Raw genomic sequence first — 144179 nt, 5'->3', positions numbered from 1 at the left:
CCTTTCACCCCAAGGAATGCTAGATGACGTTCAACTTGAGAGCTGTGTCAAGCAGGCGCCTATGGGGAAAATGGCCAGTGATTTAGTTCTTTGAAATAAAGTGTATTGGAGTCGGTAGGCTATACATTTGCGTCGAGGGCTTGGTTTGGAGTAAGTCTGTAGGATTGATGACCCCAATGGTGTGGAGGAGGTGAACAGGTAGTCCAGCCAGTTCCAAGCTGAGGATTTCTTCGAGGGCTCACAGAGTTCAAAACATTTCACCCTGGGTGCCCCAGCACACCCTTGTTTCCTTTTCATATAAACGTGCTTTCACCTGGGCCTCTAGAGTCAGACTGGCCCTGCTAGCCTTCGGCTGTGTGTGCCTGGCCAGCCACGAGGATGCTGCGAGGTGCTCATGCCTCAGTGTGAACTTCTTTCCGCCCTTTGGAGGTGCCAGGCTCTTGCTTACCTAGAGCTGATGGGGGAAATGAGACATTTTTAGGGTCTAGCAATCTGAACCTGTTCCATTAACCTAATGCACATTCTTATTAGCTTATAGTCTAGTCCAGTGATGGGCAACCTTTTGAGCTTGGTATGTCACACTTCGCCAAAAAACTGAGCATAACTCGGGTAGTGTGTCACTTTGAGGAAAAAACTAACTCCAAGACTCTAGTCGCAAATGTTTCATCCTCAGGAGCAGCAAATATTTCATCCTTGGCATGCGGCCGCGTGTCATCAGAAATGGCTACGCGTGTCAGTGCTGACACGCGTGTCATAGGTTCGCCATCACTGGTCTAGTCCCTGCCCCTTGAATCGTCTGGTCCTGCAAGACCTGTTGACTCCCATTTTAGAGAGGCCATAAACCATCCCCAGACGGAGTTATCAGTGCTGGTGCCAGGCCAGGCCTTTAGTTGTGGTCTCAAGGCCACAGCACATGGGGCTCTTTAAGAACTTGCAAAGGGGACTGGAAAAACCCTTATTTGGGAGACAAACAACTGGAAAAAGTATAAATAGGGAAAGCTTCCTCCATGTTTTTGCCCAGAAATTTGAAAGACATTTTTCTCTGGGCCCACGCGTAATAATAATAATAATAATAATAATAAAGTGTAACTCCATTTCTCTAAGTGTTGCTTTGTTTTTCTCCAGTCTTCTGTAACAAGGCCATCTCTATATCCTTTCTTTTTTTTTTTTTTTTTTTGTTAATCCTCACCTGACTATATTTTTTTCCATTAATTTTTAGAGAGAGTGGAAGGGAGGGAGGGAGAGGGAAAGGGAGAGAGAAACATGGATGTGAGAGAGACACATCAATTGGTTGCCTCCCACATGCACCCCAGGGGTGGGGATCAAACCTGCAACCCAGGTACGTGCCCTTGACCGGGAATTGAACCCAAGACTCTTCAGTGAACGGGCTGGCACTCTAACTGCTTAGCCACACCAGCTAGGGCTTTTGTGTCCTTTCTTTAGCCTGGAATACAAACCCACCCCTATCTACCCTAAATAACCTGTCTACATAACTGCTATTCATCTTTCAGTTCTCAGGTTAACCTCACTTCCTCCCAGAAGCCTTTGCTTCATCCCAACCCATTCCTGCCTGTTACGTGTTCCTGTAACATCCTGCCTTTCTCCTTTGTAAGATTAACACATTTGTGCTTGCTTAATGTCTTTCTGGTTAGGCAAAAGGTCCATGAGGGTGGGATGTTTTGTTTACTCTCTATCATTCTCCAAAAGTATCCTTTAATTAAAAAAAAAAAAATTGTGCCCTAGCTGATGTGTCTCAGTTGGTTGAGCAGCGTCCTATGCACCAAAAGGTCACCAGTTCAATTCCCAGTCAGGACACGTGCCTGGGTTGCGCTCTCTATCCCCATTAGGGGGTGTGCAGGAGACAGCCGATTGATATCTCTTTCTCACATTGATGTTTCTCTCTCTCTCTCTCTCTCTCTCTCTCTCTCTCTCTCTCTCAAAGCAATAAAAACATATATTTTTTAAAAACCTCTTTAACAGTTTATTGTTGCCTGTGTATTTCAGGGCCTTGCCCAGCTCCTTTATCATTGTATCCCAACACCTAGTACACCCCTGGAACAGAGCAGGACGTTACGATGTTGTGAATGAGGGCGCGGGTTGTGGAAAGGGGCAGGTGTAGAGTCACATGTGGCCGTCTGTGCATCCCAGGTCCCCTCTTACACTCTCATCTTGGCCAAATCTCAACTCTTGGAGCCTTAACTTCTTTATCTGTCAAAGAAAAAAAAGTAGATAGTTTAATTATGCGTCAGAGGATCATGGTGAGAATCAAATGAGTTAATAATCACAAAAAGGCTTGTTGTTACCATCATGGAGCCTGATGAGTTCCTCTCTCCCCTGTTAAGGATGTGAGGTTCCTAGTTTGGGGGTACCATGGCAACACGCCTGCCCCAGCCCTGCCGAGATGCTTCACCTGCCAGAATCCAATTTCCCCTTCCTCAGAACTTCCCTGCCCGTCACTGTCTCTTGGCCAATTTTTTCCCCCTCAGGGGTCTCCTATCGGGAATGTGAAAATGAGCTCCTCCTCACAATTCCGGGGACCCCTCCATCGGGCCTCACGCAGTTGCAACTGAGGGATTGTTTCTGTGTGAGGTGTCCTGGGAGCTGTCTTGGTAACAGTGCTGAATTGTGTGAGCGTTTGTTTCAGGTTCTGCTCAGATAATGTTTCAGTCACCCTGTAAGCCTGGTAATCATCCATCTTACAGATGAGAACCCAGGGGTCCCTTGTCCCTTCCCAAGGCCAGGATGTGGTGGGACCAGGTTCTCTGGCTCTGGAGCCCTTGCTTCACATGGTTGACAGTGAAGTGTTTATCTGATGGTCCCTGGTGCTCGGCTCTAGGAAGGACTTTGCAAAATCTCTGAGAGGATCTTGTAGTGACAACAAGGTGACTTGGCCTCATTTCCAAGTTCCTCTGATTGACTCACCAAAAATGTTTGTGTTTTTGTTCTGGATTTTAGAAGTCCTGCGTGGTTTTACTGATAGTCTCCTGGGGTCGTGATTCTGACCTGATGGGTCTTATTTCTAAAAACTGTGGTTTCCAGGGCTGTCAAGTAACCTCAGGAGGCTCTTTCTGTGTTTGGAACAGTGACCTGTGGGTGCAGTGAACTGGAATTTCAGCTGTAGGGCTTTCATTTGTTGCAGCTCCTCTGCTGTCCTATCTTGGGCCCACTGGGGCTAGAGGAGGATATGAGTCAGGGTTCTTCAGAGAGACAGAACAAATAGAATATTCTACCTATCTGTCCATCCATCCATCCATCCATCCATCCATCCATCCATCATCTGCCTATCTAGATTTATTGTAAGGAATTGGCTCATGTGAGTGTGGGGACTGACGAGTCTCAAATCTGCAGGGCAGGGCAGGCTGAAGACTCAGGTAAGAGCTGATGTTGCAGCCTTGAATTCTATCCGAATTCTATCCACCCAGCAGCAGGCTGGAAACTCAGGCAGGGTTTCCAGGCTGTGATCTTAGAGAGAATGCCTTCTCTGAAAAACCTCACTCATTACTCTAAGGCAGTGGTTGGCAAACTCATTAGCCAACAGAGCCAAATATCAACAGTACAATGATTGAAATTTCTTTTGAGAGCCAAATTTTTTAAACTTAAACTATATAGGTAGGTACATTGTTATTAACTTAATTAGGGTACTCCTAAACTGGCCTTTGCTAAAAACTCAGGGGCCAAAGAGCCACATGTGGCTCTCGAGCCGCAGTTTGCTGACCACTGCTCTAAGGCCTTCAACTGATTGGATGAGGCCCACCCACATTATCGCAGGTAGCCTGCTTTCCTCAAAGCCTTCTGTTTGAAACGTAATCACATCTAGGAAATAACGTCACAGAACCATCTAGACTAGTATTTGTCCAAACAACTGGGTGCCAGAGCCTCGCCAGGGTGTGCACAAAATTAACCACCACAAAGAGAATGCGGGACTGCCATCTCAGTCCATATGGGTCCTCCTCTTCCTCACCTACCACCAACAATTTTACTCAAGCTTGATGATTCCTGACTTCCTTTTTTTCCTGGCCCAATCTCTTTGGCTTTCACACTTTGTTTGCCGCTCCACCTGCTCAGCTCACCACCTACAAAGCTCTGAGATCCCTCTAAGATTAACCAGATCATTTTGAATACTTCCATTTGCTACCTCTGTCCAAACTTTCCCAGTTAACTCTTTAGGGAACCTGGAACATCCATAGCATCCTCTCAGCAATTGTCCAAATGCTAAGAAGCCAGGAAAATGTGTATGCATTCAATGTTTATAAGTATTAACATGGACATGCTAGTTCTAGGTAAAAATTTATGCTACAGTAGAATTGTACATTCATGCCCTTATCAGTATATTCTGGGACCCCTCTTTTATCAGCATACATAGTATATTTATGATATATTTATGCCAGCTCTTGCATACATTTTTCTTATAAATAATTAGAAAACTTTTGTGGTATATTAACGGTACTCAATTAACAGCCAGTTATAAGATGGTTTCCATGGGAAAACATAATCTGCCTTGTGGTGATCATTATGAAGTAGATTTCCTGAATTTATTTTAGTGTGTCTGGTGACCTTTCAACTTGACCTTTGACCTGCCCTCTTCACTCTCCGTGAGGCTCAGCAGTGCCCCAGCAATGTGGGAGACTGTTGCCCAGTTACCTTTAGTGTTAACTTAGGAGAGAGTGGTTCAAATATCTTATACTAATGATCTATCCAGAGGATCCGATATAATCCATAAAAATGGAATGTTTGCCTCCTAAGAAGAAATTTGTACTTTTCTTGGCTTCAGAAGGGAGCCTCAAGCTAACATCCCCATATGTTTTTAAATGAAAAGGAGTCTTCAAACAAATCCTCTAATTCTCCTTTCAGGAAAAAGCCCTCGGCCTTGTTTACTATTTAATTTTGAAAATAGCTTTCCTCGCCAGCAGATGCTGTGTTTGTGAGCTCTCTGAGTTCTGGGGTGGTGAGGCAATCAGTGGTGACCCCAGAGTGAAATCAGTAATGATTTGATGAAGCAGGGGTCCAGGGGTTGTGAGGCACTCAGAGCTGGGGTGAGGGGGGTTGTGGTAGTCTAGAAAGCCTTGAAGAGAAGGATGAAATTGGCCTTGAAGAGGCACAGGTGCTTTGCATGGAAAAGAGGGGAAGAAAGGCAAGAGCAAAGGCTTGGTGGTAGGAGTGGGTGTGGCTGGAGAGGGAGAGCTGGGCAACGGGCCCCCCAATTTGGAGGGGCTTGTGGAGAAGGCTGGGCAAGGAGGATGAGGCCGGCCACAGAGCTGTGTGAAGGGCATATGGCAGAATTTCTTTTAGAAAGCAGGGGAGAGGAGTCAGAGAAGGTTCTTAGAAGAGATGGAAGGAAGGGTGTGTTTGGGAAGAATGGGTCTGGATGAATTTGGGGGGTGGGGCAGAGATAATGTTGGAGTCAGGCTATTGGGACAGTGAAGGTTTAGTCTCACTGCGAGCCATCCTCACTCGACCCAGGACTCAAACTCCTCTCCCTGGATTCTTGGCACAGGTTTTTCTGGGTGAGAAGGTTGGTAGCGACCAGTCATAAGGTACTTGGCAGGCACTGCCTCTAGGCCAGGTGTATATAAGGGGTAAAGTGTACTCATTTATTTCCTGTCTTATTCTGGAGAAGATATTATTATTGTTGTTGCTGTTGTTTTAGGATATGGTTTCCTTCATATGGTGCTTTAAAAACAATTAGAGATGTTTCTGGAAATCAGATCATTCCCAGGTTGTTTCCTCAGTGAATCAAAAATACCTACTGAGTGAAACACAGTTGAGGAGCCAAGTTTTGAACACTGGGTTAGGGACTGTGCAGGGTACCAGGGAGAAGGGCCAGGGTGGGGCCAGGACTTACAGACTGTGCTTCCTGGTGCCAGTCTTTTACGCTCACACCTCCCCTCAGGTTGACCGTGGGATCCTCACTCTGCAGACAAAGGAACCGAGGCTTCAATAACTGGGTCCAGAGCCAATTCAGAAATCTTGACCCTGGGCCAAACCAAGTCAAAATTCAGACTCAGAATTCAGATCCTCAAGGTCCGCTCACCTCTACACCAGCGGAACAACATACCTGGGGAAACTCTCGCTCCTATAGTTAGGTATCCTGGTTACGTTTCCTCCTCTCAGATGTTTCTGAGGAGAGGAGAGGGTTTTGTGGAAAACAGCAAGGGAGAGACTCAGCCCAGAACGTGGGGCCTTGGTAAACAAGGCTGTGCTTGCTCAGGGCTCCTGGGCTGGTGCCCGCTGGAGCTTTAGCCGGGAGACCTACGGAGAGGGCAGGACCCTAGAACCAGAGGGAAATACAAAGCTTTATGAATGGGAGGTACCCCCTGCACCTGTGCCCGTATTCTGCTTATATGAAATCTAGAGGCCTGGTGCACACATTTGTGCACAGGTGGGGTCCGGCCAGCCAGCCCCGATCGATTGTGGCAATCAGGCCGGGCCAGCCAGGGGGAGGGGCCATGGGCGGTTGGCAGGCCAACCCTGCCCCCTGGTCAAACTCCTGGTTGAACTCCCAGTCGAGGGGACAATTTGCATACTGGCCTTTTATTATATAGGAAGGATTGGTAAATTTACTACTCACAAGATGGTGAGGGACGTACACTTAGAGCCATGGCAAATAAATTCTACTTAAAATAGTGGCTTCCTTGCCAAAACCGGTTTGGCTCTGTGGATAGAGCATCAGTCTGTGGACTGAAAGGTCCCAGGTTCGATTCTGGTCAGGGGCATGTGCGTTGGTTGTGGGCACATCCCCGGTAGGGGGCGTGCAGGAGGCAGCTGGTCGATGTTTCTCTCTCATCGATGTTTCTAGCTCTCTATCCCTCTCCCTTCCTCTCTGTAAAAAATCAATAAAATATATATTTAAAAAAAAATAGTGGCTTCCCCCCTGCGTGTGGGACAACTTCTTTGCCTTTCCATTTTTAAAAATTAAGCAACTTTAGCCCGAGCCGGTTTGGCTCAGTGGATAGAGCATCGGCCCACAGACTGAAGGCTCCCGGGTGCCATTCTGGTCAAAGGCATGTACCTGGGTGGCAGGTTCTATTCGATCCCCGGCCCTGGTCAGGGCGTGTGTGGGAGGCAACCAATCGATGTGTCTCTCTCACATTCATGTTTCTCTCTCTCTGTCTCTTCCCTTCCCTTCCACTCTCTCTAAAAACCAATGGAAAAATAGCCTCAAGTGAGGATTAACAAAAATAAAATTAAGTAACTTTCCCCATGAAAGAAGCTAATGAGTGAAACCTTTTCTTCCCGTGGCTCCCGTGTCACCACGGGTCTCAGAGCGGGTGATGAATGTCTGCATAGATGCAATCTCTGCGGGTGCGATCATGTGTCTCGCCTTTATCACTTGTTATTTTTTCAAACACAGTTCCATGTGTTAAAATCATTTATCTAGTTGACATTGTTTATAGCTTCAGAATAACCCAGCATATTGTTTTATTATCATTTTTCTTTACCGATTTGGGGGAGGCGGGGTGAGTGGTGGTACATTTGAGTTATTTTCAAACTTTTAATTCTCTATGTGAAAACATTGTGAACCTCTTTGTACAAATTATCTTGTTTGTTCCCCGCCCCCCCCCCCCCCCACTCCCTTTTGGGTTTTCTTGGAGGCTCTTCTCCAAAGTGGAATTATGAGGTCGGAGAATGCAAATGTTTTCTGTTTTGCTACGCTGACCCTTTTCTGTGTTTGTTTGTTTGTTTGTTTGTTTGTTTTTGGCCAGAGAGCGAGCTTTGTTGGACTTTTTGTGTGTGTGTCCACATTCGTTTGTGTTTCTGATTTGTCAGCTTCTTAGCTCCAAGTCTGTGGCAGGTGAGGCCAAAAGAAACCCAGGGAGCTCACTACCAGGTTCCTTGGCAGCCAAAGGCCCTGCCTGCTGAGCCAGCTTTTCTCCCCGTTTCAGTCTTCTTGTGTTTGCTTCTCACATGATGTCCAGGGTTTTCATCGCACTGAGCGGGCGGGAGAAGGAAAGCATGCTTCCCCGGTCTTCCCGGGAGCTGACGTCTCCCTGCGGATCGGAGCGCACAGGAGTTTGTTTCCACATGGTCTTCAGAAGCGAGATTTTTCTATTCTCTGATTTTTCCGTTCACCATGACGCCTATGTCACTGTAGTTGCTTCGATATACCCAACGAACGCATTACGTAAAATATGAACTACAACTTAGTGACAGTGTCGTTACGGGCTCCAAAGAGTCCTTTTCCCCTTCGGCTCCACAGTGCTCTGAGGGGTTGAGGCAAATGAATTCTCCCCGGACACCTGGGCCTGTCCTCCGATATCACAAAGGCTGAAGTCTGCCCGATACTTATTTCCATGATTACTCCTCTCTGAATAATTCGTTATATTTGCTACTTTTCTGGAGCATTCACACATCCATCTTGCACCTTCAGTGTTGTGTATGCTTTCTTTAGCATGAAATTTCCTTCCCCACTTGGTGGACTGCGTGCGCCTCCATCTAAAGGTGGCCTCCCCCTTCTGAGCGCCCCGTCAGATCCCTGCCTGTGTTCTGTTGCTCACACCGTCCTCCTCGCTTTGCTGTTTCAGTTTCATATTTTCCCTTCTAGACTACACATGCTTTAATTTTTTTTTTTTTGAGGGAGGAAAGGAGAGGGAGAGAGAGAAACATTGATGTGAGAGAGACACATTGATCAATTGCCTCCCATACTCGCCCCAACCAGGGTTCAAACCCACAACCTTCCTGTGCACAGTATAATGCTCCAACCAACTGAGTCATCCAGGCGGGACTAGACTACACATTCCTTAAAGGTAGAGACAACTGGGCCTTTTATGGGAAGTGATTAATTTTCTTATTTGACCCCTCCCCTCATGTGTTGTGAGATAGACAAGATTTATCATTTTCTCTTGGAAGGGGATATCCGTCTATCCACTTTCTGTTTCTGTGTATGTTCGATTTGGGGGAAATGTGGTCAAGTTCAATGAACAGGGCCTTTGGAGTCAGACAGCTTTGGATTCTAATCCCAGCTTCCTCTCTTACTGTGACCTCAAGTCTCCTGAGCTCTTGGAACCTCATTTTTCTCATCTGTAAAATGGAGACCATATCACCTGCCTCTCAGAATTGTTTCAGAGAGTTCAATATTATTTCTTCCTTTCTGCGGGCTCGCTTTTAAGCCTTGGACTAAATAATTTGCCACCACTCGGGAGTTTTCTAGAAGGCCTTTACAAACCCATTTGTGCCCTAGCCGGTTTGGCTCAGTGGATAGAACGTCGGCCTGCAGACTCAAAGGTCCCAGGTTCGATTCTGGTCAAGGGCATGTACTTTGGTTGCGGGCACATCCCCAGTGGGGAGTGTGCAGGAGGCAGCTGATCCATGTTTCTCTATCATTGATGTTTCTAACTCTCTATCCCTCTCCCTTCCTCTCTGTAAAAAATCAATAAAATATATTTAAAAAAAAATAAAATAAATAAAAACCCATTCGTTATTCATTACTACATTCCCACCTCCACCTGCCCCCAGACTCTCCAGAGAAAAGAGACAGAGCTTTGGGGCGGAAAGCAGCCCCTGAGAGGCTCCTGGGCCCCGGCAGATAAGGCCGAGGGTTCCGAGCGCTCCTTGGGGGAGAGATAACAATAGGCCCTGCAGACAATGTTGCTGTCAGCGCTGCTCATTGTGCAATGAATCTCCTTGTGGCTCTCAGTCGAAGAACAATATCTCTCCTTGGCTTTCTTTCTAAGCGTCCTCCTCCTTTTTCAGATATCCTTACCAGAGGTTCCACGTTCTTTCAACAGTAAAAAAATGGGATCAAAGTGAAGGTCTGATTCCCGTCCTGCCGTTGATCGGCTGCGTGTCATGGAATAATAAATGGTTTACTTTTTTTATTTTATGATCGGAATACCAGTAAGATCAACTCTTTGGATCTAAGACAGTGTCTGTGGGTATTTTAAGCTGTTTGACCTTGAGCATGGATCTGGCTGAAATAGACTCAAGCTGTAAAAATCTATGCATCCGGGCCACTGGGCACGCTCTCCGGAAAGGAGCTGTAATTCATATCCACAGGCAGATCGATACCGCTGTGTCCTCCTCGGTGGGCAATTTTTACCCAGCAATTGTATCCATAGCGCTCACACCTGAGGGGCACCCTGCTGTTCCAACAGTTTCTGGGGCCACTTGAGGAAGTGAAAGCTGCGTGCTTCACACACAGCCAAGGATGCATTCTGACGCAGAAGGAGGGAGGGTGTGGGTGTCCTGCGGCTGCTGTAACAAACTACTGAAAACCTGGTGGCTTAAAACAACAGAAATGTATCTTCTCACACTTCTGGAGTCCAGAAGTCTGACATCTATCAGGGCAGTGCCAGGGGAGAAGGAGGGGAGGCTCTAGCTGAGGCCATTCTGGGCCTCCTCCCACGCGTTCCTGGGCCTGCATCCCTCCGGCCTTGCCTCTGTCTTCATATCGCTTCTCCTCCGTGTGCCTGTGTGCTCTCCCTCTTCTGTCTCTCTCAAATCTCCCTGTCCCTCTCTCTTTTAAGGACACTCATGGCCCATCTGGATAATCTTCATCTCAAGATCCTTAACGTAATTACATCTGCAGAAACCCTTCTTCCAAATAAGGTCACTTTCATAGGTTCCATGTGAGTGTCTTTTTGGAGTCATTGTTTTAGCCTGCCACAGAGGACTAATAATGACTCCAAATTGGATGACTTTACAGGTGTTTTCTCTTTAGCCCCATGCCTTGCTGGTTTGGAGCACAGAAAGATTTTTGCAGACTGACTTACTAGATAGTTCCTGGGGAAATATAGACATGATTATGCTACTATATAAGCACTGTGATTCTGATTATTTCTTTAATTCCAATAGTGAAATTTCATTGGTGTTCAATATGATTTCTAAGCCTCAGATATGCAAAAAGGAAACCCTTAATTGTTTCCCCATAATTTCTATCTCAAGCTTCATTTATCTATAGATCAAAATTTAATCAAGCCACTTCTAAAAAACTCAGCCCCTTCAATGATTTCTGAGACTTTTTTTGGTTATAGTTAGGTATTTCTTTATTATCCAGTTTTTAAAAATCTCTGCCTTTTAAATTGGGGGCGATCAGACAGTTCACATGTTATGCAATTACTTTCCTTTTTATTGAATTTATTGGGGCAACTCTGACCTTTTAGCTTTAAAGCTAGATACTGGTTTCTACTGCTCCCCTTCCTTCTCCACGGGGTTGCTTCTAAGTTCCCAGCTTAGGTGGGGCCTACAGTGTAGTAGTTATGAGTGAGCCTTCGAACCCACAGTATCTGCAATGAAAGTCAGAATCTCTGCTTACCAGCTGCGCAATCTTGGTGCTGCAGTTAGGGGTCCTGGGGAGCAGACGATGAGACACGGCTATTTGCTAAGGCGTGCCCTTGGGATCAGTACCCTTGAAGGGCGAGGATGGCAGCAGGAGTGGGCGGAGGAAGATGTCCAACTGTGATGCAGGCCCAGTGAGAGCTCTGGCCAGCCTCACAGAAGGCTCTGGCGCTAGGCTAAGACTTCAGACTTGTCCCAAGTGGGGCATATTCCCTGACTGACCAGGCATTGGATGTTGGCTGCCCTGGGAAGCGATGTGATCGCAGGCAAGGCAGCTCTCTGCAGCAGAGGCAAGCCCTTAAGGGGCTGACATGTGAAGACTGTCTGCCAGCAGCCAGCTCTCAATCGCCCCCCCCCCCCCCCCGCTCCCCCCAGTAACTGCAGATCCCGGTACAGCGTCCACTACAGTTCATTGTGTTGCTTGGATCTGCTTCTCCATCTATTTCCAGGGCACTGGTGCACCTTTCCTCCTGGGGGAACTTACAAGAGGAAGATCTGGGAGATGAACGACAATACCCACCTCTGGGCCACACAGGCACTCAGCATCTCCCTCCTCTACTCTGCATTCTAGATCCCCCTCAACCTCAGTTAGCACCTTTGCGGATCCCGGTGGCTAATTTGGTGGCATAACACAGACTCTTACCACTGAGGGCGTCTGAGCCCTGTCACCAAGCCCTTCTCAGGCTGTGATTCCTGCACATGTTCATTTTCTGTTCAAATTGGACAAAGGAGTGCCGAGAGTCCCTCACGTGGACCCTTCCTACCTCCACCTCCTTTTGGCGATCAGTGTCAATTAGCCCCGCCAGGATGGTGTCCCCCGTCTTTCTTGGTGGTCCATGGGCTCAAGGAGCTGAGGTGCATAGGTGGCAGCTACAGCTTAACCTTCAACAGGAATCTCACCATGTCCACCGGGAGAGGTGTTCTCCCTTTGGGAACCCTGTGTTGCCGAGCCCAGAGCTGCGAGGACAGGAAGCACAAATTCTCCATGGAGGTCGCTGAGTGTGATGGTAAGTGACTCCACCCCAGCTCCCAGGCTCTGTATTCTTCCCTTTGGGGCACAGCCTCCTATAAAAGCTTTGATTAACCATGGGTACTGCTTTGGGGGTACCCCATTGTCTAAATGATTGCTATCGAGTTTCAGTATCTGATTTCCCATCAACCCCAGGCCTTATTCCGAGCCCAGTGTAATCACGCGAGCTGTGCGCTGTTCCCTCCTGTGTTGTCCGGGGGCGGGGGGGGGGGGGGGGGGTCTTTCCTCACATGTATGCTGTTGGCGCTCTGTTGAATGCTCAGGGGAGACCCTCCGTGGAGCTCCAGAATCCTCTCCCTGGGCAGCTCTGTGCCCTGCAGACTCCAGCCCCCTTGTCCCTCTGGATTCCCAGATCCGTGCCCCATCTAGGCAGTCTTCTGGGTTCCACCTGCTGGCCCTCCCTGTGCCGAGCCTGGGACACTCTCTGAAGGCCTCGCCTGGGGCAGTCAAAGGGCTCAGCTTGTTTATTTCCCATCTCAGGGACAACAGTCCTTCCCTGCCCAATGTCCACTGTATTAAATACCCTTTTTTCATGTATTTTGCCCACGTGGAGGTTGTTTAATCAGGAGGGTGAACCTCAGTGGAAGCAGAATTCAGCTGGGGTTTTCTAAACCTAAAGGCAAAACCTTTCTCCCTCCCTCTAGTTCCTCCATGAGCCCATTTCCTCTGGGCAATGTCAGTCTGGAATTTCCTGGCCTGCAAAGCAAAGGGTCACAGGTTAAAGTGACCAGGAAAATAAAAAAACAAAAGCAACAAATACCGCTTAACCACATCACCTCTCATTCTGCCCAAACGGTGACTCGTGCCATTTCTTCCCCTTAATCACGTTTTATTGTCTTAACAGAGGAAGAGACTCAGAACATTCTGAACCCATTTATTCTCGGTTTTATTTTGTGGGAGAAGTTGTCCAGCCATGCACACAATTCCTCCGAGAAACAGAGTCTCCGAGTTTCAGGAAATTCGAAAGCAGCCCACGGAGGACACTGGGTGCCCAGCAGCTGCCGCCCACAGTGCGCCAGAGCCACTCCTGCTGGCTTCATTGTGGAGAGAGTTCAGATTGTGTGTGTGTTGGGGGCGGGGGGGTCCTCAAAAGCCCAGTGTCAGTGTCTGCAGTATTACAGCCACTTGCCAAAGGGCCTGGCCGGTGCGGGGGAGAGAGAAACCAGCCTGGCTCCTCCTGGGGCCCCGTCAACCCGGCTCTGCGGACCCCACGAGGAAGCGGAGGCTGGAACCCTGGGCATTTGGGCCCCTTTCAGAGTCTCTGCTGTTTATAACCTGCTCTGCTGTGTGGAACTAACTTAGAAACCCAAATCCCAGCTTCTTTAAATTAACATTGTGCTTTGATAAGGTGAGCTTCGTTGAGGGGAGCCGAACATCCCTTTTGGTTGATCTCCAAATGGCTAAGGGCAAAAATTCAACATTCAGCTGCAATCGAGGCTGAAGCCAATGATCACCATCACAGAAAGAAATTATGGGATATAAGAATGAATCTGACATTTTTTTTTTTTTTTGCTGTTTCTTAGAGTGGAAAACATATATTTTTGTATATGGCCTCAGACACGGCCATATGAAAATTCTGGGCATTTTGGGTAAGCATGTGCATATTTCTTGCATAGTTAAGATGATTCATAATGTAATTAAGCTTTTGATAATCCATTGTTCAGATGCATCACGAGTTCTGCTAAACATAAGCACTGGTTTGCCAATGTAATACTTAAGATGTATAACTTGCCCTTCCGCGTACAGTTGAGCTGATGGTTGCAAGATGTGTGTTGGCCGGAGGTATCCACAGAGCAGTGTCTGTAGCTCTGGACTTCCTGGTGCTGTTTTCTATCTTTCACTCTGATGACAAAGTGAAAGAGCTAAAAGCCAGGGCACATTCATTTAGCGGCTGAATCAAATTCGTACATAACACCATAGCCCTGAGAGCATCTTCCCCAACACAGACTCTTCTTGTCTCGGGAACAGAAAAGAGAAAGGCGCTTGCTGAGAGTGTCTGTTTCTCCTTGGGCTGTTCCCATGAGAAAAAATACCTAACTATTTTGCCTTCTCTCCCGAGGAAAGGCAATTTCAGGGAATCCTGGAACGGTTTCCAATTCTACCACTTCAGGTGACTTTTCTTTTCATTGTGGCGAGGGTTGGCGTAGGCCATGCCCAGTGGCTGCAGAGTTAAACAGTGTGAAAACACCTTCGTGTACCCTGACCTAGGTCTCATATACACGCTCTCCTGGGCATTTACAAACTTGTTTTGGCTACATATCATTCCAAAAAGAGATGTTATTTGACTGTACTTTTAAATTATACTTAGTACAGTTTGAAAGTTTGGTGTGTTGTTTTTCTGTTTGTTTGTTTGTTTGTTTGTTTTTTACAAACTAAAGATACTCTTAACCCTGTGATTTAGCAATGGCACCCCTTGGTCTTTACCCAAAGGAGTTGAAAACTCATGTCTGTACAAAGGCTGTTTATAGCAGCTTTATGCATAATTGCCCAAACTTGGAAGCAACCAAGATGCCCCTCAGGAGGTGAATGGATAAATAAACTGGGCGACATCCAGACAGTGGAATATTATTCAGGCTAAAAAGAAATGAGTTATCAGGCCATGAAAAGACATGGAAGAACCTTAAATTCCTATTGCTAAGTGAAAGAAGCCGATTGGAAAAGACGACATGCTCTGATTCCAACGACATGACATTTTGGGAAAGCCAAAACGATGGAGACAGCGAAAAGATCAGGGGTTGCTAAGAATTAGCGGGGAGGGATGACTAGGCAGAGCACAGAGGATTTCTAGGGTAGTGAAACTATTCTGTGTGACACTTTAATCGTGGATACATGACATTATACATTTTCCCACATCCACAGAATGGACATCACCAAGAGTGCACCCTCATATAAATTAGGGACTCTGGGTGACTAGTGCACCCTGATATAAATTAGGGACCCTGGGTGACTGATCAATGTAGATTCATCAACTGTAACGAGTGTACCGCTCTGGTGGGGATGTTGGTACTGGGAGAGGCTGTGAATGTTTGGGGACAGGGGGCATGTGGGAAATCTCTGTGTCTTCTAGTTTATTTCTAAAACAATAAAGTCTACCCGTAGCTGGTTTGGCTCAGTGGATAGAGCATCGCCCGGGGGCTGAAGGTCCCGGGTTTGATTCCCAATCAATGTGTCTCTCTTATATCCATGTTTCTCTCTCTCTGTCTTTTTCCCTCCCTTCCATGCTCTCTAGAAATCAGTGGAAAAATATCCTCGGGTGAGGATTAACAACAACAGAAAAGTCCATTTTAATTCAGTGGCAATCCCACTGGCTTCTTCGTGGTGAAGGTGCGGTACGACCCCAGGCTTGCTGTGGTTGAGTCCATCAGAAAGCCCTTCACACCTTGAGCCTGAAGTCTATAACCAAAACTTGCCGACGTTCCTCAAACGTCCAAGGTGCATTTTTTAAAAAAATATATTTTATTGATTTTTTACAGAGAGGAAGGGAGAGGGATAGAGAGTTAGAAACATCTATCAGCTGCCTCCTGCACTCTCCCTACTGGGGATGTGCCCACAACCCAGGTACATGCCCTTGACCGGAATCGAACCTGGGACCCTTCAGTCCGCAGGCTGATGCTCTATCCACTGAGCCAAACCAGTCAGGGCCAAGGTGCATTTTTAAAACCACACGAACTATGCCAGAATGCCTCCATCTACAGGCAATAGCTCTGCGGATGCAAAGGGCCGCACAGACGCACTAGTAAGGCTTGTGAAAAATAACGTAAACAAAGCCACTTCACCCCGGAGTCGGAGCCGCCATCCCAGAGGAACCGCCTTGCGTGCCCGCGTCCTCAAACCTTCGGAATGTTAAAACTGGGCAAAATAACCTTGGGACTGGGCCTAAAGCCGCAATGTGCCCCAAACAACTGCAGCGCTAACGGGAGGCAGACATCCCGACCACTGGGCTAAAGATGAAAGGCATTCTTTAGCATCAGCACCGCCGCACATCGCGAATGAATAACGTGGCCTGTGTGCACCTGTAGGGAGTCCTCCCTTCACTTATTAACACCAACAGGAATCCTTTCCTCCTATTGAGGCAATGATTGCCCTTCCCCTTCTTATAAACTCCCCTTGCCATCACCCCCCCGTGGGAACACTATTTGGGTTTCTGCCTGAACGACAACTCTTTTTGGACCTCAAATAAAAGCCCGTTGCCTCTCACCTTCGTTTTTATTTTTAGGGAAACATGGTCTCTATCTGAATGGGCAACAGCATTAACATCACCAGAGGCTGGGCCCCAGAGTACAAGGTCGCCCGTCTGTGTTGCCATGGGCGTCCCGGCCAGGACTTCAGGAGAAATGTCTGCACTGGTCCCTGCAGCCCCAAGACGGAGCCCAGATATGAATATTATTACATTTTTTTATTATCGAAAGTTTAGAACTCAAATTCTAAAAGTATGACACTCCAGTGCAGGAATCATAATACAGCACTGGCCACTTAGCAGCTAGATTCTTCCTGTGTTTTCCACGCTGCACATTTGCAACACCAAATAGGTGCTTCCTTTTTTTAAAAAAATTTTTTTTTATTGTCTAAAGTTTTAACCTATGTCTCCCTTTTCTCCATTTGGACCCTCGCCCCCCCCCCCCCGCCCCCCAGTCAGCCATTCCCACTCCGGGCAAGCCCCCACCGCCCCAGTGTCTGTGTCCATTGTTTATGCTAATATGCATGCATGACTTGTTTTACAGTCAACCAAGTCCTTTGGTTGCTCTCTAACCCACCCACCCCCTGCCATTTGTCTCTGGATCTATTTTTGTTCATCAGTTTATGTTGATCATTATATCCCACATATGAGTGAGATCATGTGATATTTATCTTTCTCCGACTGGCTTATTTCGCTTAGCATAATGCTCTCCAGTTCCATCCATGCTGTTGCAAATGGTAAGAGTTCCTTCTTTTTTATAGTATTCCATTGTGTAGATGTACCACAGTTTTCTAATCCACTCATCTGCTGATGGGCACGTAGGCTGTTTCCAAATCTTAGCTATGGTGAATTGTGCTGCTATGAACATAGGGGTGCATATACCCTTTCTGATTGGTGTTTCTGGTTTTAGGTGCTGCTTTTAATGTCACTTTAAAGAAATATAATCAGTCCTACTGCAGTGAGCACCCACAGGCATTTCCCCTTTTGGAGCCAATATTGTGGTTCTGATTATGATTACAAGATGCACCTCAGCAACAGCCATCAGGAACGTTGACAAAACAAGGTATTCTGGGAGACACCTGGGCTTCCACCCTCTTATTGAGCCCTCAGGATGCGCCAAAGGGCCCACACCTGTGCCTGAGGACAGAGCCAGCATCCGGATGTCGATGCCGGCCAGGCGGAGGGCCAGGGACCAGGAGCTGGGAAAATAGCAGCCACACTCTAAGAAGCGCGCCATCACCCCATTTTCTTTTCCTGGGTGAAGCAAATTATTTAATGGGAAATTCCAAAATGCATGACAGCCGGCCATTTCCTTTCCGCATGCTTTGATACTACAATCCCATGTGGTTAGAAAAAGGAACTCGGGCTCTTTAAAAAACAGCAGCTCACGGGCCTTCGTGGTGAGGCCCTGAAGTATTTCAGCGCCTCCAGCACGTCATCCTGGCTGACCACCGAGCCGCCCCACGCCACGGAGCAGGTGGGTCCTGCCGGGCTCCAGGAGGAGGTGGCAGCAGGAGCCCAGGTGAGGGCACGCCCCAGGGTCTCTGACGGTCCCTCCCCTCCATCCTGCACGGGGCCACGTGTTCACTGTACCCCTGTTGAAACGCTTCCTCCAGTCCCGGTCCATGGAAATTTGCAAGGATGGCTCCCAGGAAGCTCAGTTCCAGGATGGAGGTATTTCTGAAACAATCGGTGTGTTCTCACCAGGGGCTGTCCCTGCAGCCAGAGGCTGGTGCAGAGCAGAAAATAGTATTTTAACCGGCATGATTTCTAGAAGTAACTGGGCACCGGGGGGCTATGGCCCAGGCCAACCTAAAAGGCCCTCATCTTCCCCTGCTGGCAGCACTCTCCGGGGAGCATATGTACCTTTCGTTTAAAAATCTTAGCTTCTCTAGATCCCAAGCCATAAGGATCGTCTTCTGAAAGTATTCTTATTGCATCTGTTGTTTTGAATTTGATTAGTAAAAACAATGTGTTTTGGTTACCCTGATTTTCTTTATCATGTTCTTAATTTCTTCATGTGTTTTATATGCATTTGGCCTGAATCAAAGGAGATTAATCATAGATATCGCAGTGCGTGATTTTGGGAGTTTTACCTTCTTCAGGAAGGTCTGTGAGCCCAGAACCAGAGTCGCACGTGTGTGGGAGTTTCTTGCCGCCGCGGGTTTGGAGGTCCAAAGCTTGTTTTACAGTCACAGTCTCTTACATTTAGGCCTGATATTTTTTTTCTGGTGGCAATACAGTTCTAAGATTGTTCCGATATGAGAACTTGTTTATGAGATATTTTACCTTTTTTCCTTACTGCGTCTGAAATCCGGTGTTTATTTTACACTTCCTGTACATGTACGTTGCAACCGCTGTGTTCCAGACATAATTCTCAAGCTTGCTTGATTTGTTTGCTTCTTCACCCGCAAGCCTCTCTGTTTTTCAACTTAACGGGAGCCACCTGGAGGCGTGGAGGCAATTGTATTGAGTGGATGACGGCACTCCCAGTACCGAGTCCCTCTAAGTAATTAGTGAAGCTCTTAGGGGTTAGATTCCTGGTTCAGCTTTTTAACCCATATTTTTGTGCTATTTCTTTGTCTTTGTTCTTAAACCAGGTATTGTTGTCTGTGCTCAACTCTTTCTCCTGAGACTTGCTGAAAGCAGCAAGTAAAAACTGACATGGGTGAACGCTGTGGCTTGTTCAACCATTTCCCTAGCAGGCTCTCGAGGGTACACGGTCTGCCTTCCAAGTTATAATCAGATGACAGTTTTACCGAATGTTGGTTTGGCCTATGAAATCTATTTTCTCACAACTTGCCCAAGCTATGGTTACATATTTTTTATTTTATTATGGTAGCACCCCACTTGAAACTATCAATCTCTGATGAAGGTAAATGGTAGCTGCTGTAACAAATAATCCCCCCCCCCCCCCGGCCCCAATTTTCATGGTTTCACACAACTGAAGTTTATTTCTTGCTCATATAATAATCCGGTTGGTGGGAATCAGGCCATTTTGGTCTTGTGGATGGACCCACAGCCCTCTAGGGCCTTGTAATCCTCTGCTCTTGGCCAGTAGAAAGAGAGAGTGTAGGGGAAGTGTGAGGACTTCTTAAAGGCCATGGCCTGAACTTGCACACATCACTCTGGTCGCATTTCATTGGTTGAATGTAGTGCACTGGTCACACAAACTGCAAGGGAGGATGGAAAAGGTCATCTTGGTGCCCAGGAGGAAAAGGAGAGTGTGGATGTTGTTGAATAGCCGGCATCCTTGCCATGATGTTTATGTGAGATTGGCTTTGCACTTTTCTTTTTCATACATTCCTTGTCTGGTGTTGGATACTGAAGGTTAGATTGGCTAGGTCAGTGGTCGGCAAACTCATTAGTCAACAGAGCCAAATATCAACAGTACAACGATTGAAATTTCTTTTTAGAGCCAAATTTTTTAAACTTAAACTTCTTCTAACGCCACTTCTTCAAAATAGACTCGCCCAGGCCGTGATATTTTGTGGAAGAGCCACATTCAAGGGGCCAGAGAGCCGCATGTGGCTTTCGAGCCACAGTTTGCCGACCACGGAGCTAGGTTATGCTAGCTATAAAAGGATATTCATTGGGAAGTATTTCTTTCTCTCTTCCTTGGAAGCATTTGGGTAAGACCAAAATGTATCCTTTTTAAAAATGATTGGTAGACTTTTCCATTAAAGTTCTCTGTGCTTCTTTGTGGGAAGATTTTTAACTATTGATTCAGACTGTTAACTGGTTATGGGATAATTCAGGTTTTCTATGAACAGTTTGGTAGGCTCCACTCTTTAAAGGAATTAAACAATTTAAACTCATTTTTTTTTTCAACTTAAATTTGTTCACAGTATAGTCTTCATATCCTTTTAAAGATTTCCTGCCTCATTGGGGTTGCATTTCCTTTTTCATTTCTAATGTTATTTAATCTATATTTCTTAGAAAGTGACTTCAGGATGCAGCAAAACAAGGGTGTAAAGCAGGAAGGGGGAAGCATGAGATTGGTGGGTCCCAACCCCGGGGGGCGGGGCAGGAAGGTTCAGACTCAGCTGTCGGTGGACTCTGAAAGTCCCAGCGGACCCGAGAGAAGAGGACCGGGGGCCGTCTTCAGAAAAAGAGTGAGGGGATCCACAGGATGAGAGTGTTACAAAAGGTTGGGGAACATTGAGGATATAAAGGCAAATCATGGAGGCAAGGAAATTAGAGATTATAAGAGATAAAATTACACCACAAACATCTAAGCCAATATCAAATGTGACACAATTTTAAGGAGTTAATTTGGTATAAAATCAGAGAATCTTATGTTTTGTGGATGCTAGGGATATTTTCTTCCCAGTGCACTATGGAATCCATCGAGAAACCAATGTCATTCTAACTCCCTACGTGGCCAGCGTCCGACAGTATTTGCATAGTCATGGGAACGAAATGCTGCCTTTGATTGGTTTCAACCTTTGGAGTGCGCACATGGACGGAGGGCACAGTGAAAGGAGAGGAGTGAAGTTTAATAAGCCTTGAAAATATAAAAAAGTGAGACTACAACTATCATCATAACATACATCTTCGTACATACGTCCTATTATGCCTTTAGGATAAATCACCAGGGTCTGTGAGGCTGCAATTATGGGCGTGTGCGTTTATAATTGACATACTGCTAAGTCACCCTCCAGAAAAGTGTGCCATGTCTTCTCTCCGTGTATCTCCCTGTTCCATCTGCTTCAGTTCCACTGGGAAATCCTCAGAGCTTCTGGACTATCTGTGGCATCTGCCTCTGTTTTCCAGCCATATATATATAGCTATATCCCCCCTATATTACTATTTATTGGATCATTTCAAAGGATTTTTGCATTAGAGGTGAGGTAGAGTGTATATCCTAAAATTACCATCTTTTTAAAAAATATGTCTTTATTGATATTTTAGAGAGAGAGAGAGAGAGGAAGGGGGGGAGAGGAAAGGAGAGAGAGAGAGAGGGGTGGGGGAGAGAAACGTTGATGTGAGAGAGAAACATCCATCTGTTGCCTCCTGCAAGCACCCCAACCGAGCATCAAACTGCAACCTGGGTATGTGCCCTGACTGGGAATCGAACTGGTGACCTTTCAGTGCACAGAACTACACTCAACCAACCGAGCTACACTGGCCAGGGCCTAAAAGTGCCATCTTGAAAGCAGGCGTCCCTGCCAGATTTTTAAATGGAGATTTTTTTTCCTTCTGCCTGATTATAACAGTAATGATGCTCATTGTAGGAACTGCATGAGGCAAAGAGCAAACACCTAGTTAGTGGCTCTGAGCTCTGAAAAGGGCTGAGATGAGAACAGTGGCCAGAGCAGGTGCTCTGGGGAGAAGGGGCAGAAGCTTTTTTGGTATTTCTTCTGCCAAGAACGGGAAATGGAAAAGAAACAACCTCTTTCTCCCTCTCCTTTGCCAAATATATCGAGACAGAAATCATCCACTTTGGCCTTGTAATTTCCCCAACGGAAAGCAGCACCGTTTTGTTTGGGTATTTCTGTATTGTCCTTGGTGCTTGTATAATTTCACTTTCTCTAATACCTTTCCTTGGCCTCACTCACACTGCTGAATAGTCCCTCAGTACCCTGGAACCCCCACTGCCGTGCCCGCTCCTCCAAGCAGCGGGCTCAGTCAGCTGGCTAATTTAGAACCGCTGACGGCTACAGGGCGCGTAGGCTGCCTCAGGCTGTGCTACCTGATGGCCACCAGCCCGGGGAAGAAAGGGACTCCACTAACCATTTAGATCTGGGCTTGATTTGTAACAACCGGATATCCTGGGGGTCTCCGCACCCCTTGAAAGTCGGGTAGCACTAACTGGACCCAAACTTGCTTCCACAGCCAGGGGTATTCATGAAGCGTCCCTGTACTTCCCGTCCTTGCTTTCCCTGTGGCTTTCTTCTGTGTCCGCAGCCCTGATTCACAGGCATCGCACGAATGTGCTAACTGAAGGCTCACGGGGAGGGATCACTTCACTGCCTTCTGCCAGGTCTCTTGTCTCTCCCCTCCCTCCCCCATGCCTTTCTACTTGCGCAGTTACTGACCACCCACACTGGGGGCCTGGGGAAGGCCGCCCCCCTCCAGGCTCCTCAGGTTCTCTTGTGAGGAGCAGCCCCTCATCACACCAGACTCTCTCTCACAGGCTCACTGAGATCCCCGTGAAGGAAAACGTTGCCATCTTTTATTTCACTCTACTGCTTGAAAAGAATTCTCCTATGTGCTGGTTAGTTTTGTTGCTGTGAGGCTATTTCGTCAATGTGGTTATCACCTGCAGTCTGCTGACTTGAGGTAAAGGAGATTACTCTCTGTGTGGGCGGGCCTTGCACAGTCAGTTGGAGGCCTTAAGAGCAAAAACTGAAATTTGTCAGAAAAGAAATTCTGCCTCAGGACTGCAACACACACACACACACACACACACACACACACACACACACACACACACACACACGTATCTCCTATCTATCTATCTATCTATCTATTATCTATCTATCATCTATCTACCTATCTACCTACCTACCTAATCTACCTCTCTTATTGGTTGTTTCTCAGGAGGACCCTGACTGATATACCCTGTGTATTTATCTTAATCACATAGACAAGGCATGCTTAGCATAGAAAATTATAAATCAGAACTAAACCAAAAGAAAAATCTTACCAGCAATTTCATCACCACCACAAAATACTGTAATCACTATTAGCCTTTTAAAATCTGTGTGTAGGTATACAGATTTCAAAAAAGGTATATATTTTTATAAGTTGATTTTTCATTTAATATGTTATGAATCACTTTCTCCATCAGTAGAGATAAACATAATTTTCAATGACTGCCCAATATTGTATTTTCAGCTATGCCACGATTTATTTCATTCTCCTCCTGCTGTAGGAAAATTGCATTGTCTCTGTATTTTCACTGTTATAAATGGCACTGTAAAGAGAGAAGCTAACCTGGCACATTAATGTGATGGAATATACAGTTATTAAAATTATTTATGAAGACTATACTATAACATAGACAGGGCTTATAATGTGATGTTTAGGAAACCAATCTATATGGAGTCCAATGATTATAGCTTTGTATTATAGAAAATACAAAAACACTGCACATAAGTTCCCCCCAAATACGAACAATGGCCATCTTTAGAAGCTATGACTATAGATCGTTTCTTTTCTTCCTACTGATCAAAATGTCCAGCCTACAAACCTGTGTGCCCTTTGCCTACGATTTACCACAGAATACATCCTCCTGACCTCCTTCTCATGCGCCCCCCCACATCCATACACACAAGGAGGCATTTTCTACAAAACCATGATCGCCTTGGGCTGTTGACCTCTTTAAGTGGGATCCCTAGATTGTTAAAGCTGGAAAGACCTTGCAGATCTGGTCAAACCTCATCCTCTTCCTATCAACAGAGCCCAAGAGAAGGGGAGTGATTTTCCCATGTTGCACAGGCAGCTGAGAGCAGCTGTTTCCCAACTCAGTTCGGATAAACGGAGTCCACCCTGTTCACCGGATGGACTGTTCTCAGGGAAGCACGACACTGTGTCTAGGTGATGTCCTTCCCTCGGGTGATAATCAACGTTCAGAGCAGATGCCCTTAGCGTTTTGCCCCTGGGAAACCAGCCCAGTGAAGGATGAAAGAGAAAGACTCAAGTCCTCAATTTGATTTTTGATTAGGTGAACTATCCTGCAGGCAAGATAGAGGGTTGCTGCTCAATCAATGTTTACAGAAATTGAACTGAGTAATAGTAATTACTCATGGCAATAAAGTGTACCTTTTATTAGAAAAATGGTTTTTACATTAGAAAAATAATCTATGGCCTTTAAAGCTGGACATTTTTAAAAATATATTTTATTGACTTTTTACAGAGAGGAAGGGCGAGGGATAGAGAGTTAGAAACATCGATGAGAGAGAAACATCGTTCAGCTGCCTCCTGCACACTCCCTACTGGGAATGTGCCTGCAACCAAGGTACATGCCCTTGACTGGAATCGAACCTGGGACCCTTCAGTCCACAGGCGGACGCTCTATCCACTGAGCCAAACCGGTCAGGGCAAAGCTGGACATTTTGAACAGTAGGAAGAAAAAAAGTTATCGGTAGTCATGTGGCCTAGTGGTAGCCACTGCTAATAATGGGGGGAACTGAACATCCAGTGTTCTTGTATTTGTATTTTCTAAAATACAAAGTTATAATAAATTGGGGTTCATATAGATTGTTGTCCTTGACACATTATAAACACTGTTATTGTATAATCTTTGTAAACACAATCTTTTTATTTTTTATGTATTCTTATTTTTATTGATTTCTGAGAGGAAGTAACAGGGAGAGAGAGAATCATCAATGATGAGAGAGAACCATTGACTGGCTGCCTCCTGCACGCCCCCTACTGGGGATTGAACCTGTAACCCGGGCATGTGCCCTGATCGGGAATGGAAGCATGACCTCCTGGTTCATAAGGTCACTGCTCAAGCACTGAGCCATACTGGCTGGGCCATAAATACAATCTTAATAACTGTATGATATTCCATCACATTAATGTGCTGGTTTAGCATCTCTCACTGAACATGTAGTGGTTTCTCCTCTTTCACTAATTGAGATATAGACAGGAACTCCTGCAGCAGGTCCTCCAAAGCAGGGGTGGGGAATGCCCTGCCCACGGGCTGTATAAGGCCCAAGAAATCATTTGGTCTGGCCCTGCCAAGGCACAGGGGTGAGTTAATTAAACGTTTGACCAAATATAGCAGGCTAGTTGTTAAGTTGATAATTTTGTATGGCCCATGAGTGATGTTATAAATATCCAAATGGCCCTTGACAGATACATTCTGCTCTAAGGGATGTATAAGTTGGAAATAGTATTTCAAGGTTAATGTGTATTGGTAGCCCTAGGCTGCCCATCAGTTTAATAGGCAGATAATAACTAGAAATAATTTAAATCTGATAACACTCTTTTAAAAGTCTCCAGCACCTGTTTGCAGGAGGGCCCTTTAATGTACCTATTTAATCTAAGGGTTTTAAAAATGACCATCCTTTCTGTACATTAAATTTTATCAGTCTGATAAAGGTCTTACGGCCCCGTTTTGTCAAACTGCCCTCTGCATATGAATCGCCTAGAGAACATGTTAAAATTTAGATTGCTGGGCCCACTTGCAGAAAGTCCGGTTCAGGACTGGGGTGGGACCTGGGAATATGCATTCTTAACCAGCACCCCAGCGGCTTCTGATCCAGGTCACACATTAACCCCCTCCAAGGACCACTGTGATGCTTGCTAATGGAGTAGCTTCCACCAGGTGGACGCATGGAGGCCCTACAGTCAATTCCATTCTTCATGGACTATTTCTTCGATGTCTCACCAGTGCCCAATGAATCCGTTTCTTCACCATCTATAATAATAAAAGCATAATATGCTAATTAGACCGGATGACATTCTGGATGAAGCCGCAGCAGCAGGGGCTGAGGCAGAGGAGGCAGAGGGCCCCAGCTGCAGTGGTGGGGGCTGAGCCCCTTGCACGAATTTTGTGCATCAGGTCTCTAGTCTACATATATAAAAGCCTAAGCGACCGTCCAACCGTTTGACCATCCAATCAATAGCTATGATGCGCACTGACCACCAGGGGGGCAGACGCTCAATGCAGGAGCTGCAGAGCTGCGGTGACTTGGCAGCTGCGGTTCTTGGGTGACGCACCCAGAACCAGAGAGGAGGGAGCCCGATTCTGGGTGCGTCATCTGAGAACCGCCCTCTCACAACCCAGGACCCCTCGGGGGATGTCAGAGAGCCGGTTTCAGCCTGATCCCCACAGGCCAGGGTGAGGGACTCCACTGGTACACGCATACGTGCACTGGGCCTCTAGTACAAATATAACATCCTTCATAGCAACTCACATTTTTTAAATCCTCATCTGAGGATATGTTTTTATTGACTTTTAGAGAGAAAGGCAGAGAGAGAAAAAATCGATGTGAGAGAGAAACATTGGTTGCCTCCCATATGTGCCCCACACCACCCCCTCTCCCCCTCACCCCCCAGGATCAACCCTGCAGTCTTTTGATGTATGGGATGATGCTCCACCCGAGTGAGCAACCCAGCCAAGGCAGCAGTTTACATTAAGAATCAGTTGCAAATGCTACCAAAGATTACTGGCTACCTCCTCTGTAGTAGGTATACATTTCTAAATTTTTCCTCTAAATTTTCGTTTACTGAAAAGGAGGTATTAGACCCTTTATTTCATAAAATTAGCCATAATTTTCCTAACCTCGAACTCTCTTCAAGCAATGATTACACTTCGACTAGATCTGTCTCACTGTGGTGCATAGATGAATACCAGTCTTTACTCTGAGTCCCCAAATGACATGAGAAGAACAGTACTCGTAGTTAAGGACAAAAGAGCAATGCCGCACAGTAGCATAGTCCAAAATAGATTTGCCCGTCCTGCTGACGTCACAGCCCTGGGGACATGAGATGTAACCTGTGCTTCTGGGCCTTACTAGCAGATATGGCCAATTGGACCAAAAACAATGATTACTTAAACAATGGACCAAATAACAAAAAGACAACCCTAAAAAATGGGCAATGGACTTAGACATTTCCCCAAAGAACTTATACAAATGGATGATAAACCCATTAAAAGATGCTTGGCATCATTACTCATTAGGGAAATGCAGATCAAAATCACAATGAAATACCATTTAATATCCAATAAAATGACTTTAGTGATTATCATTGTCATCATTTTCATCATCATCATCATCATCATCATCAAGAAAATTAATGAGTACCCTAACTGGTTTGGCTCAGTGGAGAGAGCGTCGGCCTGCGGACTGAAGGGTCCCAGGTTCGATTCCGGTCAAGGGCATGTACCTCAGTTGCGGGCACATCCCCAGTAGGGTGTGTGCAGGAGGCAGCTGATCGATGTTTCTCTCTCATCGATGTTTCTAGCTCTCTATCCCTCTCCCTTCCTCTCTGTAAAAAAATCAATAAAATATATTTTAAAAAAAAAAAAAGAAAATTAACAAGTATTGGTGATGATGTGGACAAATTGGAACCCATTGCTGGTGGGTATATGAAATGGTATAGGCACTGTGGAAAATGGTTTGGCAGTTCTTCAAAAAGTTCAACATAGAACTACCATATAATCCAGCAATTCCACTCTTAGGTATGTACCCCAAGAAACTGAAAACAGACTCAAACAGATTCTTGTTCACCAATGTTCCTAGAAGCATTATTTACAAGTGAAAGCTTTTTTTAAAAATATTTTTTTTTACTAGAGGCCTGGTGCATGAAAATTCATGCACTAGAGGGGGGGGTCCCTCAGCCTGGCCTGCCCCCTCTCACAGTCTGGGAGCTCTCAGGGGCAGGAGTCGACCTGGCTATCAGGGGAAGGCGACACCCCATCACAACTCTGCTGCTGCCGCCACTGCCAGCAGTGCAAGCCTCGGCCAGGCCCTGGTTACCTGAGCCTCGGGCAGCCCTGGGTGGCTGAGGGGCTGAGGGGACTGGGGGACTATGGAGGCAGGCACCCCAACGGGGCTGTGCCACCATCTTGTGGCTGTGGGCGCCACCATCTTTGAGGGTGGGGCAGTCAATTAGCATATTTCCTCCTTATTGGCTGTGGTGCCACCATCTTTGAAGGTGGGGCAGCAATTAGCATATTCCCTCCTTATGGGCTGTGGGTGCTGCCATCTTTGTGATGGCATGAGGGTCAATTAGCATATTCCCTCTTTATTAGGTAGGATTGATTTCAGAGAGGAAGGGAGAGGGAGATAGGAACATCAATGATGAGAGAGAATCTTTGATTGGCTACCTCCTACACGCCCCCTACTGGGGATCGAGCCCACAACCTGGGCATGTGCCCTTGACTGGAATTGAACTTGGGACCCTTCAGTCTGCAGGCCGATGCTCTATCCACTGAGCAAAACTGGCCAGGGGAAGGAAGCATTATTTATAATAGCCAAAAGATGGAAACAATCAAGTATCCATCAACAAATGAATAGATAAACAACAGCCCAGCCAGTGTGGTTCAGTTGGTTGAGTGTTGTCTCATGCACCAAGAGGTCACCAGTTGGATTCCCTGTCAGGACACATGCCTGGGTTGCAGGATTGATCCCCAGTAGGGGATGTGTGGGAGGCAGTTGATTGATATTTTGCTCTCATCATTGTTTCTATCTCTTCCTCTCTTTTCCTCTCCCTCTAAAATCAATCCTATATAATAAAAGCCTAATATGCAAATTGGCCGAATGGCAGAATGACCAGTGGAACGACTGGTCGCTATGATGCACACTGACCACCAGGGGGCAGATGCTCAACGCAGGAGCTGTCCCCAGCTCTCAGGCCCCAGGCCAGCCAAGGTGGGTACCAGTGGGGGCCCCCTGATTGCCCCGCTGGTAGCTCCACAGATAAGCCCTGATCACTGGCTAGGCCTGGGGACCCTACCCATGCATGAATTTTGTGCACTGGACCTCTAGTTGTAATATACTTGCTTGTTACTATTAATATGATGATAATGATGAAAACTGGAAGTCTTTTCTGCATTTTGGCTAAAGGTACATACTCAGAATAAGTTTTTCTCATCTTTTCAGTATACATATGTACCCATGAGTGCATACCAATGTGTATTTTGTGTGTAGTTTATTATAACTAAGATGCATACAAATACTTGCAAACAAGTTTGACTCTAGGTATGTCTGAGTCACATGCATAGTCCTGAGCAAATTGCTGGCAGGATCCTGTTTCTATTCCTTAATGACTGTACTTGTTCTCTTTACTTGCTTTATATGAATAATGCTCTTGACTATGTAAAGGACCCTTCTCGGAGCCTGTCCAATGTTCTCACCACCAGTCCCGGGGTGTCAGCAGAGACAGCAGCAACCAATGGCTTTGCATGGAGACTTCTTATGTACAGCATCTAATTTCCTCTGGGTTCTGGCTGCCGTGTTCTTAATGCCTTTCACAGTGTGGTTGGTCCACTTGTTAATTCAACCAAAAAAACTGGTGTTAAAATTTACATCCTGAGACTTAGAAAGGAGCCGACTAGAGTGGGGAAAGAACAGGGGGGAAATGTAAGGAGAACATAATTTTTCAAAAAGAAATTACTGTGTCACACTTTGATGGTTCAGTTTAAAAGGCCAGGGCCAAAAATAAATAAATAAATAAATAAATAAATAAAAAATAAAAAAGCCCGGGGCCAGAACACACGCATCCCAACAGGTCTAAGAAAGGACCTGGTACGTGTGGAGAACACTGTGCCTCTGGGCCTGAGGCATGCGTGTGGCTGTTCATGTGGCCCTTTATCACAGGGATATGCATTTTCCCAGGCCTGATCTGGAGTATTAATTTATTCTTAAAATCTTTCCCCATGTGATTAAAAAAAAAATAGGCTATTCCTTAGGGAAAGTTTAGGTTCACAACAAAATTGAGCAGAAAGTACCAAGTTCCCATACACCCCTTGCCCCACTCAGCTTCCCCTATACCAGTGATGGGCAACCTTTTGAGCTTGGTGTGTCAAACTTCGCCAAAAAACTGAGCATAACTCGGGTAGTGTGTCACTTTGAGGAAAAAACATTATTTCGCAAATGTTTCATCCTCAGGAGCAGCAAATGTTTTATCCTCGGCAGGCGGCCGCCTTAGCGGCCGCATGTCATCAGAAATGGCTACGTGTGTCAGTGCTGACACGCGTGTCATAGGTTCGCCATCACTGCCCTATACCAACCCCTCCCCCTCCCACCTCCCCAGAGTGCTGCGTTGGTTACAGTGGATGCACCCATATTGACACATGATGATCCCTCGAGTTGGTGGTTTATATTAGGGCTTACTCGGGGTGTTGTCTATTCTATGGGTTTGGAGAAATGTATAATGACATGTATCCACCATTATAATGTTACACAGAGTAGTTTCAGCGCCCTAACCCTCTATGCTCTACCTATTCATCCCTCCCTTCTCCCAAACCCTGGCAACACTGATCTTCTTGTGCCCTTTCCAGACTGTCATCTAGCTGGAATGATAGTGCGTGCAGCCTTTCATAGTGCCTTCTTTCACTTATGCATTTACGGTTCCTCCATGTCTTCTCATTTCTTTGTGGTCCTGAGTAATATCCCATCGTCTGGATAAACCACAGTTTATGTATCCATTCATCTACTTGAAGGACATCTTGGTTGCTTCCAAGTTTGGGCAATTATGAATAAAGTTGCTATAAGCATTTGTGTGGACATAAGTTTTCGACTCCTTTGGGTAAATATCAAGGAGCATGGTTGCTAGATCCTATGAAAAGGGTATGTTTAGTTTTGTAGGAAACTACCAAACTGTTTTCCAAAACGGCTGTACCCTTTTGCATCCCACCCCATCAGTGAAGGAGAGTTCCAGTTGCTCCACATCCTCACCAGCATTTGGTGTTGTCCGTGTTCTGGATTTGGCCGTTGTAATTTAGTGTGTGGTGGTATCACATTGATTTAATCCACAACTCCCAATTGACATATGATGTTGACTATCTTTTTATATACTTACTAGAGGCCCAGTGCACGAAATTTGTGCACAGGTAGGGTCTTAGCGGCTGCCAGCTGCCAGCTGAGGCCTTTCTTGTTCTGCACCGCCCCCTGGTGGTCAGTACATGTCATAGCGAGCAATTGAACTCTGGTTGGTTGAACTCCAGAGGGGACACTTTGCATATTAGGCTTTTATATATATAGATTTGCCATGTGTGTATCTTCTTTGGTGAGGTGTCCCGATCTTTTGCCTAATTGTCCCCCTGCTCCCCCTTATTGTTGAGTTTTAAAAATTCTTTGTATATTTTGGGTAACAGTCCTTTATCAGATGTGTATTTTGCAAATATTTTCTTCCAGTCGGTGGCTTGTCTTCTTATTCTCTTCTCAGTGTCTTTCCCAGAGCAGAAGTTTTTAATTTTCGTGAAGTCCAGCTTATCAATTCTTTCTTTCATGGACTGTGCCTTTAGTGTCCTATCTAAAAAAAGTCATCACATGCCCCAAATCATTTAGGTTTTCTCCTATGTAATTTCCAGCAGTTTTATAGTTTTACATTTTACATTTAGGTCTACAATTCATTTTAAGTTAATTTTTTGGGAAGGGTGTAAGTTCTGTGTCTAGATTTCTCCCTCCCCCCCCCCTTTTTTTTTGTCTGCATGTGGATTGGTGGGTATTTTTTTAGAAAAAAATGTATATGTTTTAAAGGAATGTGTCATTTACCGTGGGGCCTTTTCAAAGTTACATCAATCAAAATAATTCTTAAACAGTTTTCAGACACAACCAGAGAAAGGTTTTTTCAGCCTCGGTCAGGGGCAGGGACTATTTGATTATCATTTAGAAACAGCGTGGGCCTCAGCCAAGTACGGATCTTCTCTCTTGTTGCTCTGATTTTTTTCTTTTTCAACGTGGTCAGTAGCCAGGCAGGGCAGGGCATTTATCAGTGACAGCCATTTTCAGGTGAACAATGAGTTGGAGAAAAGGTTACTGCTGATCTCGGTTTAGCTGGCAGCGGCAGCCGCCGTATGGGGCCCAAAGCACAGAAGCTGATCCTAAATCCTAAATTGTCTCTGGAAAGGAAACCACGGGGCAGACGCTTCGGAGCAGGGCAGGAGGGGGTATGGGTGACTCAGTGCTTTATGGCCCCTTCACTGTGAGTCACCACAGGAGCAATTTCCTCACAGGGATGTTCCTCAAAGGGGCCTGTCGCCTGGGACGCCAAGCAGAGCCCGGTTCCGCAACGGGAACAAATGGCAGTGAGGGTGGGCCAAGCGGGACCCGCTTCCCGCAGGAGGTCGGGCTTGGGTGCGGGAGACCCCAGCCGAGAGTAACGGGGCCTCTCTGATGGATGGCGAGCTGCCAGGCTCATCAGCACAGCGGGGCACGGACTGGTGAGCACCCGCGGGCAGTGCCATCCACTTTCTGCACCGACTTTTCCCCATATCGGTTTCTCTCCTGGGTCTATTCCTTCTCCTTTCCCCTCTCCTGCCCTTCTCCTCCCACTCTGCTCCTCACGCGGCTCCCTCACTTGCTCTAAACTGGGGCTTTCTGATTTACGCACCCCCACCTCCTTCAATCAGATTACTGAGTGTCTGCTGTGAGCCCAGACACTGGACCAGCTCCGGGTGCTGGGGAGCAGAGCACAGAAATGTGTAAGACAGAGTCGCGTTTACAGAGAGCTATGAGGGGAGATGCCTGGCATATTGTTACTGAACTCAAGGGGTTCGTCACTTGGCGTGCTCTATTAAATAACAAGACACGGCTGTAGTTTTTTGGTTTTTCGGGTTTTTTTTGCTTACAGCAAGTAAAGGAGACAGGGGATTCCTATCCAAAGCTCTGCCTCCCCGAAGGGAGGCTTAGCCATTGCTCATATACAGTTTGGTCCATTACATGCTGACTTCTTCTTTGCAGTTGGCTACACTTACCAGGCTGGGTTCTTGTCAAGCTTATCCCGTTTATAGCTGGTCTACAAAGGACTGTGCTACATTTTAACATTTAGCAAGAATAGCATTTAGTAAGAATGGCCCAGCCCTGGAGACCCTTGTCCTATCCAACAGTATGAATGCCACCATTTTGACATCAGGATCACGTTTCAAAATTATGAAATTTAATAATAGCATTAAATTTACCATCAACCATTTTCATGTGTACAGCTCAGTGGTGTTAATTCACAATGTTGTGCAACATATCTCCAGAACTCTTTCATCTTGCAACACTGAAACTCCATACCCATTAAACACTAGTTCCCCCAACATCGAGATAACTTGTAATGCATGTGTCTTGTTAAGCACAATGTCAGAAAGCAAAATGACTGAACTTTCATCTTTAAAAAAATCAAGCACGTATACTGATACACTTGCACATGCACTGAATGTCTCTAAGAAGATGGGGTTGCTTTGGGAGAGGATGGGGCTGGGGACAGGGTAGTAAAGGGGACTTCGTTTTTATGCTATAGCCTTTGCATCTTTAGAATTTTGTACCATGTGCTTGCATATCCTAGTTAAAAATATGAAAGTATTTCCCTAAACGGTTTGGCTCAGTGGACAGAGCGTCTGCCTGCAGACTGAAAGGTCCCAGGTTCGATTCCGGTCAAGGGCAGGTACCTTGGTTGCAGGCACATCCCCAGTAGGGGGTGTGCAGGAGGCAGCTGATCAATGATTCTCTCTCATCGATGTTTCTAACTCTCTATCCCTTCCCCTTCCTCTCTGTAAAAAAAAATCAATAAAATATATTTTAAAAATAAATAAGTAAACCTTGACTCACAATTTAAAAAAATAAATATGGAAGTATCTAAGGAGGGTAAAAGATCAAGTCATGCCTGCCACAGACCCCGCCCCCCTGCATTCCTGAGCACCAGCCAGGCTCAGGGCGAGAGAGGTTGAAAATGCATTTAATACTACACCGTAGGGTATCGGTTGTTTACCCTCTGATCACGTGGCTGTCTGGGAGCCTTGGCTGCGGCTGCCCAGCATCATGGGAGAGGATTGTACTGTACATCACTAGCCTGGGTCAAGATGAAAATTCCAGCTTCTGTTGAAAGCGTAGCCCCTTTACACCATCGCAAAGTCAAACAATTGTAAGTTGGGGACTGTCTGTACAGTGAGCTGAGGTCTCTAGCTTCTTTCCAATAATCTTCCTAATCCCAGAGCGGGAGCAGGACTCCATTCCGGCCATTTCTGCAGCAACCATCCCCTCCGGGGAGCCAGGCTCCGGGAACACAAAGGGGAAGGAGGTGAGGTCCCAGGCCTGGGGCAGCTCACAGCCTGGAGGGCAGCAGGTGAGCCTCCAGGCCCTGCTTCTTTACGTAGGTTTGTACAAACACTTGTGTCACTGTTCCCGAGCCAATGGAGTAAGGACACAGCCTTTGCAGTTCTGTGTCCCGTCCTCCCCCTCCTTTTTGTCCATTAGCTGCTCCATTTTGAATTCTCAGATGCCTTCTCTCCCTTCATTCTTGTTGTTGTTGTTGTTAATCCTCACCTGAGGATTTTTTTTTCCCATTGATTTTTTTTAGAGAGAGTGGAAGCGATAGGGAAAGAGAGAGAGAGAGAAACATCGATGTGAGAGAAACACATCTATTGGTTGCCTCCTGCAAGTGCCCTGGTCAGGGCCAAGGCCGGGGAGGAGCCTGCAACCGAGGTACGCGTCCTTGACCAGAATCAAACCCAGGACCCTTTGGTCCACAGGCTGACGCTCTATCCGCTGAACCAAACCGGCTAGGGCTCTCTTTTGTTTTTGTTCAGTTTCTTTCAAAAACCGGTCTTTCCATCCTGGGTTGAGGAACCTTCGCAGGCTGGGCCAGCCCTCCCACCCGCTCCAGCTGCACACTCGGCTTTCTGAGCTTCTCCCCGGCTGGTGATTCTCCCTGCGCCCTGCGCCCCGGCAAACTCTGGTTCACCCTCCATGGTCCTCCCCCTAGAGGGCTTTCTGGATTCCTCTCATCGAGGGCATTCTTCTAGGCTTCTTAGGTTTCCCTGCTCTAGTCGGTTCTTGGTAATAAAGGAATGTGGTCAGCTGGCCCCCGTGGGGCCGCTTTAGAATGCTGACTTTCTCAGTGTAGCCAAACTTGCTCTGCAACTTGCAGAGCCCACGAGGGAGAAGAGTGTTCAGAGAGATGGCAGATCGTGAGCGTGTGCTGTGATTCCCTGCACTTCTCCGTACTGGGCGTGCGGTTTAAGCACAAATCTTCTAAATCAGTCCCATTCTCAACTCGGTTAATAAAATGCGCTTACATGTGTTAAGTCACATTTAAAACTGCCAGAAAATCAATAGAGTTGATCTTTTTCCTGTGCACTTCAAAGGCCTGATTGGGCCATTTATGATCTCAACAAGCAAAACCTCCCCAAGTGATTTGGACCACTTTAAACATTTATAAAATTTCTTATAAATCTAATGTGTAAACATTTAAATACGGCAAATTTCACGTTGTCTTTAATACTCCAGCATTGCTTAGAAATTTAGTCAAATTCTCTCATACCTTTCAACTTGAAATCATAAGCCTAAATTTCAGTTGCATATTTTAAATTGGAATAACAAACTAAACTGTCAAATAATCTAAAGTGTCACATATTCTGAAAAGTGAGACTTTAAACACCAAATACATAGATGATCTCTAACCGTAACCCTAAAGTATTGATAGTATATGAATTTTACTCCATTCTAAATTTCCTGTGGTTGAAAACTATTTCATCCATCATGTAATCCTAGTCTAAGGAGTCAAGGCTAAATTCTCTATACAGAGCAATGTCAAGTTCTACCCTGGGCACTAATATCTTGGTGCTAGAAGAAAATGTGTCCGTTGTCAAAGGGGGTAATGAATTATTAAAACAAAGTGATAGTTAAGTACTTGTTATTAAATTCTTTAATTTTCAATTTAAAATAGAAATCTGGTGTTGCCCACGCTAATTAAATAGGCTGAGTGAATGGAGCATGAACAGAATGTCACTATCTTTAAATTTTTTTTACTTTTCCATTACAGCTGGTATACAATATTAGTTCAGATGTACAACATAGTGATTAGACACTCATATAACTTATGAAGTGATCACTACCATTAGTACCCAACTGACACCATACATAGTGATTATACTATTACTGATTATATTACCTTATTCCTGTGACTATTTTTTACAACTGGCAGTTTATATATCTTAATTATTTCCCCCATTTCTCTACCTGCCCCCCCATACCAAACCACCCCATCTAGCAACCATCCATTTATTCTTTATGAGTTTTTATTTCTCTGTCTGACTTCTCTTAGCATATTACCCTATATTTAGGTCCATCATGCTGTCACATAATGACAAGATTTCATTCTTTTTATGGCTGAGTAATACTCCATTGTAATATTCCAAAATATTAAAAAATATTTTTATTGGTTTCAGTGAGGAAAGGAGAGGAAGAGATAGAAACATCAATGATGAGAGAGAATCATTGATTGGCTAACTCCTGCACACCCCACACTGGGGATCAAGCCCACAACCCAGACATGTGCCCTGACTGGGAGTCAAACCATGACTTCCTGGTTCATGGGCTGATGCTCAACCACTGAGCCACACTGGCCTGGCCACTTCTTCTTTATCCATTTGTCTATCATTGGACACAGGTTGCTTCCATATCTGGGTATCCTAATCTATAAAAACCCAGGGTCCGTAACGACCGAAGGCTCGACTGAACACCGGAAGTCAGTCCTGCAGTCAGTGCTGGGTTGCCGTGGCCGATCAGATCCTAATCTGGGTGAACTGTGAAGGCAGAACCTAAGGTGGGGGCTGAGGAGGGGTTTTAAGGGCAACAGCTGTTTGGTGTAAGGTGTAAGAAAGTGGTTCACTTTTTTAATGACCGGTTTGGCAGTATAGTGCATATGGCTGGCTATCAGTCCAGATATAAGGGATTATGTATTTTTGTCTGCCAAGAGCATCTCCTGCTGAAAAAGGCTCCCCCTGCCCCATTTAAGCAATCCTATCCTATATAATCTATCTATGCTAATAAAAGGGTAATATGCTAATTAGACCGGGTTGACCGGCCATCTTCCGGACATCCAACTTCCTTCCAGACAAAGCCATGGTGGTGGGGGCTGAGGCAGAGGCAGTTAGGGGCAATCAGGCCCGCAGGGGAGGGCCATTGGGGGCGAGATCAGGCTGGCAGGGGAGGGCCATTGCGGGTGAGATCAGGCCGGCAGGGGAGGGCAGTTAGGGGCGATCAGGTAGGCAGGTAGAGGCAGTTAGGGGTGATCAGGCAGGCAGGCAGGTGAGCAGTTAGGAGCCAGCGGTCCCAGATTGTGAGAGGGATGTCTGACTGCCCCCAAGGGGTCCCCAATTGGAGAGGGTGCAGGCTGGGCTGAGGGGAACCCCCCTTCTGTGCATGAATTTCATGAATCAGGCCACTAGTTGTAAATAATGCTGCAGTGAACATAGGGCTGCACATACCTTTTTGAATGGATGTTTTGGACTTCTTTGGATAAATACCCAGAAGTGGAATTGCTGGGTCATATGGTAGTTCTTTTTTTTTTTTTTTGGGGGGGGGGGCACCGCCGCATTGTTTTCCACAGGGGCTGTACCAATTTACAATTCCACTAACAGTTCATAAAGGTTCCCTTTCTTCACACCCTTGCCAATGCTTGTTGTTTATTGCTTTATTGATGATAGCCATTCTGATAGGGGTCAGGTGATATCTCATTGTGGTTTTAATTTGTATTTCCCTGATGATTAGTAATGTTGAGCATCTTTTCATATGTCTATTGACCATCTCTATGTCCTCTTGGGAGAAATGTCTATTCAGGTCCTCTGCCCACTTTTTTTTTTAAGTCAGATTGTTTGACTTATTTTTGGTGTTAATTTGTATGAGTTCCTTATATATATTGGATATTAATCCCTTATCCGATGTATCTTCAGCAAATATCTTTTCCATTCACTAGGTTGTCTTCTCATTTCATTAGTTTCCTTCATTGTGCAAAACCTTTTAAATTTGATGTGGTCCCATTTGTTTATTTTTTCTTTCCTTTCCCTTGCTGGGGGAGACATATCCAAAAAAATTATTACTAAGAGCAATGTCAAAGAAATTACTGCCCATGTTTTCTTCTAGTTTTCAGATCTTAACACTTGCCTTTAATTAATTTTGAGTTTATTCTTGTATATGGTATAAGAAAGTGATCCAGTTCCATTCTTCTGCATGCATCTGTCCAGCTTTCCCAACACCATTTATTGAAGATACTGTCTTTACCCTATTGTATATTCTTGCCTCCTTTATCATAGATTGACCATATAGGTATGGGTTTATTTTGGGGTTCTGTTTCATTAATCCATGTATCTGTTTTTATGCCAGTACCATGATTTTTTTTATTACTATCAACTTGTACTATAATTTGGTATCAGGTAGCGTGATACCTCCAACTTTGTTATTCTTTCTCAAGATTGCTTTGGCTATTCGGAGTCTTTTGTGGTTCCATATAAATTTTTGGATTATTTGCTCTAGTTCTATTGCCATTGGTGTTTTGATAAGAATTGCATTAAATCTCTACAGATATATTGCTTTGGGTAGTATGGACATTTTAATTATGTTAATTATTCTTCTCAATGAGCACAGTATATCCTTCCATTTATTTGTATCTTCTTCAATTTCTTTCTTTAATGTCTTACAGTTTTCTGATTACAGGTCTATTACCTCTTTGGTTACATTTATTCCTGGGTACTTTGTTCCTTTTGGGATTATTTTCTTAATTTCTTTCTGATAGGTTGTTACTGGTGTATAAAAATGCAACCCTCCCACTTTACAGAATTCACTTACTAGTTCTAATAGTTTTACAGTGGGATTGTTAGGATTCTCTATATACAGTATCATGTCATCTGCAAATAATGAGTTTTGCTTCTTTCCAATTTGGATGCCTTTATTTCTTGTCTGATTGCTGTGGCTAGGGCTTGCAATATTGTGTTGATTAAAGTGGTGAAAGTAGATATCCTTGTCTTGTTCCTGATCTTAAATAAAAAGCTTTCAGCTTTTCACCATTGAGTATGAGGTTAGCTATGGGTTTGTCATATATGACCGTTATTATGTTGAGGTATGTTTCCTCTTTGCTGAGAATTATTATTAATTTTTTGTTAATCCTCACCTGAGGATATTTTTCCATCAATTTTTTTGAAGGAGGGAGGGAGGGAGAGAGAGAGAGGAACATCAACATGAGAGAGATAAATCAATTGGTTGCCTCTCGCATGTGCCTCAACCAGGACTAGGGATTGAACCTGCAACCCAAGTACATGCCCTTGACTGGGGTTCAAACCCACGACCCTTTGGTGTGCAGGCTGACACTCTAACCACTGAGAAACACTGGCCAGGGCAAAATTTTTTTTTTAATCATAAATGGATGCTTGCTTTTGTCAAATGCTTTTTCTGCATCTACTGATGTGTCATATGATTTTTATCCCTCATTTTGTTTGTGTGGTGAATCACATTATTTGATTTGCAGATATTGCACCCGCCTTGCAACCTAGGTATGAATCCCACTTGATCATGGTGTATGATCTTTTTCATGTATTGCTGAATGTAGTTTGCTAATATTTTGTTGAGGGTGTTTGCATCAATGTTCATCAGGGACATTGTCCTATGTGATTTTTTTGTAGTTTTTTTGAGTGGTTTTGGTATTGGGTAAACTGGCCTCATAAAATGAGATTGGAAGCCTTCCCTCTCTTTGATATTTTTGAATAGTTTGAGAAGAATTGGTATGGATTCTCCTTTGATTGTTTGGCAAAATTCACCTATCAAACAAGCTGGGTCCAGGGCTTTTTTGTTTTAATGAGTGTTTTTGGATTACTGATTCATTTTTGTTATTAGACTGTTTTAGATTTTTCTGCTTCTTCCTGATTCAGCCTTAGAAAACTGTATTATGTTTCTAGGAATTTATCCATTTCTTCCATGTTTCCAATTTGTTGGCATATAATTGTTCATAGTATTTCCTGATAATCCCTTGTATTTCTGTAATGTTGGTTGTCACTTCTCCTCTTTAATTTTTGATTTTATTTATTTGAGCTCTCTTCTTTTTTTTTTTTTTTTTTTTAAATCTTGTTCCATTTTCTTTTCTTTTTTTTTTTTTTTAAATATATTTTATTGATTTTTCACAGAGAGGAAGGGAGAGGGATAGAGAGCTAGAAACATCGATGAGAGAGAGACATCGACCAGCTGCCTCCTGCACACCCCCCACCGGGGGATGCGCCCGCAACCAATGTACATGCCCCCGACCGGAATCGAACCTGGGACCTTCCAGTCCGCAGACCGACGCTCTATCCACTGAGCCAAACCGGTTTTGGCTGAGCTCTCTTCTTTCTTCTTCTTCTTCTTCTTCTTCTTCTTCTTCTTCTTCTTCTTCTTCTTCTTCTCTCTCCCTCTCTCTCTCTCTCTCTCTCTCTCTCTCTCTCTCTCTCTCTCTCTCTCTCTCATTTGGCTAAAGGTTTAACAATTTTATCTTTTTCAAGAACCAGCTCTTGGTTTCATTGATTTTTCACTTTTTTCTAAACTTTCATTTATTTCTGCTCTGATATTTATTATTTCCTTCCTTTTACTCACCTTGGGCTTTGTTTGTTCTTCTTTATCTAGCTTCTTTATGAGAGTGGTTAGATTATTTGAGATTTTCTATTCTCTTGAGGTGGGCCTGTACTGCTATATATTTCCCTCTTAGAATTGCTTTGGTGGTGTCCCATAGATTTTGCATCATTGTGTTTTAATTTTTATTTGTTTCAAGTATTTTTTTTTTATTTCTTACTTGATCTTGTTGGTAACCCATTCATTGTTTAGTAGTATATTACTTAGCCTCCACATGTTTGTATGTTTTTCAGTTTTCTTGTAATTGATTTCCAGTTTCATACCACAGTGGTGGAGAAGATGCTTGATATGATTTTAGTCTTCTGAAATTTTTTGAGACTAGTTTTGTGGCCTAACATATGTTCCTCGTGCACTTGAAAATAATGTATATTCTGCTGCTTTTGGGTGAAATGTCCTGAAAATATCAATTAAGTTTAATCAATTAAGTTCATCTGGTCTAGTGTCATTTAAGGACACTGCTTCCTTATTGATATTCTGTCTGGCTGATCCATCCTTTGAAGTCAACATTTCCCACTGTGACTATTACTGTCGATCTCTTCCTTTATGTCTCTCAATATTTGCTTTCTGTATTTGGGTGCTCCTACATTGGTGCTTAGATGTTTATGAGAGTTATATCCTCTTGTTGGATTGATTGCTTTGTCATTATGAAATACTCTTCTTTGTCTATTGTTACAGCCCTATTTTATTTTTATTTATTTTTAAATAGATTTTTTTATTGATTTCAGAGAGGAAGGGGAGGGAGAGAGAGAGAGATAGAAACATCAATGATGAGAGAGAATCATTGATCGGCTGCCTCCTGCATGCCCCAAACTGGGGATTGGGCCTGAAACCTGGGCATGTGCCCTGACCTGGCATCTAACTGTGACCTCTTGGTTTATAGGTTGACGCTCAATCACTGAGCCACACCAGCCAGGTTACAGCCTTTGTTTTCAAGTCTATTTTGTCTGATATAAGTATTGCTACCCAAATTTTTAAAATTTCCATTTGCATGAAATCCTTTCTATCCCTTTACTTTCATTCTACGTGTATCTTTCAATCTGAAGTAGGTCCCACCAAGATCAACCCATGCGTTTCTACAACTGGAGGGAGCCATCTGGCTCTCCCTTCCCAGGCACACCCCATCTTGTTTGGTGGTTGTCTTGGAGACCCCTTAGTTGTCTTAGGGGAGGCCTCTCCCTCCGTTTTCTTCTCCCATGAATTTCCTTCAAAGAACTCTTCTTTCCCAGTTCAGTCTTCTCTTTGTAGGCTGGAGGGGCCCAGCTGGACTGACTCTGCTCTAGTTTTCTGCATTATTGGTTTTGCTATAGTTTATTCAGCTCCTACCTTTGGTTAAATTTCAGCTCTCTGCAGAAGTGGAGGTCCCTGTCGTTACCACCCTCAGCTTGGGGACTTCAGCCAAAATTCTGAGACAACAGGCAGAGTATCACCACAACTTGCTTAAAGCATGCGCTTCCACCATAGTCCACTGTACTTTTGGTTGTGGTGGTTCTTGTTCTTAAACCTTGGCCCTGCAGGCATTTGAGATCTTAACCCCTGCTCTATATTTTTACTTACTAAAAAAATGTTTGATTTGACTCTGACAGAGGTAACTATCTCCCATTGCTATTGTTTTGTCCATTTTGCTGCACGTCTACGTTTTTTTAAAAAATATATATTTTTATTGATTTTTTTACAGAGAGGAAGGGAGAGGGATAGAGAGTCAGAAACATCGATGAGAGAGAAACATCAATCAGCTGCCTCCTGCACACCTCCTACTGGGGATGTGCCCACAACCAAGGTACATGCCCTTGACCAGAATTGAACCTAGGACCCTTGAGTCAGTAGGCCGACGCTCTATCCACTGAGCCAAACCCGTTAGGGCTAGGTTGTGTGTTTTTTTAAACGTTTGCAGGAAGAGTTATCGGGAACTTGGAAATAGGCAGAAGAGATGCAAGGTGTCCTTTCAGTGTAACGCTGGGCTTGATTCTGTTTACTAGGGATTTCACAAGGCTACAGGGCAGGGATTAGCTTGCAGATGGTTTTCAGGTAGAGATGGAAATCATTGCTGGCCAGAGGAATAGATAACTCCAAGGTTATGGTTTATGGCCCTGTTGGACATTAACCAGTTTTGTATCTAAACCCATAATCGGTTCACTACCTATACCTATCTTAGCTTCTCAGATGGTCTTTCGACTGGTTTTAACGTCTTCCTGGTTCCCTCTTTGTTAAACGAATTCTTTGCCAGGTGTTCTTTTTATATTTGCCTGAGAGTCAGAATTTTGACCTTTATGAAAATTACACTTGAACCATTTATAAATGTTGATACTGTAACTTGGCACCTATGATTTATGACAGTTATGACCTCTTTGTAGATCATCAGCTCTCCCGCGATAAAGTTTTCTTTTACAGCTTTAATATTTGTAAAATGTTTTAAAAGTATTATTTAAAATATTAAAGCCTCAAATTCAGCTTTGTCTGATATGAAAATACCAGCTTTTGCTTTTGGTCAATATTTAATACATTATGGGTTAGGTACCTGTTAATTTTCATTTCCCATTATCTTAAATATCTCATATCAACATATAATATGAAGTTTCTGTGGCATAAATCCGCGGTCGCCAACTGGTGGTCCGTGAGGTCTGAAAGGTTGGCGACCGCTGGTATAAATCGTATTGGCTCCCACCTTCTCCACTGCCCAGTAACTGCTGAGTTACTACTGACCATCTGCTGTACAGCTCCCAAAATCTTATCCCTTTTGTCTTTTCTTTGTTCTTCCTGTTCTTGTAGATTTATGGTGATGGTTTCTTTTAAAATCCCCTTTAGTCTTGTGTGAGCTTAGGGTGGGAGCAAAACTAGAGGAATATTCAGTCCTCTTATTTTAACCTAGCTTTTCTTCTTTTCTACAACAGTACTTTAGTTTCAGTTCTCTATTTGTTGATTACTTACTGCTGGTTTTCTTTCCACGTTGTCCCTATTCTCAAGTTCTTTATTTGGATGTATCGTTTATCTGTATTTTTGCATCAAGTAGTTTTTCAAGTTGTGCCAAGAAGTGGCATAAGGAGAGTGGAGTGGAGGGCAGTCTCTGCCAGGCAAATGTAGCTTCAAACCCCGCCCCCATACCTTTTCCCAGCCCAATTGCTAGCCTCAACCCCACCCCCCCCCCTTTTTTTTTTTTAGAAATTCTAGAGCCACCATTGCCCATAGGTATTAGAATCCTTGAAGCTTTGTGAGTTTTTGTCAACGTGTTGCCTTTATACTCAGCTCTTCACTCACTAGCTGTGGTCTTGGTTAATTTACTTACCTGTTTTGAACCCGGGCTTCTCATTTGTAAAATGGAGACTGTAATTCCTGCCTCAGAGAACAGTTGTGAGGTCAAGTCTAGGCCTAACTGCTCAACAGATATTATTTCCCTTTCTTCCTCTTTCCCCCGTTTCCTCCCTTCCTTTCTCTTCAGGTAGATGTAAATGATCCTTTGCCTGCTGCCCCAACACCCCAAACACGCAGTGGTCCCAAACCCTAGTTCCTGCAAAGCCAGACAGAGGCAGAAGCAAGCCTCAAACCCAGGCAGCTGGCCACCAGGCCTGCTTTTCCTTGAGGGGTCCAAGTGCTGAGCCCCTGCCCCCATGTCCTGGTTGGGACAGTGGCTACTGTCACCTTCCTGGCGCTCACATTTGCTAATCTTCCAATGTCCGCCCTGTGCAAGCGGCTCACCTTCTCTGCAGGCTTCAGCTGGCAAGGGAACCCGTCTTGAAGCAGTAACGTCTATCAAGGGGGGGAAACGTAAGGTACGGTCACCTCTCACCTCAATAAAAGCATGTTACGCTCCAGTACCTTTCAGTGAACCGGCAGCTTGACATTTTGTTTGATGGGACTTGTTCGCCATCAAACGTGCTGCCGCCTCAGTGGAAAAGGCCAAGCTGCCAGACAGGTTTCTCCTCCCCCACCTCCTGGCCGGTGAGTTGTGAACGCAGGACTGAGACTTGGCGGTAGAACTGAAGGGAGGGACACTGAGGAAGCCTGCCGTGGCTGCGTGGCTGCTTGTAGACACAAATTTAAAGCAAATCTTAAGAGTCAGTAATGTGTGCAGCCCTAGTGCTTAGTATGATTCTAGCTGTTGAGAAAATAAGAATATAAAATAATATAAGATACGGAAGACCTGCTGAAATAAATTGGGGCAGCTGCAGACAATGGAACATCGGGTAGTTACTAAAAAGGACGAAGAAGAGCTATGTGCTTTGCCATGAGATGCTCCCATTATTTTGTCAAGTAAAGGTTACAAAGCAACACATGCAGTGTAATCGCTTTACATAAAATTATGTGTGTGTGTGTGTGTGTGTGTAGAGATGGATGGAACGATGTTCATCGCAGCGCTTAGCATGGTTGCCTGTGATGGTGCGATTTCAGGTTATCTTGTGCTTTTCTGTCAAATTTTCCCCACAATGAGCATATGTAATTTTTAGAAAAGCTATTTTCATTTAAATAGAAAGAGCAGACTGTTTGCTTTGCATTCTTTCCCGATGAAACCACTCACGCCCACGACCTGCCGCTGTAAAACCCGAGACAGGACCTTCCTCACAGGTTGGTGGTTATGAGGGTGAAATCATGAGTTGTTGGGTCCTCTTTGAACGTAAGCTGGCTGAAACCCTTTTTCTCCCCAAGAAAGATGATGTGAGGTAGAGGAGTGAGCAAGTCTGAGTCACTGGCTCAGGTTTGACTCCTAAACCCACTTAGTAGCTGAGATCGGGGTTGGCCGCTGGGCCGCTCCAGGGGCACGTGGCATGTTAGTGTGTGAGCCACAGACATTTTATAACTGGTTCCGACTGGAACTGGGCAACGCGGTGGCCCTGTCTGACTCTGGGCCCGTGTCCTCGTTAACTGGGGGAGAACAGCGCTCACTGCAGGGCTGCAGTGAGGATCACCTGAGGAAAGGACACGAGGGTCCTGGTGCAGGGACAGCGCACAGTGGGCCGAGGAGGTGGCAGTTTCTCCCCTGGAGGAGGGGCGTTCCGGGTGCACAGAGAGTGTTGGAGGCCCGTGAAGACAGAGGTAGGAGAGAACGCTGCAAACTCGGATGCAGAGCAGCAGTTGGTTTGCTACGTTTGTAGGCATGTATTTATTTGTTTCTTTAAAAAGCCTGTAAACTTAGTTTTTGGAGCGTCTTCACAGAATGAAACACAAACGGATTGCTGGCATTCATAACCTACAGAGATGTGGCCCCACCCCTCAGGACTCCTTAAAGGGACACAGCTGCCAGCACACAGGGGAGACCAGCAGTCACACCGACATCGGACAACTTGCCGGGGAGCCCCCAGAATTACAGGGATATTTAAAAATGCTCTTTGCTGTTGGAGTCTCAGCAGGTCTCTCGTCCCTCACAGTAGGGTTTTGTCAATTTGCAACCCTAGACTTCTGTGAGTGAAACAGAAGGACCAACAGGAGGAAGAAATGGCCTGAGACCAGATACTACTCTCTGACATGGGCAAAAAGTCAGATTCTATTGCCAACAGATAACTTTGTTAAAACGGGCCAGACGCTGCCCGTTAGTAACAGCTGGTGCTTCTGGTGTTTTACGCTCCACAGGCCCTGTTCTCAGAACCTTACACTCATGAGCTCATTCAGGTCTCTGCGTGAGGGAGGTACTCGTATTGCTTCCATTTTAAAGAGAGGAACTGTGCCAAGAGCCAGAGATTTACTTGCCCAAGGGCACACATCTGTCAGAAGCTACTGCCTCAGAGTAACAATTGTTTCTATAGAAAATGGCATGGTTTATGCAGTCTCTCAAACGTGACCATCTGATCCTCACACTTACCCTGAGAGATGGGTGTGTATCTCACGTGGTAAACAGGAAGCTGCAGCTCAAGGTGAGGGACCTGCCCACAAACCCCGAGTTAATAGAGGAGCCCAGGTTTTCAGAGCCTAGATCATGAGGTCTTTCATAAACTCGGGGTGGGGGGGGGAGTTCTTTATGAATATTTTTCAATTTAATGATAGTCTCACAAAAAAATCTTTGGAAATGAAAACTTGCAATTTGAAGGATATTTTTAGAGAACAGGCTTTGGTTTTTGTTAATCCTCACCCAAGGATACTTTCCACTGATTTTTAGAGAGAGTGGAAGGGAAGGGGAGAGACAGCCGAGAGAAACATCGATGTGAAAGAGACATCGATATGTTGCCTCCTGCATGCACCCAGACTGAGGCTGGGGATCAAGCCTGCAACCGAGGTACGTGACCTTGACTGCAGTTGAACCCATGATCCTTCAGTCTGCAGGCCAACACTCTGTCTTCTGAGTCAAACCGGCCAGAGCCATTTCAGTCTTCTTTTGAGCCTGTGGAAACTGTTTCCTTTAAAGGGGGTTCCCTCATCCCCACATTTGAGAAACTGAGCTTTATTCTTTCACTGGGTGATATGGCTTTTTTTTTTTTTTTTAAACTCTCCAGGTGGTATCACAAGAAGCTGAACTAAGCAGAGCTATTTGGGTTTGAGGTGGTTGCTCAGCCGTTCAATACAGATCAGGAGCCCAAGGTGCAGCTTTCAAGGTTTCATGCAGAGGCCGCAGGGTCATGCCTAACGGATCTTTCTTATGAGACGGCCTGCTCTCCTGAGGGGCACCCGTTTCTGGGAAGGCCAGGCTGGCCAGGCCTCCGGAATAAGTGCCACGAATGCCAGGAAAGGTCCGTGGCAGTCAGCAGAGAAGCTGGCGCTGGTGACAGAACGCTGCAGGGACTGCACCCCCTGGGAAGCTAGGGAAGGTCCGGGTCTCGGCTCAAGGCTAGGAGACTCGCTCCTAGAAAGGCTGAGGATGAGCGAGGTAGGTGCTCCTGAGCCCTGAGATGGAAATCTAGCTGAAACAATGACTTATCCATTAGAAACAGGCAACTTTGTCTTAAAATCTTGCTCTAAACCAGGCGTCCTCAAACTACGGCCCGCGGGCCACATGCTGGTGTTTTTACCGTTTTTTTTTTTTTTTTTTTACTTCAAAATAAGGTATGTGCAGTGTGCATAGGAATTTGTTCATAGTTTTTTTAAAACTATAGTCCGGCCCTCCAACGGTCTGAGCGACAGTGAACTGGCCCCCTGTTTAAAAAGCTTGAGGACCTCTGCTCTAAACTGTCATTTTACAATGAACCTTACATGTGAAAGTCCTTTCACAACTTCACAAAGGACTTGCTTGCACCTTACACATTTTGATGCATGTAGGTAAGTAGGACACATGAGAAATTGGAGGTGCAGACTTCGGTGGACTAAGTCAAGGTCACACTGCAGGTGGAGGCAAGCGTGGGCCAGCACGCTCTCCCTTCTAGTTCGTCATGTGTGCTAACAGCCATCACGGTATATGCTCTGTTGGTTTAACAGTTTTATTTTGAAAGGAAACACACACGTAATTGAGAAGCAGCTAAATTCCCTAAACTACGCTCATGGAAAGCCTCTGGCTCCACAGAGCCCACTAGAAGGCAGTGCCATTTGCCTCGTGGCAGTTGAATGACACGGTGGACGGCACCCAGGGGGAAGTGAACAGTGTCACAGGCTGGAAACTCAACCCTGTAAATTCATGGCAAATGTCATTGCATTTCCAGGGAGAGGAAACCCCTTACATGATTCTTCTTTGTTTGTTGGTTTTATTTTTTGTACCTTTTAGAAGAATCAATCCCATTTAATAAAGCTTGTAAAATGCCACAGAGGCCGAGGGGCACAGGGTTCAGCCTTGCTCTCATGAACTGACCCTCTCCAGGCGGAGTCTCCTTAGATAACCTGGAACTTATGAGACAGTTCAACAAGGTGAGGCCGGGAGAAGCCAATCTTTTTCCTATCTTTAGATTTGGGCCTGTTTTGCATTACCATTTTTTATTTTTGCTTTCAGATGAGTTAAACTCTTATCTTCATTCATTTAAAACAAACCGAAATTCATCTTAAAGAATTAAAATGCAGAAAACAGCTCCCGTGGGAGCGCATCTTCACTTAGGGCCACACCACCCGAGACACATGCATGCCCGGCTCCGCCTGCTCAGGAGACAAAGGGGAAGCCAGTCGTTGCTCTGGGCCACGTGCTGCCCACACGGGGCTGCAGCTGTAAGGAGAGTAGGAAGTACAGACAGAAAACTGAAACTGAGGACGTTCGTAACGGCCCACCGTGGAATGAAAGGGCTGGTTTCAAGTTTGAAACATAAACATATGTCAACTCCTCTCTCCATCACACAGTTACTGCAAACATTACAGAAACCAGAATGACTTGCAATAAAACGAAAGCTCATTTTCGTGTGCTGGAATGCTTCTGTGTTCAAGTCCAGAGTTCAAAATCAGGTCAGTTTTTATGTGTTCAACCTGCTCTTTTGTCATTATACCATCTAAATAAGTTTCTCCTAACTTTGCTCCTAACCACCACCTAGTTTTATTTCATGAATTATGGTACCCAATTGAGTTGACTAAATTGCTTTTGTCAGTCTGAGTAAGTCACCTGCTGGCCGCATGCAGAATTTAGGAACTGGGTACATGACTTAGCCTTGAAAACTGGAGTGACTTCTTGAGAACACACAGGTCGGGGCACAGGCGTGCCGAGCGCCAGAGGCTCCATGCTTGGTCACCAGACGCCCGGTCGTGCCCTGAGGGCAGTTTCCAGTCTCCGCAGCTGCAGGATGAGGGTGAAGCTTCTCGCCAAGGGGACAGGGTAGGTCCATTTGCTTTGCTCAGCCTCTCCGTTGAATATTCACCTCCTGCCAGAAACACTGCATCAAGGTGGACTATTGGGCTAATATTTTAGTGTCTTCACCATGTATGGGCCTTGTAACCGGTAGCCAATCTTTCTGTAGTAATTCCTGGTGCCAACCCCTGTGAAGAAGCAAAACTACAGAAGTAAGAATCTCTACTATGCATAACTATAGCAACCCTCAAAAGCCACCAAACACTCCCCTCCCAGCCACTCTCCCCTCTCCCACTCGCACTCACAGACCACACTGCATTTCAGATTGAATCCTACTTTAGTAAGTTCGGACCGTTTCTATTATTTTGAACTCAAGGGGGATTGAAATACAGAAACTGTCTTTCAGAGCCGGCGTATGTGAGATGTCTTCACTCCAGTGAAGCCCCACAGCATTATGCTTTCTAGGACGCTGACAGAGACAGGAGGTGCGGGAGAACGGGGTTTCCACAGCGCACCAGGAGCCAAGGTATGCTGGGCTTTACTCCCAGGGCCTACTCACTCCTCGCAAGCGACAACTTCAGCAAAATATCATCAGTCACATGAAATTAATGCAACTTAATTTATTAGTCTTATAGTTTTGGTTGTGTTGATAGATTTATTTTAATATATGATCAGTATAAGCACCTGGAGTTTATACCAGTTTTATGTTTGCATACATTGAAGGAACATTAGCTAATTTAAGTCGATCCAAAGTGCAACACAAGAAGCTGAGCCCATAGGAAGATAAAACATGGCTTATGTAATAGTCTCTTAGAGCAGTGATGGGCAACCTTTTGAGCTTGGTGTGTCAAACTTCGCCAAAAAACTGAGCATAACTCGGGTAGTGTGTCACTTTGAGGAAAAAACATTATTTCGCAAATGTTTCATCCTCGGCTGCCTCAGCGGCCACGTGTCATCAGAAATGGCTTCGCGTGTCAGTGCTGACACGCGTCATACGTTCGCCATCACTGTCTTAGAGGGTGGTTAAGAGAATGGGCTTTTGATTCGTTAGAGAAGGCCTGGACCTGTCGTTTTATCGTCTGTAACGATGTACCTTATGTGTTAAGGATGCTGAGTATTCAATGAGGTAGTCCATGAAATGTGATTAGTGTAGAGCCTGGAAAAGGCCAATTCCTCAGAAACATTGGCTGTTATTGTTATTATTTTAAAGCTTTTCATGATCTAGTATCTGATTATATTTCCATCTTCTGCAAATACTCTCTCCTTAAACACTAGGCTCCAGGCTAGGGTGAATTTTTAATTTTTCTAAGTTCCTGTGAGTGGCTGCCTCTTTCCTCATGTTGTTCCCTCTGGCAAATTAACTGAACTTCAGGAGGGAGTTGTGGGAACCTACAATTTATAGCCCTTTGGTTAGAAGCACAGGTAACAACCTAGACTCGTGACTGGAATCTGAAGTGGGAGCAGTCTTGTGGGACTGAGCCCTTAAGCTGTGAGATCTGACATTATCTCCAGGGAGATAGTGTTGGAATTGAGCTAAATTGTAGGACACCCAGAATCGCCTGATGTGTGAAAACCTATCCATCATGGGTCAGGAGTGGTGGGAGGCAGAGCACTTGGTGTGATGTAAACGAAAACCAGAGTTTTTCCTTACAGTGCTTTGCCGTCCTCAACGGACCGTGATGGCTGGTCTGCCTCTGTACGCAGGGTAAGCTCTACGTATCTTGTTCATCACTTTGTATTGCTAGTGATCAGTACTGTGCATGAAATCAAGTTAACCGTTAGCTCTCTCAAGTCTAGCCTAATTCTTGGGCCTAAACATTTGCTATTTAGGAATAGGATTTCCTACCCCCTTCAAAAATTTTCAGGCACTAAAATGGAACTGATGCAATAGTGGTAACAGATCACTGGAGAATTTCCCTTTTAATCCAAGGATTGCTATTACTCATAACCTTGTACAATATCACCTTGTCTTTGCATTCTAATCATTACTTCTGTTCAACTTTGTGGCCTGGGCTAGAGCAAGGAGAACACATGAAGAATAATGTGTCAGGCAGTAGAGCTCAGACCACTGAATACAGGAAGACTTCTCCAAACCCTCAGAGGAGTACGGACACTTCATCATATCCTCTATCCATCAGCATATCCTATGACGAAGCATTTATACTGTCAAGTGAAAAGAATTCTTACATCCAACAAATGACATGTTATTCATAATATCCCCAAAATCTACCAATAGAATAGATAAATTGTGGTTTTTTTTTTTTTTTAAAGAAATACTGTGCAGCAATGAAAAATGTACACCTATCTGCAACAACATGGGTGAATATCACACCTTGTTTTGCATGAAAGAAACCAGATATAAAAGATTCCATCGCCCTGGCCAGTTTGGCTCAGTGGATAGAGTGTTGGCCTAAGGCAGTGGTCGGCAAACTCATTAGTCAGCAGAGCCAAATATCAACAGTACAACAATTGAAATTTCTTTGGAGAGCCAAATTTTTTTAAACTTCTTCTAACGCCACTTCTTCAAAATAGACTCACCCAGGCCGTGGTATTCTGTGGAAGAGCCACACTCAAGGGGCCAAAGAGCTGCATGTGGCTCGCGAGCCACAGTTTGCCGACCACGGGCCTAAGGGTTTGATTCCCAGGTTAAATCCTTGCCCTGGTCAGGGTGCATGCAATCAATGTATCTCCCTGTCTCCCCCTCCTCCCTGCCTTCCACTCTCTCTAAAAATCAATGGAAAAAAAATAACCTTGGGTGAGCATAAAAAAAAAAAAAAAAATTCCATCAGATAAAGGCAAAACTAATTTTATGGTGACAAATTAGAATATTGATTACATTTGGAAGTTAATATGGACGGAGAGTTCTCAAAATGTATCTTGATCTGAATTAGTAGTTACATGGGAACATACAGATGCACAAACTAAGTGGTACACTTAAAATGTATTTTATTGTATGTATGTTATATCTCAATTTAAAAAACACATCCATTTAACAGAGGTTTCAATATGTTTTGAAAGCTCTATGTGCCCAAAGAATTCTGTGAAAGAAGGCAGGAGGAGGCAGATGGTTGAGAAATCACTGTTAGAATGATCACTGTCTCACACAGATGCCCCTGGAGTCATTCAATGCAGTGCTTTCCATTTCTAGAGTCCTACCTGCTAGAAATGATTCTTCCACTTGCCCTTCTCCCACTTGAAAATCCACAAACTGAACTATGCTCTGTGGCATAACAGCATTCAATAGAGAACAGGAACGTCAATGTTAAAACCCGACTTTTCCTCATCTTCAGTTACAGGTGGATACTATTAGCATGGGCAGGTGAAACTCCGGATTTTGATCAAAGGAGAGACATGACTGATATTTGAACGAGATCAGTCTGATTGCTGTTTTGAGAACAGAGTGAAAGCTCCAAGAGGTCAGGGGGTTTGATCTGTTCTAGTCCCTGCAGAAGTGCTAGTACCAGGAGCAGTGCCTGGCACATAATTAACCCTTTGCACTCACTTGCTTTTTTCTCGATTCCTTTATTCTAATGCTAACCGTGTCGAGTCACACTTGACATCTGAGTGCAAAAGGTTAAGAACTCCAATATTTTTTTTTTCAATGAATAAGTGATCAAGGGCAGAAACAGGGAGACCGGATAAACTATTGGGATAACCTAGGAAGATATGGCAGTGGCTCAGAGCAAAGTCATGGTGGTGGAATCTAGAAACATTTTTAAGGCAGAGTCAAAAGAAAATAGTCTGTTGATGTCTATATGGTCTGACATAAAGAGAAGGATCCAAAATGACGCCAAGGTTTTTGGCCTGAGTAACAGAAGGCTTTGGAGAATAGAGAACTTGCCCCTTACTGAGGCTGGAAAGACAGGAGGAGGGATGTGGGAGGACATCAGGAGCTCGGTGTTGGCCGTGCTGCTGATGAAGTGGCTGTTAGATGTTCAAATGGAGATGTTGAGCAACACGTGACTTTGGAAGCCTTTCTGGGTCTTAAAAAGAGAGATAGAGAAAGATGGTCTCTTTTCATGGCTGTTGTGTTGGAAAGTAATTTCTGCCGGGGGCAGATGTCCTGCAAGGGAAGCTGCCTGAGGATGAAGCAGATGTGTGGAGGATGGCAGAGTAGGAAGATGAAGACAACCTGGGTCCTTACTGCTACTGCTGAAACTATGAATTCGCCCAACCCTGAAGCTATTCTAATGATGAAGTTGTTATGAAATAATGTTTTCCATTTGGTTTAAGTCATTTTTGGGGGTAATTTTTTGTACTGTGGTAAAATAACATTTACCATTTTCAAGTGTACAGTATAGTGGTATTAAGTACACTTCCATTGCTGTGCAGCCCTCACCACCATCCATCTCCAAAACTCTTCATCTTGTAAAACAAACTCCATACCCCAATCCTTCTTCCCCATCCATCCCTGGCAACCACCATTCTACTTTCTGTCCCTATGAATTTGGTTACTGTAGGAACCTCTTGTAAGTGGGATCATACGTATTTGTCCTTTTGTGACTGGTTTGTTTCACTATTATCTTCAAGGTTCCTCCACGTTGACTTTAAGCCATTTTGAGTTTGCTATTACTTACTGGAAATATCACAACTGGCATGTAAGTTTGAGGGCAGCAAGTGATAAACACATGAGGTCAAGTCACTATTTCAAGTCGGAATTCAGCCCTGGCTGGGGTTGCACAGTGGTTAGAGTGGCGGCCAGTGCACCAAAGGGTTGTGGGCTTGATTTAATTCCAAGTCAAGGGCGTGTACCTAGGATACAGGTTTGATCCCTGGCTATGGTCGGGACACATGTGGGAAGCAACCAATCGATGTATCTCTCTCTTTCCTTCCATTCTCTTTAAGGATCAATGGAAAAATATCGTTGGGTGAGGATTAAAAAAAAAAATCAGAATTCAGAGGGGATAAATCAGACTATGCTACTCTCCTATTTAAAATTGCTAATGGTGAGTCCCAAGATAAAGCTCAAATTCCTCGGCCTGATATACAGCCTTTCATGCCCAGTCTGGTTTGCCCTTCAGCTTTCGTTCCTGCCACAAATGACCTTCCCCTATCCAAAAATAGCTGGGATTCATAACCCCCTCTCGATGCTAGCTGGTCTATCGTTTTGGTATTAATGCTGTGCTTTATTTCACTTTGGTGGGCACCTCCATACTGTCTTACCTCCCCTCCTAGAATATAAGTTCTTTAAAGTCAATGATGTCCATCATTAAGACTCAGCACAGTATCTAGCATGTAATCAACATGCAATAAATGCTTGCAGATTTACTGTCCAGGCATACCACGTTTTATTGTGCTTTGTTTTACTGTGCTTCACTCTAAATGAACTTCACAGAGACTATGTTTTCATCAACACTGAGGCAAAGTCCTCCACCAGCAAAAAGATTACGACTTGCTGAAGGCAGATGAATTAACATCATTAAAATGTCCATACTACCCAAAGCAATCTATAGATTCAATGCAAACCCTACTAATGGATTTTTTCACAGAAATAGAACAAATAGCCCTAAAATTTATATGGAATCACAAAAGACCCCGAATAGCCAAAATAATCTTGAGAAAAAAGAACAAAGTTGGATGTACCTGATATCAAACTATACTACAGGCTACAGTAAGCAAAACAGCAAGGTACTGGCATAAAAACAAACACACAGATCAATGGAACAGAACATAGAGTCTAGAAATCAACCCAAACCTCTATGCTCACTTAATCTATGACAAAGGAGGCAAGAGTATACCAGTATACAAGGAGGTAAAGATAATCTCTTAAATAGTGTTAGGAAAACTGGAGAGACACATGCAAAAGCATGAAACTGGACCACTTTCTTTTACCACAGACAAGAATAAACTCAAAATGGATTCAAGACTTAAATCTAAGACCCGGAATCATAGAAGAAAATAGGCAGTAAACAATCTGACATCGCTCTTAGTAACATACATATTTTTGTTTCCTTGGGCAAGGGAAACAAAAGGAAAAACAAATGTTTGATATCGAACTATAGAGCTTTTGCACAGCAAAGAAAACCATCCACAACAAAAAAAGAGATAACCCACTGACTGGGAGAAGACAGTCACCAATGACACATATGATAAAGAGTTAAGCTGTATGAGTTCCTTAAATATTTGAATATTAACACCAAAAAACAATCTGACTAAAAAATGAGCAGAGAAACTCAAAATCATTATTTCTCCCAAGAGGACATACAAATGGCCAAAAGACATTAAAAGGTGTTCAAAATCACTAATCATCAGGGAAATGCAAATTAAAACCACAATAAGGTATATCACCTGACACCTGTCAGAATAGCTATCAATAAATCAACAAGTGCTGGAGAGGGTGTGGAGAAAAGGGAATCCTTGTGCATTGTTAGAACTATGAAATGGTGTAGCCACTATGGAAAATAGTATGGAGATGCCCCCCAAATTAAAAACAGAACTACCATATGACCTAGAAATTCCACTTCTAGGTATTTATCTAAAGAAATCCAAAACACTTATTTGAAAAGATATGCTCCCCTATGTTCACTGCAGCATTATTTACGACAGCCAAGATATGGAAGCAACCTAAGTGTCCATTAATAGAGGGTGGATAAAGAAGATGTGGTACATATCTACAATGGACTATTGCTCAGCTATAAAAAAGAATAAAACCTTCCCATTTGTGACAACATGGCAAATACCATCTGATTTCATTTTTATGTGAAATCTCAAGAACAAACAAAACAGAAATAAGCTCATAAATAGAGAACAAACTGATGATTGCCAGGTGGGAGGGGGTTTAGGTGAAAAAGATGAAGGGATTAAAAAATATAAATTACCAGTTATAAAAATAATCACGGGAATGTAAAGTGTCAATAATATTGTAATAATTCTGTATGCTGTCAGATGGCTACTAGACTTACCGGGGTGATCACTTTGTAAACTACATAAATGTCTAATTACTATTGTACACTTAAAACTAATATGATATTGTATGCCAACTGTATGTTAAAAAAGTTTCAAAACCCTAAAAACTCCATCAAAAAACTACTAGATTTAATAAATGAATTTGGCAACGTAGCAGGATACAAAATTAACACCCAGAAATCTATGGCTTTTTATACACCAATAATAAACTAACAGAAAGAGGAATTAAAAAACAATCCCATTTACCATTGAAACAAAAAAATTTAAGATACCTAGGAATAAACTAAGGAGGTAAAAGACCTGTACCTGGAAAACTACAGGACGTTGAAAAAAAGAGGTAGAGGAAGACATAAATAGAAGAATATACTGTGTTCATGGATTGGTAGAATCAACATCATTAAAATGTCCATACTACCCAAAGCAATCTATAGATTCAATGCAATCTCCATTAAAATACCAATGGCATATGACAGAACTAGAACAAATTCTCCAAAAATTTATATGGAATAAAAAAAGACCCAGAATAGTGACAGCAATCCTGAGCAAGAAGAACAAAGTTGGAGAGATTATAATACCAGGTATCAAGCTATATTACAAAGCCTCTGTTCTCAAAACTGCCTGGTACTGGCACAAGAACAGACATACAGACCAATGGAACAGAACAGAGAACCCAAAAATCAACCCAAACCACTATGCTCAATTAATATTTGACAAAGGAGGCAAGAGCATACAATGGAGTCAAGACAGCCTCTTCAACAAATGGTGTTGGGAATTTTGGACAGATACATGCTAAAAAAATGAAACTAGACCACCAACTTACACTATACACAAAAATAAAATCAAAATGGATAAAAAGACTTAAATGTAAGACGGGAAACCATAAAAATCTTAGAAGAATCCATAGGCAACAAAATATCAGACATATCTCGTAGCAATATGTTTACCGATACAGCTTCTAGGACTATGAAAACTAAGGAGAAAGTAAATAAATGGGACTACATTAAAATAAAAAGCTTCTGCATATCAAAAGAAACCATCAACAAGAGAACCCACTGCATGGGAGAACATCCAATAAGAGTTTAATCTCCAAAATTTATAGGCAACTCCTACAACTTAACAAAAGGAAGATAATCCAATCAAAACATGGGCAAAGGACCTAAATAGAGACTTTTCAAAAGTGGACATACAGAAGGCCCAGAGACATATGAAAAAATGCTCAATGTCCCTAATCATCCAAGAGAAGCAAATCAAAACGGCAGTGAGGTACCACCTCACACCTGTCAGAATGGCTATTATCAACTAATGACAAGTGCTGGCAAGGATGTGGAGAAAAAGGAACCCTCGTGCACTGCTGGTGGGAATGCAGACTGGTGCAGCCACTGTGGAGAACAGTATGGAATTTCCTCAAAAAAATTAAAAATGGAATTCCCATCTGACCCAGTAATACCACTTCTAGGAATAGTTCCCAAGAAAACAGAAAAGCCAATCAGAAAGGATATATGCACCCCTATGTTCATAGCAGCACAATTTTCAATAGCTAAGATTTGGAAACAGCCCAAATGCAGATGGATTAAAAAACTGTGGTACATCTACACAATGGAATACTACGCTACTATAAAAAAGAAAGAACTCTTACCATTTGCAACAGCATGGATGGACCTGGAGAGCATTATGCTAAGCGAAATAAGCCAGTTGGAGAAAGATAAATATCACACGATCTCACTCATTTGTGGAATATCATGAACAACATAAATTGATGAACAAAAATAGATACAGAGAAGCATCAGACAGACTGTTAAACCTCAGAGGGAAGACAGGGGAGGGTCGGGGAGTGGTTAAGAGAGCATACAAAGGACTTGTATGCATGCATATAAGCATAACCAATGGACACAGATAGTAGGGGATGGGGTGAGGGCATGTGCTGGGGAGTGGGAGCGGCCAGGGAGAGCTCAATGGGGGAAAAAGGAGACACATGTAATACTTTAAACAATAAAGAATTTAAATTAAAAAGAAAATACTTTATCATTGTCCCTTAAATAGGTTTGACCTGCACAGTTCAAACATGTATTGTTCAAGGGGCAACTGTCGTTTGGATCTGCAGTGGCGGATGGAGGGCTGACTTGGTCACACATGGATTTTCGACTGTGGGTGGTCAGTGCCCCTAACACCTGCGTTGTTCAAGGGCCAACAATACTTCCCAAAACATGTCACAACCTACATCTGTCTACCACAAACAGCAGCAGTGGTGAGAGAGAAGCAGTTCCCATGTCTTACATGGGACTAGACAGCTGCTAGATAACCAGAGTTCAGTGATCGAGAGAGCCTGATTTCCCAGGCTTGCCGGTTAAAATAATATCTTTATTGGGGCATAACTAAGGAATGATTCCAAATGCGCATCCAGGTGCCCTGGGGCCCCTACTTCTGCCTTTCCCAGGCGGTGGGCCCAGAGCTTGCACCAGCTTGAGAGGCACTGGGGCTTTTTGAAGGAAAGGCTTATTTTTGAGCTCTTATCCTTGTTCTTATCTTTTCAATAACATGCCGTAGCTCTGTGATGGAAAGTCTATTTCTGGACCCTTTGGGAAGCTTTAAATATTTTGGGGAAGGATGTCTGATCTCTAGCCAGTCTGGACTCCAAGGTCTTTTTAAAAAATCCCCCTCGCGCGCCCCCCCCCCCTCCCCCATTTCTACAATCTACAGAACAGGCTGGCAAAAGGATTAGTGTTGTTAGCCCCCTGAGAAAGGAACACACCATCACCTGGGCTGGATGGAGACCACATTCTATCTCCTCTCGATGTTTTTCAGGCTCCTAGACAGCCCTGGTCATAGTAACTTTCCTTTGGTTAGCCAGCCAAGAAAAAGCAGTATGTTTCACAGCTGACGTCAGCCAACCTCCTGGACTGACGTGGGCAGGCTGTCTCTCAGGCCTCAGTGTAATGCTGCTCCTGCCCTTGAGGAGACGTTCTCCACTTGATGGCCTGTGTGTGGTTCTGCTGGCCCCTGGGCGGGGGGTGGGCAGGAATTAAACCTGCGCCGCAGTCCTCTACCAGCGGAGGCAACAGTTGCTAGAGCACCGAGGGCAGGAGGAGTGAGGCAGTCCAGTGCTTGCCTTGTTTTATCCTCCAAGTTGCCTGACCCACAACCAGAATTTGCCTGTATCGCGGAGGCCTTTTTCTCTTCACCACTTTACCAGCCGGGATGATGATAAAATGAGATAAGGTGGAAAGCATACCTTGACATGTGCTTCGAGTGATATTCTGAGATTGGGCTTTAGTGACCAACCTGTTTTTCCCTTCCTGGCCTCCACCTCTGCCCAGGAAATACATCTCCTTTTGGGAGAAAAGAATAAACTTCTCTGTGTATGTATAAACTTTAGATATTAAGCATTAAGTTATTAAAAGGCTAGGTGATACTTCAGCTGCAGGCACCTTAGAACACAGCCCCTGGGCGGAGTGTTAAATTACAGGCTATTGTCCACTCTGATGGGATGGGATGACAGGAGTAGAGAGCAGGCCTGCACTCGGGGAGAAAGCCGCCTTTCCATTTCCCAAGGCTGGCTGCCAGGAGCTGCTGACCTCCCCCTGAACCTGAGACCAGGGCCTACAGCATTTCTCTCATCCTTTTTCTGTACCCAATGCCTTTCAAGCCTCAAGCCCCAGCTATGGAAAAAAACAACAACAAAAAACACCTCTGCTTTGTGACTGTGCTCCCTCTCTCTGAAAGATGTAGACCTTGTAAATACTGAGGAAGGAAGGCAATCACAGAAAATGTACATGCCAACTGCCTCTTAGAAGATTAATCAAAGATGAACATGAAACAAGCCTAGCTGTTTACTTAAATTCTACTCTGGATTAGAAAACAAAGGGAGAAGCAGGCAAAAGGAGTAAACTAGTCAATGTGGTACCCAAACTGGCTGCAGAGCCGCTCTGCTGCTTCTTCCTAAGGGGCTAGATCCAACACCAGACTTGAGGATTTTAAAAGAGAAAAATCAGTCAGGAGCAGAAAATGAGCCTAAAACCAAACTTGCTTGTGATTCTGACAACTTCATTTAAAAACAAACAAATGGAGCAACAACTGTATAGTTGTTTATACTGAAGTATAAAGCTAGAGGAGGAAGACACTTTTTGAGTATACACGTGCCAGGCATTGAAGTTTCAGAAAGAGTCATAACGCAAGTTCACACAGCCAGTAAGGAGAGCTGTCATTCAGACCCAGCCTGCCTGACACCTTGGCTCAGAGTATTTCTAATGAGCTCTGGCACCTGTGTTATGGAAATGGCTGCTCTGCGCCCCCAACTCGGTCCTTGAACATCAAGTCTGCTCTGGTAACAGCACATCCCTTTCTTTTACAGAACAGAAAGGCCATCTGACTTGTCTTGATCACTTTACCTCCTCTACATGTGTCCAGTTTTTCTCCTTTATTTATAAATCACTAAATGAAACAAACATAATGACCTTATTTGCACTTCACTAACAGTTCAGTAAGCAATAGAAGAATAAGGCATATACAAGGGTCTGATAACATAGGTAGGCAATAAAAAACTTTGTAAACAGATATGGCTTACAAAGGTGAGAGCAACTGGGGAGGGGGATACTTTTCAATAACTTGATAAATTGTAGCTATCTTTAAAAATGAAGATAAATGCAATATAGGGTGTTTTTTTTTTTGGGGGGGGGGGACGGGGGATGGAATAATGATAGGAACTATATCCTAGAGGAAGAGTAAACAAGTCAGGAGTATTTAAGCTTTCAGAAAAGAAAGTGCTGAGAGGAAATGAATACAAACTCAGAATTCAATACACAGTGAAACTTCCTTTAAGAATGAAGCAAATTAAGGGCATTTCATACAGTCAATCCTACCTAATAATAGACAAATATGCAAATTGACCGTACCTTTGCTATGCCCACGATTGGCCAGGAGGCACAGGGGGGCGGGACTCAGGGTGGCCGATTGGGCTGGCAGGACACTGAGCTTGCGTCGCCAGCGGCGGCGCGAGCTCAGCGTCTACGCCATGGCTGTGCTGCGGCACAGAAGGGGCCCACGTCCCGCCGCGGACCATCAAAAGCGTGGGAGCTGGGTGCCTGTCTGCTCCAGCACCAGGCCTTTCAGAAGCCTCCGCAGTGCCAGAGGCTTCTGAAAGGCCTGGTGCACCAGCGGACAGGCACCCAGCTCCCCCGCGATCGAAAGCGGGAGCAGGCTGCCAGCAGTGTCTGCGGAGCGTGCTAGGCTTTGCGGAGCAGTGGATATGGCCTGGATGGCAGGTTAGGCCTAGGGGACCCTACACGTGTATGATTTAATCACGCACTGGGCCTCTAGTACTGGAATAATTTGCTATCAGCAGATTATTACTAAAATAAATTATTTAAGCACAAAGAAAACAATACTTGCAAATTGCCCAAATACCCATTGATAGTAAAACAGATAAATTATTCATGTTCACTTAATTTCCACATCATAGAATCCTATAATCAATGAAAATGAATCCATATCATAGAATCCTACATATCATGAAAATGGATAAACTACCTGAAAGATACAGCAAGGATTGAAGAGTGAAGAAAGTGGTAAATATATCAGTATATCTAAATGAATACTTACTCATTTAAGTATTCATTTAGATATATTGGCATATCTACTAGTAAATATATACAACAAGAGTAATAATGTCTTGTGGATTTTAGAAAATGTATCACACAGAAACTTCAGAAGAGAGGATATTTAAATGGTCAATAAATATGAAAAGGTAGTCAACTTCATTAGTCATCAGGGAATGTAAATTAAAACTACAGAGACATATTACATACTCATTATACTGAACTGAAAATTGTATAAGATGGAGTGAAAACGGATAGCAGTTTAGAAGACTACTCTGCAGACTGTTAGAGTTGAACATACATACTCCCTATAATCCAGCCATGCCACTCCTCTAGGTATATATTCCACAGAAATGTTTATGGCTCCCAAGATACACATACATGAATATTCACTGGAAACTACCCAAATATCCAGCAAGAGTAAAACAGCTTAATTATGAGTTATTTGCATAATAGAATCCTACATATCAATAACAATGAATGAGCATGGCCACAAACAATGTGGCCCAGTATCACAAGGTTGCACAAAAGTAGAACAACAAAAATACGCTATAAGTGATCCCAACAAAACTATATAGGTAAGGAAATCATAATCAGGTAGTGAAATGTAAATAAAATCATGGATAGAAATAACAAAAAGGTTAGGCTCCTGGGTGGAGGGGGAAGAAGGCACCATGATTGAGAAGAGTTAACAGGAGGGTACTTCTTGGGTGCTGGTTATGTTCTTGACCTTGTTTAACATTTGATGAACTTTCCTGTCAATTTGTTACAGTTTACTGCCAACTTTTAAAAAATGAAAGAGAAGATGTAATTTCAACTACGTGACTGCTCGTATAAATGGGGAAATAATTCTTCATGCATATGGAAATTCAAACAAAACTGGGTTTAGTGATTCCAACTCCACAAAAAAATATATAAAATTACTAATGTGTTTTAATAGAGGAAGAAATAATAAAGGAAAATTAATCAAGTATTTAATGAGTCTGTACTGGGAGCCTGGATATTAAAGTCTTAGCTCTTGGAATTCTTCACGGAAAGAAAAATTCTGGCCATATAATTTAGACATTTTCTTATCTGAGGCTGGAAAATGATTTACAAATCTGGAGGTACATTCCTGTTCTTTAATTTTTAAAAATTGTTACTGAATTTATTGGGGTGACAATGGTTAATAAAACTATATAGGTTTCAGGTGTACAATTCTACAATACACCATCTGTATATTGTATTGTATATTCACCACCAAGTCAAGTCTCCTTCCATCACCATTTATCCTCCCATTACTTACTCCTGCCTATCTCTACCCATATTCCCCTCTGATAATCACTATACTGTTGTCTGTGTCTGAGTTTTGTTTTCTGTTTTTTTGCTTGATCCCTTCACCTTTTTTACCCAGCCCTCTCCCCTCTAACAGCTGTCAGTCCGTTTTCTGTATTATGGATCTATTTCTATTTTGTTTATTTTGTTCATTAGATTCCACATATAAGTGAAATCATATGGTATTTGACTTTCTCTGACTGGCTTATTTTGCTTAGCATAATACTCGCCAGGTCAATCTATGCTGTCACAAAAGGTAAGATTTTTTTCTTTTTTCACACAGCAGAGTAGTATTGCATTGGGTAAATGTATCACATCTTTTGTATCCATTCATCTACAGATGGGCACTTGAGCTACTTCCAAATCTTGGCTATTGTAAATAGCACTGCTATGTATATAGGGGTGCATATACATTCCTGATTCTTTGTTAGGACATGAGGCTGTCCTTCATCCCTACTTACGTGTTGGACTGAATTAATATTGAGTCCACACGCATTCCTAAAGCCAAACTTGAAAATAGAAAGGAAATATGCTAATTCTACCCTTTGAAACTAACTGATTTTTTTATTAGATGAACGATTGATATGATTCATGATTACTTAATAAAAAATCAGTGAAATAAAAACAAATGAAAAAACTATATTTTAATTACTTTTGATTTCAATTAATCAACTATTTATTGAGTGCTTGATATATGCCTAGCAGCATGAATTCAAGGCAAATGTATTCATTAGATACTGAAATGAGACTATTACATCTCATTGATCTTACTATGATGGCAATATTTCACTCTTCAACAATGCACACTGATATGAGAGTTGGGCAAAGGTTTTTATTCTGGACATTTAAAAATGAACCAATTAACTCAATGACCCTAGATCTCTGAAAGAAAAAATGTTTTCTTTTGTTAAAAAATAAAAAATCTTACAAGGTTACCCACATATAATGTCAGCTCTTCAAAGTAGCTGGGTATTGCAAATCATCATCACAGCACATTAGTACATTATTCCCTATTACCTGGGAAGATAAAGAAACTATCTCAGGAGAGGTAAAGGATCCAGTTTGCTACCCAGAAGCCTAAAGGTTCCTCTATGCATTTTGTAGTAGTATGCTAAAATAATAACAGTAAATATGAACAAAAAATAAAGGTAGGTAACTTACAAAGAGCAAGCATGGAGAATCTAAACAGAAGCTACTGTGGTACCTTATAATAGTGTGATGCTGGTGGGTTAGCCTATAGCTCTTAGGTTTTTTCCTCACAGGGAGTCTGAGATAGAAGGACCCACAATCATCTAATTCAAATGGAGTGACTCTGTTCCTACCAAGGTGGAATGTTTGCTATGTCCCAGGTCATTCTCACTATTTCACCCATGTCCCAAATCATTAAGTGCGTTTCTGCAGAAAATAAAGTTTGTACCATCTATAACCTAGAAGGAAGAGGGATTCCTTCTATTTACAGTCTTAAAAAATAGACTTTAAGAGGGAAAATGGTGGCATAGGGAACTCCAAAGATAATTCCCTCCACTGAAACAAACATTAAGCTGGGGAGAAAACAATCAGAACCAACTATTTTTGGGCTCTAGAACTTGATAAAACACTTAACACAACCAGGGCAGTGCTTGATCTTTGGTAAGAGAGTGGATGTGAACCACCTACCACCCCGATTCCTAGAGTTACTGGCTGGAGCCAGGCTGGGCAGTAAGCCCTAGTCCTCCAAAAATCTGGGGTGGTCCTTCTTCCCTAATGTATCTATTGTAAGATTTGAAGAGACATCAACCCCTCCCCTTCCCTTTTTAAAGATCCAGACATTTAAGGAAATCCCTGTCAGGTCACAGGCTGACTGCAGAGGTAACAGAACAGAAACATTAGTGGCCACATGCAACATAGAATACTGACTCTATAAAAGTCACTCTACAAATGGATGACTATAGCCCTCCAGAGTAATCCCCAAGGAGGGGAAGAATCCTGACTTTTATAATACTCAAAGGTAGAAAACAGGAAAATAAGAGTCATTCATAGGAAAAAAAGTTGAGAGAAACTATGCCTGAGGAAACCTAGACACTGGAATTACTAGGCAAAGTCAACTTATTAAATACTAGAGGCATGGATTTGTGCACTGGTGGAGTCCCTTGGCCTGGCCTGCGGGGATTGGGCCAAAACCGCCTCTCTGACATCCCCTGAGGGGTCCCGGAATGTGAGAGGGTGCAGGCCAGGCCGATGGACCCCACCAGTGCACGATCCGGGACAGGGAGGGACCGCGGGAGGGCTCCAGGGTGTGTCCAGCCCATCTCACCAGGTCCTGATAGGCCAGACCCAAGCTGGTTCTGATAGGCCAGACCCCAGCAGCAAGCTAACCTACTGGTCGGAGCCTCTGCCCCCTGGTGGTCAGTATGCATCATTGCAACTGGTCAAACAGACACTTAGCATATTAGGCTTTTATTATATAGAATGCTCAGAAGCTAAAGGGAACCATGGACAAAGAACTAATAGAGCACAACAAAAACAAAAATCAACAAGTGGGACTATATCAAACTATAAAGCTTCTGTACAGAAAAAGAAATGATTAACAAAATGTAAAAGGCAACCTATAAGATGGGAGAAATATTTGCAAACCATATATTGACTAAGGGGTTTAAAATCCAAAATATACAATATACAGATCATGTATTATAGAAATGTACACTTGAAACCTATATGATCTTATTAACCAACTAGAGGCCCGATGCACAAAATTCGTGCAAGAGTAGGCCTTCCTTTCCCCAGCTGCCAGCAACCAGCTTTCCTCTGGCACCCAGGACCCGGGCTTCCCTCATAAAGGGAGGCCCCACTCACCTGCCGCAGCCCACTGGTCAGTGGCCTGGGCCTCCCTCTTTGGGGCAGTCACGGAGCCGCCCGACTGATCGCCCCAGTGGCCTGGGCCTCCCTCTGCGGGGCGATCATGGAGTGGTGGCTGGGCCCCGACCAATCATATCCCACCCATCTTGGCTGACCTGGTGCCAGTGGGTGTCATAGTGTGGTCGTCTAGAAGGTCTTTTGGCCTAATTAGCATATCATGCTCTTATTATTATAGATGTCACCCCAATAAACTTAATTTAAATTAGAAACTGACACTCCTGTTCAACATAGTACTGAAGTACTAGCCATTGCAATCAGACAAAAAGAAGAAATAAAAGGCATCCAAATTGGAAAAGAATAAGTAAAACTGTCCTTATTCGCAGATGACATGATACTGTACATAGAAAACCCTAAAGACTCCAACAAAAAATTATTAGACTTAATAAATGAATTTGGCAATGTAGCAGGATACAAAATTAACGCCAAGAAATCTATGGCATTTCTTTATACCAATAGTGAACTTACAGAAAGAGAGACTAAAAAGGCAATCCCATTTACCATTGCACCAAAAAAATTAAGATACCTAGGAATAAACTTAACTAAGGAGGGTAAAAGACCTATGCGCGGAAAACTACAGGACACTGAAAAAAGAGACAGAGGAAGACATAAACAGATGGAAGAACATACCATGTTCATGGATTGGTAGAATCAACATTATTAAAATGTCCATACTACCCAAAGCAATCTATAGATTCAATGCACTCCCCATTAAAATACCAATGGCATATTTTGCAGACCTTGAAAGAACTCTCCAAAAATTCATCTGGAATAAAAAAATACCCCAAATAGCCACAGCAATCCTGAGAAAGAAGAGCAAAGTAGGTGGGATCTCAATACCAGATATCAAGCTGTATTACAAAGCCACTGTTCTCAAAACAGCCTGGTACTGGCACAAGAACAGACATATAGATCAATGGAATAGAATAGAGAACTTAGAAATCAACTCAAGCCACTAAGCTCAATTAATATTCAACAACGGAAGCATAAACATACAATGGAGTCAAGACAGTCTCTTCAATAAATGGTGTTGGGAAAATTGGACAGATACATGCAAAAAAATGAAACTAGACCACCAACTTACACCATACACAAAAATAAACTCAAAATGGATAAAGGACTTAAATGTAAGATGGGAAACCATAAAAATACTAGAGGAATCCATAGGCAGCAAAATATCAGACATATGCCAAAGCAATTTCTTCACTGGTAGTGCTCCAAGAGCAATGGAAACTAAAGAGAAAATAAATAAATGGGACTACATCAAAATAAAAAGCTTTTTCACAGCAAAAGAAACCAACACAAAAACAAGAAAGCCCATTGCATGGGAGAACATATTTGCCAATGTTATCACTGATAAGGGCTTAATCTCCAACATTTATAGGGAACTCATACAACTTAACAAAAGGAAGATAATCCAATCAAAAAATGGGCAAAGGACCTAAATAGACACTTTGACATTCAGAAAGCCAAGAGACATATGAATACAGGCTCAAAGTCATTAATCATCTCAGAGATGCAAATCAAAATAACAATGAGATACCATCTCACACCTGTCAGAACGGCTATCATCAAAAAATCAACAAACGACAAGTGCTGGTGAGGATGTGGAGAAAAAGTAACCCTCCTTCACTGCTGGTGGGAATGCAGACTGGTGCAGCCACTGTGGAAAACAGTATGATGTTTCCTCAAAAAATTAAAAATAGAACTGCCATTTGACCCAGTAATACCACTTCTAGGAATATATCACAAGAAGCTAGAAACACCAATCAGAAAGGATATATGCACCCCTATGTTCATAGCAGCACAATATATAATAGCTAAGACTGGCAAAGAGCCTACTAGTAAGTGCCCATCAGCAGATGAGTGGATTAAAAAACTGTGGTACATCTACACAATGGAATACTACACTGCTGTAAAAAAGAAGGAATTCTTACCATTTGCAACAGCATGGATGGAACTGGAGAGCATTATGCTAAATGAAATAAGCCAGTCAGTGAAAGAAAAATACATGATCTCGCTCATTTGTGGAATATAAAGAACATTATAAACTGATGAACAAAAATCAATACAGAGGCAAAGAAGTATCCAATACGCTGTCAAACTACAGTGGGAAGGCTGGGGAGTGTTTGGGGTGGGGGGTAAGAGAGCAACTGAAGGACTTGTATGACTTGTATGCATGTATAGAAGCATAACCAATGGACGAAAAACATTGGGGGTAGGAGGGGGGGGGCGTGGGTGATGAGGGCATGTGCCGGGGGGTAGGGGAGACTGGGGGAAAGTCAATGGGAAAAAAAAAGAGACATATGTACTACTATTTGTAATACTTTAAAAAATTAAATTAAATTAAAAATAAAGGGGGGCTGGGGTGGTTATATCACTATGAAACAAAATGCACTTAAGTCAAAAAAGTTTACCAAAAAAAAAGATGTTATATATTAATAAAGGTGCAATTCATCAATTTATAAACATCTATAACAGTGGTCAGCAAACTCATTAGTCAACAGAGCCAAATATCAACAGTACAACGATTGAAATTTCTCTTGAGAGCCAAATTTTTTAAACTTGAACTATATAGGTAGGTACATTGTTATTAACTTAATTAGGGTACTCCTAAGCTGGCCTTTGCTAACAACTCAAGGGGCCAAAGAGCCTCATGTGGCTCACGAGCCGCAGTTTGCCAACCACTGATCTATAATAATAAAAGCATAATATGCTAAATTAGACCGGACAGCTGAACGACCTTCTTGGATGAAGCCGCTGCAGCAGTGGCTGAGGCTGTGGCGGTTAGGGGCAATCAGGCAGGCAGGCAGGCGAACAGTTAGGGGCGATCAGGCAGGCAGGCGAACAGTTAGGGGTGATCAGGCAGGCAGAGTGGTTATGGGCAATGAGGCAGGCAGGCAGGCAGGCAAGTGGTTAGGAGCCAGTGGTCCTGGATTGTGAAAGGGTTCAGGCTGGGCTGAGGGACACCTCCTCCCCTCACTCCTGGGAATGAATTTCGTGCACTGGGCCTCTAGTATAATTATATAACTATAAACTTAACAACAGAGCCCCAAAATATATGAAACAAAAATGGACGGAATTGAAGGGAGAAATAGACAGTTCTACAATAAGAGTTGGAGACTTCAATACCTATTTTCAATAATGAATTAAAAAAATTAGACAGAAGGTCAATAAGAAAATAGAGGACATGAACAATACGTGAAACCAATTAAACCTAACATACATATACAGAACACGGTAATGTAAAAAAGAAACATGTATAGGAACAGAGTGTTTAATACTATTAAAATTAAAGTGATATTATTTAAACTAGATTGTTATAAGTTTAAGATGGTAATTGTAATTCCCAAGAAAATGCATACAGCCATCATTTCCAATAGCAATACACCAGGAGGAACAAAAATGGAGAAAAAGTCTACAAATGTGTGTCAACAATTAGCAGGGCTATCCTCTGTGACTTTAACGTGCCTGTTTCTGAGACACAAGAAGACGCGACAGCATGGACCCAGGAGGAGCAATAGCACTTGCCAACTGCTGCTCCTCAAATGTCAACAAGCCATAACTACTGGCATCACTAGCTTCTGCCTAGGAAACTTCACCAAACATTCAATTGCCCACAAGATCCAAATAGTGGAAACTCACCAGTAACCTATTTATAAATATTTGGAAAATATGCATTAATTAATAGTCATGTGATGCCATGTGAAGAACAGGTCTCTAATACACTTGACATGCAATGTACTATAAACTAGTACCTGATTCAGCCACAAATAAATAAATATCAAGTCAGGGAATAAAGAGTCCAGAGAAAAGCTACGCAACAATGCCTTCAGAGTCCAGTTACAATGCAGATACCAATTAGCAAACATTTGTTATCTAACGAAATAGTATTCCATGTCATTAGTGCTAGTCTGCTTAATAATGATGCTGACATGAACAAAGTTATTGTAAAAGCAATATTTTACTTTGTATCTATTATCTTTAAAAAGAAAGATATTAACCACTACCACAACAAAATCCTATTGGAACATGCACCACAAAATAAATATGTATGAACACTGTTAGAATACCAAATGGAAGAAAGTGAGGAATATGTAGAACCCTAATAATGCACATTTAATTGGGGAATAATTTATTGAAAGATAAACTATGTAAAGGGATGAAACAGAAACCATAAGAGAGCAAACAATCTTTTTCCTTCCTTTCTATGTTAACACATGCAGCACACGCTGGTTTGCATTTGGAAGGCTTCCGGAGTCCATTAGCAAAGAGATACGCCAGAATGAGGAAAAGCTTTTCTAGGCATTTTAGATTATGAGTCCATTACCAGACAGACCTAGTTACAAATGCATCCTTCGGGTAGATTATAATGCAGAGAATAAACTTGCCTTCACCTCAAACAGAGGCGATATGCAGCAGCCTGGAACACAGGTGAAGTTTCTGGGGTCCAGTAAAGTAAATCTCAGCTATCTGTAGTTTCATGAAACCAAACAATGATTATTTCCTGCCCACATATCATTTTGTTAATCAGGGGTTCTGGGTACAAGACCATTAATTTCAGTCCTAAGAAGCCACACTGGACTATGCCCGGCACAGGAACATTGATCTTTTTCACTAGGAGGAACTGCCGATGTGGCTTTAGAGTCCTCACTCTGAGCACCATGATTTAGAATGATCTCATCTCCACAGTGACTCGTTCACTCACCCTAAATTTAAGCTCCTTCTCTCCCCTCTTCTTTGCCTTCTTAATAGGCTTAACCAAAATGACTATCAGTCTCTGACTTCAGTGATTCCTATCATCAACCAGTCAGACATTTTCCTCATTTCTCATCATCTTTGTGTGATATCAACCTTATACAATTCTTGGCCAATGGCCATATTAATTTTCTACTTGAAGGAACACAAATAGAATACTGCTTATGACGAAGGTAGGAGGGGGAGCTTGGGGAATAGCTGTTAGTCTTGATGCATAGCAATTAGCTTTGCAAATAGAAACAGTAACACGATTGGACCTGATACCTAGCCAAACTGCCAAAAGGGGGGGACATCATTCTGTTGGGGGTCCTGAGTGGCTTTTTAAATAGTGGCTACATTTGCCTTTTTGGAAATGGTATGAGCAGTGTGACATCAGAGATCTTCAGTTTCCATGGTGACTATTAGTGATGGCATTTCAAATGTTGTGGTTAAGTTCCACTGTGTAATTTCTTGCACTTTACACCAAAGAGAGGGAAGAGAAAGAACTGCTTCCTCTTAACATTTTTAAAGGAAAGAATGCTGATCATCCAAGTAGATACGATCTGTTCACCTTAAACACGTGGGCTGATAGAAGCTACACGAGTAAGCTGGTGAGAGATACTAAAGCATTTGGACTTGATAGGGACTAATTAACTGCTTAGGTATTTAGCAGCCATTAACTGTCATTTTCTGTCAACACATTATTTTATAAAGTGGTTGTTCTTATACCACGGATTTACCCACTTTTTACATGTAGGAAAAGTAGTGTAAGTAGAGAGAAAAACTTAGCTTCCTCTGCAGTTAAGGACAATCGCTAGGGTGAAGACGGGGAGCTGTCCAGCCCAACATGAACATCCCTCACTGGCACGCAGCACTGCGCACTTCTCTCTGCCCGCTTGGGCCTGAGTCCCTTGCACATAGGAGAGACTTAATAAATACACTTAGTGATTTTGATGTCGATGAAGCTAAACATTTCATTTCTACTTTAATTTCCCATTTAGAGTTGATGGTTAATTTTAAAACACTCGGTTTACTTACGAAGAATTACATGTAGTTAAAAAAAAATAGAATAAGCAAAAGTCTAAGAAAGTGCTTCATTTCACACCGATAAACAAGGAAGTTTTTAATTTTCTTATGTAGCTGTAAAGTTAATATTTAAAAAAGATAAATCAGTTATAAACTTTATATAATACCATGTATTCTTTTTTCTATTAAAATTGTTTTTTATCTGTTACCTCAATATATTTTGTTTATAGAAGGCATATTCTTTATTTTTCTGACTAGTGATTTAAATCAGATCTACTGTGTAGTTAATATTGTCTAGAGGCAGAATCAAAGATTACAAATCCAAGTAACAGAGAAAATCTGCTGGCATGATGAAGGGAACTCATAATGAATCAGAATGTAATTTAAAAACAAATTCTACATAAATGCATTCTTACAGTCACAGTAACCAGAAATGATAAATAATCTGCCTCTCTCTGACTCAAGCTACCAGTTACGTAGGGACAGAATATTTAGGCCATCACTATGTAAGAGTTTTACAAAAGCCCACAACAAGAATGGATATACACACTGATGACAAAGTCAGAAAAAAAGTAGGACATTTAGGTCACAAAGTACCACCAGTCGTGACTGAAGTTAATAGGCATCCACAAATCACTGATAGGATTAAGCCACCTCAGATAAACTTCATCTTTATTTTTATCATCACATACCCAATCCACAATGAGACTGAGATCAGTTACTGATGAAATTAAAGGGTATCCTACCACACCTTCAGAAAAGAATCTACTTAAAATGTAAATGTAAAACAATTGGCCATGTGGACAACTTAAATTAAGACACTAAGGGGCAGAATTCTAGACTGATAACGTGACCCACATGTTTTTAGTAAGAAAACAAAGGTCCATGAAGATCAAGTGAAATTACCCAAGATCACAAGAGCTAATGTCTATGAAGAAATGGAATCGGAACCATACCCTAAGTGTCTCTTCTTATAGACGACCTCTGATGGCGTATTGTGAATGAGTGTAGCACACAAATACCAGTGCTATCACAAAGAGACCTGCATTCTAAGAATCAACTTATGGAGAATAATTGTTTGACATTTTACAAAAACCAATTAAAACATACACACAAACACACTCTCTCACACACACACTCACACACACCACCACCATTGTACTTAAATAAATTATGTAAAAGTATATGATTGTCTAATTACTAAGCAGTATACCTGAAAACAATACAAAATAAAATTGAAAGTAAACTGTTAAAAAAAAAAAAAAGGCCAAAGTCAAAATGAACAAACATGGAAGGAAAAAAAACCAACATAAAAAACATGTTGTGAAAATAAACACTTTAAATCTGCCTTCCTTGAAGTTCTGAATAATGGACATCTCAGATGTCTGATTCAAAAATTTAAACAGAACAGTAATATGTTAGTAAATTAGATATAAAATGCATAATACACAGACAAAAGTTCTAGCTTTTTCATTTGAAGGTGATCAGATTTTGAGTCAAAGAGAAAGTCAAAGCCCTATGTGGTTTTCCCAAAAGCAAGCAAGGTGGGGCGTACAGGCCACAGTGACAGAAGTAACACTTTCTTCCTCCCACAGAACTCACTTTAGTTCTTCCAGGGCTGTTCCTCAGGCTAGAAACCCACTGACCAAAAGAAACCCCCGTACGGAAATCTAGTAGGTCCTATTGGAGGAGCTGATAAGGCGAAAGGCTCTTCCCTGTTACTCTAAAAATTCTACAAGTAGATGATCTGAAATTGAGCTATTATTCAGATTATGATAAAAAGCTAGAAAGAGTACAAATGCTGATTTCCATTTCCTGCTCATAAAAAGCAGAAACTGAGGCTCTCATGGGCAACTGAATGTGACCTCAGGCAAGTCAGGGGCCCTCCTTGCATGTATTATTTCCAAAAAGAGAGATATCATGAAGCCAAATGAAATAATGCGCAGAAGTGATAGAATACCGATGCTCTCAGTTTTAAGACTGATTAGGTTTCCCACAGATACCAAAAATCATGTGATTGCGTATCAGCCTTTGAGAGTGCAGGCACGGCCAGTGTCACAGGCAGTACCCTTACCTTAATGATCTGGAAGAGGGTATTACATTTGGAAGAGAATACTAAAACCCTGCTACTCAAAGTGCAGTCTGAAAATAATCAGCTTGGGTGTCACTGGAAGCTGGTTAGAAATGCTGGCTCTCAGGCCCCACCGCAGACCTAATGCGTCAAAATCTGCATTTTAACAAAATCTCCAGGTGATTCACAAGCACATTAAAGCGTGAGTACTGTACTGCAGACACTGACAGTGCTCCGGAAAAAGAGGCCACCGAAATTTCAGGTGATCCCTGCCCTTCACAGATGCATGTGGAGAATGAGCTCTGAGGCGGTACCACCAGGAAAGGCTGACTTCTGGTCAACTACAGATTAAACCATTGAGAGGTAATCATTTATCATCACATGTATCAGTATCAATCATGTGAGCCTCATTTAGTTCATTTAGTTCCCGCTTCTTTAGTGGGATTAAAGATAACAGAGAAAAAAATTATAAAGCTAACCATGTTAAGAAGTGCTTTATTAATCTGTGTAAATAATGCCAAAAAACCATGGCCAGACTAAATGATTGAGGCTGGGTCATTACATTTCCATAATTATAATAATTAAAAGCTAGGCCAAGGTATTGACTTATTGATGGGCAACAACTTACTGATTAAAAAAAAAAAATCTCATTTCGACTTTCATTTTCAGAGAAAGGAGTATTTTCTTAAAAGGAAATAATCCGCCTTTAGAATGGAGTAGTCTAATAAGAAAACAAACACTGGAAGAAAAAGAACGTACATTTTGATTATGGCTTTCACCATGTTAGCTTCTTACTGGAAACAGCAATTTGTGTAGGGATACAATGCTAAGAAGCAAGCGTGAATGGGTGCTACATTACTTCTTGTCCCACTCATCTACAATGTCCTTTTCATGCCCCTTCCCAATTGCCTGCTGTCCTAGATAAGGTAGGGAGAATCCAGACAGGGGCAAGCTCTTCCCCAAGAGCAAAGTCACTGCGAATAGTATTTAAGGAGCAGGAAACTCTGCCTTTAAACATCTTGTACTGGCAACTGAGATTCTATTTTAATTTCCTGAACAACAATATTGATAATCTCCACATTGATTTACATTTTTCTTGGATCCATATCATCAAACTTCATTTTCCCAGACAAAGTAACTGGGCACAAGGCACAAAAGAGATGAACACGATGACTAGTGTGACAGACAGCGAGGAAGACAGCACACAGACTATCGGTCTTGCCACTCAGAGATGGGTTGCTTCTGTACGCTCTATTCCAGCAAAATGCTTACAGGAATTTTCTTTGTGTTTAAGCACAGGTATTTCACTATTCAGTTCTGTCCCATTTTGAACATAAACAGGCGCAAAAGAGGCCTGAGGTAGTTTTAATTGTGGTACCAAGTTAAAAATGTGAACGAGTCATGAACTTTGCCCTCCCCTGCTCCCCCTTACCTGATATAACAGCTATTTTCCCAGACCCATGTTCTTCTCTAGCTATTCTTTCTGCTTCCTCCATCAGCAGCATGCCAAATCCCTATAAGGAGCAATAAAGAGGGTTAGAGAATTAAGGAGAAAAGAAGTCATTAAGGGCATCTATAAAACAAGAAGGCTAATATTTAGTACTTGCTAAAATCTGTTAAAATTAGAGTGACAAAAAGAAACCCATTTATGAAAGTAAGGAACGAGAAATCATTTCATTATACTGAAAGTACACTATAGCAGGCTAGTTGACTGGGTGGGGGTCGGGGGGGGGGGGGGAAGAGAAGGAATAACTTTGCAACAAAAGCCAAAAGGTATTTTGTGGCTGATGTAATCTACTCACAGCAAAGGGGTAACTGCCTTCACTTCTGTCTCTTTTTGAACAAGTTCTAGGCAATTTCAAGGTGATGAAGTCTAGGGCATCTAACCTGTATTTATTAGTCACCCCTCCAATTTCTAAAAGACTTTGAGACCAGGTAATATTCTTAAAAAAAAAAAAAAAAAGATTTGAGAGAGAAGGGAAGTGGGAGAGAGAGGGAGGGAGCGAGGTGGAGACAGAGATATATAGAGAGAAACACTGATTTGCAGTTCCACTTATTTATGCATTCAATGGTTGATTCTTGTATGTGCTCTGACTGGGGATGGAACCCACAACCTTGGTGTATCAGGATAATGCTCTAACCAACTGAGCTACCTGGCCAGGGCACCAGGCAATATTCTTAATTCACTAATTTTGGAGTCTATGCTATATCTACCACTAGTGTCTTTAACCCATTTTCCTAAAACTTAAAAAGTAAGTTTTTTATTTATTTGTTTGGGAGGAGCGGAACAGTGTTCCAACATATATCATATAACTTGCATTTATGAAGTGCTTTAATACTTCTTAAGTGCTTCCACATTATCATCTCCTTTGATGCCATAATAGCGAATCATTCAAAACTGCCGGGATTGGACCATTTCTGACTTTCAAAAACAACAATTTCATATCGTTCAATCTAGTATTATAGTCCACTGGCCTTAGTCTCACTTTGTCTCTTTGTCTTCCCCGCTCATACCCAAAAGTGGGCAATTTGAAGAGAAGACATCTCTGAACAACTAAAATATTGGTTCCTCTGTTTCTATACTTCCCTTTCATCTTTCTTTGTCTCTTCCTCCCATTCCATTTTTCTTTCCCTCCTTTGGGCAATTTCTTAAATAATTATGGTCAAATAGAAATGAAATACAGGATACCTGATGCTGAAACTTAGTAGGATCCCGACTGCTCACAGGGACTACACTCCCATACACATGCAGCTCTCGGACTATGGAAACACCTCCAACCAATTCAAAACGGAAGGTTTCCTCTGAACACTTCCGTAACCGCAGGAGGCCAATCAAAATGTCTTGATCTGGGTCTTCATATGATAAGAATGTCTCCCAGCCACCATTTGCAACATAATCTCTCCTTACCAATTCAACCTGTTAAATAAAAAAAAAACACAAAATCAACAAACAAAACCACATTTTTTAAAAATTAGAGAACAAGGTTCATTTTTGTAATTATATGTATTTACTTAGGCTAATATCCACAATTAAAGATAAAAAATAATCACGAATTATTTCTTTTTACTTGTCCCATCTTGTATATCCATTAAATCAGAGTTCATGCCTTGTTCATGAACTATTTCTCCCCTGGTGGGTGCCAGGGCCAATGATCACTAGATACGGAAAGATTATGCTTCTGCAATCTCTTGATGTTGATTCTGCACGTGGAGCACTCAAGCTGCTCTGTGTGTGCTCCTCATGACAGAAGCCCTTTTTCATGTTCATGAACTATTATAAAAGAAAAACAATTTTACAGTTTCATAAACATTCGAACTTCATTCATCTTGAGTTTTTTTTTAAATAAATCTTTATTGTTCAGATTATTGCAATTTTTCCTCTTTTTCTCCCCCATAGCTCCCCTCCACCCGGTTCCCACCCCACCCTCTGCCCTTGCCCCCTGCCCCCACTGTCCTCATCCATAGGTATAGGATTTTTGTCCAGTCTCTTCCCGCACCCCCCAGACCCCCTTTCCCCCGGGAATTGTCAGTCCACTCCCTTTCTATGCCCCTGATTCTATTATATTCACCAGTTTATTCTGTTCATCAGATTTTTAATTCACTTGATTTTTAGATTCACTTGTTGATAGATATGTATTTGTTGTTCATAATTTTTATCTTTACCTTTTTCGTCTTCTTCCTCTTCTTAGAGAATACCTTTCAGCATTTCATATAATACTGCTTTGGCAGTGATGAACTCCTTTAGCTTTTTCTTATCTGTGAAGCTCTTTATCTGCCCTTCAATTCTGAATGATAGCTTTGCTGGGTAGAGTAATCTTGGTTGTAGGTTCTTGCTATTCATCACTTTGAATATTTCTTGCCACTCCTGTCTGGCCTGCATAGTTTCTGTTGAGAAATCAGCTGACAGTGGTATAGGTGCTCCCTTGTAGGTAACTGTTGTTCTCTTGTTGCTTTTAATATTCTCTCTTTGTCTTTTGCTCTTGGCATTTTAATTATGATGTGTCTTGGTGTGGTCCTCTTTGGATTCCTTTTGTTTGGGGTTCTCTGTGCTTCCTGGACTTTAAGTCTATTTCTTTCACCAGGTGGGGGAAGTTTTCGGTCATTATTTCTTCAAATAGGTTTTCAGTATTTTGCTCTCTCTTCTTCTGGTACCCCCATAATTCGGATGTTGGTACGCTTGAAGTTGTCACAGAGGCTCCTTACACTATCTTCATATTTTCGGATTCTTTTTTCATTTTGCTTTTCCAGTTGGGTGTTTTTTGCTTCTTTGTATTTAAAATCTTTGACTTGATTCTTGCAATCCTCTAGTCTGCTGTTGGATCTCTGTATATTATTTTTTATTTCAGTCAGTGTATGCTTAATTTCTAGTTGGTCCTTTTTCATATCCTCGACTGTCTCACTAAATTTATCGGTCTTTTCTAGAAAATTCTTGAAAAACCTTATAACCGTGGTTTTGAACTCTATATCCAGTCATTTGCTTTCCTCCATTTCTTTCATTTGTGACCTGTTTCTTTGTCTCCACATTTTGGCTGCTTCTCTGAGTTGATAGAGTGGCTTTGTGTGCTAGGTGTCCTATAGGGCCCAGTGACTCAGCCTCCCCAGTTACATGAGGTGGACATTCTTGGTCACCCCTTTGTGGGCTGTGTGCACAGTCTTGTTGTAGTTAAGCCTTGAATGTTGTTGGTATCACTGGGAGGAATTGACCTCCAGGCCAATTGGCTGTGAGGATCAGCTGTGTCTACGATGGGAGAACTTCTGTGCTGGAGACACCCTTATGAGGCAAGACTTGCTTCAGTGGGGCTTTGGTGCTCACCGAGTCTGCCCCTTGAGTGTGTCCCTTATGGATCTGAGGAGTTGTAATCTGGATGGTCCTACTCTGACCCCTGGGTACACTAGCTCTTGGATCTCCAAGGAGGTGCTAATTTAGCCTCTGCCTGAGGCCACCCAGCAGGAGCTATGGAGAGATCTGCAGATTCCTCTTCTTTGTTTGGGTTTTGGAGGTGCCCAGATGAGGCCCAGCTGTGAAGCAATGCAAGCTGCTGTGGGGCCTTGGGCCTTCTTTTGGATGTTCTGGGTCTCACTGACTCAGCTGCAGTTTGTTAGGCAAGTTTAGATTTCAAAGGATCAGGTCATTCATATGCAAAAGCCTCTGCACACAGTTTGGATGGGGCAGAGTCTCAGGGAGGAGCAAACAGCAATGGCTTCCCATCAGCCCTGCCCTAAGAGGCCCCTGGGTCTCAGTGTCCCTTGGTAATCTCTTTTCTCTGAGAGAAAGCCGCCCTCGAGTTCCGCCCGCTGCCAGACAGTCCATTTTCTCCCAGTATGAGTCTGGGTCCCCAGAGTCTCTCCCGGAACTGGAATTTGGAGCAGTCGGGAGCTTGCGTATCCCTGTGGATTGAAAAAGCCAGGCGCATACTCAGTTGCCAGCCCTCTCTGCGTGCGCCTCCATACCTCTGCCTTTACTTCCGCACCTCCTCTGAGGCTCAGTGTGCTTTTCTCTTCCCTTCTAGTTGTAGAATTTCCACTTAGCCAGCCTTCCTGTAGTTCTGGATGATGTCTGTTTTGTCTTTTAGTTGTAGTTTTAAAGTTGTTGTGCGAGGCAGCAATTTCAGGTGTTTACCTATGCTGCCATCTTGATTTCTCAATCTTGAGATTCTTACAAATATCTGGTTTAGTAAATGCTTCCATGCAGTTAAACCTCTGATGCTCTATGAAGAGTCTCTAAGGTAAAATTATTAACTATGCCACATGTGTAGCTCTTGGGAGAACCCCTGGGCCCCAGAACTTTCAGATGCTCAATGGTTTAATTTTCTAGTTCTTCCTCCATTAAAACCCTATTTTGAGGGGAGAGGTATGTGTCATGTGTCACTTACTAGTTCCTGACAGCATCCCATAGGGCCTTTAAATTATTATGTCTAGTTATGAGATTAATACATTAAAGAAAATTCAATCACTGGAAGAGTGGCTTTTTGGAGGAGACTTTTGTGGTAGCAATCTACATAGCTTTTGATTCAACTCATTGTTCAAGTGCCTTGTACTTTGAATAAATATAAGCAATATGTAACAATATACATACACAGAAAAGCCAAACCTACATATGTGAGCATCAGGTTCAAGATTTGTGAAATCCCTGTCTGCTGATAAGGGCTGATCTATTCCTTTGATTACCACCAATGGGCAATAATTTAACAGTTGCACACAATGAGATGAGCAGATCCCACCCAGCTTTACCTGAATATAGCCACTAGCCACATGTGGCTATTTACATTTGAATTAATTAAAATTAAATAAAATTAAAAACTCAGTTCCTCAGTTGCACTAGCCACCTTTTAACTGCTTAATAGTCACATGTGACCTGGCTGATGCCATACTGGATGGCACAGATTACAGAACATCGCCAGCACTGCAGAGTTCTATTGCACAGTGCTGGTCTAGAGTGAAGTTCAGACTTTGTTTTCCTAATGTGGCTCTTCTAGAATTCATCCCCTCATAACTGGCTCTTTCCTGGCTTCACATCTGTATCTGATCCACAATTACTCTTTGCTGATAGTTTACTCATTAACTTTGAGGATCCAATCCATTGGTAAGAAGGTGTGGGTTCAGGCTTGCCAAAAAAAAGATTTATGAACAGGACCCAATCGCTCTAAAAAATGAAGAAACTAACCTGATATGGCCGTACTTTGTGATGAATTTCTTGAATTCCAACTTCTCTGGTTCTTACATCTCGACACTGGGGGGGAAAACAGTGGATGAGGGAGCAATTATAAAACTGGTAACTAATTCAATTTTTATTGAAACCACTCCACCAAACCCCAGACTCAAAATTAAGTTTGGATCCAATTTGCATTGAGATAAAAGAACTGCACTAAAAAATGAAGCCATCTTTAATAAATCTGAGGATGGGAACCATGGAATGAAAATGTATGAAGTTAGTACAGTACTGCTTTTAAAATAAGTTTAGAATTCAAATAAGATCAATATATAACGTAATATTGGAAGTAAAGAACATACATCCTAAAACCTGATAACAGTTTTACCCAGGGGATATAACTGTATTTGAAAGTGCAATCCAAAACAATGCAGATAGAATAGTAAAAAGCAAATCCCTAACTTTTAAAAACTCTCACCACTTTATGGCCGTTAATATTTTTAGCATCATCATATCTGTGTCACTTTGGAAATCTTGTCAAAAAGAGGGATGCTGAAGACTGTTTGTTTTTTTTTTTTTTGCAGAGAAGGGCACTGCAGAAGAAAGGATGGAAGGGAGGAAGGACAGAAGGAAAAAAAGGGGGGAAAAACTTTCTAAAAAATAAAATAAAAAAGGGACCTACACTCATTTATTATATAATCCAAACTGCAGTCACAAATAGCTCTAGTGTCCCAGGGAGGCACGGAGTTGCCTGCAGATATGGATGCAATGTCTGGTCTGCATAGCCAAGCATGTGCGATGCAACTCTCACTTCTCTTCCACATGCTCCATGGTCTGACGTTTATAATTACAAAATCCATAAAGTATTCAGTTATAGGTCTTATGGCATATTTCCCTACAGAATAAACTGAAAACTTATTTTCAGGATTCTAACATTTTCTACCAATGAGGAAAGATCACCCTAGGAAATTTGATGATGTTATTCATGCAAGCTAAACCACCAACAGTGTATTTATGAAGGACTGCTATCTATACTAACAAAAGGGTTATATGCTAATCAGACCAGATAGACTTGACGTCTTCCGGACAAAGCCACGGTGGTAGAGACCAAGGCAGAGGCAGTTAGGGGCAACCAGGCAGGCAGAGGCAGTTAGGAGCAATCAGGCAGGCAGGCAGGCAGGTAAGCGGTTAGGAGCCAGCGGTCCCAGATTGTGAGAGGGATATCCGAGGGGTCCCAGATTGGAGAGGGTGCAGGCCGGGCTGAGGGACACCAACCCCCGCCTGCGCACCTGTGCACGAATTTCATACACCGGGCCTCTAATATATGGACAAAATTCCACAAGAAATACTAAGAGCTGCAAGCCCCAGGAACCAGTCCAAGACAGTAATACTTTGCTAATGTGGATTCCACGAACTCAAAAACTGTACAGCAAACAAGGATCACAAGTCTCTGTAATTATGTCTATTACCTTTTTATGTTGTCTTTTAACTATAGCAGTTCTATATAGTAACTGGCATGTGAATGTACTATATTTACATGACCTTAATGATCGCCTGCATGTTTGTTTGTTTTCTGCGGGAGTGGGGAATGCTTTTTAAAAGGCAGAGGTTGGTATTTGCTTAATTGCTGGTATAGAAATTGCCTCTGTGAACTAGATGTCTTTTGACTATGACTGAATTCTAGTCTTTAGACTCAATCCCAGTTTACTGAGAGGCTATCAAGGTTTATGAGGGTCCAGACAATGGGCGGATGATGAGGTTCTCAGGATAACCAGGCCAGATCAGTCACTCTTAGTGGTATTTTCAGAGGACAGACGAGGTGGAAATAAAGAACAGGTGAATGGGAAGCAGAATAGACATATAATCTTGTTTGGTTTATTAATTATTGCAAATACATTAGCTGATTTTCTAGAACTTAAAATCATTTAATTTGGGGAGGAGGACAGAATAAGCCAATAATGTTCACAAACTCTCCTCTACACAAACAATTTTCTGGAAAGTTTTCTCCATAGTAATTTGGCTAAGAGAATAAAATGCCTTAGGTAAGTCTTCAAACGTGATATAAGGCCCTCAAAACGATGTCTTTCAAAGTGCAGTCCATGCTTATATTGTGCGTGAGGACATCCACAGCCCCATCCCACACCTAGTGAACTAGAATCTCTGAAGGCAGAGCCCAGGAACCAATGCTCAGGCCAACACCACTCCTGGCCTCTTCTCTTGAGATGTTCAGTTCTAAGAAGTAGTTTCTAGGGCACTGAGTTCAAATCTCATAATAGTTTAAGAATCACCTAGAGCAGTGGTCGGCAAACTGTGGCTCACGAGCCACATGCGGCTCTTTGGTCCCTGAGTGTGGCTCTTCCACAAAATACCACGTGTGGGCGCGCACGTACAGTGCGACTGAAACTTTATGGCCCCTGTGCAGAAGTCGGTTTTCGGCTCTCAAAAGAAATTTCAATTGTTGTACTGTTGATATTTGGCTCTGTTGACTAATGAGTTTGCTGACCACTGACCTAGAGATTTAAATTGCAGATTCCTGGGCTCTTGGTACTTCTAGGGCCTGCAGAAAGGAAGTGCTTAGTAAACATCTGTGAAATAAATAACTGACTGAATAGATGTGAGGGTGGAGTGGGGTGAGGAAACTGTTGGCAACAGCACTGTCTGGTAATTACTTCACGGACGTAATCCTTGTTTCTTCAAACATATCCTCATATACTTCTCTAACCATTAGTCAAGAATCAAACACTCAATACTTCAAAAGAAAAATGTTTTTCAAAAAGCGAGTTAAGTACATAGTTGGCAATCTGGTAGGTGGAAAAAAACATTACAACAAACCTACACTCTTTGAGAGGGAAGCAGAAGGGGTGTAAGGGATGGGATGGGATGGGATGGGATGCAGCCTTTGCAACCACTATCTTCAACTTCAACATGTTATACAGTAAGAATACCTTCAATATGTGAAAGCTTTTTGACCAAAATCCTAAGCTTGTGAGAATATAAAGGTATTTTTGCATTCCAGGTTACTTTGATCTCAACAGTTAGATTCTTACCTGTATTCCAAGGTCTTTCATTCTTGCGAATGCCAGCTCTCTCAAATTACCATGCTCGACTCCTGAGCTGACTAAGGGCATTGGAATATCTCTATAGGAGAAAAAGATCAGCTGTTGTAAAGTAGAAATCATTTTTTACAGCAGGAGAGTAAGAAGACCTTAAAAAAGGAAAAAGAAAACAAAAACTCAAACCCCAACAGCCTACAATGCAGATCAGAAAAGCAGAGGCTGAAGATTCTAACCAGGGAGCAAGGCTCAGAGCTTCTCTATCCCTGTTTTCCCATCTGTGAGATGATGATTTTCACCTGCCACTCACGGTTTCTGTGAGAAACACCTGACAAAGATCACTTTATAAGATTATAAAGCACAAAACAAATATCCAATAACCATTAGTAATGATTTTTGACTGAAGACACATTTGTATTAAACAAAACAAGAAATAAAACTGTTGTGTTTTTTTAAATCCAATTTGCTTACAGTTATTGAATGACAAGTAACCAAAAGCCCATCTTAGCCAACAACTGGTCTCAAAGAATAAATTTTTTTTCCTGTTTCCCAAAAACCTAAATGAGAAGTGACTCTGTAGTAGGAGAATAATAACTTGCCTAAAGATAAGAGGAGAGAAAATTGATTTCCTGACAGTAATCTAGTGTAAAGTGCCTGGCATCAAGGAGACTTCAATCAAAAGTTGAAGTTCCATTTTAGTAGCCCCACACACCCTCTTCCTGACAAGCAGTTTTTAAAAATCTGAAGAATATGCTCAGCACATCTGCTTTCTATTCAAAGACAAGACCCCAATTTGTTTTGTCTAATATCTAGTAGATTAGAAGAAAGATGCAGAATACACCAATTATCTTCTCTTCTTATTTTTTGCTTTTGAATCAATTTGAGTCTTTTCCTTCTCTTGTTACTTACCCTTTCAAATGTTAAGTATGTACAATTAGCTACGCCAACCATTAATTCTAATAAGATATTTCTCACTCACTCAAAAGTATCAAAAGCCAATCAATTAGCATTAAAAACAATACAGAATAAGTCTATTGGGCTCTGGAAGTCAGTAGTTTCCATAAAGACACTATAAAACAATGACCAGTCAAAATTCTTTAAGATGACTCACCAGGAAATCCAAAGCAAGAGTAACAGCCAAAGTTCAAGTCTTCTCAATGCCCTTTTATACTTCAAAATATGTTATAAATAACTCACAAGTACATATGTATACACTTTCACAACTTAATGTATAAAACATTGTTATACATGATGTGAAATTAATAAACCAATGGCAAACCACTGTTAGTACCATACATGACAGACATTTGATTTTTGTTATGCATGGCAGTTATGTTTTATAAAGGTGCCAAAATACTGAATTAGCAAATACTGTAGCATTGATCCTAGGGAAAATGCAGAGTTAGTTTCCTGCAAGTCTTTAGTCATATTTTAACTGACCAATGCATAACCTTGTTTTATTTGTGTTTCTGTTTAAAGGCACTTCATTTAACATATAAGTGATTCATTAATATTGCACTTGTGGCCAACAGCACTATAAATTCATGCCTCAGTGAAACATCTAACCATGTATTTTCTTCATAAGGCACATTACAGCCTTCTTGTGCTCAGGAAACTAGATAGGCAGCCCTATGCCTGGGGGCCATTTTAAATAGCAAAATCAACAAAAACGTAAGAAATGTATTATTGAATAGACTGTGCAAAGGACACTGTTTACAGCATGAGAGCTGAAACAAGTACATAGTATCACACCAATGTCCTATTCCTCCTTCATCAACCCTCCAACTACCAGTCTATCACTTACCAGTGACTCCTGTCTGTAGCATCCTCCTATAATGGTTGTCAATGGTGATTATCTATTTCTATCACCCCATCTGCATTTATTAGCTGAGCTTGTATTGAAGGCAGAGCTTTCCCATTTCCCTATTTATTCATTTATTTATGAACTCACAGATTCCTATTTTATTCAATGAGATGTAACCTGATATTAACACATCTATTTTGTTGCATAAGTTAGATTTGGCCAGTGGGCATGAATACAGGCTGGCCTATGGGTCCTTGTGACGTGTCCCCATCATTCTTTGAATATTTCCTTACTTTCTAGAAAAAAGATGTTCCAAGTATGTTTGCTGCACCAACCCTGGAACTGGTAATTTTTTCAAGCAGCTCTGATTCCTTTCAGCAAAGAGTGGTATTTAGAAAGCAAGATCTGGGCATCTGTTGTGCTCATTACTACTGAGGTGTCACTCTCTCTAGACCCTTTCAGTGTACACACTAAGAAATGTATGTATACACATAAATGTATACATATTTATAGTCATATATACATACACATAAACCATGCCATGTGGATGCCATGATAAAATGAATAGCAACCACTTCATTAATTACATGACAGTCAGGGTATAGGTATGTATCTATAACTATTTCTGTATATAAACTTAAAAACCCATTTCATGCTGAAATCATCATGCTAATCCAGTGCCTGAGTATGCTTTTCAGCTTCCCATCTTTCAGTGTTTATAAACCCCTTCAGACCGTGAGAAATCTTTAGTATATTTATTTATTTGCTAAATCAGATAACTTATTTGTTCAGTGTAACCACTCTTCCAACTATTCTAGCTGCCACCTCTACACTCCCTACCCTCACTCTCTATTTCTTTGATGATAGACAGTTTCTGTAAAGACCTCCGTGGCACTGCCTCCACAGGTGGTGGGAAGGGGAAGGATTATGGGCTCTAAAAGTATTTCTAACAATGAACCAGTACTTTTTTTTTAACATATAAATTTTTATTGACTTCAGAGAAGAAGGGAGAGGGAGAAACATTAAGGATGAGAGAGATTCATTGATTGGCTGCCTCCTGAACGTCCTCTACTGGGGATCGAGCCCACAACCCAGGCATGTGCCCTTGATAGGAACCGAACCTGGGACCCTTCAGTCCCAAGGCCAACGCTCTATCCACTGAGCCAAACCAGCTAGGGCTGAACCAGTACTTTTAAAAGACACTAAAATTTGCATGAAAGTAAACTCTCTAAGAAATAGGTTTTATCACATAACACTGTTAAGCAGAACTATGTGACAGAAAAGACAATTACTAGCAGGGTTGGCTAATAATTTGGGGGCCCAGTGGAAAAGGAGAGCAGAGGGCCTCTTGTTAAAAAGTTATTTAATAGCCCTGGCTTGTGTGGCTCAGCTGGTTGGAACATCCTCTCCTACACTGAAAGGTCTCGGGTTCAATTCTCAGTCAGAGCACATAGCCAGATTTCGGGTTCCATCCCTAGTCAGTATGGGAGACAACCAATCGATGTTTCTCTCCCACATGGATGTTTCTCTCTCTCCCCCGCTTCCTCTTCTCTAAAGTCAATTAAAAAACACACACAAAAAACACGAAAACATCATGTGAAGATTTTAAAAAATTACTAATAATCTCAAGAATGGTGAGAGCATCAAGTCAAGTATAGGCCCTATGAAACCACATAGGTTGCATGTCCCTTTAGGTGGCTCTAATTAACACAAAGCACAAGTCAGTGAGGACCTGGTAACACAGGGCTTTATAATGATGCTGATAGTTGATAAATGTCTTTAAGTTTATGTCTGTCGCCATAAAAATGCAACAGCTTTAATGGTCTTTGGCAGTGATGTGCCTAGAGCAGTGATGGGCAACCTTTTGAGCTTGGTGTGTCAAACTTCGCCAAACAACTGAGCATAACTCGGGTAGTGTGTCACTTTGAGGAAAAAACATTATTTCGCGATATTTATAGCTTAAATAACATAAATGTATAATTGTTATATATAATTGTATTTAATAAACCAAAAACTAAATATTTAGTGCTGACACGCGTGTCATAGGTTCGCCATCACTGGCCTAGAGTATACCAGATGAGAGTTTTTCCTCATTAAGGAATAGGAATATGGCAATCTCAACCAGCCAGTGTGGCTCAGTTAGCTGAGCAGCCTTCCACGCACCAGGTCACCAGTTTGATTCCCAGTCAGGGCACATGCCCAGGGTTTTGGGTTGATCCCCAGTAGCGGGTGTGCAGGAGACAGCAATCCATGTTTCTCTCTCATAGATGTTTCTCTCTCTGAAATCAATAAAAACATGTTAAAAAATAAAAAAATGAAGAAATGTGGCAATCTCCATTTTTTTTCACTAGAAACGAGGGAATATAATTCTATTCATAAACTTCTTCTATGTGCAAAGTAGTGTGTGTTAAGCAACTTGGAATACATAAAGACAAAAAGACAGTATTCTAGGACTTCAAAACCCAGGTGAGATTGCTGACCATTTGACCTTGCTCTACCCATCTAGAAAGTAGTTTAAAATTATTTTTAGATTTCTCAATTTGTTTCAATCTAATTTCACTTTCTTAAAGAGATTGCGTTTGAGAAAATCACTTTTCTATTTCAAGGGGTACTATTTCAAGCTTAGTGGTGCTAATATTTGCAATTTACTCATCAAAAAACCTTTAAAAGGATGTCTAGAGATTTTTTTGGTCTGAAGTTTCTCACATTTCAGAAGCATGTTTTGGTTGCAAATTGGTATTCCTATTTAATGCTTTGCAGTGAATTAAATATCACATCGAGGCAGACAGCTGTCAAATAGCCTGTGGGCAGCAGCAGTTTAATGTGGCTCTATCATATGTCTGGACAGAATCTCACATTTAATCACTGACTGCACCCTCAGGCCTGCAATACAGAACCATCTATTAGGTGGTTCATAAAATACCCAGTAAGATGTTATTGACTCAGCTGTCATAAAGTTAAAAGAGTAAATTAGTTAAGGGGGTGGGGGTGTGGGGGTGAAGAGGGTGGGGTAGGGGAAATAGTCAATTAAAAATATCAAGTAAAATATTAGTAAAATAGAGCATTAAAAAAAAAAAAAGACATCGTGTTTTCACTTGAAATATCTTCCCTTCTACTTTCCTTCCTGTTCCTCCCTCCTGATACTTGTCTAAAAAATAGTTCCTAAAATCTTTGCCATGTACACATTTAGATTCACTAATCAACATTAAGTAGATAGCCTGTAATAGGTAAAAGCTGTCATAGGTAGAAATGAAATGGCCAGCCCAGTTGGTGTAGCGCAGTGGTTGAATGTTGACCCATGCACTGGGAGGTCACTGGTTCAATTCCCAGTCAGGGCACATGCCTGGGTTGCAGGTTCGATCCCCAAGAGGCAGCCAATCAATGATTCTCTGTCATCACTGATGTTTCTATCTCTCTCCCCTTCTCCCTTCCTCTCTTTGATATAAAAACTTTTTTTTAAAGAAAGAAATGAAATGGCCAGATTTTCGAAAGTCATATATGACTTTCCTTTACTATGATTTTAAAAAAAAATAAATCAACTATGATTATTAAAACTGTCTGGATTAAACGCTCTGGGAGAACCTTTGCCAATGGTTTCTTTCTAGCAAGACATACTGAATGCTTCCAAATTAGACTAATATCAGTTTTCCACATTCTAAGAATTGCTTTGAAAGTTTATAACTGAAGAAGAAACAATCCAGAGTCAAAACCCTGTGATTCTCCTTCCCCAAATCAGAAGGTTTCTCAGCCACTTAACACTGTCTAAACACCCATTTTTCTCTTGCAGTTAGACATAAAGCTGTTTTACCAAACTATTATTAGTGTTAAGTGTACTATGTGAACATGGACATGACTTTTGGGTTCCCTGGTCTTCTTACTTGTGCAGGTGAGAGGAGACAATTCAAAAGACCCCTAAAAGGTAAAGGTAATATTTATGAAGTTGGGTTTTTTTATTTAGCTATTTCAATAAAAAAGAATCTCCATTCTGATCCAAATTCCATAACTGGCAAATTATATATAAACAAACAATCGATATAAGAAGAAACACAAATAACTGGTTACATGGAAAAATGTTAATCCTTACTATACCTACAGAAATGCAAAATAATACCCCTAGGTAAATGAAATAAAAAATTTAATCATTCACATGTATAGAGTTGTGGTAAAACCAGTAACTATTTACTCTAAACTGGTATTATCCTTCTGGAAAAGCATATCAATATAATTAGTGAAAATTAAAACATTCATGTATACTCCTCTTGTTCCAGAAGTATCCTACCTAATAAAATGGTAATATGTAAATTACCATCACTCCACTACGACCACGATTGGGCAAGTGGGAGGTGCAGGGGGCGGGACTTGGGGTAGCCAGGGTGGCCGATTGGGCCAGCGGCAGTGCAAGCTCAGCATCTGCGCCATGGCTGTGCTGCGGAACAGAAGGGGCCTCTGGGGCAGCGAGCTCACGTTCCACAGCGGACCAACAAAAGCGGGGGAGCTGGGTGCCTGTCTGCTCCGGCACCAGGCCTTTCGGAAGCCTCCGCCAAGCTGGAGGATTCCAAAAGGCCTGGTGCACCAGCAGACAGGCACCCAGCTCCCCTGCAATCGAAAGCGAAAGTGTGTAGAGGACCCTACACGTGCATGATTCAATCATGGACTGGGCCTCTAGTTATAATAATAATAATTAAAGATGCTTAGATCTTTTATCTTAATCTGTTAGATCATACTGCTCTAACAGATAACTTCAACATAAGTAAAAGTTCCGTGTACATGACTCTGACCTGTAGTGGAGGCCAGGATGATTAAAAATTAAAAACAACTTGAAAGCAACCTAAATATTCAACATTAGGGAACAGTTTACCGAATAAAACTGTTGCCAAATTAAAATGCTAGACTACTACTCTACATTAAAATTACAACTATGAATATTATTCTAAGTCTTTAACAAGAAATGCAAACACCATATTTGCCAATGTATAAAATGTACTGCTGTGTAAAGGTGCATCCCAATTATACAAAGAAATTTTTGGAAAAATAATGTAAGCCTGTTATTAATATATTGAAAGTGATTTTAAAGTAGCTTTATAGAGAAAATATTTTTCCTATATAAATATAGCTGAAAATTAAGAAACTATAAGTTCTGGATAATTAGTAATATTCTACAAACTGTTGGGAAAAAGTATAAGATCACAAAATAAAAAAGAAATGTATTGGGACAAATGAATGGTGGTACAGAGCAGAAACACATCACACCATACACCTCAACTTGGCAAAAGACAAGTCTAGAATTTCAGTGATTACCGATAACAAAAAGTCAATCTATATCCTATATAATAAAGGCTAATATGCAAATAGACTGAACGGTGGAACAACTGAACAACTGGTTGTTATGACGTGCGCTGACCACCAGGGTGTGTGTGCAGAACATGGCAGACATTGGCCACGGCAAGATGGTGGAGCAGGTGAGCAGGGGCGCCAGACCAAGGCGGGGCGCCAGTCACTGTCTTCGGGCAAGCCTCTGGTGGTTACTGAAAATTCTTTGCTTCCACACACTGTGGTCCCACCTGGCGTTCGCACCCAATGCTGGTGCTGGCTTCAATCGCTTCACGTCATAAGTGGGTGGGAGTGGTAGCAGAGGGAGCAGGGCTCCACGGCAGGAGGGGCTGGACGGGGGCGGAGGATGGGCTGAGACCTGCCCCTGTGCCTACCACAGCCTCGTGGCCCACAGTTCCTTTCAAGGTGCACAAATTTCGTGCACCGGGCCCCTAGTGTGTATATATATATAAAAGCCTAAGCAACCATTATGACCGAACAACTGGTCAACCAGTCGCTGTGATGCACACTGACCACCAGGGGGCAGATGCTCAACACAGGAACTGCTCCCTGGTGTCAGTGCACCCCCACAGCCAACCTCTCCCCGGCCGGCCAACCTCCTGCACACCCCCACCCCCACCCATCCCACCCCTGGCCAGCCAGGCCGAGGGACCCCACCCATGCACGAATTCATGCACTAGGCATCTAGCATAAAATAAATTTGAATCATTTTTATGCACTATATATGAAGAAAATATGTAAGTAAAAGTGGGCAGAAAGTAGCAAAATATAATTAATTTGAATGAATTCTTATGCAGGTAGTCATAGTAATATTCAATGCAAAACAAAGTGACATAATATACTTGAAGGAATTGTGCCCACGTTTATAGAAAAACAAATGCTAACTTGAACAATTGTCCACAGCAAGCTACATTTAGAAAGCTAGAATTCTAAGGGAAACTTGTATAACAATATCACAGCTGTATTAAAAACAAAAAATATAAAGTGGAAAATATAATAAAATTTTAATTTTTATACTAAAAAACCTAGAGAATAATCCCATTCAGAGTTAAGTAAATTATCATTCCCAAAGCATAAAACTCTGACATCACAGCCAGACTCCAGATGACTCTCCACCAAAGGCATTTACTGTCAGGATCTGAGTCATCACCATCTTCAAACAACAAACTGTCCTCTAACTCATGGAAGACATTCCTAAGTACACATTTTTAAGGAGATTTAACCTCTTATTTTACAGTATGTATTCCAGTAAGTTCTAATTCCCCCACACATCTGTAAAGTAACAGAGTGAAATGTTAAGCCCACAGGAACCCTTTCAAAGATGGGTGTCCCCCCAAAATGTATACACACTTTAACAGTGGATAGCTCAATTCTGAAAATGAAATGTATTTTAATAAAGACTGCCTTTATAATTATTCAAAGTGTGTGTATACATTTTTGGGTGACACCCTGTATAGCATGCAGTTGGCCTCTGCCTGGAATTACAGCTGGGAACTCTGCTACGGGCTGACTCCAGAGAGAGCGCTGTGGTGGAGTCATGCTAGGAGAACTGCGTACAGGGAGGTTTCTTTAGTCAGCTTCATGTCGGTTCTCCATGATCATGCCTTTCTCATCATACAACCTTTTGGCTATATAATGTGCATGTTCTTAATTCTTCCTGTCATTACCCCTTTACAATTTTTCTAGAGAGACTATATTTGCTGCTGTTTTCTTAAAATCCTCTTGGGATAATGTCCCATAGTGGTATTTCATAAAGTCTACAAAATTAAGCTTTTAATGTTATAGCAATGCCTCTGTTGCTTTTTACTCACTGATAACAGCAGTAAGAAATTTAAAGCTCGAAATGAAGAGGAGGATGCAAATTTTCCATCTGATTGCCTGTGTGATCTGTGCCTTGTTGTTTCTGATAAAAAAACTTTGATGTCTACGGCTGTGAAATTTCTATCCTGTGATGTTTGTTGCCATGCTGGGAGGTATCATCTTTTGGTTACCCTGTAATGTAAGCGTCTGACATTAAGCTTTTTTATTGTAGTATGAGTGCTTGACATTAAGTTTTTTTATTGCCAAGGCATCCATTACTGAAGGCATCCATCCTGAATAAACGTATGTATGACAGCTGTATGATACAGCTACCAGCAAAACCACATAAGGAACTAGGCTACCCCCACTCATGAAGTTCACTTTTCCAGAAAGCCCTGGGTAACCTAACCATTTGAGTAACCCCATTTCTCCCTTCCTGCACCCTAATTCCCTTTCTTATTATTTAAATTAGCCAACAGAGAGTGAATCCGTAAAAACCTAGGCACCCCACCCTAGAACCCCTAACAAAGGCAGAGCACTAGGTCTGTGCTCTCTCCCCATGCCCCCAAACTTGCTGTGCTCCTTGGGCTTCCTGGGTACCCTTAAGGACCTGTGAATAATAAATCCTGCTCCTCAAAGTTCCCTGAGGATTTTGGTGCAGTGTATCCTGTAGCCATAATAGAAAGCCTGAGGCTGGTCCTGCCACTACATTACCCTCCCTCACACCCCTCAGCCCAAATGTGGGGTAAATGTCTGTGCCAGCTCACCCCAATAATCAGGCCAAGCAAGTACCTCAGGCATTCCTAGCGGACAGCATCACTATCAGCAGGTTGAGAGCCACGCGACAGCGATTCTGCCACACTCTGTTCCTGGGAAGTAGTATCTCTGGTTGCCCCAGTCAGTTAAATGCATATAATCTTTCCCTTTTGTCTTTGCTAGTAATATTTATTGCATCTTTATTTCTATTGTATTAATTTAAATTTTTTGAAACAATCTCAAAGTTACAAAGTCCCAAATGCATTACAAATAATTATTTTCCTTAACTATCTCAAAGTAAACTGGAAACACAATGTCCCAACACTCCCAAAATACTTGAAGTATTTCCTACAACAAGGATATTCTCTTATATAGCCATAATACGCCCACCAAAATCAGGAAATTAACATTGACACTTCACTACTGTCTAACCTTAGACTCCATTCTAGCTTCACCCGTGTCTCAAAGATCTTGGTCCTTTACAGCGAAAGGATCCAGTAAGAACCTTGTGTTGTATTTAGCTGTCATGTCTCCTTAGTCTCCTTCAAAATGGAACTCTTCCCTCAATCCCCTACTTTTGAAGATTATAGTCCACTTATTTTCTTAGAAAGTTCCTCAATTTGGGTCTGGTGATTCCTCATGATCAGATTCAGATTATGGAGTTCTGGCTGAGAAATACAGAAGTGATATCAGGATCTGTACTATTACTAATAATATTCATATTGATCAGCTGCCAGGCTTCTCCATGGTCAAAGCTTCTCTTTTCTACTTTAATTAACCAAGACATTGTGGGAGGTACTTTGAAACAACGTACAGTCAATTCTTATTATTCGTGGTAGTTATGTTCTACAAAGTTGCCATGAACATTTAATTAGTGAATATCATTAACATTGCTCCTAGAGGAAATACAGGAGTAGGTTCCTATGTGCAACAATGTCATCAACTGAGCAATACATAACTTGTTTTACCTGTGTTTCTGTGTAAGGACACCATATATATTGAACTTGAGGCCAATGGTGCTATAACTCCTGGCTGAATGAAGCTTTTCTAACACATATTTTTTCCATAAGGCACACTGTAGTCTGCTTACACTTAGGAACATTACACAACACTTCATTACTATACCTGGGGCCATTTTAAACAGTACAGTCACCAACAAACAGCACAAAAATGCAAAATATGGCCATTAAATAAACACACACACACACACACACACAAACTTCTATTCCAAAACACCATGGAGTACATTCTAATTTTCTCCTTAAACCTAGCTAGCTCCCATTATCCTTAATGTTATCTACTATTAAGGCATACCTATTAGATCAACCTTCTGCAAGTAACCAATCTTTTGCTGCTGTCCTCTTCTCTGCATCCTCTCAGACACATCCCCCTCCCCTGCTCAGCTCTGACAGCCTGTGCCAGATCAGCCCCGCGAGAATGCCCATTTTACCACATTTGGGCTCTCAGAGCCTGCACCACACCACTGCCTTCTTCACAAGAACACGCTTCTTTCTCACCCAGCTCTGGCCCTGCAGCTCCCTACTTCTCCAAGTGAGACGCCTGCATTGTTCAGCACCTCCTTACGTCTTCTGAACTCAACTGTTCCAGAAAGGTAGAAAAAGGGGAAGGACAATGCAAACAATTCCAACAGCTGAATTTTCTACTCACTGTCTCTTAGTATCTGTTTTTTCCTACACGTAGGTGTAAATGTATAGGAAAAAACAGTATACATAGGGCTCACTACTATCCAGTTTCAGGTAACCACTGGTGCCTGTGGTCTTGGGACAAATCTCCCGCAGATAAGGGGAACAGGGAGGTGGAAATGTGCCTAATGACCAACAGAGGAATGGTTTTGTTAGGACTGTACATAAGTAGGTAACTTTATAGCTTCTAGAATTTTTTCAATGTTATATTTCCAGTAAAAAAAATTCTTAAAAGGCCCATAATTGCAAATGAGATCATGATTTCTTTCTCCTATGAAAAAAAGTTGATTTCCTTCATGCCATCAGGAATATATCACTTTCTCGATATTTACATTAATATCTGCCAACAATGATTGTTGCTACTCTTCATTTTCAGAGGCTCTATAACAGGGATAACAGACACATGGCCACACCTCCAGCTCCCACACCGACTCCTGTACCTGACTGAAGTGGACCAGGAGAAGGAAATCCTGGTCTAGATCATAAGCTCCAGGAACCAGGCACCATGCCTATTTATCACCTTCATGACTCTCCTCCCGGCTCATGGAAGAAGGGAAAGGGGCATTCTTGAATAAATATGATACTGGCAAAGTGGCTTGGACCCGGTTTCATTTCCATCCCTCTCTATAGACAGAATTCTAGGTGTCCCTTTTTTAATTTAAAAGAATTCAAACCCCTCCATATGAAAGCAGATTATTCTCATTAGAAACTGTAAACAGAGTAGTCATTGATTATTTCTGGCATAAAAGGTAACACACTACCTCTGCACTCGGTACACTCGAGTCCATGGCGGCACAAGGGCAAGGATCCGAGCCACCAATTCAATCAGGTCACTAGGCGAATAACTCTTATAGCGTCCTGATTTCCACAGCTCATAAAGCCCAGTTCCACGAATCACCAGGGTAGGGTAAAGTTTTAAACCATCGGGACGAAATGCAGGGTTCTCAAAAAACTCCTGTGAATAGAGAACAGAAGATTACTTCTCCGTTAGTTATGTAGAGATTACGCATGCAAGTTTCAAATCTGGGCCAGCATCTCTCACATACCTACCTGGTCCTTAGAATGCTTTTCCTTTCCATCCAAGGAGGGGATGCAGACAGAACAGGAATTCATTGTTTTTATAGCCTCATTAGGGCAAAGCATGTTTGCTGGACCCAAAGCCCTCATTACAGCCCCTGTCCATTGCTGCAATGTCACCTCACGCCACTTTCACCACCTTGCCTTTTCGCCCCTACAAAGGCAATTTTCTCTGCCTGGAAAGTTCCTCAATTTTTCTTCATCTAGCTAATCTTCAGGCCTCAGCTTAAATGTCAGTTCTTCAGAGGCCTTCCTGACCTTCAAATATAAACTGCCTGACTTACCGTAAAAAAAAAATCCTATTGAGTTCTATATTACCACTTTCTTAACATCATCATACTGACAATTTATCCAGTGCCTACCTTCACTTCTAGACTGTATAATCTTTTAATAATGAAACATACTGTGCCAGAGATCACCATCTGGCCTGCAAACCTAAAATGTTTACTGTATGGCCTATGCAGAAAGTGTACCGATCCCTGGATATGACTATTTTGTCCTCAGACCAACTGGCACCATTCCTAACCTGGGACATACACTCTCCATTTGTTATCTGGACAATGAGCAATACATCTAATTCATCTACTGTGACATAGCCATTTCCTGTACTATATCATCCCAGCTGGCTGCCTTGTTTCTTTATTTGGGATGTAGCAGGAAAACATAAGGCAGTCTCCCTTCCACGACTCTGCACTGCCAATTTGTTCTTATCTTGATTTTGCAGGATATATGGTGGAGGACTGAAGGTGGACTCATACAGTTCCCTTCACCCCCACTCTAGCATTAGCATCTATTCAGCCAGCAGTACCATATCTTCTGAACTGTAAAAATGCTTTTTATCTTGTGCTATGTTATTCTTGCAGAGCTATCCATTATTTAACTTGCTTTACAAAGAAAACTAACTGTAGGGTATTTGATCTCTCTCACTGATTTGTCATAGTCTTAAAATGCTATATTCTTTGTGCACAATTTGGTCTTAAAGATATTCCCCTGAAATATTTATATAGTAAGATTCATCAGGTCTTTAATAAATATTCTATAGCCATTCACAAAGAGCACGCATGCAAGGCATTCTCTTCTTAGTTTGATTCCGTATAGAAACATGGGGTCTCAGAAAAGTACTTCTGAAACTTGTATAATAAATTTAGGAGATATATGGGCTGACATACTCCTTTAAAAAGAATAATAGGTAAAACTGGTTCTAGATTTCTGGTTAAACACAGAATTAAAATATGTGTTTCTTTCCTTCCAAAACCATGCTAAATTTTTGTTTTAATTTTTTTAAAATTTATTTTAGAGAGGAAGGGGAGAGGGAGAGAGGGGGGGGGGAGAGACAGAGAGAGACATCTATCGGTTGCCTCTTCACATGCTCCAACTGGGATGGAACCTGTAACCTGGGTATGTGTCCTAACCGGGAATCAAACCCACCACTTTTTGGTGTGCAGGATGATGCTCCAACCAACCAAGGTCTGGAAGACCAGCCAAGGCCTTCCAAAAACATGCTAAAGTAACAGGAAATAATAAATTTTAAAAGTATAAATCAAAGGAGACAGGAGGGGAACAGGTGAATGCAATACATTTTTGAAAGACAGAAAATGGATGGAAGATTGGGAAAGGACTTTGCAAGTGAAGTGAACTGCAAATAAAGTATCTGTGAAGCGGTACAGTTACTAATGAGGCCAGCTCAGTCACACCCGCGTCCCAGAAAGGTTCATGGCTCACAAGTACCAGGACCTGGGCAGGTGGGAGAGAACACTTGATCAAAATTTGTACATGAAGGGATTTATCCCTTTCCTTATCCCTTATCACCTTCCTACAGACAGTCGCCCGTTTTTACGCTGGAGATACTGGAAAGCCTCTGGACTCAGATTCCAGGTACAAAGGGAGGCCTGAGTGAGGACCAAGAGTGAAAACAGGGAGATTAAGTGAAGGCCAGCACATTGACTGGTGGACTCCCTGCTGCGATTTTCTGTGATGTGCACACAACACCCACTCCCAAAAAGGAAGTTGGAGAGTTACCTCTGGATCAATAAAATGGCTCTAAATAAGAGCTCCATATACTGACATTTGGAAATTCCCTAAAGAAAGGAGAGCACATTACATGAACATCCTTCAGGGAGGCATACTGGCAGCTAGCTACATAGAGCTTGCAATCTGGTTTTTAAGCCCCTCACTTTTAAAGTATGATCATTTGGCTAAAGATCATTAGAAACTAGAAGGCTAGAACATAAAAAGCAGACCAAAACAAAAAGAGAAAAAGGAATTGAGGGGAAAAGCAAGACATAAAGGAAAATAAAACATAAAGAAAACAACTATAGTAATTCCATCAGAGAGATAAGACATATTAACCTGTAAAACAAGAACAAGATAGTAGAGAAATCAAACAGCCAGAATATAAGAACTCTTAGAAATGAAAACTATAACAAAAATCATATAATAGAAAGGCTGAAAGATAAAGATGAGAAAATAAGAAAGCAGAAAAAAAGGCAGATAAAACTAGAAAAGAATTTTATATGATCAGTCTGGGAAATCCAACATTTCTTAGTAGGTTTTAGAAAAAGAACATAAAAAATGAAAGGGGGAACATTATCTTGTACAGTTGGCTCTTGTATCCGAGGATTCTGCATTTACACATTGAAAATATTCAGAAAAAAAAATGTTACTGACAGGTACTGTATTGTTAGGCCTACAATGGCTGCATCTGTACAGAACACATACAGACTTTTTTCTTGTCATTATTCCCTAAACAATACAAATATAACAACTATTTTCATAGCATTTACATTGTTAGGTATTATGAGTAATCTAGAGATGATTTAAAGTATATGAGAGGATATGTGCATGTTATATACAAATACCACACAATTTATATAAGGGACTTGAGCATCTGTGGATTTCATTATCTAGAGGGGTTCCTTGAACCAATCCCCCAGAATACCAAGGGACCAATATAGTACAAAGAAATTTCCTGATGACAGGGTCCTTTAATATCGAACACAATTAATTTTTTAAAAATATATTTTTATTGATTTCAGAGAGGAAGGGAGAGGGATAGAGAAACATCAACAATGAGAGAGAATCGTTGACTGGCTGCCTCCTGCACGCCCCCTACTGGGGGGGATCGAGCCCACAACCCCGGCATGTGCCCTTGGCCAGAATCGAACCTGGAACCCTTAAGTCCGCAGACTGATGCTCTATCCAGTGAGCCAAACCAGCTAGGGCAGTGGTCGGCAAACTCATTAGTCAACAGAGCCAAATATCAACAGTACAACGATTGAAATTTCTTTTGAGAGCCAAATTTTTTTAAACTTAAACTTCTTCTAACGCCACTTCTTCAAAATAGACTCACTCGCCCAGGCTGTGGTATTTTGTGGAAGAGCCACACTCAAGGGGCCAAAGAGCCGCATGTGGCTCGCGAGCCGCAGTTTGCCGACCACGGAGCTAGGGCATTGAACACAATTAGTTTCAAAACTCTTGCCAAAATATACCTGTGTGAAATTGCATTACATATGAGATAATGAGAACTTCCTAAAATATCTGTGTGGGGAAAAAAAAACAAGTTACATACATTATAGGATTCAGGAATAAGGAACATAAGATTAAGAACAATATTGTGGTTTTTAATAAAACAGGTTTGTTGGCTGTTTGAATAGCCTATCTGTGAAGTATCTTTGTGTTTTTGCCCATTCTCCTACTGGGCTATTTGTTTTTTCTAATTGATTTGTAGAAATTATTTCTTTTAAGGCAATTTATAAATAAATTTTGCAGAGAATTTTTCTTTAGGGAGGAATCAGATTTCTCATTTTAGCTCTTTTGTCACTCATTTGCTAGGATGCAGGTAGAAGAGGTATATGGTATGCTCATATTCCCGGTGGGTTTCTCTCAAGATCACAAACAAGCAGATAAATCTATTTACATGAAGGACTGTCTTTGCAATATTATTATTAAACTATTCTTTACAGTAGTTGCCCCCCTTATCTGTGGCTTCCCTTTCCAGGGTTTTAGTTACCCACGGTCTGAAGTTTTAATGGTCTGAAAATATTAAAAGCAAATTCCACAAAACAATTCAATAAACAATTCATGTTTTAGACTGTTTGCTGTTCTTTGTGATGCCATCTCTCGCCCAGATATGACTCATCCCTTGTCCAGAATGTCCACTGTATACAATGGACTCTCATTCGTCACTTAGTGGCCATCGCAGTTATCAGATCGACTGGCAGGTATTGTAGTGCTTGTGGTCAAGTAACCCTTATTTTACTTAATAATGGCCCCAAAGTGCAAGAGTAGTGATGCTGGCAATTAGGATGTGCCAAGAAGCTGTAAAGTGCTTCTTTTATATGAAAAGATGAAAGTTCTCGACTTAAGAAAAATAATCATATTCTGAGGTTGCTGAGACCTATCTGTGAAATTGTGAAAAAGAAAAAAAAAATTTATGCTGGTTTTGCTGTTGAACCTCATACTGCAAAAGTTAGGTCCACAGTGCATAATAAGTGTTTAGTAAAGAGAAATTTGTGGGTAGGAGATATAAACGGAATGATAGCACTGTGCTGTGCAAGAAAGCACTGGGGCTACACGAAGACTCCAGCAAGGGATTCCTTAAAATGAGTGACTACAGTCATGGTGTGGCTCGGTTGGTTAGGGCCGTGGTCGGCAAACTGCGGCTCGCGAGCCACATGCAGCTCTTTGGCCCCTTGAGTGTGGCTCTTCCACAAAATACCACGGCCTGGGTGAGTCTATTTTGAAGAAGTGGCGTTAGAAGAAGTTTAAGTTTAAAAAATTTGGCTCTCAAAAGAAATTTCAATCGTTGTACTGTTGATATCCGGCTCTGTTGACTAATGAGTTTGGCGACCACTGGGTTAGGGCATTGTCCCGTGCAACAAAAGGTCTTGGGTTCGATCCCCTATCAGGGCACATATGTGAGGCAATCAATGTTTCTCTTTCACATTGATGTTTCCCTCCCTCTGCCTTTCTCTGTCTAGAATCAATGAAAAACACATCCTTGGGTGAGTATTAAAAAAAACGAGTGACTACATTCACATGACTTTTATTACAGCATATTGCTATAGTAGTTCTATTTTATTATTAGTTACTAGAGGCCTGGTACATGAAATTCGTGCATGAGTAGGGTCCCTAGGTCCGGTCGGCAATCAGGGCCAATCTGTGGGGCAATCAGCAGGGCAATTGGGGGGCCCCCGCTGGCACCTGCCTTGGCTGGCCTGGCGCCACCCACTCGCTGGCCCCACCCCCCGCTGCTGCCACTGCTGCTGGGCTGGTTGCCTCCCTCTGTGGGGCGACTGGCGGGGAGATTGGGGAGGAGGAGGACCCCGCTGGCACCCGCCTTAGCTGGCCTGGAGCCTGCAGGCTGGGGGCAGCTCCTGCGTTGAGCATCCTCCCTCTGGTGGTCAGTGCGTGTCATAGTGACTGGTTGTTCCACCGGTTGTTCCACCGTTCTGTCCATTTGCATATTAGACTTTTTATTATATAGGATTGCTAATCACTTCCAGTGCCTAATGTATAAATTAAACTTTATTATAGGTATGTATGTGTAGGAAAAAACACAGCATATGTAGGGTCCATTACTATCTGTGGTCTTGGAAAGTATCCCCCATGGCTAAGGGGAACTACTGTATTTTGAAGACACGAAGGAAAATGAACACCGAGACTCAGATATTTGCTATTATTTGAAACATGACACATTTTTTCCAAAGGCACTTAAAAGTTATGAATGCAGGCTATACCACTTGCCCATCTAGGAACTGATTAAAGAAAATGTGTTTCAGGTGCCTTTTAGGCTTGGAGTCTGAGTTGCTGGCTATTAACTACTGAGGGAGTATCAGCTTCAAAATCTATTACAGAGTCAATATGGGGCAATCAGTAACAGTGACATCTGTGAATTAATGCTATCTTATAAATAGACTTTCCGTTGTAATTCACTGGCTTAAAAATAATAAACTTTTTAAAAGGAAAGAATTATTAACTTCACAAATAAGGCATGGTGAATTCTATCTTTTATAAACAGAGCAAAATAAAAGTATTTCTGCGGATGAAATAACCTGATAAATATTTTCATCATCTTCTCTAAAAGGTTATCCCCAAGGCATTCCCTGTCTAAGGATCTGAAGAAAAGTTTTGACCAATCTCTTTTCCCAAAACAAAGCTAACATGGATTAAGTTAACATATGATAGAATAAAAAGGGAAAAAAAAACACACACACAAAACCAAATCCCAGAACTAGGTATTAAAATTCAAATAACAGAAAGTACAAGAAGACAGTATTTTCTTTCACTGATTAACGAAATTCTAGAAGAAAATGGCAGTTCTAACCTTAGAAGTGTCTGAAGAAATCATCAAGCGAGCAAGAAAAAGATCTGAAAACAGGAGCAAAAGTAAAGGCCAAAGATAGGTTGGGGAAAATATTTGTAAAATATATGTAAGTCCATAATGTCCTTACCTAGGTGTTCATCTAAATTAATATTAAAAATATTCATACCCAATAGAGTCAGAGGACAAAAACATACCAATTCCAAAAAGATGAAAGAAGTGTAATTATTAGATATAAATTTGAAAAATATATTACTACTATTATAAAATGCAAGTTGAAATAGCACTTTATCCATCAGATTAGCAAATACAAAAATATTTAACAGGAGAGAACTGTTTGGGGGAAAAGATAACCCTGCTGAAATGAGTATAAATTGATACAACCCTCTGAAAAGCAAATAAGAAATATGGTGATATTCTTAAAGTATTAATACTTTTAACTGATAATTCTACCCCAGGAATTTATCCTAAAGAACTAAATCTGCCCAGCCGGTGTGGCTCAGTGATTGAGTGTCGACCCATGAGCCAAGAGGTCGCTGGTTTGATTCCTGGTAAGGCTACATGCTGAGGTTGCAGGCTCAATTCCCAGGAGGGGTGAGTAGGAGGCAGCCGATGGATGTTCTGCTTTCATATCACACTGATGCTTCTATCTCGCTCTTCCTTCTCCCTCTCCCCTTCCTCGCTCTCTTAAAATCAACAGAAATGTACTTTTTCTAAAAAAAAATAATCCTAAATATTACACAAAGTTATAGGCATAAAATTGTTTACCTGAAGTGTTATTTACACTGTCAAAAACTGGTATTATCTTCAACTTTTAAAAATTTGGAAGTGATTAAGCAAAGTATGGCATATTTATTTACTGGAAATTAAGCAGATATTTGAGTATATTAACATTTTAACAGAGACCAGGCTATAACAGGATAAATGCCTGTTGTAGTGTTGTGGGAAAGCTATTAAATGAATTATTTATCATATATGTAACTGTGCCTGTGTGTATACATGTATAAACCATCTCATCCAAAAAAAAACCTGAGTCTAACAAAATCCTGAAAGGGAGTAAATGAAAATGTTAGGGCTTTATTTGGTGTTGGGCTGTGAGTGACCCCTCTTTTTCTACTGTGTTTCCACTACTCTATAATGGGAATGCACTGTCTTTTTATGGGAAAAATAATCAACAGTCAATAATAAAGAAGAGCAGAGAGGGCAGGACATCGTGCAGAGGCCTTCTAAATTAGCCGGGTGCAGGGCGACACTTACTATAAACTGATCAATGTCTCTCTCGAGTCCCACGTTTGGCAGATCAGGCATCATATGAGCCACAACTTTGAAACCTGAATCTTTGGCCAGGTGAAATGACTCACATACTGCCTTCACAGTGTGGCCCCTGAGGAGAGAAAATCCATGTGTTACACAAATAAATGGGCAAGAAGGTTAACACAAGGAACAGAGGAAAAACAATCTCTGAGACATGTAATTAAGAATAATATAGTTGAGGGGGGGATAATCTCAGACAGTCATTCTTACATCTCCACCTCTGAGAAAATCTGGAAGTAAATCATTTCTACTTATTTTTCAGATTTTTTAAAAAATTGATTTTAAAGAGAGAGAGGGAGGGAGGAAAAGAGGGAGTGATGGGGAGGAGAGGAGAGAAGGAGGGAGAGAAACATTGATTTTTTTGTTCCACTTATTTATGCATTCACTGGTTGATTCTTTTATGTGCCCTGATTGGGGCTGGAACCCACAACCTTGGCATAGTGGGACAACACTCCAATCAACTGAAATGAGGCCAGGGCCTCATTTTTGCTTTGGGGATATTTTTCAGAAATTCCCTTATGCACTCACTAAAGGTTCTGACACTAAAATTATTCGGTTTAGCATCAAAAGACAAAATAAGCTTACCAATGCAAATATCTAAGTTAGAAACCAGATTGATGAGCTCAAAACCATGCAGAAGCAGCATCCTATTATTTCTTTTCCTTTTCAAATGAGAGAGAACGAGAGAGAGGGAGAGAGAGGAAGAGAGGAGACACACACATACCTATGTACAAAACATATTTCACTCTGCTGGGTTGGAGGGTCCTTTAAAAAGTGAGAAGATATAATAATTTAGTGACGAGGCAGAATCATTTGGGCCAGGAGGAACAATCATCTTATCATTCTAGTGCCACAGGCAAGTAGGAAGCAAACTCTACTGAGAGTTTGGAGCTACCGAGACTGAAGCCTGTGTCAATCCTTTCACCACCAAAACGTTCCCATTCACCACCAAGCAATCCTGGAGACCATGAGTTCCATCACACGCTCTGCTGTTCTCTTCCATTTCCATGGCTTCAACTTCTCATCTCTTTTTGCTAATAACCTCCCAATGTATGTGATTAGGCTAGACCTCTCTCCTGACACCACACCAGGATAGCCAATGCCCTGTAAAGCTGCACTGTGCAACACTGTAGTTCATTAGGGACATGGGGTTATTCAAGTCTATACTTGATTAAAATGAAAAATTCCGTTCCTCAGTTGCACTATCATATTGGAGAGCGCAGGTAAATAACATTTCGATCATTGCAGAATGTTCTGTTGGACAGCCTTGCTCTAAAACAAGCTTCAACTGGATGTTCCACAAATATCTAAAACTCAGTTTATGTAAAATGAAACTCATCTTCCCTCCAAGCCCCTCTTCTCCCCAGTCTCTCCTACCCTCATTTCCACTGTCACCAAACACTGTCAATCACTTCAGGGCATCATTTCTTGCTTAAATTACAACAGCAGCCTGTTAACTGGTCTTCCTTCTAGCTTCTTCTTCTTAATCCATCCCCATCCTGTGCTCCCCATAAAGTAATATTTCTAAAATGCAGCTATGCTCCTATCACAGCTTGGCTTACAACTTGTCCTTGGATTAAAAACAAATTCCCTGGCCTGACTTCTAAGGCCCCTCATAATTTGGCCCCTCTGCCTACCTTTTCAGTCTCACCTCTTCCTACCTTCCTACCCCATGCTCTACACCTCTAACTAAACTAAACCACTCTGAATTCCCTAAATGTGTCATGTGCTCCCATCCTCAGCAGTTTGCTCATATTTTTCTTTCTGCCTGAAATAATGTTTCTCTTCCGCATCTAAGTCATTCTCTTCCTTCAAGTTAGATGTCAGCTTAGATGTCCTTTTCTTCAGAAAGCTTCCCTAGTTTCCAAGAGACTTTTCATCTCCACAGGTACCTCTCTAGCACAGCTCCTCATCACTGCAGCAGTCCAACCAGTGCTCCTGGTTAGTCTTCCCCTACAAGAATGCATTCTATTTAGGTTAATCTTCTCAAGCCTGATACCCATCAGAGTCTTCCCTGTGCTCAAAGGTACTCAATAGACCTCTATTACCTAACAGAAAGATCCACCCTCCTTAGCCTGGCATCCTTCTTGGTTGATTCTAAGATGCTGACCAGGTACGTCTCCCTAGTTCCCCTCTACTTCCCTCTCCTAGCACAGCCCCAATCATGTCTACACAAATCCTACTCAAGTAGCCTTAAGGTCCAACTCAACACAAACCTACTCCCTGAAGCCTGCCCTCACCACCCTAGGTCAGTGATCAATGCTAATAAACTCCTGAAACCTTTTGTTTTTTACTAATTTACCAATTAATCACAAAGTTCCTTCTAGAGCTAACCTTTCAAGTGTACCTTTTCCCCTCAACTCAGTGATATCGTTCTAGAAGGAAGAGAACCTCACATGGCTCTCTCAACCTGTATTTCTTTCCTTCCTTACACCCCCAAATTTTTCGACGTTTATACCCATTACCTCACCAACTTTTCTCCCACTACCCTGTCAACTGGCATCTGCTTCACAAACACTAATCTCTCTTAAAACTCACCCTGACTTCATTTCTGTTCAAACTCTTTTCTTTGTTCCCATTCTCCTTTGCCTTCTTTCTTGCTTTAAACTACTGACCTTGAGTCCTGCCTTCTGCAAACCTTTTGGGAAAGGCTGTTTATGACAAGACGAGAAAGAGAAGATATACTAAGCATGTGTATAGGCAACTGGAAAAAGCCAGTAGACAAAGACTGAAAGTCAAGGAAGAGAGGCAGAGCAGAGATAGAAGAATGACTCTAAAAGGAGGAATGCCTATACCTCTTTCTTTAAGAGTGGTAGGAAGAAGGAAACATGGATATAACTGGAGGGAGAAGAGGAAGGCTTGTGCAAGATCATTTGCCATCATCTCACCTGTTGGTGTCTCTGGCCACATCTTCGTAGACACTCTGCACCCCAATCTCCAGCCTTGTACAGCCATACGTCAGCATGTCACTTAAATGCCGCTTCATGCAATAATCAGGTCTGGTCTCAATAGTAATTCCAATACACTTTGTGAGGCTCCTCTCAGAATACCTGTGGAGCAAATCTAGAAGTAAACCACCTGCCACAGCTTTAGGACTTTTGCTCCCATTTAAAGGATTGTATTCTTTTCGTCCACCCAGAAAAAGACAGTGGTTAAGAGCATGGGCTTTGGAGTCAGACTATTTGGATTCAAATCCTGGCTCTGTTATTTCCTAACTATGCAAACAGGAATGCTATTAACCTCTCTGTGCTCTGGTGTCATTATCTGCAAAATGAGGATAACAGTACCTATGCCTCACAGAATTGACGTGACTGGACTAGATTACAGCGATGTTGTCATCATCATTATCATTCTTCTGCAGTATGCTACAACCATAATCTCATTGAAAGCAGTGATTTCAATGTTCAAAACCCTATTCTTCAATTCCTTGCAACGATTTTTCATAAATGAAAACCACCTGTATTATTTATTTCACATTCTATACTTCTGACATGTTAAATTAAAGAAGGGGAGAAAGTTATGTATACGATCATAGGAATAATTTGGGGGAAATATCTTCTACATACGAGAAAAGTCTTTCTGCCAAGCCAATTAATCTTAGCAATGATTTACAAAATTAACCTTTTGCACTCGGATGTCGAGTGTGACTCGACACGGTTAGCATCGGTAGCAGCTTGTATGTCGAATTGTATTGAATGTATCAATAATTTGAAATATAAAAAAATCCAAATAAATAAGTTTGTATGAAAAGAAACTCCAGTTTTTTATTCTACTGCCACGCTTTGTAAAATCTGGGGTATTTAAAAAATTAAATCCCGAGTAGAAAAGAGGAATCGAGAAAAAAGCAAGCGAGTGCAAAGGGTTTAAGAATCTTCTTTTCTCTTTTGTTAAAATCACATACCAGAGAAGTGAGTACCACTTTAGATGCAAAATGTCTGAGTTAATGGCCTTAATGCTCGCCAAAACTCAAATAAGTAAAAATGACTTGCTAAGGGGGCTGTTGATGTAGGGATAGGAACTAATATTCAGAGACCACTGTGGCCAAATACTCCATTTATATCAAATGATCCCATCAGCTCTGTGAAGCTTGTCTTATTATCTGTTTTACAGATGAAGAAACTGAAAATCAAAGAGATTAAATACTTTGTTCATGGGTACACAGCTCATAAAATTCAAATCAGGATTTGAAGTTGGGTCTGACTTCAAAATTCTTTTTTTTTTTTTTTAAATATATTTTACTGATTTTTTACAGAGAGGAAGAGAGAGGGATAGAGAGTTAGAAACATCGATGAGAGAGAAACATCGATCAGCTGCCTCTTGCACACCCCCTACTGGGGATGTGCCCGCAACCAAGGTACATGCCCTTGACCGGAATCGAACCTGGGACCCTTGAGTCCGCAGGCTGACGCTCTATCCACTGAGCCAAACCGGTTTCGGCTGACTTCAAAATTCTTGCTCTATATTTCTTTTCTTTTTTTTTAATCCTCACCCCAGGATATGTTGTTGTTTTTTAATTGATTTTAGAGAGAGAAGAGGGGCGGGGCAGAGAGAGAGATAGGCAGAGAGAGAGAGAGAGAGAGAGAGAGAGAGAGAGAGAGAGAGAGAGAGAGAGAGATCTCAATCGGTTGCCTCCCACCTGGGGCTCGAACACGCAACCTAGGTATGTGCCATGACGGGGAATCGAACCAATTGAGCCACCTGGTCAAGGCTCTATATTTCATTTTATCACAGTGCTTCAACAATCCCGCATTAGACATCAGATTTTTCTCCTTTTCAACTTCTCTAAATATCCTAGAATCCAATAATTCTTCATGATGCACCCTTCCTCAACTTTCGATTATTTGGGGAGGGTTAGACAAGCCTTTTTCTTTTTGCCATTAAATTTAATTTCCTCCTTTCCAAAGAAGTTCATAGCTCTTCCTTGAAAAGTAAAAATCATAAAATTTCCATCATTTGAGACTACTCCTTTAAGTACACTCCTTTATTGTCAATAAAAACTTATTTAATGTTAATATTAGTAATAACTATTAAGAAAGTTAAGAACCACAGAACTGGAAGAATGATTCTGAAGTCTTTCATTACAGACATTCAAATTCTTTTGTACTGTTTATTACTGTATTCTATAAGGTTCTGTATAGAATTATATGGGTGATAAGACTAAAGTTAAACAACTAGTCCAAGAATCATAAGACAAAAAAAGGGCTCAGATTTTATAAAATAGTCTAAGAAAGAATACTAAATCATTTGACTTTTCTGAAACAATCGAATCAGAAAGCCCCATGCCTCACAAATAGGCGGGTACCAAGTCCTGCAGTAACAAAGGAACGTAATGCCATACCATAAATGTAACTCACCTTTTTAAAATATCAGTTATTGTTTTGGGAGGAAAATTATTTTTTAAAATGAAAACAAACACATATGGAGAAAGAAAACTGCATGAAGGTTGCTTTAAGAAACAAAAAGCAGAAAAACTCAGAGCATATTTAATTAATTAAATGAGAACATCTCAGAATCAGACATTCCAAAATCATATCATAACCTTCTTATTAATCCATATTTTTATAAAGCCTACAGCACTTCTTAAAGGATACCATGAAGTTAGCAAGCTCATAGCACAAGAGTACCTTGCACCACTGGGAAAAAACTAGAGGGTAGGCAAATGGAATTTGTCTAGAAGATAAGAGAAAATTCACTAGCTAATCTTCTATTGCCCAGCTCGTCAAAGGCCCAACCAAGACGTATAGAGGAAACTGCAGCAGGGATGATAAGGTTTCTTCATAAACAGACAGAACATTCAGTATAGGACGTAGAGGCAAATCTTATTCTCAAACAATAATCTAACTCCGTTTCACAAATGTCTTTCTTCTGGGGAGAAATATCATTACCTTTTGCAGGAGCAGAAATGGATAAATAAAAAATAATTCAAATTTTAAAAAGCCTAGTATTATATTTATAAAAGGCTTTTACCTCTATCTTCTTTTCAGAATTATATTTGCATCTGAAAAGCAACAAGCAGAAATTCTTATCAAATTTGAATGTAAAAACAATGGAATATTTTCCTAAAGAACAAAGTATAAGGTATTCTTTCCTATAAGATTGCTGTATTTTTATTCGAATGTTTGGTTAACGTTATCTTTAGTCCTATATACTACTGAATCTGCCTCTTCATTTAACAGAGATGTGGAGATATTAATATAATTGTTCATTAATATGCAAATATGTGCATACATTTTTTGTCTTATCTAAGTAAAATATTTGAACTGACATTTTATGGCCTGTTATAATCCTCGGTATCATTTAGACAGTCATCAACTGTATGGCTATCTTTAAGGACCTAGTTCAACTCCCACACCTTCCAGGAGCCACAGGCTTCTTAAGTTCTTGGGCATTTAGGAAGTGTGCCAAATATTTTCCAACCCTGACCATAAGCTTCTAAGAGACAAAGTCAGGACTTGTACACAGGTCCCCCGATTCCAATTTTACTGCTCCTTTTTTGGTTAGTACAGGATCTTAAAAGCCTCTACCCCACCAGTGTGGGGCTATATTGCATCCTACACTTTTCTGTATGCCATAGGAGGGGCACCAACTGTAAAAGATGCCAGTGTTCTCTGCAAAGCATAACTTAAGCCGATAATTTATGCTGATAACATTGTTAACAAGGGGAGTTTAGGGAAAGGGGTGAAGACTGGACAATAACCTGTAAATTTAAAACCAAACAAAAATCAAATGCTACCCAACCTCCAAAACATAGCACAAATACATTTCTCCTCTCTTGACACCTTCCCACCACCTCTCAGTAACAACTATGTGCTCCCAATCCTAAAGCACTTTGTCCACACTAAATACAGCTTGCCTCGCTATGTGTGGATACGCCTGTCTTTCCACTGTGACAGGAAGTTCCTGGAAGGCAGTAGGAGCTCCAACACATTTAAAGGTAGCTGCTTCAAGGCTCCAGCACCAAAAATACTCCTTCAATATAAAAAATACAAACATGCAGAATGAACACATGAATTAGCCGTAACTGAAGAAAAGGAGATCTCTCTTCACCCCCAGAGCAGCATCTAGGTAATTCCACTGCTTACCTTTCATCTTTCAGACAATCAACGCTAACAGATACCTACTAGGTCAGATATGCTACAGGAAGTAAAAATACAACTGTTCTTATCCCAGACATGCTTAACAATCTAGCTGCCGGGATGAGACACGCAGATAAAACCAAGGCCCAAGAACAAAGCTAGAAGTGGCAGAAATAAAAATGGATATATATTATTTCTTGGGAAGCATACTTCTATTTCAGAAAGGAAGAAAGTGGCCTCTAAAAGTGATTCTTCCTGTCTCCTTGCTCTAAGGGACACAAAGAAATACAGCACATTGAATGTTAAGTCTATAATCATCTGGAAACTGTGCTTTGATTCACTCAAGAAGGCTGTGGCATCAAAGAGCACTTCTCATTACTATCAATATGCCACAGACCTCCTTAAAAACCTCTGTCATAAAAGTCAGATGTGCCTCAGTCCAGTCCTGTGTGAATCCTCACTGGAGCTCCAGGCCTCTATTCCTGAAAGGCTTGTGGAAAGTTTCCTATGTGGACATCTCTCTACCTCAAACTCGATCTGCTCAAACCAAACTGCAAAATATATAATAATGGCAAATATTATTTACCATTATTAAATTAAATAATAAAGAATTAGAGGAAGTAATAATAAAATTAAAGTAGATAATAGGTGAAATATTAATTTTCATTAGTCACAATGTACAAACTCTTCCCTGCATCTACAGTCCCAAAATGAGTAAGCAGATTTTATTAACTTCTTTAGACAGCCAAAGATTTGTTTGAACTGCTCAATAACATCTGGAGTTATTGGTGTAATTCCTAAGAAGTAGCACCAAAGAACATATTGTTTTATATAATCATATCTGGAAAATATCTCAAAATTGTATGTTCTGGATAATGCTGTGCTACTAATATTATACGCTTAAGAATGATTGAGCTAAATGTTTGGTGTCTTAGAGGATTAAAAAATAACTATCTCCCCACCTCTTTTTTTGAGATGGTAGTCAAGTTTGCTTCCTGGATATTGATAGCTATGCCAAGAGGATTTAAAAAATAATAGGATTCTGCCCAACACAAACTGTAGAAATAGAAACAATTTTGATTTTTAAATGAGTACTACCTATGAAAAACAAAACTGGTGGCAATGGAGCTTAAGGACTAATCAGGGACCATTGTTCCCTCTTTCATGCTCGTTGACAAGGTTTAACATATATGAAAAACAACCCATAATATCTGAGTTTTGATTCTTTCAATAGTTGACAAGAATGCTACAATTTTATACTCCTAAAGACAGCTGAAGAACCTATTAATAGAAAGGAAAAAAATCACAGTCATTACACATTCTTTTACTATTATATTCACATTCAAATGTAAGGGCTATATATAAAAATGCATTATAGAAATTCATTGTCAGAAAGTGACTGCTAGATGAATCATAACTAGTGAACACATATTTTAGATAGAAATTATCATTCCAATACAAATCTTCAAATCGTAGAATGTCAGAGAAAGAATTAATTTTAGAGATAATCTAGTTCCACTTCCCCACTTTTATAGATGGAGAAACAAGCACAGAATAAATAAGTGGCTTAAATCAGGTCCTATTGTAAGCTATAACAAAAGTAAAGGTAGAACCCAAGTCTCTTGATTCTAAATGCACAGTTCTTCGCACTTCACTCATTTAACAACATGTAGTAAACACCTTGTATCCTTAAGGCACTGTAGTAGATCCCTTAAGGAATCTTCTCTCTCAAGAAGACATTCCCTTAAGGAATATAGAAAAAAGCATTATAAAAAAATTAGATAATAACAGTATTCATTAAAACTATTATTCTTGGCTATGGAAAACCAGAGAGGGGGTGATTAAATTGGTAAATGAAAATGAAATTTTATCAATAATTATAGTAAACTTTAGCAAACAACCAAAAGGCAGACATTGAAAAAGTGGATTAAAAGACAAGAAGACCCATATACTGTAGATGCTGTCTACAAGAAACCCACTCTCACTATAGAGACATACATGGGACAACTGTATGGATGGGAAAAATAATACACAGGGAAAACAGGAAGCACATGAATGCTGTAATGGCTAACTTAACATCAAGTAAAGGAAACTTCAGGAATAAAGGACATTTCACAATGATAGAAAGGTACTCTCATCCTATATAATAAAGAGGTAATATGCAAATTGACCATCACTCCAACACACAAGATGGCCACCCCCATGTGGTCAAAGATGGCTGCGCCCATGTGGACACAAGATGGCTGGCAGGGGAGGGCAGTTGTGGGCGATCAGGCCAGCAAGGGAGGGCAGTTGCGGGGGGAGCAGGCCTGCAGGGGAGGACAGTTGGGGGCAACCAGGCCAGCAGGGGAGGGCAGTTAGGGGCAGGCTGGCAAGGGAGGGCAGTTGGGAGCAACCAGGCCTGCAGGGGAGGACAGTTAGGGTCGACCAGGTTGGCAGGAGAGAGTAGTTAGGGGTGACCAGGCCAACAGGGGAGGGCAGTTAGGGGCAATCGGGCTGGCAGGAGAGCAGTTGGGCATTGATCAGGCTGGCAGCGGAGTGGTTAGGGGCAATCAGGCAGGCTGGCAGGTGAGCGGTTAGGAGCATGGAGTCCTGGATTGTGAGAGGGATGTCCAACTGCCCGTTTAGGCCCAATCCCACCGGTGGGATCAGGCGTAAATGGGCAGTTGGACAGTCCTCAAGGGATCCTAGATTGGAGACAGTACAGGCTGGGCTGAGGGACACACACACCGCCTCCCTGTGCACGAATTTTGTGCACCGGGCCTCTAGTAATGATATAAAGCTCATACATCAGGAAAACAGAGCAATCCTAAGTGTATATGCACCTAAAAACGGATCTTCAAAATAAATGGTCATAATATAACTGATGGAGAAGTGGACAATTCTTCAACCATGGTTGGGTATTTAATATCCCTCTCTTAGCAACTGATAGAACTAGACAGAAAAAAAAAAAAACAACACAAAAAAACAAAACAAAAAAAACAAAGATAATTTGAATAATATGGTCAATCACCTTGATTTAACTGATTTATAGACCATTAAATCCCACAACTGCATAACAATAATCCCATCTTGCAAATACACATATGCTTACCAAGAGACACCATATATGCCACAAAACAAGTCATAATAAAAAAACTTAAAAAAAACTGAAATCATACAGAATAGACCCTATCTGACCAAAACTGAATTAAATTAGAAATCAATAACAATAAGATATCAAGAAAAATGCATGTATTTGGAAATTTAGACAACATCTTGAATTGAATAACTAAAACACAGCATCAAAATGTGTGGGATTCAACTAAAACAGTGCTCAGAGGAAAACTTAAAGCTTTAAAGACTTACATTAGTAAAGAAATAAAGGTCTATAATGAGGACCAAGCTTCTGTATTTTAATTAAGTCAATAAAGAGCAAAGTAAACCCCAAGAAAGTAGAAGATAAAAATAAAAGCAGAAAACAATGAAGTAAAAGACATAAACAAAAGCAAAATTAATTTTCTAAAAAGAAAAACAAAATTGATAAACCTCTAAAAAAAAAATCAAGAGAAAAAAAAAAGAAACTATAGATTACCAATACCAGGATTTTAAGAGGCGTGATCACAACCATTCTATAGACATTAAAAGCATAATAAAGAATATTATGGACAACTTAATACCAAAAAGTTTGACAACTTGAATGAAACAAATTCCTTGAAAAAAATAACTTACCAAAATAGACACAGATGAAACAGATAATTTGAATATCCCTAAATCTATTAGAGGCACTGAATTAATCATCTAAAGCCCTCCCATAAAGAAAATTCCAGCCTTGGATAGTTTTACTGGTGAGTTTTTACAGACATTCATGATGATATAACATTCATCTTATATGGAACTCTTTCAGAAAATAAAAAAAATACAACCCAAGTTTGTTTTATGGGGCTGGCATAACACTTATACCAAAACCTGACAAAGAAATTACAAATAAGGATATTACAGACCACTTATCTCTCATGAACACGTACACAAGATGCTTTACAAAGTATCAGCAAGTTGAACCCAGTGATATATAAAAAGGATAATACATTATGACCAAACTGGGTTTAACCTAGGAATACAAGATTAGTTTAATATTTTAAAAAATCAACCAAAGTCATCTACATTTCAGAATAAAGGAAAATCATGTGAGTATTTAAATAGATACAGAAAAATCATATGATCATTTAAATAGATGATGCAGTGAAATCATTAGACAAATGAGTTAATGATAAAAACCTTTCTTCAATCTAATAAAGGTATCTACAAAAAAAACTCCAAAAGTAACACTACTTAATACTAAAATATTAAAAGTTTTCCCTGTTTTATTGTGAAAAGACAAAGAAGCCACTCTTACCACTTCTGTTTAATACTGTAATGAATGTCACAGTCACTGCAATAAGGCAAGAAAAAGAAAAGCAGGCAAATCCAAAAGGAAAAAGGAAAACACACTGCATTTGCAGATTACATGATTGTTTATGTAGATTTACAGAAACAACTTTTAGAACTCAGTAGTGAATTTCACAAGGTCATACCATATGAGGTTAATATACAAAAATCAACTGCATATCTATATACAGTTGGCCCTCTGTACCCATAGGTTTCAATTTTGCAGACTCCACCAACTGTGAATAAAAAGTATTTGAAAAAAAGTTTTTAAAGTTATGTTATTGTTGACATGTACTATGTAGTTAGGCTTATGATGATTGCTGGATGTGTCTATACTGAACACACACAAACTTTTTTCCTTGTCATTATCCCCTTAATAATACAGTTTAACAACTGTTTATATAGCATTACACTGTATTAGGTATTGTAAGTATACAGGAAAGATGATTTAAAGTATGTGGGGAAATGTGCATAGATCATATGCAAATATCATGCCATTTTAGATAAGGGATTGAGCATCTGTGGATTTTAGTATCTGCAGGGGAGTCCTGAAACCAATCCTCTGTGGATACTGAGGAGCAACTGTACTAGTTGCAAACAATTTGAAAAAATTTTTCATTTTCCACAGCATCAACAAACATATTTTGGAATAAAGTTAACAAAAAGCTTATAATATCTCTATAGTGACTATTCTAAGAGAAATTAAATAAAATCTAAGTAAATGAGGAGATGGACTATGTTCACGGATTGGAAGACTCAGTATTGTTAAACTGTCAATTTTCTCCAAGTTGTTCTAAAGTTTTAACACGATCCAAATCTCATCACAGTTTTAAAATGAAACAGACAAGCTAATTCTAAATTTTACATAGAAATACAAAGGACCTAGCATATCCAAAACAATCTTGAATAACAATGACAGAGAAGATTTATACTATTTGACTTTAAAATACACAATAAAGCTGAAGTAATCAAGACAATGTGGTAACTGTCACAAGGACTGACAAACAGACCAGTGGAACCAAAGAGAGCCCCAGTTTCCATTTATACAGTCAACTGAGCTTTGACAAAGGTGCCAATACAATCTCAGGGGGAAAAGAAAGTCTTTAAGTAAATGACAGTGAAACAATTAGATATCTATATAGGGGGAAACCAAGCGTGGGCTCCTACCTCACCCTACACATAAAAACTAATTCAAGATGGATCATAAGCCTAAATATGAAAGCTAAATACAGAAACTAGAAGAAAACAGGAGTATTTTCTTGCCCTCGGGATAGGCAAAGGTTTATTAGAGACGACACAGAAAGCAATGACTGTGGAAGAAAAACTGTTAAATTAGATTTCATCAAAATAAAAAGTTTCTGCTCAAAGATTATCATTAACATAATGAATAGACAAGCCACAAAATGGGTTTTCTATTCGCAAAATGAAGATATAACAAAAGACTGCTACTCGGGATATATACAACAGCTAACTAAAAAAATAGGAAAATTTTAAAAGACACTTCACAAAGAAAATATACTGAAACATAAGCATATAATCATGTGCTCAACATCATTAGTCAGGAAAATGCAATTTAAAAGCACAATGAGACACCACCACACACCCACTAGAATGGCTAAAGACTGACAACAACATATGCTGGTGAGGATGTGGAACAAGTGAATGCTCACATATTACTGGTAGGAGGACTAATGGTACAACCAGCTTGGGGAAACGTCTGGCAGTAAACACATGATGTAACAATTCGATGTCTAGTTATCATCCAAGAGCAATAAATGCATATATTCACAAAAGACTTACAAGTATGTCTATTGAAATTTTATTCATAATAGCCACAAGCTGGAAACAGCCCAGTGTCCAACAACAGAATGAATAAACAAACTGACCTCTATGCAGACAATGGAATACTACTCAGCACTCAAAAGGTAACTACTGAAATATCCAACGATGGTGATGAATCTCAAAATCTTGTGTGCAATGAACAAAGCCTTACACAGCAGAGTACAGGCATACCTCCTTTTACTGCACTTGATTTTTTGCAAATTGAAGGTTTGTGGCAACCCTGATTTGAGCAAGTCTATTGGCCTCCTTTCTCCAAAAGACTCAGACGATGGTCAGTATTTTTACTTAAGGTATGTACATTGTTTTTTTAGACATAATGCTGTTGCATATTTAATTGATTACAGTATAGTGTAAACATAACTTTTATATGCACAGGGAAATAAAAAGATGTATGTGACTCCCTTTCTTGCGATATTATTCATTTCATTGTGGTGGGCTGGAACCAAACCTGCAGTAGCTCTGAGGTGTATGCTGTATGGTTCTACTTATATAAAGTCCTAGAACAGGCAAAACTAATTTACAGGAGGGGGAAAAAGAGAGAGAGAACAATGGCTGCCTCTGGGAGGTACAGAGGGGAACTGACTGGGAAGGAATACAAGGAAACTTTCTGGGATGATGGCAATGGTCTATATGGTAAAGGGTTTTGCTGCACCAGTATCTGCACTTGCTCGAGCTCATCAAATGATACACTTAAGATCTTTGCATTTCATTGTATGGATACTAACTACAGAAGACACCACAAACAGCAAACTAGTTATGATGGGCATGATGATGTATTTGGGGAGAAGTGTACTGAAGTCTGCAACTTACTTTGAAATGCAACTCAAAAAAAAGGGGGAGGGGACTGGTGGATGAATAGAATGGATAGCTGAATAAATATGTGATAAGCTAAACAAGTACTGTAGACCACCACATGTACTAGTATGTGGTGTTCACTGGAAAATTCAATTTTTATTTGTTTGCAATAAAATGGTGAAACAAAAACAACTAAAGTATCTTTTTAAGATGACTAAGATTGTTGTATCCTAGGTTGGGCTGCCAATGGTAAGGATGCAGGTCAGCATCTACACAAATCAGGTTGACCAAAGGAGGAAGTAAAAGTGGTCAATATATCAAGTGAGGGGAGGGGAAGTATTAGAGCCAAAGCCCAGAAACGCAGGAGGTTCTGAAGTCAGCCAGAAACACGGCCCAGGGCAGCAAGGCAGCAGTCACTTTCAGACCTTCTTAGGCTGCTTCTGCTTCCTTCATAACTCTGCAAGTCTGTGGAATTATCTTTTAAGCCTGGTACCCAGTATTCCTAGCACTTTAGCTTTTCTAATAAATGCAAGACATAGTTGAAGGATTCAAAGTCATTGATTTGGGGGGGGGGGGGGGGGGAAGGAAGGACCAGAAGCGAATTAAAAATTCCACAGGGAGAAGGTCTGACTCACCCACTTCTTGATGGGTAACTACCCTTTTAAATTGCATCTTGTGAAAACAGCCAAGGAGCATTAAAGATTGAATGTAAAACTGCTTCTGGGCAGAGCTGATTAAAAAGGAATAAAACTATTTTAAAAGGTTGTTCTGAGTTATTTGGCAAAATTTGCATTTTGGCGAATGCGTGACTCAGATCCCACTGCGGGCCCTTTTCATCTCCAGAGCTATGACTTTTAGAGGACGATAGTCACCAGCAATTGTTGCTCTCTGGAGATGATTGCAGAGTCTCAGTCTAGCGGACAGAAATCAGTGATTATCACTTTGCCTGATTTAATGAGCCTTCACAGAAACCTTACCTGCTTTGTCCTTCAACTTTCTATTCACTCAGCTTTCCCATTTTTCCATCTGCAAGGATAAAGCATACTTTTTGCTACTAACCTGCCATCAATAATAACTAGGTTCACCTTTATAGGGCTTTTTCTTACTCTAACTTTTAATCTTTCAGATAAAAAACAAAACTTTAATCAGATCAGACACATGATAAAAAAACAGGGACACACAAGCTAACCCCAATTTGAACAGACTTTTAACTTCAAACATTGTTGACTCATCTGTCACAATATGTAATTTCTCACTGAATTTAAAATTAATCTTTGAACTAAAAATCTCCGCTAATGAAAGTATTACATCAAGTATAGTTAGCAAGCAAAAACAACTAATATCAAGGAGTAGTAAAAGAAATAGGAAGTTCATCACTTTCCACCTGAGAGGTCAGCTACCCTGGGTAACCCAACCAGTTTTCAGGAACATGCTCTGGGCAAGGTAACACAGAGAACAAGAAGATACACATCGCATCCAAAAACGTTGAGGAAAACACGTTATGTCCAAAACACAGCATCTCTGGGCTGCTCTTTATTTCACAAAGATGTTAACATCTGAAAATAGTTTCCTGCATCTCTAAGTTCTACAGCACAAACCAGGCTACTGTTTAAAATTATATGACGTTCCCCTCAAAAACAAATACCAACTCTATTATAGTAAACATTTATCTCACCAAAGCAAATAAGATGCCACAAATGGAATTTTTTTTTTTTTAGATTATCTCATAAAAGCACAGAGACTAGGAGAAAAGAGCAAAACACGTCAAGTACGGCTTGGCAGGGTTTTATGGCTCCCAGATTGTACCTTTCTTACTTCCCAAGAGCCATTCATGAGATCTGTTGCAATGATGACTCAAATTATATATAAATTTTAATCTGAAAGTAGTGTCTGTTGCCCTCTTGAGGTAAACTGAAGAACAGAAAGAAAACAATGCTATCTTTGCCTAGAACATTACGGAAAGACGCTTTCTTCTCCAAAGGGCCTTTTCTACAAACATATTGTGATCTGAAGCTAGCTAGTTGTAATATAAAGCTCTATTTTCACCCCAATAACAGACAATTTACAAATACCACTAGGCATCGGAACATTTCTGCAAAAATAAAGCTAAACTTTATACCAAGAATAAAGAGAAATTTTTAAAGCTTCAACTGATGAAAATGTCAAACCACATGCATCCTAAAAATTCATTATGCAGCTCTTCAGTTGGCCTAGCTATATGATTCAGGGGACCCAAACTGTAAGCTGAAAAGCAATATGGCCAACTTTTAGAGGGCTTGTGGGGGCTTGGGGGACAAAGCAAATCCCATATATTTTCATAGTTCAATTCCACTTAATATGCAAGGTCTGCAACACAAGAATAGCTGCACTGAAAAAAAAAAGTAACATATAAGCATGGGTAGAAAAATTTAATAGTCTTGATAGATTATCCTGCTAGGGAGTTAATTTTAGTAACTAACCCTCTGAGGTACTGTTCCTATTCCAATGTCACAGGGCCTTGAATGAATTAAGATTCTTTTCCCTCAGATTACATCTTATTCTAAGCAATCATTTGATTTTCAGTATTGAGTTGGATGACATCATTACTCCTCTAAAGTTTGAAAGACTTCAGCACTTGACTAATAAGCATGACTCATATTCATGAATGATCAAGGTTTTGAATGAGCAATACAAATATGGAAATACGGTCACCATCTCATCCTGCTTCTATGTCCCCTGCAGGCGGAAGAGATGACACTGGCCAGCTGTTAAGTCTAAATTCATGGATACAGAATTAACCTGTCACTTTATCTGAGGCAATCAAAGTAGGATGCTCACACACACTCTCCCAGTGCTGAGCTCTTTACACAGGCCCCTGGAGCTATCGTTGGTATTTATTTCAACTTAATGAAAAAGACTCTCTTTTTTTTTTCTTTCATGTTTACAAACCTAAAGGAGAGTAAAAAAAGTTAAGGGGGTAGGGGAAGTAGGAGGGCACAAAAAAACATTCCTAGCCCCAATTTCTTAAATCCTAGCACCAATTCCTTAAATATTATGTATGAGCAGATAATCCCACAATTTGCACCGTCAGCCCAGGATCTTTTGTACAGCACACCTGACATCCAATTGGATATATCCTAAGCATTTCACACTTAGCCTATCTAGAAAATCAAAACAAAACATTTTCTCTCATAAACCTGTTCTTCCCTCTGTCTTTTCCACCTCAGTGTGTGATGGTGGAAACTACCCACTGTTTCCCACAACCCAAACCCAAGTGTCATCCTTGACGCCTTCCTCTTTCTTATTCCCACCCCAACCCAGAGTCCTGTCAGCTGCAACAACAAACACAGGTCTAATCCACCCTCTTCTCCATCATTACTATTACCACTCTCACCGGAGCCAGGGTGGACACAACTGTCTTCTCTCTGGTCTCCTACTTTGACTTTTGTACCCCCTCTAATCCAGAGATTTTCAACAGGTATGCTGCAAGGACTTTAAAACATGCAAAACCTGACTATTTAGTCCGGAGCACTGACCTCTTTTCCCTTAGATTATCAAATTTAAAAAATGATAGCAGCCAACGCAACGATAGCTGTCCGGTGTGAATGAATCAAAATTATACCTTTTATTTTCAGAACGGCCAAACACATATTTTGGTGTGCTGCAAAATTTTAGCAGTTTATGTGTGCCATGAGATGAAAAAGGTTGAAAATCACTGCTCTAATCCATTCGTCAGACAACAGTCAGAATGACCATCTTATCACCTTGAATATGTCACTCTGCTGCTTAAAACCCCTCTACTTCCTACTTCATTTCAAATAAAATTTTAATTCCCCGAGTGTATAAAATTTGGCCCACACCTAACTTCCAAGCTCATCTCATGACATTTCCTCCTTTGTTCAATGGGCTCTGCCTGCCTTGGCCTCCTCTCTGCTCCTGGAACAGCCCAACTTCTTCCCCATTTCAGTGCCTTTCTCTTATTTTTTTCTGTTCTTGGCCTGAGTCTTCCTCACACTTCAGATCTCAGCTTAAATATCACCACTTCGTCTAGAGAGGAACCCTATTTATTCTCTAGCACAGTAGTCTATTTCCATCATAGCACTTACTATTTATTATTTGTTGAACTAGTAAAATATTAAGTACCACGAGGGCAAGGACAGCTTCTGTCTTGGTCACCGTGTTGCTCCCAGTGCCTTTAACAGTGCATAGCATCTAGTGTGCCCTCAATAAACATTCCGTCACCCTAGCCAGTTTGGCTCAGTGGATAGAGCATCGGCCTGTGGACTGAAGGGTCCCAGGTTCAACTCTGGTCAAGGGCACATGCCCGGGTTGTGGGCTTGATCCCCAGTAGAGGGCGTGCAGGAAGCAGCCAATCAATGATTCTCATCATTGATATTTCTATCTCCCTCTCCCTTCCTCTCTGAAATCGATAAAAATATATTAAACAAAACAAAACAAAAACATCCCATCAATAAGAGGGACTAGCCAGGTGTTCCTGAAACTTCTGAAAATAAAAATTATTTTAAGATTTTCACTTCTTGCCCTAGCCAGTTTGGCTCAGTGGATAGGGTGTCAGCCTGTGGACTGAAGGGTCTCGGGTTCAATTCCAGTCAAGGGCATGCACCTCAGATGCAGGCTCCCAACTCTGGTCAGAACCAAGCGGGAGGCAACCAATCTATGTGTCTCTCTCACATCGGTGTTTATCTCTGTCTATCCCTCTCCCTTCCATTCTTTCTAAAAATCAATGGAAAAAATATCCCCGAGTGAGGATTAAAAAAAAAAAAAAGTTAAAAAAAAACTTTCACTTCTTAAATCACTTAATTATATATGAAACTTTAGAATTCTTCTTGCTAAAAATTGATATGAGGTATCAAAAGAATGCATAATTCTGTTTTGTCAACTAGACTTTGGAATAAATGATCAATTCATAAACACATTATTTAATAATTATTAAAAAGTTGCTATTTATAAAGAAAATAATGGTTACTTAATACTAGTCACTTGTTTTGTTGATTTTATAGCAGCTAAATGTTTCAGAGTACCTAGGACTCTTACGGGGTGGGCTAAAAACTCAACTAGCTCAATCAAAACTACTCCTGCCTGCAGTTTAGACCAGCCTACGGCTAAAAAGATCTTCACAGGATCTTGAGAACCATTCTTTCTCTTGAGAATACTAATGTCAACAAACCATACTCACTTAAAAAAAAAAAAAGCAATTATTTAAATGGAAATAATCCATTCCCACAAAACAGAAGTAACTACAAGAACTAGGGATGTGTGAGATGATACATGTTAATTTAAACTTATTGTGGTAATCATGTAACTCAAATCATTTTGCTGTACACCATAATATATACAGTGATATGTCAATTTATCTCAATAAAACTGGGAAAAATGTATACAACCCATCAAAAGTATGCAACTAAAAATCATGAAATCTATTTCTGGGGCCCCTCCGCCCCCACAAAAAAAAAAAAAAAAAAAAGGAAAGAAAGGAAGGAAGAGGGATGTAGATGTAGAGCCAAAGGGATTCTCACAGGCTGCTGCTAAGAAGATAAACTGACAACCACTTTGGGGAATATGACAAGTTAATGATTTCTTACTTGACTGCCTCGTAAATATTGTTAGAGGTATGTCCTGACAAGGCATCATGCAAGTTGCGTATAAAATAATCTCTGTATTCTTCAGGAAGGGCCATAAATGTTCCACCCATCACAATAAACTCCACTTTATCCACACTGTGACCAAGCTGTTTCAACTGAAAGACACAAATTAATCAACATTAAAAGGATACAATCACTATCCTAAGAGAGTATTGCAAATTTCTAATTGTATTTTGCAGTGTTTTCATCAGTATAGTTTAAAAATGAGAAACAATTAAACATACTTAGCAAGTTCTGTGGATTAAAAAGACTCCAGATTCTGAAATAAAAAAAATAGTATAGCTCAAATAAAGAGGGAGAGTGAGAATTAAAAATAATAAACAAGAAGCTTGATGTTAATATCTACAGAGTGGAAATTTTAAAAAACACACAGAATATAAACTAGAAAGCAGTAAAGGCAAATATAAGCAACTATTTATCAATCATGTATTTTATGCCTGACTTTTGGTAAGCCTTGGGGACAAAGGAGATAATTCATGCAACATAATCAGGACTTGATGCAAATGAAAGAAAAAGCACACTATATTAGAAACAGAAATTAAGAAAGCAGTTGTAAATTAAAACTTTAAAGTTTTAAATCAATTGTGAGGATTTTGGACATAGGTAGAACCTCAAACCTGCTTTCTGGGAGGAAAATAAAAATCTTATTGATAAAATATGAAATACAATGCCTCTACTATTAGAGATGCAAATGGTACAGATCTTTGATTTTATCAACCACAATAAGCCAAGATTCTAATTTTCAAAAACAGATATTTAAATTTCTTGCCATATCTTAGGCTTGAAAAAAACTGCTTTAAGTTGCTACCAAATTATGAACTCAAATGAATATACTATATAAAGGATGTGTATGCTTAATATTTGTTTCTGAAAATGGCAAATAATTTATATCTTTATGTATGTATACATATTTACATATCTATATGCATAAATATATCCTATGCATATATATTTTAAAAATATATATGTAAGCATGTTTATATATGTGTATATAAATCAAGATTAAAAGAATATTCTAGCCGAAACCGGTTTGGCTCAGTGGGTAGAGCGTCGGCCTGCGGACTCAAGGGTCCCAGGTTCGATTTCGGTCAAGGGCATGTACCTTGGTTGCGGGCACATCCCCAGTAGGGGGTGTGCAAGGGGCAGCTGATCGATGTTTCTCTCTCATCGATGTTTCTAACTATCTATCCCTCTCTCTTCCTCTCTGTAAAAACTCAATAAAATATATTAAGAAGAAAAAAAAAGAATATTCTATATGTCTATGGTTTGCAAGGGATACACAACAAAATCATCCTGATATCTTTTTCAGAGTATCTTGGCAGGACCCCAAACCAGACGTAAGCAGAACACCCAGAGGTAAAGATCTGGCTCATGTTTTGGAAAAGCTGTGATGATTCTAGTAATTTATAGTTAAAAAAAAAAAAAAATCACTGCTCTATGATAGTTTCTAAATCTTTTAAAATCCATGCTCTTTTTTGGTAAACAAAAACATTTCACATAGTAGTTAAACATTTTAAATAAATTAAACATAAATATCATGGCTAAAAGAGAAATCAAAGCAATGGTCAGTTTAGAACATGCTTTTCCATACTACGTAGGCTCCCTGCCCCCAGTGGGGTCCTCTCCTATAGCTGGCCATCCCGATCCACACATGCTTGGGTGACAGTGAAGTGAAATCAGAACCGGATGGTCTTCACTAATAGTGACAGTTAGATAAACAGCGTGACTTACTGACTATGGTATATATTACTTTCCAGTTGAGATTTTGTGGTTGCCCTACTAGATGTTACTATGAAAACTACACAGTGTTCACATTTTTTTTAATTGGACAAGTTTAAAATTGTAAAATCTGTAAAAATAAAACTGTATTAATGTTCAGATTTCTTGAACAGAGCATGGCCATTTACAAAGTTCTTGATTTCAATCAGCTATACTGAGGTATAATTTACCTTAATTTTAAGGATAAATTGGATGAGTTTGGATAAATGTTTGGAGTTGTATACCACCATGACAATCATGATACAGAACGATTCCACAGCCCCCAAGTATTCCTCACATCCCTTTGCAGTCAATTCCCTATTCCTACTCCACCAAACAGCACAAAACTCATGTGGCCCAGGAAAGCTAAACTTCAATCCATCCACCTACTGCCTACGTGTTTCCACACATTTACATTCTGTAAATTTCATACCATAAATGACTGCCTACAAATTGAAATCTATAGAATACAAACAATAGTCTCTAAAGGAACTGATAGTTCTGATCTTTCTAGGTATTGCAAAATGGTCTCCCTCCCTCAGATGGATATAAAAACTTATAAAGGGGAAAAATACTCTTTTAGTCTTATTTCAGGTACAACTCAAATCAAGAAATAATACCTCTAAGTATAAAAATCTAATTTAAAACTGCTTTTTAAAAACTCACCTGCTCTATGCGGTGTCTTGTCTGTATATAAGGGTCATATCTAGCACGAATAGCTCGCATGGAGGTTGGCTGAGAAAAAAAGAGAAAAAGATTGTGTTATGCGCACACTAAACTAAAAATAAAAAGTGGTTTCAAAGGGTGTATTAAAAATAAAATTCTCCTGTGCTCCTTTCTTCCTTTCTCAGTCTTCAAATTATGTCCTGTAGCATCTGGCTAGTCTCCACCCGCACTGTCATGAGTATCTGAACAGCAGGGCGTCTTCTAAGATCATATTTATCTTTGTATAAACACTTATAGACACACATTGTTATATTACTTACAGACATAGATGTGCATACATATTCAAAAGAGTTATTTGGTAAAATAACCTTTAAATATGGCTTAACAAAAAAGCCTTTATCTAATCTAATAATAGACAAATATGCAAATTGACCGCACCTTCGCTACACATAAGCCACGCCCACCAGCCAAGCCACGCCCACCAACCAATCAGGACGAGTATGCAAATTACCCCAACAAAGATGGCGGCTAATTTGCATATCAAGACAGCGTCGAAAGAAGCCAAGAGCTGCAGAAGGGAGTAAAGCTTCGAAGAAGCAAGCAAGCCGGGGGGGGGGGGGGGTGGGCGGGGGGGGGGCAGAGAGGAGAAGGGAGGAGAGAAGTCAGGGCCGGGGCGGAGGCGGGGCCGAAGGGAAACGCAGGCGGGCTGGAGGAGAAGGCGGGGCGGGTGACAAGGGCGGGGCGGAGGCGGGGCCGGGGGCGAAGGGAAATGCAGGCGGGCTGGCGGAGAAGGCAGGGCGGTCGACAAGGGAGGAACGGAGGCGGGGTAGAGTGCAGCAAGAAATCCTATCGCAGGATTTTTCCTGCAACGGGAACGCTAGTATTTCTATATAATGGAATATTCTACAACCAAGAAACAACATACTGATATGTTTTCTAAAATATATTGCTAAATGAAAAAGGCAAGGTGCAAGGTTTTGATACAGCAGCTTATATGTAAAAAAGTAGGATAAAGAATATAAAGAATAACTATGTGCTTATATATCCATATAGTATTTTTAAAGGATATATAGGAAAGATAATACTGATTGTCTGTTGGGGGTGGAGAGACTGGAGCAGAAAGGGACAGGTAGGGGACAAGAATGACAAGGAACCTTTTCATTGAATAATTCCTTTTTTATTTTCAAAAATCTGAACTATGAAAAACAGGTAAAAAATTAAGAAAACATATACTGATATATATATATATATGAAGAAAGTCACATAGCTGGCTACTGACCTCTCTGAAGAGGCTGGCTGCTTCAAAAGCCTGCTCACTGGTCTCCTCTTTCACTCTTGCCCCCACTCTAAGCCTTTGTTACCATCAAATGATCTTTTAAAAAACTACACTGGATTATATCATTCCTTTACATCTTTTTTATTATTGTTAATCCTCATTGGAGGATATTTTTTTCCATTGATTCTTAGAGAGAGAGAGGGAGACGGAGAGGGAGACGGAGACGGAGACGGAGAGGGAGAGGGAGAGAGAGGGAGAGAGGGAGAGAGAGAGAGAGAGAGAGAGAGAGAGAGGGAGAGGGAGAGAGAGAAACATCAATGTGTTTCACACTCCGACTGGGCCAGAATTGAACCTACAACTCAGGTACGTGCCCTTGACCAGGAATTGAACTAGAACTCAAGAACCTTCAGTATGCAGGCCAAATGCTCTAACCACTTAGCCACACCAACCAGGGCAATTCCTTTAAATCTTAATGACTTCTCATGTCACCGATAATAAAATCCAAACTCCTTGCCCTGGCTTACAAGTCACTATGACATCTGTCTCTCCAAACTCATTCTTCCTCTTACCCTCTATGCTCCAGAACCGTGGTCGGCAAACTGCAGCTTGCGAGCCACATGCGGCTCTTTGGCCCATTGAGTGTGGCTCTTCCACAAAATACCACGGCCTGGGGGAGTCTATTTTGAAGAAGTGGTGTTAGAAGAAGTTTAAGTTTAAAAAATTTGGCTCTCAAAAGCAATTTCAATCTTTGTACTGTTGATATTTGGCTCTGTTGACTAATGAGTTTGCCGACCACTGCTCCAGAACATCCCACCGTCATTCCTAACATGGCTCCTTGTTCTAGCTATTCTCTCTGCTGGAAATGCTCGTTGCTGAAATTCTTGAAAGGCCCCTTCCTGTCATCAGGACTCAGTTAAAACATCACCTCCTCAGAGAATCCCTTCCTAACCACCACAGCTAAATTACCCACCCAGCTATAACTTACAATTTCACTTCTCTGTCTAGCATTTACTAGTACCTGATATTTCTTTTTTGTTTTGTTTCTTTATTGTCTACCTCCCACTTTAAAATGTAAATTCCACAAGACAAGGGACCTTGTCAGTGTTTCCACTGCTGCACACACAGGTAGTACAATGTAGTGGTGAGAAACATAGAATTCAAAGCCTGGCTTTGTCACTGACTCGGAGTGAGTCTTTGAGCCAGTTGTTTAAGGCTTGTGTTTCCTTATCCATTAGACCAGGATAATAGTAGCATCTACCTTCAAAATGATGCTGGTAAGATTTAAAGTCATAAAATGCTTGTTTGACATATATTAATAATAAATGCTTCCATAAGGATTTCTCCGGTGACTAGAAAAATATACCGTATTTTCCGGTGTATAAGACGACTGGGCGTATAGAAGATTTTCCTGGGTTAAAAATTCATCTTATGCCGGAAAATACGGTATGTAGTCAGGAAAAAAATAAAAATTTTAAGAAAGCTAGTACTTGTAAAAGCACACACCGGCAAAGTATGTTGTAACATTTCCTCAGGACAACCTCACATTACTTTACCTCATATCCAGTATAAGACTGGGTTGAGTACTCAAAATCTGAATCAGGTCCACCAGGGCAGTATCTGCCAATAAACAGAAGAATGAAGATGTCAGATACAAAACTAAATTCAACAGTCGAGTTCAAATATTGTTGTCTCCATAAAATCCAGACAACAAGTTTCATCTTCAAATCCTAAAAGAAAAGTCTACCTTGCAGTGTCTATAAATAATATTTTCTACTAACAAGTAAACAAGTTGAACATATAAGGGAACATTATTACAATCATTTTCAGAATACTGCCATCACTATTATTTCAAAGATTTAAGATTTTAGGGGCAAATAACAGGACCTAAGTTTTCCTAACTTTGGATTGATATTCCGAGTGCTCTCTTGGTAACTGGTAACTACACTTAAGAATATCACTCACCTATTTAATCTTTCTACTTGGAATCATGCATATTCTTCTGCTAATTTTTCCAAATTATCTAAATTTTAAAAGTTGAAAGGTTATTTATAAAAATAACTTTATTTTTATACTTTTCTGACCCAAATTCATTTAAAATTTCTGACATTTGGAATTTTCATGTTTCATTTATTGCGTTAACAGAACTGTTTACTGAAATTAACAGATTTTATACTGTTTTGAGTTCTATTACCTATGTATTTTTTATTGCATATTGTAACAAATTAAAATCTGTTTCATTTTTAAAACAAAATATCCTATCAATGGTTGCTGTTTCAAAGAACTAACTTATGAATCTATTAAATCAAAGTTTTAAATATTACCAGCATGCACTGGTTAAGGCTCTAGGGAACTTATTAATTGAGTTAAAATATATACACACACAACTTAGCAAAATCATCATACTTACACACAAATATTTCCTGTAAAACTAATGTGTGGACATCTGTGGGGTTTGCACATCACAGCTACAACAGCAATCTATAAAAGAAAGATGAATATAAAACTATTATGAAAGAATTGATAGAAAATCCCGGAGAGAGGTTATATCTCAGAAAAAGGGAGCGGAATGGAATCAGAGAGGCACACGGGCTTCCAAGGTATTGGTAATGGTGTATTTCTGCAGCTGAGCAGTAGTGGGTACAAGGGTGATCTCTTTTCAATGTTATTTGAAAATAACACCGATCTCTCTAAAATGTACATATGCATTGTATATAGTTTGTATTAGACTTTACATTAAATTAAGTAAAAAATAAGAAATAATTTTTAAAGTCACAGTGATTCTTATTCTCTCTGATTTCTTTTTCCAAAAAAGGCTAGAAGAAAAATAGCCTAGTAGAAAAAAACTACTTTATGCAATTCTACACAATTACATCTAAACTCCTTGTGCACACACTAGATCTCAATATTTAAGGCAGAGACAAACTAGGAGCTAGACTTCACAGTGTGTGTAAAATATTCTCAGAGGGGTCTTTCAGAACCCCAGCTGGGTGAGTGAGGAGAGTATCTGCTTGAGTAAGAAGGGGATAGGCCTTCTGTGGAAATATGAGACTGGCTACAAATAGGAGTGGTTACTCAAATAAAGGCACACACTAAGGTGAATGCAAGCCAGGTTTCTTACTGTCAGAGAAGGAAGTTATAAATGTGGAAAGGGACAGAACTAAAATGAACTCTATGTGCTGGATAGAACTGAAGGTACTATTGTGAACTCATAGTTTTTAACAGACTGATCTAATCTAATAATAGACAAATATGCAAATTGACCGCACCTTCACTACACCCAAGCCACGCCCACCAACCAAGCCACGCCCACCAGCCAATCAGGACAAGTATGCAAATTACCCCAACAAAGATGGCAGCTAATTTGCATATCAAGACAGCCTCGAAAGAAGCCAAGAGCTGCAGAAGGGAGTAAAGCTTTGAAGAAGCAAGCAAGCGGGGGGGAGGGGGGGCGGGGAGAAGGGAGGAGCGAAGTCAGGGCCAGGGGGCGAACGGAAAAGCAGGCGGGCTGGAGGAGAAGGTGGGGCAGGCGACAAGAGCGGAGCCGAGGCGGGGCCAGGGCGAAGGGAAACGCGGGCGGGCTGGAGGAGAAGGTGGGGCGGGCGACAGGAGCGGAGCCGAGGCAGGGCCGGGGGTGAAGGGAAACGCATGCGGGCTGGAGGAGAAGGGGGGTCGGGTGACAAGGGCGGGGCGGAGGCAGGGTAGAGTGCAGCAGGAAATCCTATTGCAGGATTTTTCCTGCAATGGGAACGCTAGTATACCAATAAATATGGAAGCAAATGTGTTATGTATATGTGTGTGCACGTATGTATGTATGTATGTATGCGTATATATTTCCTAGCTTGACCCACTGAGAGGTCTGGAAGCAGCAACACCCTAATAGCATATCTAGCGCTCAGATCTTGGCCTCTAAATGCCCTTCTCTACTAAAAGGAACCAGGAGTCCTGAGAGAAAAGGCTGATTCCAGGGCCTGGGCAAAGAAAGTACAAGATGAGCCTGGAACATTTTATTATTACAGAAAGCCAGAAACTGCTCAAAGAATGATGGGGACATTTTTTTAAAAAGACATAGAAACCAGGTTGAAAGGGCTCCCACTGGTCAAACCTGGGATAATTTGTGCATCAAAATAAATAATGATTATAAGCCACCTAATAAGAAACCGTGAATCTACTCATACAAATAAATGAATAAGTAAATTGGAAGTCTGATAAGGAACAGGAGGATATTTACATAATATTTACAAAAATACTTTACCACACAAAACTTCTTAATTACAAAGTGGAAAAGAATAACTTTACAGAGGAGAAGCCTGGCAGACATCACCCTGATCAGAATGAAAACATCAGTGACAAAACAAAAAGAAATTATTTCCCCTGATGGGATGCAGTAATACAGAATCACTTCTGTGATGCTCCTGCCAAAGACACATGACCTGAATCTAATTATGAAGAAACATCTGATTAAGCCAAATTGAGAAACATGCTACAGAATAACTTGCCTGACATCCTCAAGTGTTCAAGTAACGAAATCAAGGAAATACAGCAGTGTCCAGACTGAAGAGACATGACAGCTAAATGAAACATGTAATTCTGAACTGGGTCCTGTAAGTCATTCTTGAAACAGCTGGTGGGACTTGAATGAGGTCTGAGGATTAGACATCAGTAATGTATCAGTGTTAAATTCCTGACTTGGATGGCTGTATTGCGGCAAGGTAAGAAAATGTCCTAACTTGTAGGAAATATGCACTAAAGTATTCAAAGGCTTGAGTTTCACAACTTACTCTTAAATGCCTGGGGGAGGGGAGGAATGTTCTTTGTACTGGACTTTCGACTTTTCTGTAAATTTGTGATTTTTTTCATAATAAAAATTATTAAAACTTAATGTAAAACATGCAATAATGATCTCTAGAGAAACGTCAACATACATAAATATTCTGATCTGATTGAAAAACTAATTGTTTCAAACAAACGTTTTTATTTAAAATGAGACACGACCAATATATACCACTGATGAGGCCAACCTAATGTAGCAATGTTTTACTGAGGGCCACCTACATAGACAGGTCACATTCTAGAGCTACACAGAGCAGGGGGTGCCTGAGACTACAAAAATATGAACACACTGCCCCGGTCCTCTAAAATCGTACCTAGCAAAGCTGCCTTAGGCGTACAGAAATACGCTATTTCAAAACCACACGCATGTAGAAAATCCTGGGAATGCAGAAAATCCTGGGAATGCCAAAAGAAGGGGATTAATGAGCCCTGACCAGGGGAGTCAGGAAAGCCTCCCAGGAGGGGCTAACAACCGTGCTGAGTACGAGTTAACGGAGCTAACAAGGCAGAGGGCCAGGGAAGCAATATGCAGTAGTTTCCAAACATGTTAAAAGAAGCAGAACTCTTATTTTGTAATGTTTTACTTAAAACCCAAATTTATAAGATTAAAAGCAGTAGCCCCGGATGAAGTAGAGATGAGACCTGCTCCCACAGCTTGCCTATACTGTTCTCTTCAGCAGCTCCTAAAAAACTCTAAGGAATCCTGTAGTTTTGTTGAATACTGCTTAAGAGTTACTGATAAAGTAGAAAAAGCAATGACTTTGGAGTCTGCCAGAGAGGTGTAGGTTTGAATCTTTCCTCTGCCTCTTGCTGTGCATTTTCCTATTTTGGAAAATGAAGACAGTATTACCTATCCCTCAAAACTGATTAAATTAGAAAACATACCAGCACAGTGGCTGTAATGTAACAGGTAGGCAACATGTGGTAGCTATAGTTGTAATTAATAGTGACACTACTAAGAATAACAACAAACATTGTGTTCTAAGGCAGTGGTCGGCAAACTCATTAGTCAACAGAGCCAAATAGCAACAGTACAACGATTGAAATTTCTTTTGAGAGCCAAATTTTTTAAACTTAAACTTCTTCTAATGCCACTTCTTCAAAACAGACTCGCCCAGGCCGTGGTATTTTGTGAAAGAGCCACACTCAAGGGGCCAAAGAGCCGCATGTGGCTCACAAGCCGCAGTTTGCCGACCACGGTTCTAAGCAAAACAATCAAACAAAAACCCTTAAATACAAACTCAAAATGGATCATTGACCTAAATGTAAAATGCAAAACTGTAAAACTTTTTGAAGATAACTAGGTGACCTTCAGTTTTGCCAGGAGTTTTTACATACAACATTAAAGCACAATCCATGAAAGAAAAATTGGTAAGCTGAACTACATTAAAATTTGGAAGCCTGCTCTGAGAAAGATACTGTTACGAGAATGTAAAGACAAGCCACAGACTAGAAGAAAACATTTGTTAAACACCTTTCTGATAAGAGCTGTGTACCTTCAATATACAAAGAACTCTTACAACTTCACAATAAAAAACCAAATAACCCATTTAGGAGTAGGGCAAAAGATCTGAACAGACACCCCAACAAAGAAGACATGCAGAAAGCAAGTAAGTATATGAAAAGACATTCAACATCAGATGGCATTCAGGAATTGCAAATTGAAACAACAATGAGGCACCACTGCACACACACATTAGAATGGCCAAATCCCAAACTCTGGCGGCTGGCAGACACGTGGATCAACAGGAAGTGTCATTCAACTGTTGATGAAAAATGCAAAATGGTACAGCCACTTGGGAAGACAGTTTGACAGTTTCTTACAAAGCTAAACATAGTCTTATCACATGATCCAATCACCATAAATGAATTGAAAACCTCTGAGTACATGAAAACCTTCACACAAATGTTTACAGATTTGTTCATAATTGCCAAAAACTGAAGACAACCAAGATGCCCTTCAATAGGTGAATGGATAAATAAACTGTGGTACATCCAGTGGAATATTATTCAGCGCGAAAAACAGATGAACTATCAAGCCACTGAAAAGACATAACCTTATATGCATCTTGCTAAATGAAAGAAGCCAATCTGAAAAGGCTACAGACTGATTCCAACTACATGACATTCTGGAAAAGGCAAAGGTATGGAGACAGTAAATAGATGAGTGGTTGCCAGAGGACTGGAGCAGAGGAAAGGATGAACGGGGGAGTTTTAAGGCAGTGAAACTATTCTATATGATCCTGCTAATGGTGAATACATGACATTACGCATTTGGTGAAACCTACTGTACAACACTATGAGGGACCCTAATGTAAAAACTGTAAGCTTCAGTTAATAATAGTGTAACAATACCGGTTCATGAATTGTAACAAATGCTCCAAACGAATGCCAGGTATTCATAATAGGGCAATCTGTGGAGAAAGGGAAGTATATGAAAACTCTGTGTACTTTCTGCTCAATTTTTCTGTAACCTGAAGACTGCTCTGTAAAAAACACACCAAAAAAAAACAACAAAGAACCACCAGAGTAACAGCAGAAATAAAAGCATGGAGGTCAGGATGCAGAGCACATAGAAATCAGCTGTGTACTTCTGATATTTTTAATAGATTACTCTGGTGACATTGCAGAATACATCTGGTGAAGGCAAGACAAAGTAGACAGGTTAAGAAATGACTGAAATAATCTAAACAAGAAATAAAACATTCCTACCAGTGGTGGTAGGAATGAACAAGGCATTTCATTCCTGGGGAGAAGGGAAAGGAAGTCGATGAGACTGAGTGAAAGGGGGCACTAGAAACTAAGATGGACAAGAAAGATGCATGAGCACATCTGAGGTTAGTTTGGGTTCTGATACACGTGAGGGTCTACATGGAGTCAAAGGAGAGATGTCTAACAGGCAATCTGAAATGAGCCTGAAGCTTGGGGAGAGGTGGGAGCAGGGAGTAGTATACGGCTATACTTAAAATGTGAATGAATGAGATCACCAAAGAAAGCATGTACAGCACTAACTACAGTGGGCCCAGGACCACAGAAAACATCAATTTTTAGAGGCAAGCAGAACAAGAGTAGCCCTCAAATAAAGAAATGATCAGAGATAGGAGGAGCAGTTAGAATGGTGTCATAAAGCCAAGTATATCAGGTTGAATGGTTGCTCAATCTTCGTCTTCCACAGTGTCAAGCTCATAAACAATGGCAAAACCAAAAATTCAAGACTTATCTATATAGCATATTATTTGGGGATAAGAAAGTAAATGCTAAGAAACCCACTAAGAGTTAAAAGTGTTTGCCCTTGGGGAAAAGAGGAGGAAGTGAGAGATTTGGAAATACTGGTTTTTCTTAGAGTCTTTACCTAGATACAAACAAACAAAACAAAAACACTTAAGTACAAGGGAGAAGAGACCAGGATTGCTGGTACATTTCATTAGAAGTTTTGGGGTTTAATTAGCCATAAATGTAATATAATCCAGGATATATAGCCACCAAAGGTCAATGCAAGTTTCAATTACGAGAAATATAATATCCTCATTCAAATAACAGACTGAACTTCTTTTTTTGTTAATCCTCACCCGAGGATATTTTCCACTGATTTTTAGAGAGAGTGGAAGGGACTGGGAGAGACAGAGAGAGAAACCTCAATTTGTTGCCTCTGGCAGCTGGGGCCGAGAATTGAGCCTGCCTGCAATGGAGGTATGTGCCCTTCACTGGAATCGAATCCTTGACCCTTCAGTCCTTGGGCCAGTGCTCTATCCACTGAGCCAAACCAGGCAGGGCCAGACGGAACTTCTTAGATCACATCAGGAACAGAGAATTCAATTTGGGTACCATATTTTAAGAGGGTCCAAATCCTATCTCTCCCACCCATCCTTTTTATCCTAGAGCTCCTACCCTAATTCAGGCTCTTAACACATCACACTTCTAGGTAAAGCCAAGAGTATCTTTTTTTTAATTTTTATTTATTTTATTGATTTTTTACAGAGAGGAAGAGAGAGGGATAGAGAGTTAGAAACATCGATGAGAGAGAAACATTGATCAGCTGCCTCTTGCACACCCCCTACTGGGGATGTGCCCGCAACCAAGGTACATGCCCTTGACCGGAATCGAACCTGGGACCCTTCAGTCCGCAGGCCAACGCTCTATCCACTGAGCCAAACAGGTTTCGGCAAGCCAAGAGTATCTTAACAAGTTTTTTTGTGTGTGTGCGCATTTTTTTGTTTGTTTGTTTTTTTGTCTCCAAACTACCCTACATCTTATATCCAAAGTAATTTTTTGAAAATTTACTTTGTTCATATCACTCCCTTTCTCAAAAACCTTAAGCAGTTTGCTATTGTCCAGTTTCTTGGTGGGACATTTAAGAACTTTTACAAGCTGATTCCAAACTAACTTTGCAATCCAATGAGGCTTTCCCAAACGAATGATCAATTCCAGGCAGTCTGGTGTACTCACTGTTCCCTGCACACACTTCCAACATCTCTCTCTCTGCGCCTCAGTTCCCTGTGCCCTTGATCCCATTACTGTTTGAGCCTGCTCTCTTCTGCTTATATGAGCATCCTTTATGTCAAGCAAGCTCCACACATTCTTTTTTTAAATATATTTTTACTGATTTCAGAGAGAGAGGGAAAAGGAGAGATAAAAACATCAGTGATGAGAGGGAATCATTGATTGGCTGCTTTCTGCAAGCCCCTTACTGGGGATCAAGCCCGCAACCCTGGCATGTGCCCTTGACTGGAATCGAACCCGGGATCCTTTAGTGTGCAGGCTGACGCTCTATCCACTGAGCCAAACCAGTAAGAGCTAAGCTCCACACTTTCTACTCGGCTTTCCTAGTCCCTTTTACTGCAAGGATGTCTCTGTCTTCTGGACTCCCACTGCATTCCCTACTGTGTCAATCTCTTTAGTCACCATGTATAGAATGACTCTGCACCATTAATTACCTTTTAAAACTACCTTTTATAAATATCAATTATTTTGAGAGCCATAAGCTTAATATGGCCAATAATATCTATCATACTGTGAAAAGCGCCAAGCCTCAATCTATACTTTTAAAGACACCAAAACATCATTTACTCTTTTTTAAGCAAAATGAATTCTTTCCCTTTCTAGGCCCTCCTAGCATTCTGTACTCATGGTCCACTCCACATATATCATAATACACAGATTATATTAGTCTAAATTCCCCATCTCTACCTCACTACCTGGGCATTACATGGAGGCAGGAATTTCTGCCGGGACAGATACACAATCAGTATTACATGAATTGAAGTACTCACCCCACTGGCAGTTCTGATGGGTTTTGCCTTTAACTTGGGGACCAAAACCTTTCGATACTGAGGTGGGACTGCGGCAATGATATCCACCAGGCGAGGCTGTGCTGAAAGGCCGTATTTGGCAGCTGTCTTGGTTTTCACCCTGAAAGTAAAACATCTAGCATTATCAAGATCACAGCATTTCAAAGAAAAGCTACCAAAAGAAATGGCCTGTAAATAATATCATCAACTCCTCCTCTACCCTGTCATCAGATGACAACAGTGGCTTTAACAACTGTAAATATCAGGGGCCTGGGACAGTGACACCATGTAGGTCTCATTCAAAATGGTGCTCCAGCTTCAAAGGATTCTACCTTTTCTCAGCCTCGGCACTGCTGCATTTGGAATCCGATTAATTCTGTCGTGGGGTGTTTAGCAGCATCATTAGCCTCTACTCACTAGCACTCCTCTTCCTGTTGTAACAACCAAAAATGTCTCCAGATATTGCCAGATGTCTATTGGGAGGAGTGAGGGGAACCACACCTGGTTGCAAACCACTGTCTCAGATCAACAAACAAAAAAACAAAAGAAAGCTACACAAAAGTATTTTAAAACTTTTTCTAATACAAAGTATACATAAAAACAGAACATAAAACATATATACTTTTACAATTATAAGGCAACCACTTGTGTAACCACACTTCAAGAAATAGAATATGATCAACTTCAGAATACCAGTTTGCCCCTTCCTGATTATAACCCTACTAGAGGCCCAGTGCATGAAATTCGTGCACTCGGGGTGGGGGGGTGGGGGCGTCCCTCAGCCCAGCCTGTACCCTCTCGCAGTCCGGGAGCCCTTGGGGGGATGTCCAATTGCCGGCTTAGGCCAACTCCCCACAGGCAGCGAGCTTTGGGGAGTGGGCCTAAGCCGTCAGTCAGACATCCTTAGTGCTGCCGCAGAGACGGGAGAGCTCCTGCCACCACCGCTGCGCTCGCCAGCCATGAGCCCGGCTTCTGGTTGAGTGGCACTCCCCCTGTGGGAGCACATTGACCACCAGGGGGCAGCTCCTGTGTTCAGCGTCTGCCTCCTGGTGGTCGGTGCGTGTCATAGTGATTAGTCATTCCACTGTTCGGTCGATTTGCATATTAGCCTTTTATTATATAGGATTCTCACCCCCAGGAGTAACTTTATCCCAACTAATAATTACTTACTCTTCTCTATAATTTTAACAACTTTTCTTTTCCTGACTGTTAGCCAAACCCTAAGAGTCACCTTAACTTCTAATTTTTAACCCACCTAAAAATATTGAGGTGTTTGCATCATTTTCTACAAATGTGAACTGAGTGTGTAGTATGTCCAAAGACTACAGAAGTACTTGGTATATCAGGAGGTATAAGGTATAGTCATTTCATGCTCTATGTTTGCAGATAGACATGAACAAAAATAAATGTGTGTGATAACACACACACACACATACACACACACACACACACACACACAACGAGTACTTCCAGCATTCAAGAGAGTAACTCAATGTGTGCTGCGGAGACATTCATAGAAAATGGGCCCAGAAAAAAAAAAAAAACAGACTTCAGACATGCAGTGAAAACACTGAGAGCAAATAGGATGGCTTATGTGAAGACACAAAAACAAATGTACACATATTTTAAGAAATATGGGCAGACCAACTTGACAGAAAGCAAAAGATTGTCAATGTAAAGATGCAGAAAATTAAAAAGCTGGAAAAGTGGAATGAAGTCAGACCGAGTGGCCTTACATAATGGGCTGAGGAATCTGCATGTAACTCCATAAGCAACTGGGGACATGCTCAAGTTCCTGCACAGGGAAACGACATGATAAAAGCTGAGACCCTAATTGGACCTAAGGAAAATGATTCAAAGATAACATTAGTTTCAAGCTTGGGTGAAGGTTAACACAACTAATCAAAGACGACAGCTGAGTAGGAACTGATTTTAAGGAGAAGCTAGCTTTAGCTTTAGATGTCTAAATAAAAGAGAATGATAAAAATTTATAGTAAGTAGAAATGCTCACTAAAAAGAGTTGTATAATTGGTAGTATAAGCAACGACAGAAAAATAAAAAACTGCCAAAGACATGGCAGAAAAAAGATTAAAATGTAAAGTCTTGCCCTGGCAGGTGTGGCTCAGTTGTTTGGAGCAGTGTCCCATACACTGAAAGATTGAGGATTTGAGTCCCAGTCAGGGTACATATCTAGGTTGTGTGTTCAGTCCCTGGTTGGGGCTCATGCGAGAGGCAACCTTTCCATATTTCTCTCTCTCTCTCTGTTCCTTCCTCTCTCTAAAATCGATAAATATATCCTCAGGTGAGGATCATAGATAGGTTAAATAAATAGTCTTCATAGTCAAAAAAGAATAGTTATTCCTTTAGCAAATGTTTATTAAATAAGCACAATGTTCCAAGGAAGGGGTAAAACATCACAGTATCTCAACTAACAGAGAGTAGGGTCTTAAGAAAGGTCATGCATATGGTGAGACAGAAGACATATTTCCACATCCCAGCTCTGCCAATCACAGTCATTTATTTTTAGACAAATTATTTAACCTTTCTGTCTCAGATTACCCATCTATCAAATGACGATGATATAAGTACCTACCTCATACAGTGTCTGAAAGGATCTAATATATACAATGCACTAACACTGACTGGGACATAGTAAGCGCCCAATAAATATTAGAAGTTATCAGTATTATTAGGCTATGGGATAATTTTGCCATAAGTGGTTGGGCAGGGCAGAAAAGCTCAATTCTCAAGTAAAAAATAAAGCATGAGATAGGAAACAAGTAGAATTTGATAATTTCATAAGAGATCTATTACCTAAGTATAAGACTGCCTTCTTTTTTATAGATCCACTTACTTATTTAAATCGATGTCTTTTCCCTGTTCGTGGGCTTCAATTAGTTGTTTAATAACATCTCCTATGGTCAGCATCATTAGCTCAGCAGGGCTGAGGTCTCCTGGAAAGGTAATATTTAACAATGTAAAAAAATCGTATTATTCAGTAAAGATGTTTTTATGTAGTATCCGTTTTCCTTCCAAAATTATTCCAACCATGCCAAATAAATAGCTCAAGTTCACAAGACACTGAATCTCTGTTTACAAGATGATCGTATCTTTGGTATCTTTATTTTAAAACAAACCTGGCTTCACCTACAAATGGGAAGAGCTTGCTTTAGAAGCTCATACACCACGAGAATGATAGCGACAAACATGAGGAGAAAGAACCTAATTGCACAGGAAAGGACCAAAATAATTAAAGTAGCTTCCCTTTATCTCCAGACTTATAATTCTATTTACATGTCTTATTTCATCTGATTCTCAGAACACAGTGAGACAGAACAGGAATATTTGCCTGTCCCATGACAATGCTATCAAGGGGTGAAGTTGAAACTCAAACCTAGGTATCTTGCAGAAAGTAGTATTTACTTTGTAACAGAGAAGTTGTGGGTTTATACTCTCTAAGGGTCTTAATGCATCTCTAAGATATAATCTGTCCGCCATCATGACCCTCTCATGGCAGCTGAGGATTCCCTTCTCGTCTAAAAGGCAAGAGCGGAAGCTGACATGTTCTTACATGACCCCATCCCTGCAATCATAGTTGACCAGCACCTACCCACGTCAGGCCAATGTGAGCTCTTCCCCTCAAGGCAAAAAACCACAATCTCTCCAATGATAAAAACTACGAGATTTCAGGTTGGGAGCTGTTAGCAACCATGCTTCCTGTTCACACAGAAAGCTGTTGTTCCATGATAATAAAGTCCCCAGGAAGAAGCACAGAGAGAAAGCCTGGCAGTTATAGAGCCTTTTCATTTACTTTATCTCCTCTGAAGCCTCACAATACTGTAAGGTGAGTATCATTATCTCACTTTACAGATGTGAAAAATTAAGGCAAGTTAAGATGTCAGTGTAAACGGCAGAGTTAACTCAAATCCGGGTCTTTTCTCAACAACTTCCATGTTTTTTTTTTCACTGTACCAAGCTGCCTCTAATTTAATGAGACAAGGCTAACACGAACAAAACAATCTGCAAGGGTTGAAAAAGTCCATCTAAAATCAAAGGCTAAATGCTTTCCAAACCATGTAACTCAACTCAGCACTCCAGAGTTCTAGGAAGGCACCTCATTGGCCGTATAACAGAGGGAGGCCTGGTGGTAGAGGTAAAGGAAGGGGAAGAGGATGGGAAGGAAGTGCCTCTTTCTCCATTTCAACCAAAGCAGCTCAGCTTTCACCTGTTTAATACTAAGTGTCTGCATAAGGATTTGGAGGAAAAAGGAGGATTCAGGTGATAAAAATCGATAAAGATTGGAAACCCACCTGTATAGCCCTTGAGTGTATCAAGAATTAGCTGGAGAAGTAAATTAGTAAGAAAAGGCTTCATGGAGGAAAAGGCACAGGGGTCTTTAATGAAAGAGCAGGATTTGGACAAGCAAAACAGATGGCAATCCACAAGGAACAATGTTAGGAAGGGGAATTACCTATCCTTGTAGGAAGGAGCACTGTCTAACCAGAATAGAGTAAGATGTACCCTAATAGATTATAGGGCGCATTGGCTACTAGGCAAAGACATTTAAATGGAGTTCAATAGATAGTGGAGAATTACATAATCTCAAGTTTGGGAGTAAAAATATGAAAGTAGTGTTTAAAGAAACTAAGTTTACAGAAGAAAACGAGGATACAAAAAGTGATTCAGCCGGTGAAAATACACAAAATCTGGGTAATATGGGGTGGAGTAGAGGTGGGCTAGAATGGGGGAAAAGGGGAACATATGTAATACTTTCAACAATAAAGATTTTTTTTTTAAAAAATCTGGGTATTAAGTAAAAGGCTCTTAAAAGGCAACATTGTAAAACACACACACACACACACACACACACACACACACACACACACACACCACCACCCTCAAGATTTACAGTAAAATCTTGGATGATAGCCTCCCTCCGGAGCTCTCAACCCCTACGGGCTGTGTGATAATGAGAAGATCAGTAACTTCTAAGCTCCATTTCCTTACCTGCAAAATTGGGATAACACATATCTCACAAGACCAGTGTAAGGATTAACTGAAATAATGTCTACAAAAGCCAAAGAACTATTCAAATTAGCTATGGATTAAGGTGAGTTAAGAGGATGGTGGCCGGAATGGTAAGGAATAAACTATTTCAAGAGGCAATTTCTAAGAGCTAATAGGGTTTGGTGATAGACGAAGTTAAAAGTGTAGAGCTGCCCGTCTTGACAGATTAAGGGACAACTTAGAGGAAGAAGATGGCTAATTTGGGGCATGCACTAGGGGAGTTGGATGCCACACACAACTGAAGGTAACTTGGACACTTGTTGCTTCAAAAAACTGCAGCTGATGTCAAGAAGCATAGTAACTAAAAACTGATTTTTTTAAAAAAAATGTTTTTTGGGGTTCATAGAGCCAGTCTGACCAACCAGTTCCACTTCCTAAGAATAATGTTTGGGCTGGAAAGTCATGTAACTCTTTGAATCTCAGCTTCCACTTGTTGCGTGGTTGAAATGGGAGTGGTTATCAACTTCAAAGTGATTAGCAAAACCTCAATAAAAGGTAGTTACTATTATCATAAAACCTGTGAGAAAACACTTGACATTTGATTCCATCCAGTTGAGAAACTAAAGATGGAACTGCTCCATGCTAACTCGGGAGGTAATACACATGGACCTAACTGTCCCACAGATTCCAAGAATAATCCGGGGTTGTTTTTAACCTACGGCTTGAAAAAGAAATCTAGAAGGAAAGAAGAAAAAGGGGGGGGGGGGGGAAACAACACGTGCAACGTGTCCTTAAAAGCCTTCAACAATGAAAGAATCCGAGAACGAGCTAAATCGACCGACCACGTTAGCTACTCAGAGAACATACCTTGAAATAAAAGTTTTTCTGCCGTTTATGCAAAAGCCCCCAACTGAAGGCCAAAGAGGAAGAGAGCGGCGGTAGGCTGGTCCAAGGGAGCACAATAGGTAAAACGAAAAGGGAGGGGTGTGGAGCGGACAGAAAGACCGACCCCCGGCGGGAGGGCTGCAGGGTCAGGCAGCGGGTTCCCGGGGGAAGAACTGGGCCCAGCACCTGCCCGCGAAGGTGTGCGCCCCTTCCCTGCCACCCCCACCCCCTCTCCCCGCCTTCCGCACCTTTCCGCTTCTGCCTCATCGCTCCGCTGTCGCAGCTGCAGCCTCCACCGATAATGTGGCTACCAGCTCGGACCGCGGGGAAAGTTGACAGCCGCAAAGCAACCCCGCTTGTCGTAAAATGAAAGTCAATATATCGTAAAGCTGTTCCCAGACGGTGGTGCGCGCCGAGGCCGGCCCCGCCCCTCGCGGAGCGCTTAGCGGAGGCCCGGAGGCGGGGAAAGCTTCAGCCCTGATGCTTGGGCGTAAAAAGCTGGGCTTGGGGAAAAACAAACCAAAAACAAAAAATAATAATAATAACAAGTCAGTAAAACCTGGACTTGGGTGGTGCAGAGACAGGACGAAGCTTACGCATAGAGGCTGCGCCAGGAAGCCTCAACGAGGAGGGTGTGGATGTAGGTGGTCTCTAAATAAGGGTATGGAGGCTGGGCAGGCACAGAGCATTGATAACCATCAGGAACACTATGGAGGTGCCTGCAGAAAATGCACGCGTGCGGTTTTTGTAGAGTTTGAGATACCGTTTTCGTGAAACCCACCCTTTATGATCTCCTTTATTCATGAACCAGAATGGAAGAACCTCTCTCATTAACATACAGGTAGGAACCTATGCTGTTTCCAGTTCCTTCCCACCAGAATTGAGGTAACCCACCTTGTCAAGGTTTGTGACTCCCCATCAGGCCAATTCAGTGGTATTTATCTGTCCTTATTGTCATCCTAGTACCAACTGACATAGTTAGCTTCCTTGAGAAGTCTTTCATGATAGGACCCCCCCATGCTTTCTTGGTTTTTCTTCATATTTTTCTTTTCTCCGTCTCTTTGGTGAACTCGTCTACCTCACCTCAAAATATTGGCGCACCAGTTCCCACCCCTGCCACTCCGCTGCTTCTTCATGTTAGCCTTGCCTCTTAGCCTTCTCTTTCACAAAGTGATCCTTAGAGCACCAAAGCTTTAAATACCATCAACTTCCAGAAGCTGGA

The 144179-nt window shown here is 41.4% G+C and overlaps 1 protein-coding gene and 1 pseudogene across 1 annotated transcript; both read right to left on the bottom strand.

Annotated features, from left to right (window-relative positions):
* Nucleotides 1-47845: 47845 nt before the first annotated feature.
* Nucleotides 47846-143263, bottom strand: ELP3 (elongator acetyltransferase complex subunit 3). Its single transcript, XM_008150845.3, has 15 exons — nt 143206-143263; nt 139920-140019; nt 137048-137186; nt 129355-129425; nt 128501-128564; nt 125672-125740; nt 123188-123342; nt 106374-106535; nt 103429-103555; nt 95534-95727; nt 83373-83463; nt 80341-80406; nt 76366-76593; nt 75109-75190; nt 47846-49327 (listed from the first exon to the last, which is right to left on the bottom strand). Exons 1-15 carry the CDS (start codon nt 143222-143224, stop codon nt 49248-49250), a joined length of 1647 nt encoding a protein of 548 aa, XP_008149067.1. The 5' UTR covers nt 143225-143263; the 3' UTR covers nt 47846-49247.
* LOC114234875 (U11 spliceosomal RNA) lies at nt 76812-76935 on the bottom strand (annotated as a pseudogene).
* Nucleotides 143264-144179: the final 916 nt, after the last annotated feature.

The sequence above is a fragment of the Eptesicus fuscus genome, chromosome 6 (assembly GCF_027574615.1).
Source record: "Eptesicus fuscus isolate TK198812 chromosome 6, DD_ASM_mEF_20220401, whole genome shotgun sequence".
Classification (NCBI taxonomy): Eukaryota; Metazoa; Chordata; class Mammalia; order Chiroptera; family Vespertilionidae; genus Eptesicus; species Eptesicus fuscus.
The sequence above is the reverse complement of the archived record's forward strand: the minus strand, read 5'-3'. Positions and strand labels throughout refer to the sequence as shown.

What these genes read in the sequence shown, in the direction of transcription:
- ELP3 (XM_008150845.3), bottom strand. An exon ending in AAAGACATCGATTTAAATAA is followed by an intron (nt 137,187 to 139,919) that starts GTAAGTGGATCT and finishes TTTTACTTTCAG; the next exon opens with GGTGAAAACCAAGACAGCTG. An exon ending in GAGACATTGATCAGTTTATA is followed by an intron (nt 95,728 to 103,428) that starts GTAAGTGTCGCC and finishes CTCTATTCACAG; the next exon opens with GAGTTTTTTGAGAACCCTGC.